This window comes from Meriones unguiculatus, chromosome 12, assembly GCF_030254825.1.
Source record: "Meriones unguiculatus strain TT.TT164.6M chromosome 12, Bangor_MerUng_6.1, whole genome shotgun sequence".
Classification (NCBI taxonomy): domain Eukaryota; kingdom Metazoa; phylum Chordata; class Mammalia; order Rodentia; family Muridae; genus Meriones; species Meriones unguiculatus.
In genome coordinates, this window is record NC_083360.1 from 85481779 (window position 1) to 85599127 (window position 117349).

Genomic DNA, 117349 nt, shown 5'->3' on the forward strand with positions numbered 1-117349 from the left:
AAGGGGAGAAGTACTTATGAGAAGGTTTGACTACGGTCCTGGAACCGGAGCCACACTCTGTAAAGCAAGCCAGTTTGTGGTTTGGTTGGTTGGTTTGGTTTTTTATTTTGTTTGAGACAGGGTTTCTCTGTGTAGCCTTGCCTGACCTAGAAATTGCTCTACAGACCATGCTAGCCTTGAACTCACAGAGATCTGCCTGCCTCTGCCTCCCCCGTGCTGGGGTTAAAGGTGTGCGTTGCTGCTAACCACTGCTGCCACTAAGCACTGCTCCACCACTATCCATTTGTTGTTTGTTTGTTTTTATTTTGATGATATTTTTTTAAATGATTTATTTATAATTTGAAAAGACTTAAGAGAAAGATTAGAAAACATATTCTTTATTTCCCACTGACAGTCATTATTAGCATCCGTTTCATATGTCCTGAATCTTTTTTTATAAAGCGGGGAACATAGTTGGATAGACCTGTGAAATCAGACTTCTCTTACTGTTGTTTTATTTTGAAAACATAAATAACCAGTGTAGCAAAAATACTAAATTATAAAGCAGTTGCAGAGTATACCTTCTTCCCTCCGGTTGTCCATCCCCATGTGTCTCCTCTTCTAAGGATACCAGTCCTGTTGAGTTAAGGGCCCACCCTACTCAGTATGAGCTCATCCTAACTGGCCATATCTGCCCTGAAGGGCCCAAGTAAGATCACACTCATAGACCCTAGTTATTAGGACTTTAATGTGTCTTTTTGGGGAGGAAGTTCAATTCCCCTACATACTATATTTGTAATGGTTAATTTTATTTATCAACTGCTTGGGCCACAATAAATAGAGGTTTGTTAAACATTCTGGGTGCTTCTGTGAAGTGTTCGAGTTTAATAAATCAAGCATTTAAATTAACAGATTTTGGATAGATAAAGTAGATTGAACTCCATAAAGCACTAGGCCTTAGTTAGTCATTTGGAGGTCTTAACTGAACAAAGACCATTTCCCTGAAGAAGGACTCCCACTGCAGCTTTGGCTCTTTTCCTGGCTCCTCCTCTTCCAACCCTTCCCTGGCTTCCTAGCAAGTTTGGACATGGTAACTCCTTTAGACTGAGTGATGTATAAGCTAGCGTCTGCTTAGTTCCAAACTAGCCCAAAATGGTCCTGACAGAAACAACAGCTTCACCTCACAAATCCCAGCAGGCTTTTTTTGTTCGTTTGTTCCTGACTGGCTGATTTCTCTGGTCAGCTGGCAGCTTAGGTAACAAAGGATTGTTGCAGCTAAGTGGCCTCAAGCAGGGATGGTGCTCAGCCCCAGGAAGAGCCTCTAGTGGTCTGCCCTGAGCCTCTTCAGTAGCAAGACAGGGAGAGAAAAAGCCCATGTTTACAGTCTGCTCTGATTTCCAAGTCATGCCACACAGCAAAGGCCAGTGCAAAATAAAATTCTACCCAAGGGGCAAGAGTACAAGAGGTGTGGGTACCCAAGGGCATGTGTGTAACAAGGTAGAGGAGTGGGGGCTGTTAATGCTACAGTCCATTATACCCATCCTGAGTTTCTTCTGGTGTGATACTGTGAGAAGCAGGCTGCGAGACATTCTGGCCTCACTGAGCTTGAATCTAATAGAGCTCAAGATTTAACTTCCCTTTTCAGGAAATTCACAGGGTGGGTGAACAAAGAAAGGGACGCCAAGGGAGGAAATAGGCAAACGGCTATTAGTGCAGCTAACTGAAATGTCCCTCTCTGTGACTTCCCTGCTGGTGGGTCTGGTAGTCTTCCTGGCTTTTGTAGTGCCATGTAATCAGGCCTGGCCAATGAGATAAAGAGTAATATACTTAAAGGCTAAACATTAAATTGCCTTGGTGAGGCCCTTTAAGGTTCTTCTCTGCTGCTCAGATAGCCAGCGATGTTTAGCAAATCCAGTCTGGGTCTGGGAGTGAGGCCAGTGGTTTATAGTGTTTGGGTTTGGTTTTGTTTTGGTTTTTGGTTTTTCTAGACAGAGTTTCTCTGTTTTAGCCCTGGCTGTCCTGGAACTCACTCTGTAGATCAGCCTGGCCTTGAACTCACAGAGATCTGCCTTTCTCTGCCTCCCGAGTGCTGGGATCAAAGGTGTGTGTTACCACTGCCCAGCTTTTATAGATAGTCTTAATCTGAGTTGGCCTTATAGGAATGAGACAGCTTCACTGTGCTGTGCTTGGAAGCTTGTGGAGCTGCCTGTCCTTACAGTCTGACCTTGCAGGTCCCAAACTTACACAAGTGACCTGGCAGTGCCATGGAAAATGTTAAGGGTCTCCGCTTTAGAGACATAGAGCTCCTACAACCATGTGTTATGTGTGGATCTTACCTGAAAGCAATCTGAACAAAACAACTGAGAAAATACATCTGAAAGATAATTTGGGACATTTGCTTGCAGGCTTAGTATTGTTCTTCCTAGAGATACAAGACGCAGCTTATGTTTAAAAAGCCAGGTATAACACCAGCATTAAGGAGGAAGAGGCAGGTGGATCTCTGTGAGTTCAAGGCCAGCCTGGTCTACAGAGTGAGTTCCAGGACAGCCAGGGCTATGTACAGAGAACCTTTCTCATAAAATAAAAAACTGCCCAGGTTTTTAAGGTATACATGGAAGTGTAAAAGGGTAAAAATAAAGTAATAGCTAGGGTTTGATTTTAAACACGTAAGCAGGAATGCTTTCTATTTTGTAGCTTGAGCGTGCCAGGCAAGTGCTTTACTACTGAGCCACAGCCCAGCCCAGTTAGAGCCCTTGAATAGCGTTTTTGAGGTGAAATGAAGCAAATGTGCCTATGACATTGAACATGGAGATATATGAGGATTCAATATGCTGGCCTACTTTTAGGTATTCTTTCGCTTGTTCAGGATGAAAGAGTGAAAACAGTGTACCAGAAACTTTGTCTACAGAAGACTGAACATACACTTATTGAAGGAAAACCCCTGAGAGTAGGGTGGGTTTCAAGGGAGGAGTGCCTCAGAAGACTCTTGTGCTTCTGTTTAGAGTGCTCTTCAGATAGCTTCCTCAGAGGAGAGGCCTGGAAGGACAGAAATCAAAGCTTCCGTCCTGGTTGGTTGTTTTATTTGTTTGCAGGGATGAGGAGTAATGGCCAGGGCCTTACACTGTTAGCCAGTTGCTCTTTCACGGACCTACATTTTCAGCCCAGGGTTTTTAAGGCTCTTAAGATTTCTGATAAATTGCTTACAACAATCTGTGACACAGGTTTACTCCTGGAAAGTAAAGTTTCCAGGGGGTGAGCAAAAGAAGTGAGAAAGGCATTTGAGGAGCAATGCTGTCTTCAAAGCTAGGAAAGTGAATACTCGCTCATAAATCACATCTGGGGAAGGATGAATCGAAAAGTGTGATGAAGCAAAGAGCCAGCTAATCATAGTGCCTGTACAACTCTCAAGGATTTTCCTGTAACGTGGAGCCATTAACATTTTTTGAGTATGTGACCTAGAGCAATTGCTTTCATGTTCAAGAGCATCAAATGCTGAGGATTTTCTTTTTGCCAAGTTCCTAAAGTGAAATGTCAATGATTCTTTGCACAAGAAACCCCGTGTTAAGGCTTACAGAAGGCTCAGAGGGGTCTCCAGAGTTTATCTGATCTATCTCTGGCACACGCTCAGTAGCAGCTTCTGTGGGTTCAGAGAACAAGTGGTCAGCACTGGTCCTTGTAATACTGCTTCAGCCTGGACTGGAAGGTGATGGGGGGTGGGAGGAAGAGCTCAGTGGTAGAATGTGTGCCTAGCAGCTCAAGGCCCTGGGTTGCATTCCCAGAAACCAAAGCAAACAACAAACAAAGATAGACATGCTACTTGAAAGCTGCATGTTCTGGCCTGTTTTCCTAGACCTTCGAACAGTTGCTCTCACTGGTTGGCAGTAGGGGCTTACTTGAGCGGCATCTTATCCCATTTCCATTCCAGGTTGCTGTTGCAGGCTGACATTGTTACCTTTGCTCTGCTGAGCCCCGTTTTTATGAGTTTCATTTGTTCTGCCCACAGACCTCCACTTGCTAAATGTAAGTGAGGTCCTGTTGCTCCCATTGCCCAGAGGCCCCTTTCTTCAGCTACCTTCATTTCCTTTAGATATACAGATCCTCAGAAAGTGTTGACTGAATGGCCCATTGGTTTCCTTGTCTTTATACTGAAATCCTTGACGAGGTGTTTTGTTTTGTGGCTGCATGTATTTCAGGCTGGCCTCTAACTGCCAAGAATGACCTTAAACTTTTGATCCTCCTTCCCTACAGTACCTCCAGAGTGTTAGGCTTATTGGAATGAGCCACCACGCCCAGCTTGTGGAAATCTGGGTATTAAAGCCAGACATCACCAATTGAACTCCAACCCCAGACCCAACTTTTAATACAGCTGGCTAACAATGTATACATTCTTTTTTTCAATTCAGCTTGGTGGTTGCCTCTACCCTCACAAAATAAGGTAGTAAAAGGTAGGGATTGTTGGAGTTCTGAGCCCCTTGGGCAGTGAGAAAAGGTATAGAAACTAGAGCAATCATTGGATGTGACAGAGGTTGACAATGAAGAAGCAGAGCAGGAATGGAGGACAAACAAGGGGAAAGAAAAAGTGCAGGAAGCCTGAGTCTCCCACTCCTGCTAAGGGGCTAGAGAGACCATGCCAAACATTAAGGATATGTCCCGAAGCAGGGAGATGGTGTTTTTCCGGAAAGCATATATGGAGGTCAAGAAAGGGGCTCCCCCCTCTTTGTAGAATGGGACTCCCACCTCAGGATCAGCAGCTTCAAAGACTGGAGACACTTTGTCACTGTAGGTGACATATAGAAAGAAGTCTCCCTGTCTCCTGGTATAGCTGATCCATCATGGCCCGGGTGGGTGAAATTATATTGTTGACAAAGAAAGACAAGGCACCACGCAGATTTGCTTCTTGATCAAAAAGTAGAGTTGGTCAGCTGTAAGATAAGGAGGCACCAGATATTTCTTTTTATCCAGATTGCCTATCCAAGGCTTGGAATCTTTTTCTTCTATCACCGGGGCTGCTTCCTGTATTTCTTTCGAATTTTCGTACCCGCAGAGCGGCACTTCTGCAGCTGATGAGCCTCTAAACAAGCTTCATTTTCTCCAAGATCAAGCCAGACCAAGCTGAGCTGAGGGAGCCAAGGGGACTGAGTAGCTGGGTCAGTGACAGGGTGGCTTCTACTCACACTTAGTCAATATATAAATTTTTGGATTACTTCTTGTGAGCCAGTGTCTATCACAGATCTTGGCATAAAAGTGAAAACTAAAGCAGCGGAGGAGCCAGGAAGTTGGGCTCTGGAGGCTGAGGCACAAAGATTGTTGAGTTCCAGGCTAGCCTGTGCTATAGTGTGCAGCCATCTCTGGGAGGGAGGGAGAACGAGGATGGGGGGATATGCTCTTCTCCTTTTTAGTTGTCTACCTGATCACAGTAAATAAATACTACAAAAATGAAGGTCATTTTCTCCATCACTTCTTTGTATACACTATTTCAAAATCAGTGCAGTCGTGGATCCTATCAGTACACCCCTTTGCAGGTATACAAAAGGTATTACAGCTACCTTTTGTCAATTTGACGCTCGCTAGAAGAAACCTTCATTGAGAAAATGTCCCTGTCAGACTGATGGTACATTCTATTGCTTGATAATTGAGGTGGGAGGGCCCAGCTCACTGTGGCTGGTGTCACCCATGGCTCCTACCATCTTGGGAGTAAGATGGCCATGAGGGGCAAGCCAGTCAGCAGCACACTTCCATTGTCTCTGCACTGATTTCCTGCCTCTGGGTTCCTGCCCTGCGTTCCTGTCTTAGCTTCCCTCAGTGATGGACTTACAAGCTATGAAGTGAAATGAGCCCTTGCCTTCCCAAACTTGTCTTGCTCATCAACAATGCTGTTTGTAAGATGGGAAAGTTGCAGCTATTAAAACAAGATGCAGGATGAAAGAGATAGCTAAGGATGAATTTGTGTATGCGGGTGTGACCTGAATCTCAAAACCTGCTATTTATAAGAAAAAGAATTCTAGAAAGGTAAAAAGAACAAATTACAATTGTTGGCCTTAAACTGGAGCACACCTGTTACTGGCTAAAGACTACAGAACTAGAGTTTTGTTATTTTTGTTTTGTTTTTAAAGATTTATTATGTATATGTGTTCTGCCTACTTGTATGCCTGCACGCCAGAAGGGGGCACCAGATCTCATTATAGATGGTGGTGCGCCATCTTGTGGTTAGAGCCATCCTGTGGTTGCTGGGAACTGAACACAGGACCTTTGGGAAAGCAGCCAGTGCTTTTAACCTCTGAGCCATCTCTCCAGCCCAGTAGTAGAGTTTTGGTGAAAGAGGTAACCAGGAACTGACATGTGACCTCACAGGAGTAGAGACTTAATATGTCACAGTTGTAAAAGGCAGCAATCTCTTGAGTTCTGCAAGTGGTTTGAGGAAGATGGAGAGTGACCCCATACAAGCTGGCATGGATAATGCACTCAGGCAGAGATATCAGACTGAAACGGAAGCCAGGCATGACACATCAGGATTTCAGGGTATAAAGTGCAGCACAGGACTGTGGGAATGGCCCAGTGGGTGGAAGCATTTGCTGCTGAGCCGGGCTACCTGGCTTAGGGTAGTTTGTTTTTGTTTTTCGAGGCAGGGTTTCTCTGTGTAGCCTTGGCTGCCCTGGACTCAATCTGTAGAGCAGGCTGGCCTTGAACTCACAGAGATCTGCCTGCCTCTGCCTCCCAGAGTGCTGGGATTACAGGTGTGCTCCACCATGCCCGACTTCAATTTCTTTTGGAGTATGATAGAGAGCAGAGTACACCACTCACCTAAGCAAGAGACCAGCCTTTGCACACTCCAGCCCGCACTCAGGTGGAGGACAATCTCTCAGGCGTTTCTGGTAGGATGGCTCCTGTCAGTTGAGGGCAGTTCTCAGAAACAAGGGTGTCTGTGAGCCCTGAGCAGCCAGCACTCACAGCACTTGGGAGTTTGAGGACAGCTGTGGCTACCCTAGACTTTGAAGCCAGCCTGCACTACACGAGACACTATCTCAATAAAATGAAATAAACCAAATACATGTAAGAGTGAAATGGTTGTACACACCTTGAGTCTCAGCTACGTGGAGTCTAAGGATCATGAATTCACAGACAATCTGGACTACATAAGTAGATCCTACCTCACATGAATGAATGAATGAATGAATGAATGAATGGATAAATAAGTGCAACATTAATAAATGCAGTCAATAATAAATGCAGAATCAAGGAGAAGCTGTTTGTATGCTAGCAAAATGTTTCTCATGTCCATCTCTCAACCCCTTTAAAGGTACTTTGTTGTGATGTGAGCAGTGATGTCCCTTCCACATTTCCCAAGACGATTCCACTTTTGACAAGTGTTCTTCCAGAATGGGGCTCCTCCAGCAAATGATGCTTGAGCTGATTAAATTACATGGGGGCTCTCATAAAAGACAGCGCGAAAAGAAGATGCAAGGATCACACTGAAGCCACTCAGAATAGCCTGACAGGTTTTAATTGTTGTTAGCTTGTTGCATCTAATGACATTTTTAGAAATCAAGTCACAGCTGTGTGCACTTTACACTGTGACCGTCATAAACAAATATGAAAAGAAGCAGTCACAACAGATGAACTGATGACTACCCATCAGTCTGACATCATCTAACACAAAGGACCAATAAGAGACTGTGAGTCAGGGGACAGAGTTCCAACAGGGCCTGAATGGCAGCTTTTGCTAGTGCCTGTAATTTGGTCTGGCCAACGTTATCAAGCTTTTGGGTCAATACCAGAGAGCCATATTTTGGTGAAATCTATTCGAAGACGGTAGAGGGAGATTATGTGTGGCCATGGAAACGCCTATCACTAATGATACCAACTGATTTCAGTCTTTCGGCCAGAAAGGGGTTTCTGTTGTCTTTGGTTCCCGCTTTCTCTGCCTTCAGTTCCTCATCTCTCATCAACAGGCGGAAATACGCCTCTTGCTTGGTACTGAGAAACCAGGTCAGCGTTTTAAATGATCGGTTCTATGAGCAGCAAACGTGGTTAGACAGGCTGCCTGAACGTGAGGGGTGCCATGCCAAAGCTCTTGACATCATCACGAGGGTCACTACACTTCAGAAGTCTGCCAGCTGAGCCCGAGGACCTCCCACCGGAAGATGCTGCGCACTGGATTGGGCTCCGCTGTGGGAGCAGTGTGGAGAACACTCACTTTTGCTGACAGCTCGGTATAGCTCTATGCTCTGGTTGTAACAATTGGTGGTGATCGTGTGCTGTGAGCTGTATTGCCTTCTTGGGAGTTGTTTAGATCAGAAAGAATCTGTGCTGCTAATTCATCTGGGAACAAGGGTCAAAAATAAAAGACACCTGGACTGGTGTGGGCGAGAACCAGGTTTGGGGAACCCTCCGGCTGCTCCCCTAGAGCTGAGGCGCATGTCCAGGGGAAGGGCAGATCTCTTCCAGAACAGCGCGGACTTCCTCTGGATTGTAGTTCCAAGGGCCGGGTTTACCCTGCAAGAGAGATGAGTCACACGTTGAAGGTCCCACTATATGCACGATGTTTGTCTCTGAGGAGTGGCTGAGAGATCTGGGCTAATGATATCTACATGGGAGTTTTAAAAGGGCAGATACAGCCTTGAGGTAGGTCAGGTCACTCGGGGAAATTGGGAGAGTGGGCACCAACACTTAACCTGAAGCCTGGAAGGGAAGTAGGAGGAAAAACAGGTGAAAATTGGGAGAAGGGGAGCAAACCACAAGCTTTCATGTTGCGTTCTTTCTACAGAACCCCCTCTAGCTCTTCAGACCCTCTGGCCTAGCTCAGTCCTCTTCATCCCAATTTGGGCAACTGTAGTACTTCCCTTACTCAGTCTCTGCTCCCTCTGTCCTCTCTCCATGGACACTAGTGACCTTTCTAAAGTACAGATCTGATCAGATCTTGCCTCCCCTGTTCAAACCTGCTATGGTTCTTCTTGGCCTTTGGAGGAAGATGATTTTTCTTGGTCCAGAACCAGACCCTGGTCATCTAAATGCTTAATTGCCTACTCGTGTCTTCCCCTCATGTGCCTTCCACCCTGCCCACCTGCTTCTGATATCCTCAACAAATTTCCTTCCCCAAGCTTGCATGGCTGACTCCTTACAGTTCAAGGCCCAAGCTGGCCACAAACCTCGTGGTCTGAGAGCCAGATTGATTTTGACACCCCATGCTCTTTCATTTACATCTTCTCCTTAGCATCTTTGGTGCTCTGATAGCAGAGTCAAATTATTGGGGAGTCAAGAATTCTATCTAGCTCATTAACAGAAAAGCCTGCTGGCTCCCTACAGCACTCAGAACATTGTTCTCTCTCTGTCTCTGTCTCTCTCTGTGTCTGTGTGTGTGTATTTGTGTATATGTGGAAGTTAGAGGCCAACCTTGGGTATTGCTCCTCAGGAGTCATCTTTTAAAACTCTCTATCTGGGAAGGGCAGATGTGTACACTCCAAAGCAAGTACTCATGGACTCCAGGAGGAGGCTTGAGATCCACTTTGGAATTACAGGTGTTTGTGAGCGGCCTGACGTGGGAGCCGGGAACCAAACTCAGGTCCCCTGGAAGAACAGTACCTGCTCTCAACTGCTGAGCCACCTTTCCAGCTCCAACCTTGTGTTTTGAGACGTGGTCGCTCACTGGTCTGGGGCTTACCCAGAGATCTGCCTGTTTGCAATCTTGGCTTTCCAGTAAGGATGTTTGTGTAAGAGTTGTCAATCCAGGACAATTTCCAGCTGCCTGTTTCCAGTTCCTAGCATGGGATTGCAAGTGCATGCCACTGGGCTCAGCTTTTTTCACATGGGTTATGGGTATCAGATTCAGATCCCTATGTTTGTGTGGTGAGCTCTTTCATGACTGATCCTTCTTTCCATCTCCACTACTCCTGTTTGTATCTTTCTTAGCCTCCATACTATGGGTATATTGAAGTAAGGCAGGAGTCACTTAAAATTCATTCTGTGTTTCAATTACCTACACAGGGCCTAACCCAGGATATGGACTCCAGGGCCCAGCTTGCCTCCATTATGCTATCTTAGAATGAGGTCTCAGGAAGAAGGGAAAATGGGTCTTCAACTGTGACCCTTGCCTCTGGGGTTCATCGTTTCACCTGCAGGCTGGAGAGCCACCTTGGCATCTATGTGGTTAGGCATCCATCGTCTATTCTCAAGGGGTAAAGTCCCTTCAGAACTACACAAGGTGTATCTACTCTCTAGGTAGACCAGTTGTACCTGAGGAACTATGGCTATGGTTATCTTCTTTGTCCTAACCAGGCAGAAACCTTGAGGGGGAAACAGTTGCTATGAAGCTGGGCAGACTTTCTTTCCTGCTTCGTTTCTAGCTTCTAGCCCCCAGACCCACTTCAACGGTGACAGCTTCAGAGCCTTCCTCTAATGCTTACCTGATGACCTTGGGCAAGCCATCCCTTCTCTGAGCATCACATATAAAGTAGAAACATTTCCCACTTGGCTTAAAGCCAAGTGCCAGTAAGATGGCTCCATGGGTAAATATGCCTGGTGCTAAGCCCAATGAACTGAGTTTGGTCCTTAAGACCTACCTGGTGAAGGAAGAAACTAACCCCCCCACACACACACACAATGGCATTCGTGTACCCTCCACAAAAATTTAAAAATAAAGGCTGGGCATGGTGGCTCAAGCCTTTAATCCAGCATTCGAAGGTTGAGGCAGGTAGATCTCTGTGAGTTCAAGGTCAGCCTATGTAGAGAGACCCAGCTTCAAACAAACAAACAAACAACAGGATATAAGGACTAGGTCAGACACTGGATGCCGAGGTGGCCAGGAGGTCGCCCCTCTAGTCAAATTCTGGCATGTTCATGGGCACTGCTTCATATTGCAGAAGGTGAAGACTGGTCTCATTTTGCAGAAGAGAAGACAGAAAGGCTTTGAGGTGAAAGGGCTCCTCCAGGCTGCATGCTGAGGAGTAATGGAATACAGCTGTCCCTATGCTGAAGTCCTTCCTCTTCTGCCCTTGTGATACCACCACCCCGCCTTGCCCTTCCTTGACCCTTTGACCCTGCGTCATCACCTTGTAGCGGATCCTGCCCTCCTGGACCACGTAGAGCCTCTCAGGCAGAGCTGCATAGAGCTGGCTGCTCTCGTTCTGCATCGTGTCCACCACCACAGGGCACTGGGGGCTCCTGGCCAGCAGCAGGTGCGCCGCCTGCAGGCGTTCCTGGAGGCTCCGGTGCTGCCTGATGTCCACGTTGTTCTTAAAAGCCCAGCCATCTGCAAGAGGAAGGTTAGGCTGCAGCCCCACAGACTTGCAAAGCTCCCAAAGTCTAGGCCCCACCTGCTTTCAACAGAAAGCCCCACAGAGCAGTGCCCAGTCAGAACTCAGCCAACTGTCCTGTTAGAGGTGAAACGCAAGGCCACACAGGGGCTATCAGAACCGAAGCGCCACCTGTGACGCTCAGTGACGGCCTCCGGACTTCAGGGAGAGACAGTCAGTTGGACAAAGTGTTTCTTGAGCTTTCCTCTGCATTTGAACCACTGGGAGGCCTTGTCAGAGGAAGAGCCAGGTAGAGTGTAGGGTGGCAGCTCAAGTATAGCTAGTTCCCAGAAGGCTGAGCTTGCTGGTGCTCAACTGCACTTAGAGGCAAAGGGGCTATCGAGGTGTGTGGCCCCCCACAACAGCCTGACTGGCATCACCTGAGAGCTTGTTAGTAATTGGAATTACTAACAGCCCAGCCCTGCTCTGGGCCATCAAGGAAGTGCATGTTTTCACACCTTTCTCCAGACTCTTACGCACTGGACAGTTTAAGGACACTGCCCACCTTTTGATCTCAGCACTCGGGAGGAAGAGGCAGGCAGATGAGAGTTTCACGACAGTCGGGACTACACTCGGAAGAACCTGTACAAAACACGAGCAAAACAAAACTAAAACCTACTACTCTGGAGTCTCAGCAGCTTCCCTCTCCTAACTATTTCTCAGCACAGTGTTCTTTCCAAAATGCAAACCTGCCGTTGTCCAACCCTGCCTACATGTTTTGATGGATCCTATCTCCCTCAAGCTGGATCTCAGGGTCCTGAAAGTCTCTCAGCTTTAAGGGTGTGGTGTGTCCCTGCAAGAAGGGGGTGAGGGACTGTGTTGCCTCTTGCTTCGCTCTCCCTGGGTCCAGCATGGGCTTGGGCACAGAGCAAGTAAGTGCCTGCTGCATACAGTTGAGTAACTCTGCAAAGCAGCCGCTGCCCTTCAGCTTCTGAAGTGGAGAAACAAGTCTGAAAGCTGACGGAGGTCACATGGCTGGCATGTGATGGATCAGAACCTACACCCAGGTCTAAAACCCAGCCTGTGCCTTATGCACCCTGTATAAACACGGGAAAGCCAGCCATCCGACTTCCCTGAGCCCCTAGGATTGGACTCTGGCTCTGTGTGTTTTCTGTCTGAGGTTCACGTCCAGTTCCATCTGACGGGCGAAAACAAGCATCTTAAAGTGGGGAGGAAGAACTGCCTGTGGTCCCGAGGCAAGACCCAGAGGTGACGATCTGTCAGGACAGCGACAGGAGGCTTTTCCTCAGTGGCTCAGGTGGCCGGGTCTGAGTTCTGGAAAGGGCGAGCAAGCCTTGCTTAGTCTGACTTCTGACTTCAGGAGGAATGCATCAGGCATGAGATCCGGGAGTCAGGACTGGGGTGACCCCAGCCCCACTGCAGCTAGCAACTTGTTCTTTTGGGAAGGATGGATGGGTCCTCTAGGACTCAGTTCCTCTAAGTGTGGTCCCTGGGCCAGCTGCCCCCCACTTTACATGGCCACACCTCAGCCCCCTTACATCCTAACAGGATCTCCAGGTGACCTTGCAAAAGCTGGAGGAGTCCCACCCCAGGACCTCATAATCAGATTTGGCTGAGCTGAGTTGTCATCTCTGGAACCATGAGAGCCCTATCTCTTCTCAGCTATGGAGACCACAGATCTCAGTGGACTGCGCAGGGCTAATGTCTCACAAAGAGATTCGCTGTGCCTTGTGCTTGAGCCTAAGCTGTTTTTTGTTTTGTTTTGTTTGTTTTTGTTTCTGCTTTTTTTGCTGTTGTTGTTTAGAGCAAGTGTTTCTGTGGGTTTTTTTGTTTGTTTTGTTTTGTTTTGATTTTGGAGACAGGGTTTCTCTGTGTAGCCCTGGCTGTCCTAGAACTTCATCTATAGACCAGGCTGGCCTGGAACTCGGAGATCCACCTGCCTCTGTCTTTGGAGTGCTAGGATCAAAGGTGTGTGCCACCCCTAACTGGCCCCTTAGCTGTCCTTTAAATAATGCATATGATGGAAAAGTTTAAATATACGTAAAGCCACAGAGAAGAGCAGGCTCATACCCGGGCCCTTATTACCCCACAATAGTGTAAATTGTCCCCAAAATGTGAATGGGACTGGAAGCTGCCTGACAAATGAACACAGTATTAAATTGAAAATTCTCAAGCGTTTGAGTGCAGAGAAATAAAAATAGAATAGGCTTCAGTTGGGGCCCTGGAATCTGTATTTCAACAAGAAACGCAGGCAGTTCTGTCTGCTAGGGCCTCAGTACCACACTGGGCTGTGCACCGTGCAGCCAAATGGGGTGAAAATGGTCAGAGATGTCTGTGCTCTCCACCTATAGGCAAGCCAGCAAAGACAGTGCAGCCTGGATGCCTGTTCAGCCAGTTTCCACGAGCTCTGACTGAGTCCTGGGTGACAAGGACTCGGAGAGCCTCTCCCGTCATGTGTAGAGGCGGGTGAGTCCCTCCCCTCCACCATGGAAGCCTTCTTCAAGCTCTGAATTTGAGACTGGGGCTAGATTGAAGGCTTCGTGAGAGCCAGGGAAATGGGATGTGCCTGACTATCCTGCAGCATTCAAGGACCGAAATTCAGCTGTTTCCTGCAATGATCTGTCCATCCATTGTAAGGAAAGCCTGTCGCACTGTTTCAGCTTCCTAAGAACAGAAACAAGGTCTCTTGTGTGCTGTCACGGTGACGCCATGGTTAGGGCTGGGCAAGAGACTGTGTGCCTCTTGCTCCTACTCAGGTCAGAGCTGTCCTACAGCAGTTTTCCTCAGACCAGGGCCAGTAGCATTGCCTAGAGCGCCACACAGATCTGTGAAGGTGTCTGCTTTAGCAGTGTCCCCAGGAGCATGAGGCATCACCAAAGTTTGATGAGCTGTGATCCAGACAGGACATACATGCCTTTGATCTTAGGATATATCCTGTTTTTCAGGATATAGCCTGAAAAACAGCTACATGGCAGCCATTTTCATGTGTGCCATGACAGGTCTCAATTCCTTGTCAGTGTTCCCAAGCCAGTTGTCCTCCCTTGAACCTCCCCGTCAGACTTCTGCTCTGTGTGCCCTTGTTGAAAGAAGACTGTAGAGGAATAGGCAGTGGGAAAGTCAGTGGAGGTCTTCTCCAGTGCTCTCTCCTCCTCTCCCTCCCTCCTTCCTCCTCTCAACTACAAGATGGGCTTGGATGTTGGGAGAAAGAAGAGGGTGGGAAGAGTAGGGGCAGGGGGTCTTTTTGTACCTGTCGCATGGGCTTCTTCGATGTAAATGATGAGGAAATCCACTTTGGAGGCAAAGTCATCTACAAGTCTCTTGAACTGGTCAAATTTGAGAAGAAACGAAGGTCAGGTGCAGCTGCCGAAGTTCAACACCAGGGGCCTGCCGCCTGCAACAGGAAGAAACCGTCAGGGGCCACAGCCTGTTCTTTCACAGGCGCCATCTTCCCTCTGCATTCAATTCTGTTCCTTCTGTCCCTGCGTGCTGAGTCCTGGGCAGCACAGTCAGGGCTGGCTTTTACCCCTGAAACCAGCCTCTCTCAGGCACCTCAATGACCACTGTAGGTGCTAGACCGTAAGCAAAATACTAAGAACCCTTTCCTGCAGACGGCAGTTTATAAGGCAGGCAGATATCCATCCTCCATGAGAGGTGATTGCCAATAGTCAAGGTTTGTAGTCCCCTCCCCCCACCTTTGACACAAGGTCTCACTATGTAGACCAGGCTGGCTTTACGCTCAAAGAGATCCTCCTCCTGAGCGCGCCAGCGTGCCTGGCAATTCCCTCTCGTTTTTACAAAGCGTCTGATGTGTGTGGGCTTGCCTTAGCCCCCACACCCAGCAGGTCAGCGGTGGAGTTACAGTGAAAACCAGTACTTGTGAGCCAGTACTCTTTCTATTAAAAGCACCTCGGTTTCCTCAATAGACACGATGACACATTCTCTCCAGGGCAGTTCAGAGCACTTTGATCTTGCAGAGGTTCCATTTTCAGCACCCTTCCAGGGCTCTGACACGCTCTTTTGGTGCTTGAGGAACCAGGCACACAGGTGGGGCACATACCTACGCGAAAACACTCACACATACGTGTAAGATAAAAACTAAATCTTAAAAGAATACACACTTTACAGGACCGTTATAAAGGTTAAGTAGACTAAGGCCGATGAGGGCTTACTATGGTGCCTGGCCCATAGGAGATGCTCAGTAAACACTCACTACTGCGAGGAGCTTGTATCTGCTCCTTGAGCTCTGAAGGAGTGAACCGGTGGAGAGGGCATCCCAAAGGGGAGCAGGGATAAGGCCTGCTGCAAAATAAAAATCATCAAAAGTGAAGCAAGGGCTGCTAAATTTGCTCTCCAGGTTCCTCATGCCTTCTGTGGTCTCCCTCCTCACCAGGCACGTGTTTTAGTTAGCTGCTACTTAATGCCATACTCCCCTAAGCCCAAGGATGTCGGAAGGGTGACAGTAGGCCCCTGTGGTCACCTTGCAGCCCCCAGCTCAGGGTGCTTGTGCCTGTATCTCCCCTCTCCTCCAGCCACCACTCTCAGCCAGGAGCACAGAAGCTGACCCAGCAGCTTCCCCCCCCCTTACCTACCTGTCCTTCCTCCCACTGGGCATCGCCTCTTCCATTCCTGGATGTTCCAAGCATCTCCATGGGGCAGAGGCTGACTGACCAGGGGCCTCTCCCTCCAAGTCTATCCCAGGCACTTGCCAGATTGCACTGTGTCAATGTCAGTTCACGATGGGAAGAGTACCCTGCCAGGAGTCGCCAGAGGATGCCCACCCTAGATCTTGCCCTCCCTATTCAGTGATCTGGCCCCTTCTGGCAGAGAGTGGCAGCAGTCGCTGTGGGAGCAGAAAGGCACGCCCAGAGATAGAAGAAGGAGTCTTGGCCAAGCCCTCAGAGATCATCCGTTAAACCCACCAGGCTTCACAACTAAATGCAGAGTCAATGATGAAGTCATAGTTGGACATAGTGGTACAAGCTTGTAGTCCCAGAACTGTGGAGCCCGAGACAGGTGATTGCTGCAGGATATTGGGTCACACTGTGAACCCCAACACTGTGTACTGGAAAAAGCCTGTTTCTTGCTATGGTGTGACTCAGGCCTAGCATACGCCTTTAATCCAAGAGCTAAATAAAATCAACCGTAGGTTAAGAGATGGAGCACGCAGCCAGGGAGTGAAGGTAAGGAAACAGAAAGGAGGGGCGTTGAGTTAGGGTATTTAAGACATCGTGGAGAAGGAGAAAGGGCTTTTTCCTTCTGGGATGTGAGCTGAGGAGGAAGTGATTTTTTTCTTCTGTGACTCCGGTGGAATAGGAAGGTCAGCTGGGTACTTTCTCTGCCTCTCTGAGCTACGTTTCTCTGTGTAACAGCCCTGGCTGTCCTGGAACTCACTCTGTAGACCAGGCTGACCTCTAACTCACTGAGATTCACGTGTCTCTGCCTTTGGGGTGCTGGGATTAAAGGCAGGTGCCACTATGCCCGATAAAATAGAATGTTTGGGATTTTCTTTCTTTTTAACAACAGGTGATTGCCATGCGTTTGAGGCTCCAGTCATGTAGTGAGACTCTGTCTCACCATTCCACCCTCCAAAAGAGAAGAAATGATGAGGAATCTCAAGCTAACTTGCAGAGTACTGATCCCCACGCATGAGGCTTTTCTCAGTGTGAGACCCTGTGGGTCTCATGCCTGTGAAGCCAGCTCTGGGCAGAAGCCTTCTGTAATTTCTCAGCCAAAGCTGAGGAAAGCCCTGGGGAGCCGCTATTGTGCCCTGAGGTTTCTGTGGCTAAAGCTGAAAACCTGTTGAGCCCTAGCCACACGTCTGTTGGAGGCCAGCTGCCCCCCTGCACAGTGACATGATCTATCTGAGCAGCCACCCAAGCTGCTCCTTGCTCCTAAGGGTTCATAGTCACGGCCCCCATTTTGAGCACATTCATGTTCTGTCTATGAGCATTTATTCGGATTTACCTATGCCAGGCTGGCAGAAGTCAGCAGACGGGGAAGCCATCAGGAGTCTGCCTCCACGTGGTGTGAGGTTTGTTTACCAGGGAGACTGGCCACAAGCAAGTGAGCAGGTAAGAGACGCGTTGGGAAACAGATAAGTGTTATGAAAGAGATAACAGAGGAATGGCCCACTGCAGACAGGGGCGGCAGGGAGGGCGCCTGGGGAGCTGCCATTCAGCCTCAGAGGTGATGGACAGGAATAAACCAGCCCCGGGGAAAGGAAGAAGGGCATTTCAGGCAAAGGGAGCCAATGTGCAAAGTCCTCAAGGAGGGACAAAGCCCAGTTTGTTTAAGGACTTGCAAGACCACTGTCTGGATCCTGGCAGGGGAGCACCAGGGCAGGGTTGGCAGAGTCTGCAAGAGCTGCTGGGTTTTATTCTAGCTGTGGGGGGAGGGGGGAGAAAGCCTGGAGCTGTCAAGCAAGGGTAGCGGGTGTAAGCTCTAATCCTTGCCCGCCTGCCTCCTTCATCTTTTTTCCTCACTTGGAACTTCCTCTTCTGTGTGTCACTGGTGTGCCCAGCCTTGCTCTGTGGAAGACAGGAGAAGCAGGTATGCTCTCAGCCCCAGCAGCCAGGGGCAGGCAGCACCCCCCAACCAGGTGTTCTGTTCTGGAGTCGCTGAGATAGAAGGGCTCATTCACAGCTCGGTGGCCGTTCCCCTCAGGATGGCGGTGGACATCCCAGCCACGGTGACCGCAAGAGCCGGCTGAGTGTTGGTGTTAAAAGACAGTTCATATCCAAGTCTCCAGATGCTTTTAGTTCTGGGGAGCCCAGCCTTCCTCTCATATGTTCCTTGGTGTGTGTGTGTGTGTGTGTGTGTGTAGGTAGGTAGGTGTGTGTCTATATACATAGGTAGGTAGGTGGGGGGGGTAGGTTTGTGTGTGTCTGTGTATCTGGAGGTAGGTGTGGGGGTAGGGGAGTATGTGAGTGTGTGTGTGTGTGTGTGTATGTGTGCCTGTGTGGAGGTCAGAAGATGACAACTTACAAGAGTCTATTCCTTCTTGCCACCATGTGGATCCTGGGATTGAACTCAGGTTGTCTGACTTAGCTACAGCTACTTTTACCCACTGAGCCATTTTGACAGCCATCAAGTTGTTCCCTGACCTCCACACATGCACACTTGTGGAACACTCCTACCCACATACGTGGACATATATGCATACACACATAAAAATAAAAATCTAAATGTAATAAAACTATTTCTTCAAGCGGAACCAGGGTTGCTTGCAGGAACCCTTAGCTTCATGTAGTAGTCAGATTCACGCTTGAATGGCACATTGGCTGCTGTGTGGAGAAAAGACAGGGTGGGGATGGAAGACAAGAGATCATGGCCTTCTGACCAGTGTAGAGAAGGAGGAGAAATGGGGCGAGGAGGCTCTAATGTGCTACGCATTTTTTTTTTAATTCATTTACTTTGGGGCATTGCAGGAGATCAAACCCAAGGCCTCAAACCCGCTGGGCAAGAATTCTACCACTGATCTGTGTCCCCCAACTACTGTGCATTGAGTCTTTAAGTAGTCAACTAAACAGAGAAGCAAAAGTAGCTACAATTTCCTAAATTTGGGGCCAGCGAGATGGCTCGGAGGTAAGGGTGCGTGCTGCGAAGGATGACAACTTCAGTTTGATTCCCAGAACTCTCATGGCGGGAAGAGAGAACCCCCTCCTTAGAGCTGTCCTCTGACCTCCATATGTGCACTGTGGTATGTGTGTGTGTGTGTGTGTGTGTGTGTGTGTGTGTGCATGTAAACACATACAAACACACTAGGTAGATAAAGAGAGAGATAGACAGGTAGTTAGACAGACAGATAGATAAAGTAGATTCCTAAAATGTCAGCCTCCAGTGTGAGGAGAAGACAGGCTGGTTTCTCTGCAGATATGAAGCCCTCATCTGGTTCACAGACTACTCTCTAGGAGGCCCTGGGAGACCACAGAGCAGGGGGCCCTTCTGTGTCCCTGATGGTTCTTTCCCATGTGACCGGGAGGCCCAGGTCTTAGCAGGGGAGGCTCTGAGGCCAGCCACTGACATGTGGCTGGTCACTGAACTGTAATGACTCCAGAGACACTCTCTAGATAAGAAAAGTGGTTTCAGGTCAGGAAAGCTCACAGTGTTAGCTCTCTGGACTTCTGCTTTTAACGGGCAAAAAATTCAACAGGCCCTGGAAGAGACAGGAGGACCATCTGTTTAAATATCTGGAGTGTGGTCAGCCTAGCGATGAGCAGCGAGGGCAAAGTCTCAGCTTGGTGCCCTGTGCCCCTGGCAGCAGAGAGAGGAAGCATGGGCGCTCGCGGCTGGCACTGTGCTAGTGTCCACAGGTCACAGTCCACTCTGTGAGAGTGTCAGGTGAGGACGCGACGGTAGGCCTCCCGTGCTGTGTAAATAGGAAAACAATTCTAGAGTGCAACTGGACTGGGCTCACACTCATGCCTTCCCTTCCGGGTCAGCTGAGGCTCTCTCCATAGAGAAGCCCCTTTTATCGTTACCAGGGGATCCCTGCTCTGCGTGCCTGGAGACTGCAGATCCACAGTCCGCTCTGTGCGTGTGTGAGGTGTTCAGGAGCATGTGCATACCGCACACAAGTGTCCTTGTTCAGGGCCGTGCAGAGGCTCAGAGATGCCCAAGACTCTCTGGGAGGCCTTGGGGTCTCGTTCAAGGGTAGAAAGCAGGCCTGAAGCGCCCGCTCTTGTCCCGGCTGTCCTGAGAACCTGCTGCAGGACTCTGAAGAAACTCCTCACCTTGCCCTGAAACAGTGAAGATTCCTGGAAGGACTCTTCCTGGCCTCCAGATCAGTGAACCGAGCCCCGTGTTTATAGCCAGGGCCTCCTGCAGAGCGTTTCAAAGGCCTGGGAGGGTTATGGGATGTCCTGGGATTGATCTTGGTAACTCTGTTTGGAGCCTCCCCCCAAAACTAACCGGCACCTTCAGGAGTGTATGAGCCCTCTCCTACTCTGGCCCCCATGACCTCAGGAGCACCCAAATTTCCTAAATTTGGGGCCAGTGAGATGGCTGGGAGGTAAGGGTGCGTGCTGCGAAGCCTCTCATGGCCGGAAGAGAGAACCCCCTCCTTTGAGTTTCCACACCTGGGAGCCCAGCTGCCCCTGACCTCTGTCCTGAGCTGTTCCCTGAATTCTTGTCCTCATCTGCCCCAGGGCTTCAGGGCTGCTAAGCTCTTCCGTGTCTTTATTCCCTCCAGCTTTCTTTCCCCAGTCACTCTGGCATGGGACCTAAGCTCTCCAGAACCTTCTCCTTTTCTCCAGAACCTCCTCCTCGCCCATTCCATCTCTCCCTGTGGGCTGTGAGGTGTGTTAGGGCAGAGGCCGTGTCGTTCATCTGTTTCATCAACGTCTCCGAGTGCGGGGCCCACTGAAAGTCAACTCCATTTTACAAATGAAGGTTAGGTGGCCTGTCTCTGCCTCTTGCTTCGTTTGCTCTCTGATACAGCAGCAGGGATCAGGGACAATCAGCGTACACTCCCTTTTTCCTTTCTGAAAAAGGATGTGTGTGTGTATGTGTGTGCACACACGTGTACTCATGCTGGAGTGAGTGTGTATGCACGTCTGTCCAGGTGCCTACAGAGACCAGAAGAGGAATCTAGAGCCCATGGAACTATCATGGTAGGCAGTTGTGAGCTGCCCAACATGAATGCTGGGAACCAAATCCAGGCTTTCTAGAAGAGCAGCAAGCTTTCTCAGCTGTGGAGTCACCTCTCTGGTCCACTACGTCCCACTTCCTTTAATTCAGTCAGGGTCTCATGTAGCCCAGGCTGGCCTAAGACTCTCTGGTAGCATGACCTTTGAACCCTGGATGACAGGGTTCCAAGACTATAGGTGCCTGCCATCATGCCTGATTTGCTGAACGCTCTGGTTTGTTCTTACTTTTGTACTGGGGATCAAACCCAGCGTCTTGCGTGTGCTAGGCCAGCCAGCACTCCACCTCTGAGCCATGTCGCCTGCCAGGAGTTTTGGAGACAGTCTTATTATATACCCCAGGTTGGCTCTGCCCCTGTTGCCTGAGTGTTGGGACAGCAGGTGTTTGCCACCACACAGGGAAAACTGAGTCTATTTTAACCAAGAGAGGACAGTTAACGGATACAAGTGGATTATGTGAACTGGCCCTCGGGCAGAGGGCTCCCCGGGGCCTGATCTTCTGGTTGACATCCAACAGTACATTGTTCTGTCCCAGCAGTGCCTGGTACACAGCAGAACAGTGTCCAAGCTGCTGGTCCCACTGCTCTTATTCTCAGTGCTTATGGCTAACTGTTGGCTGAATAAATTAAAGTCCTTTTCACGTTATGGTTTCAATTCATTAATGAGGAGGGAAAGAGAGAGAGAGAGACTCTTGGCCTTCCTCTTCTATTTTGAACATTCTCCTTCTCAACTAATCAAAACCATATTTATGAGCTCCAAACACACCTCCTCCAGGCAGCCTTCCAAGTCCTGCGGGCGGTTAGGTCCTTCCTGCACCCTGCACTTCACAGGACCGTTAAATCTGCTTGGTCCGTTCATCTCTGCTGGGTGGCCATAAAGCCTTTGCCTCTAGGAGCAGAACCTTGCCTGGGCTCCTGATGTCTAGCTGAGGCTCCGGCACACAGGGACGTTCTCTGAATGTTAGGGTGCACTGAGAAGCGGGAGGAGAAGGCTGGTCTGGTACTCAGTCAGCTCATCCTCTCTATTCGCTCCACTCCCCTTCCAGGATGAGGGGCCTCAGCTAGACCAACATTTCCCAAAGGAATCAGCACCATAATCAAAGGCAATCCTGCCAGAGAGAAGTGTGTGTGTGTGTGTGTGTGTGTACAGATCCGCTTCTAAGCCTCAGAGCCTTTCTGGACCTTTCATTGGCTGACACAGGATGTGGACAAACTCTTTTGACCAGGGAGCTCTGTGTAGAGATGCTTATCTGAAGAACATGCTTCAAAATGCACTGGCTTATCCCCCTGCCTCGGAGCCCTGCAGTTAACTGAGTCAGATACAGCTGCTGGTAGGAGCAGGGGGAGCCGGAGCTGGGCAGGGAGAGGCAGTTCTCTGAGAGAAGGGGTGGGCAGGGAGACAGCCTCTCCCTCACTATCGGGGTCCGGGGATGAGGCACGAGAGCTGGGCCCTGGTGCTTAGGGGAAGGTGCCTGGCCACACTGACAGGTGGCCACAGATCATTCCATGGTGTTAAGCCAAGGCACGTGGAAGCCGGTCCCAGGATGGACAGAGGCCCGCATTGGTCTAGCGGAGTTAGCACGAAGGAATCTTGGAAATAATGTTGGGGTGAAAAATCCAAGGCTGATCAGGTTGAACTGTGAACACCAGTCTGGGCCCAGGGCTCCTCTGAACAAGGAAGCATGAGGCTGCAACGTGCTTTGGGTCTTAGGAAAGAGTGATCTGGCGGCAGTCAAGTGGGGTCGGAAAAGAATAAGGAGAGTAGACAGACCTCAGGGAGAGGAGCGTTGAGGACTAGTTAGGGCCTCTGGCACCCAAAGCAACCCTTTTTGCCTGATGGGGAAGAGGATAGAAAGCTAGGAGACCTTCAAGAAACTACTGCTGTGTGCCCATATCAGACATGGGGCACCCTGGGAGGTTATTGGTCCCCGGCTGGCAGGTGAAACTTAGGTACCCACATAACTGCAAACCTTGAGAGTCAATAAAGCAAAGTTTAGGATGCTAGTTGGCATATCAAAAGGGTAACCTGGGGAAGTCAGGGCTGGGGCTCCTTGCAGGAAGTGGCGCTGTATGTCAGAATGGGGGCTGAGAAGGATTTCATCAGATGAAAGTGAACTGCCTACATCCAGGGGCTGGAAGGCGAGAGTGGATGGCTTGTGACATAAACCCCGGAAACATGCCAGCCAAGAGAGTAAACCCGGGAGGATTCCATCGCTGAGAGGGAGGACAAGACCCCCCCCCACACACACACAGAATGGTTGGAGCAATGATAGGATGTTTAGTGCTTTCAAAGGCATCTGTCTGCCCCACCCAGTCCCACTGTTCCAAGCCCCCGAGCTCACCTCGAATGAAATCCCAGATCTGGCACTTCTGTCCTGAGAGGCGGACCACGGTACAGTTGGGGGCCAAGCCCCCAGGCTTGGCCCTGTCTTCCAGTCTCTGCCACCGGACCTTTAGAATGAACCAGAAGTACTGGATGCCGAAGAAGGTCGGGACCCAGTTGTCGGGGGAGAATCGGGGATTCCTGGCCATCCCCGTCTTTTGGCCCAGGGCCAAGATGCTCTGCTTGACCCTCCCTGGGAACAGTGTCATCAGCACCTTGCCCACAGCCACCTCGGTGGCCACCTGCAAGAATATCGCCAGCCTCTTCAGCCACAGCCAGAGCTGGGACAGCCCCATCTCAGCGTGGGGCAGAGCTGGCTCTGAGGAATGACTGAGAGGCCCCAGCCAGATAACGAAGGGGCGGAGCTGGACAAAGGTGCAGGGCCCAATAACCAACGCTGACAAGAGGACCATTCCAGGACAGCAGGTGTTTGCCTTGCTGTCAAGCGGACGGAAAATTCCAAATCACAAGCACAGAGGCCTCTTTAGTATAATCATCTTCCTAGATTCTCTGTTACGTTTTGAGAGACGCTGGGGTTCCCTTTGACTTTTTTTTTTTTTTTTTAGCAGACACATGAAAAGATCACCCTGTTAAAGCATAGTGAATCCCACTATTTTGTACCATTGATATGCACTCATTTTTTAAAAAAAAGAACAAAAGAGGGACTCCGTCAAAAGATCTCTTTTAAAAGCATTGTGTCGCACACTTTTAAACCCAGCACTCAGGAGGCTGAGGCAGGTGGATCTCTGTGGATTTGAAGCCAGCCTGGTCTACGTTAGTGAGTTCCAGGCCAGCCAGGGCTGTGTAGTGACAGCCTGTCCCAAGAAAGAATTGAAAGGAGGAGGATGAGAAAGATAAAAGAAGGGAAAGAAAAAAACAGTCTCTTGCAAATGACTAGCTTTTAATGTTAGCTGTCCTTTAAATACATGTCTGTGTACCACATGTATGCCTGGTACCTGGGGAGGTCAGGGGAGAGTGTAGAATCCTCTAGAATTGGATTTATGATGGTGAGTAGAAGCCAGGTCCTTCCCAAGAACAACAAATGTTTTAACCTCTTAGTCACCTCTCCAGGCCCCCCTCTTTTGTGTGTGTGTGTGCATGTATGTGCTCGCATGTGAGCATGTATGTGTGTGTGTACAAGCCCTTGTGTACACACGTGCCTGTTTGAATAATACAAAGACTGGCTGGGATTTTGACCCAGGGATAGCATGCTTGCCAGGCATCCACAAATCCTGCGTGTATCCCCAGAGCTATAAAATAAGACACAACCAAGAAGGTAAAATTGGGTTCTTTCAATAATGAAAAATTGTTCTCTCAGTCACAGCCTGCAGTGTGTGGCTGAATATTTCTGGAGACAGAGGCCTCTGGAGAGGGTGCGGCCTGGGCTTGATAGCTTATTTCTTTCAAAAGTGGTAATTCCCCATTGGCTCTCCCATTCATCAACCCGGGGAATATCCTGGTTGCTCCAGAGACCATAGACAAAGCAGACACAAGCATCATTTGCAGATGGAGACAGTTTGTCAGCTCCTTTGGATCTCCAGCGGGTGCGGCCTAGGGAGTGAGAAGTGCTTGGCTTTGTAAGTAACTGGTCCACTCTCTTGCAGCCTGTCAGGGCTATTTTACATGCCTCCAGCAATGACAAGATGACACGCCTGTCGCTTTATCTATACCTTTGCCAATGGTCGACGGTGTCAGTGTTTTTGTAGTTTGTTTGCACACAGCTTCTCTCTCATTACAGTTTTCAGCTCTCTAATGACGTATACTATGGAACACCTTTTCCTAACAGATAAATTCTATCCTGAGCAGGACACGATGGCACATGCCTTTAGCCCCGGCATTTGGGAGGCAGAGGCAGGTAGATCTCTGTGAGTTTAAGGCCAGGCTGGACTACAGAGTGAGTTCCAGGCCAGCCGGAGCTATACAGAGAAACTGTCTCAAAAAAAAAATGAATGAATGAATGAATGAAAGTCAAAGATGTCAGAAGTTGAAAATGTCACAGTGAATGGTGGCACACGCCTTTAATCCCAGCATTTGGGAGGCGGAGGCAGGTATATCTCTGAGTTCAAGGCCTGGTCTACAGAATGAGTATTAGGACAGTAAGGGCTACACAGAGAAACTCTGTATAAAAAAAAAAAAAAGTTGAAAATGCATTTAATACAGCCAGTCTATCAAGCACAATAGTGGGGTGTCACTTCAAAATTAAATTCTGTTTATGTTCTTTTCACGCATGCGTGAGTGCACATGTGTTTGCAGCAGGCCAGGCACGCTGTGACACACGGGTGGAGGCCAGAGGACACCTGTGCTAGTCAGTTCTCGCCATCTGTGGTGTGAGTCCCAGGAGTTGAACTCAGGTCTTCGGGCTTGGTGGCAATTGCCTTTCCCCATGTATGCACTTTTGCACCACAGTAAAGTGAAAAAACCATAAGCAGGACACTATAAGTTCAGCGGCATCTTTACCCATTCGCCATCTGTGTCTCTTTTTGGATGAGGTACCCATCACAGCTTCTGTTTTTGTTTTTTGCTTTTTCCTTTTAAAGATTTATTTTATTTATTTTCTGTGGATGACTGCCCTATCTGCCTGTACGCCTGCACGGCAGAAGAGGGCATCAGATCCCAGTTAGGTAACCGTGAGCCACCAAGTGGGTGCTGGGAATTGAACTCAGGACCTCCGCTCTATACTCTCCAAGCCATCTCTCCAGCCCCAGCTTCTGTCTTTTATGTGTGGGTTAAAGAGTGAACCGAGGACCTTGTGCGTTCTAGGCGAGTTCTACCACTCGGCTATGTCCACAGCCCCTTCTGCTGCCCATTTGAAAACCATGTGTCCACTTTCTTGTGGAGTCTTAAGAACTCTTTGAATGTTTTGAATATTTGAGTACTTTTCAGATGCTTCCTTTGCAAATGCCTTTTCCCAGTCTAGGCTTATCTTGTTCTCTTGATTGTTTCTTACTTGTTCGTGTTTTTGAGACAGAGTCTCCCTGTGTAGCCCAGGCTGGCCCTCCCTACCCTTGCCTCCCATGTGCCGGATTACAGGTGTGTCATTCTACCTGGAAATGACTGTGTCTTTACAACAAACCTTAAAGTTGAATTATGCTAGCCCTCTGGGTTTCGTTCTTTTTTATTATTATGACTATTCTGAGGTCTCTTTGCTGCTTCTCGTAAATTCTAGAATCAATTTGTAGACACCATATCGCGACTTGCTTGATGCAGCTCCGGGCTGTGTTGAGTCTGTAGTTGAGCTTGAGAAGAGTGGAGGTCTTGGCTGTGCTGGGTCTTCCTATCTGGGAACATGGAAGACACCCTGATTTCTTAGATCCTCTTTGCTTTCTTCTGTCACAGTTTTGTAGGTCTTCTCCACATGTCTTTAGATTTATACTAAAATGTTTTCACTTTTGGAGTGCTAATATCAATGTTATTAGGTTTTAAGTTTCATCATTCAGCTACTCACTGGTCTTAATTGACAGAATCTGGGATCACCTGGGGGCGGGGCTCTGGGCCTTCCTGTTGGGGGTTATCCTGATCGCATTAGATGCAGTAGGAAGAGTTGTCCACTGTGAGTGCTGCCATTCCCAGCCTGGGGTCCTGGACTGTGAAGATGGAGACAGGAACTGAGCAGCAGCAGACATCCATCCTTTTCTCCTTCTTGACTGTGGTTGCACTGTGACCAACTGCCCCAAGCCCTGCTCCATGGCTGCCTTAGCACGATGGACCGTAACTTTGAACTGTGGGGCACAATAAACCCCTTCTCCTTTAAATCTGCATTTTGTCACCACAATAATATAAGTAACTAATACACACACAGAAACATGCATATTCAATCATATTCCCAGTCCTAGCACCCATATGTATGTGTGCATGTGTGTGTGTTTGTGTGTGTGTGGTGCATGCGTGTGTGGTGCATGCGCATGCCTGTGGTCAAGTGCATTGCTGCCATTATTGTCTTGAATAAAAAAAAAATCAAACATTTTGCTTTACTTTCACTTATCTTTAGTGCTGTTTTATTTATGCAAAGCTTTTTCTTACTGATATCATTCTCCTTTTCTATTAACAATTTCTTTGGATTCCATTCAAGATAAATCACTGGCAATAAATTCTCCCAATATTTGTTTGCCTGAGAAATAATTTTTTCTCCTCTATTTCTGAGGGATAATTTTTTTCAAATATGCTGTTTTTGTTTTTTTTCTAAGATGTATTTCACTGCTGTATGTAAACTATTTTTCTTGTGTCTTCAAATATTTTTACCTTGAATTTTGTCTAGAATATGCATGGCAGGTGGTAATGGTGGTGATGGTGTTGGCGGGAAGTGTGTGTGTTTATGGGTGCATGCGTGGGGGTAGGGGGTCACATCCCATAATGCTGGAATCAGTTCTCTTCTTCTATCATGTGGGTTCTCAGGTAGTCAGGCTTGGTGGCAAGCACTGAGCCATCTCACCAACACTAAGTTTAACTTTAAAAAAAAAATATATGTAATTATTAATATATATTTATTTTATTTTATGTATATTGGTGTTTTGACTACATGTGTGTCTGTGTGAGGGTGTCAGATATTCTGGAACAAGAGTTATAGACAGTTGTGAGCTGTTATGTGGGTGCTGCTGGGAATTTAACCCATGTCCTCTGGAGGAGTATTCAGTGCTCTTAACCACTGAGCCATCTTCAGCCTGAACTTATATTTCATTACACACTTTTTTTTTTTTCAAGACAGGGTTTCTCTGTGTAGCCTTGCCTGTCCTGGAACTCATTTTGTAGCTCAGGCTGGACTTGAACTCAGAAAGCCTCCTGCCTCTTGCTTTCCAAGTGCTGGGATTAACACCGGCTATATACCATTTTAATATGGTAGGTAATAGCCAGAAGGTAATATGGTTCTTCATTCAGCCTAGAAAAAAATCTCTAAGATTCACTTTTAAAATTCTATTTTAAAATGAAAATCTTAATTTGGGCAGGAGCATGTACCTCTAATCTCAATACTTTTGAGTTTAAGGCCAGCTTGGACCAGTTAGAATCTTAGTGACCTTTGTCAAAAAAGAAAAAAAGAAAAAAGAAAAAGAAAGAAAGAAAAGAAAAGAAAAGGAAAAAAAGAAATCTATAAAAGCAAGATAAAGCTTCATTGCCTAGAAAACTAATCTCAAAATCATTAGTAACCATGATTCAGAAGTTAGCCTTGGCCACTTTTTAAGTCAATAAATTCAATAAAAGTCTACATAGCAGCCAAAGAGGTGGGCCAGTCAGAGGAGTTTCTACCTTGTAGATGAAAGCGTCAGAGTTTGACCCCGGGACCCACATAAAAATACCGCATGGTGGAGAATGCTTCAGATTCCAGCACTTGAAGGCAGAGGCGTGTGGACACGTGGGGCTCGCTGGCTGTTGGTGAGCTCTGGCCCAGTGAGAAACCCTGGCTCAAGGCAGATTCATGAGGACCTCTCAAGAATGCTGCCTGGGGAACAGCACAGGAGCCTACCACAGAGGGCCTCTGAAAGACTCTACCCAGCACTGTATCAAAGCAGATGCTGAGATTCATAGCCAAACTTTGGGCAGAGTGCAGGGAATCATATGAAAGAAGGGGGAGATAGGAAGACCTGGAGGGAATGGGAGCTCCACAAGTGGAGCAACAGATCCAAAAAATCTGGGCCCAGGGATCTTTTCTGAGACTGGTACTCCAAACAAGGACCATGCATGGAAATAACCTGGAACCCCTGCACAGATGTAGCCTACGGCACCTCAGTATCCAAGTGGCTTTCCTAGTTATGGGAACAGTTCATGTCTCTGAAATGAACTCAGTGGCTGGCTCTTTGATCACTTCCTCCTGAGTGGGGAGCAGCCTTACCAGGCCACAGAGGAAGACAATACCGCCAGTCCTGATGAGACCTGATAGGCTAGGGTCAGAAGGAAGGGAAGGAGTACCTCTTTTAGCAGTGGACTTGGGGAGGGGCATGGGAGGAGATGAGGGAGGGAAGGAGGGTGGAATTGGGAGGGTGCTGCAGCTGGGATACAAAGTGAATAAACTCTAATTAATAAAAAAGTAAAGTAGCAACATCAATTAAAAAATGAAATGTTCCTTTTACAATAAGGTCTCACATATCCCTTTGGTGTTCTGTGGTCCTGCCTCATCTCACCGGCTGGGATGCCAAGCTTCGCTACACCCAAGGCTGGAAAGGAAGCCACAGTTTTGCAGACTGGGCAAGCACTCCACCAAGTGAGCTCTGCCCCAGCCTCTGCTTGCGATTTACTGTGAAAGTAGCATAATAAGGGCTAGAAAAGACAGGAAAAGCTGAATCAAAAGTCCAGGATCAGGATAAAATGCCACAGCTGCTGACATTTTTATAGGACAAAAGGTCTTTTGGGGTTGTCTATCTAAGAGAAAGTGAGAGCCATTTATGCACAGGAGCTCATCGCCTTCAGCCTTCAGTAGAGTCTCCCGGAGAAGGACATGATGTCACGTGATCCTGCAATCTCAAAGCTTTGGAGGCTCAACCTGGAGGATTACAACTTTGAGGCTAGCCTGGGCTACACAGTGAGATAGTGTTTGTCTCTGTGATGTTAACCCCACCACATTTTGGACGTATGTAAGGCAATGAAGGGTCCCTGTGAAAGAGCCCTGAGGCAGCTGCCTCTCAGGAGGCATCTGAGGAGCCTGTCACAGCCTACACCAGTCATAACAGAAGTGTCTGGAAGGCAAGAGTTGGAGCCAGGAAGACAGGAAGTGTTCCTTGAGAGGCATTCGATGGCATCTGCAGAAAGGCTGAGCTCCTGCACAACCCCTGCTCTGTCGCTCTGAGTTTAGTTACACCAGGGCCTGGTCTCTGCCTCCTGAGAGGGACAAGGAACAAGCCAACTCTCTCAGAGGTCCTTTCACTGAAGAGAACAGCTCAGTCTGCCATGAAACGGTGTAACAGGACCATTAAAACACCCTATGTTCTCTGATGCTGCAGACTAAATGAAAAATCGATGATCATTTCCTCCCTCCGGTTCCTCTCACCCTCAGCCAGCTTTTTGGAATGACTTGGAATGTCGTCCCTGAGTGACTCAGCCCTTAGATGCCCTTGCCAGGAGACAGTGGCTTACGTTGCCTATTTGTCCTTATTGCTAGGTGTGGAAGTTTCAGGAAATATCCAGGAAACTCCCTTTTGTCTCTGTTCTTGCTATGTACCCCAGGCTGCCCTTGAACTCACAGCAATTCTCCTGCCTCAGCTTCCTAAATGTTGGGGTTACAGGTACAGGCCACTACACCTTTTCCCAGCTTTGTAAAGCTTTCACAGTTGATTAGATTATCCGTACCACACAGACTTCCTTTAGTGCCCTGGAGGGAGGAACGGAAAAAGTCAAGAGATAGTTTCCAGCCTCTAATACGATGGAACTGGTCATGGAGAGAGTAGACCAGGCTGGCCTTGAATTCACAGAGCTCTCCCCGAATCTGCCTCTGGAGCCCTGGGAGACTAGCTTTGCTTAATTTCACTGGAAGCCTTGAGAGAAAAGGGTCAGAGCAGCCAGCCGTTATCTTAAGGCGCGTTGTTGGCACTGTGGAGTCTCTGTGGAAGCTTGGAAGGAGACTTGTTCTGCTTTTTTTTTAACTATCTGAAAATCAGGTAAGGCCCAGTGTCAAACTGTCTCTTACTCACCTCCAACAGAGTCCCACCATGGACAGGAGAGGTGGAAATTTGGATGTGGGTATTTGGGTGCACCTTGGGGATGTGCCTGCCTGCATCCTAGGTGCCCTTAGCAGAGCTCTGTGACCCAGGAATGAAGAAATACGGCTTGGTGCGGAGGATGAGGGGCCCATAGCACGCGTCTAGGGTGACCTTTGCTCAGGGTCTGCCTGCTGTAGCTTGAATAAGGTTAGCTGTTGATTAGCAGCAGCTGAGTGTGAGACAGAAGAGGTGCTGGGCACACTTGCATGACCCATGTTAATCCTGACACTCACCAAAAGTGCCCGGCACCCGCTCTAAGCCCCGCTCTTTCTTTACACGGCAAGGGCGGGGGGGCCACTTTGGGTTAGCAGCATTGTTCTGAGAATCGGAGGTCCTGCCTGAACAAAGCCTGATGACAATGCCAGGTCAGAGCCCCTTCATGAGTTGGAACGGCTAACGGGTCATTACATCTGACTGCTCAACAGTTAGAAAAACAGAATCAGGAATAATCAATACGCAGAGTGTGTCAGAAGTCAAATGGGAAGGACCCTGCGTGGCGAGGCTAAGGACACTGGTCTCCCTGTGTGAGCTGTGAATCAAGTGTCCGCTGCTTGCACTGCAGCTCCAGACAGCAAGAACTGTCTATAGACCCTTTCAGTCTGTGGCAGTAACTGTGAACAGCTAATTGTGTGCTACTGTCCTTGGCCGGTACTGGCCACCCAGACACTAGACTCATTCCATTTTCCCTCTGTTCTCCGAGTGTTCACAGGCTGGCAAGGAGGAGCGAACGGTAGCAATTCAGGCGAGCATTGCCAAAGCAGAGGGAAGCCCAGGGAATTAACAGGCGAGTCCCAGAGGAGGAGGCAGAGGTCCCCCCAAAGCCTGGAGGCCCAGGCAGGAGGCGGGCCACCAGGTTGCCCGCCAGACCACTCCACCGCTGCTTTCCAGGTGACTGTCAAGAACCTGGGGTGGTACAGCTGAGGGAGGCCATCCCTAGCCACCGGCCAGCGAACAGTGGTGACCAGTGGTCCGGAGGCCTCCTTTCCTTCACAAGTCGGCTGCTGTGGAGTCTTCCTCGCTGGTTAAATTTTTGGTGATCTTTTTCCCCAAACTCCTGAGAATTCTCCCTACTTGGCGCCTGTCTCTTTAAGACCTAGGAGAGGGACGCACCGCCCAGGAGTGCTCGGGTACTGCGCTCGCTTTAAGAAAGGGGCGGTGCTCTGCCCGGAGGAGGCGGAGAAAACCACCCACCCCGGATGTCCGCTTCCGGAACCCCGGCTGGACGCTGCGGGTGCTGAGCATCTCCGGCCCCTGGACCCCCGGACCCGCTCTCCCCGCTCTCTGGGCTTCTGGACCAGTTGGGGAATCTCCTTCCAGCCCGGGCCGCGGTTGCTTAGCAAACCCCGCCGAAGCCCGCCTGTGCTTCCTCAGGACCTTGACTGCAGGGTCGCCGACGCCCCGGCGCTACTCATTGCCTGGCTCCTCTGCGCTAGGCGCCTCACAGGCACTGTCTTATAGAATGGTCCCTTCACCATCATGAGCCCGTTTTGCAGATGAGGAAACGGAGGCCTCGAGGAGCGCGCGCGCCCACAGCAGAAGAAGCGGCAGAATCGGGACTCAAACCCAGGTCTGTCTGACCGCAGGGTCTGGGACCTAAAACCGGCTGCAGTGGAGTGCTTTCCCCATCACCTCTCCCAAGTCCGAGGCTCCCCTTCCACTTTGTTCCATCTCCAGGCTTCAACTGGTCCCTAAACATTCACGCAGTGAGTGGCCCCTGCAGCCAGGCTCCTTTTTGTTGATGGCGGGGGTGGAGGGGTGCAGGGAGGAATAGACTCTTCTAACCCAGCCTAGTATAACATTAAGCTTCCTGATCCTTCCGCCTCCGCCTCCTAGGTGCTGGGACTACAGGCATGCACCAGATTTTGCAGGTCCTGGTTATTGAGCCCAGGACTTCGTGCGTGCTCCAAGAGAGCAAACACTCTACCAAATGAGCTACCACCCAGCCTTCAGTTTCCTTTTAACAGCTTTAATAATTTCTGATGGCAGGGGAGATTGCTCAGCAGGTAAAGGCGGCTCTCCCCAAGCATGGCCAGAGTCCCATTCTGGGTCCCCAAATGGTGGAAGGAAAGAGCTTACTCCCATAGCCACACAAGATAAAGAAATGTAACAGTCGTTTTTCTTAATTTTTGAGACAGGGTCTCACTTTGTAGAGCAGGCTGGCCTTAAACTCATAGAGAACTACCTGCCTGCCTCTGCCTCCCAAGTGCTGGGGTTAAAGATGTGCACCAGCTGGCTCTAAAAATTCTTTTAAAAAAATTATTTATCATGTATACAATGTTCTGCCTGCATGCACACCTGCACGCCAGAAGAGAGCACCAGATCTCATTATAGATGGTTTTGAGCCACCCTGTGGTTGCTGGGAATTGAATTCAGGACCTCTGAAGAGCAGCCAGTGCTCTTAACCTCTGAGCCATCTCTCCAGGCCCTAAAATTTTTTTTATTATGATTTTTTTTGCAGAGTGTTCTATTTTCCTAAGCTTATTTATTTCTTCCTTTCAGACCCTGAGAATTTTCTTCCTCAGCCTTGGGAGAAGAACCTCCGGCTGAATGGCAGCTGTAGATAACTTGCAGTTTGAAGGTATGGCAGCTGAGTGCCCGCCTTCATCTCCTGATTGTAGCTTCCACTGTCACAGCAGCGGTTTTTACTACTGACACATAGTTTAAAGGATTTTATTTCAGACATGTTGTTAAGAGGCTATTGGCCACGCCCAGGTTTTTCTAGTTTGGTCACATCAGCTGCTTATTTGTCTCACCAAGCTCTTCTGACACCGAGACGCATAGAGTCATGCAGTTAATAAACCAGACAGCGAGGCCTGTAACCGTGGTGATGTGGCAGGACTCTCCACTGTGTGAGGAAGATTTGATGTTTAAATAGAAATAACTTCCTGGGCAAATACTGTCACAGCTGTCATTCTACATCTCATATCAACCACCCGTAAGAGCACTTAAGAGGTGCTGAGGTGAATTCCTAGTACTCATCCATATCAATTGGCTCCTGACTGCCTGTAAATCCAGTTCCAGGGGATCTGACGCCCCCTTCTGGCCTTCACAGGCACCTGCACACAGGTGGCACACACACTCACCCAGAATACATGCATATACGTAAATAAAAATCAATCAGGCATCTGACTATCCTTCATCCCCTCTCAGTGTCCCCCATCAGGTTCAAGGTACAAGGTCACCTTCAACTTCGTTCATCTAAATAATAATCCTGCCTTCCTCTGGCTCTGTCCCTCCCATCTCACTGGGAGTGAAAGCTTGGAAACTGAGGGTCCAGTGCCTCTGATCTTATCTCCTGTCCTTCTTACCTCGTATCCTTACCCACTCTTCCCTGACACACTGGGCATGTGACCTAACACAGTCCCTGCTTTTGTGCTGTTTTCCATTCACAGTGTCTTCTAGACAGTTCCCACTGCTCCCCTCTTGGCCTTCTTCAGATTTTGCTTCACTGAAGAGCCCTTCTTCAACCTTGCTAAATAAAAGTGCAAGGAAGTGCAAGATTATGAACAGCATTTCCAAAGCCCCTGGGGTGGGAGGAAAACTTCTTAATTAATTTATTTTTTTCTGTCTACAAAGGGCTAAAAGTTGGCCCATGTTGCAGATCGTAGACTGGGCAGCCGAGGTTGTTGGCCCGAGGCAACTAGAAAGGAGGTGACAGTGATAAAGGTGGAGCTATAAAAATGATGCTAAGGAGCTTGGCTTCCGGAAAGAGCATGTTGTCTTGATGGTGACACAGAAGGCTGTCCTGAGGAAGAATGGTGCATGACAAGGTGGAGTTCAGGTGCCTTCTGGCAAAAGTCAAATGCTAAGAAAAGAAGGAAGCAAAAGATGGCTTTGTAAAGGTCAGGATGTAGAGGCAGATGGCATTAGTGTTGGAAGTCGCACCACACAGCCTTGCTCAAGGGCTGGAGGCCATTGTGAGCATCTTGCACAAAGGAGAGTATGTGGGGTCCTCATGGCAGAGATACACCCCAGATGTTGTCAGCATGCCCTGGGGCCTACTCAACCCTTTCCATAGCACCTCTGGCCATTCTCTTCGTTGGGCATTTTCTCAGAAGCAGATCCTGACCTCACTAACTCAGTGAACTCTGTTTCCCTTTGGGCCTGCATGGCCTTCCTGCTTCCACAGCGGTTCCTTCCCCCCTCCCCCATCTCATGTGCCTCTCTGCCAGCAAACTGCTACCTATGAAATATGTATGACTTAAATCTATCTTCCTTCACGTGGCCCCCTTTGACAGCACTGTGGCCATCTTTGTAGACGTCAGCACCCTTAAACAGCAATTAGGATCTGTATCATCTTACCGGATCTCTGTTGGGAGAATATTGTCTGCAGTGTTTAGCTAAGGAGTCAAACTCAGAAGATGTAGAATCATTTCCCCAAGGACCGGGTCATTTGTGATTAGAGTCTCAAATGCAGAGACGCGCCTGCCTCTGCCTCCTGAGTGCTGGTGTGCACCACCATGCCTGGCATGTAATGGGAGTCTTAACTGAAACAGAAGGTCATCTCATGCCAAACCCCAATGGTTGCCCACGAATTGCTGCCTAGTAGCCTGCCTCTTAAACCATGGTGCTTTGATTTTCTGCATACTGTATTCATGTATTTGTGGGGCACCAAGAGAGCTGAACTAAGGGCCTCCACTCCACTGCTGGAACAGTGGTGAAAGCAGTGGTGGCCACTGGTGCTTTCTTGGGCCTTCAAGAGTTCAGACATAAGCCAGGTATGATAGTGCCTGCCTGTAATCTCAGTAGCATTCAGGAGGCAGAGGGATGCGGATCTCAGACTAGCCTGGGCTGTTTAATGAGAGCCTGCCTCAGAGGAAAAGGAAGAAGAAATTTCAGTGCTGTCCTAAATTTCATTCAGCACAGCTAATCGATGGATTTCACCATGACAGCCTCACGTGTGTATATCAAGTGTTGGGATGCTCAGAGGTCTCCATCACTGCTGGTGGAAGTTATTGAGGAAGGTCCTTGCACACCGCTTAGCAGTGTAATACACCCAAGAGCCTTGGGATGCTGCCGAGTGCTGGGGAGGTGGCCCGGGGGATGAAGTGCTTGCTGTGCAAAGGAGAGAACTGCGTGATAGACCTGCGTGAAGGACGTAAGCAGGTGTGCTGGCTGCCTGCCATCCCAGCAGGAGGGAGGCAGAGACAGAATCCCTCAGGCAAACCAGCAAGCTGGACCAGCCCGAACTGACAAACTGAGTCTAGTCAAGGTGCTTGCCTCAATAAATAAAGTGGAGAGTCGTGTGGAAGATGCCTCATGACAGCCGTAGCCAGGCCCCCCATTCTTAGGCAAACATACGTGCACAGATGATCACATGCCACACAGTGTCCATGCACAGCCATATACACATGTGCACACGTGCGCACCACACCCCCACATACGGACAGACACACAAACACAGACATGGCTTAGTGGTTGCAGTGATTAGTGGTCCTCCTAAGACTGGCACCCCCAAAGCTTCATTCGACGCTCTCTCTCTCTCTCTCTCTCTCTCTCTCTCTCTGCTCATTTGTTTACTTTTCAGGCTAAGTAATGGAAAGTAATGGCACCTTTCACCGTGACATCTTCACATGTCTATGTCATAGCGTGTTCTTCTCTATACTCCCCCCGCCCCCGCCAAAACGCTTTGCCTACACTGTCATTTCTTGTATACTTCAAAAGCTATCATAATACAAAAAGTCATTCTTTGTGTGCAGTCGCCAGTAGACAGAGCAGGCTACTGGATTGTTTGTTAGATGCTCCCAGTTGGCTGAGGGAAGCATCTGTTGTATGAGAGGGGGCTCATCATTGACTTGAATCTCTTTATGCAAAGAAAGGAAACACACCAGGACGCTCTGAGGGCCTGCCTTTGAATGATGGAGCTGCGTGATTTTTATTCTATTATTTCCACTTCGCCTTTTGGTCCTCATGGTCCTCCTGGTTTCCATGGTGATAAGGACTTACTTGAATCAGAGGTGTTCAGATAGATCAGGTACCCTGCTGAAGACTATTTAGATAATACTGCCAATCCCCCTTCCTCACTTAGTGTGCTCGGGTGGAGCTTGAACCAAACCCTCCAGCTTCAACCTCCCTAGCCGAGATGGTTTTCAAAGCCTCTTGCAGCTTGTCATAGGTAAGGCTCGTAGCAGGGCTGAGGTAATGAGCAGCTTGAGGGCTGGAAGCCAGGTCCTTTTGTATGCTGGGCATGTGTTCCCCGCCACTGAGTCGCATCCGCAGCGCCAGAGCTTCCGGTGAAAGCATCTGGTGTGGGGAGGTCTCCAGGCCTCTGTGCTCTGCTTCATTTCAGAATTTGGCGATGGAGCCGCATTGCTCGCAGCAGATCCAGATGCCACCACGATAAGCATTGAGGACCCCGGTGAAACTTCCAAACACCAGCCCAGAGCCCCAGGAAGCTCAGGGAGAGAGGAGGATGATGAGCTTCTGGGAAACAATGACTCTGACGAGACTCAGGTTTGAACTCACCTCTCAGGGTTTTCTCCTTTACTTTTCTCTCTCAGAGCTTAGAGTTCGTGCCTTTCCTCCTTATTTCTTACATGCCTGGTACAGTGCCAGGCAGTGGTGACACAAAGGTATGTGACCCAAGACATCACTATTGGGGGTGCGGGGGCGGGAGGCAGACAGGTAAACAAACTATCACCCATGAGAAACGCTTGTGGGTGTCAGGGAGACAGAGGGGACGTTAGGGAAGGCTTCCTCGGCTGAGTGACACCTGGCTAAGTTTGCTGTAAGACGGGAGGTGGACAGGGGAAGAAGCTGGGCAAATCTTTGGAAAGCCACAGAGGTATGAAAGAGCACGGTGCAGACAGGAACACCTCTGTCTTCTGCTTTGGATCAAAGGGTAAGTGAAGGTGGGAGGGAAAGCTACAGACAGGCCCAGACCTAATGAATTGACTTAGTCCTCACACATTCTGAAAATCATCAGGAGCCAGTGAGGGTTTTAAACTGTGCGTCTAGATTCATTTAAAGATGAGTTAGATGGTTGGTGTTCTTAAATGTGAGTCGGAGGGAGATGGACTGGAGGCCAGAAAACTAGACAGAGTCAAGCAGATGGTCTTGACTAGAAGCAATGGGAGTGGACTCGGTAGGTCTTGTGGAAGGGTGTAGGTGAAGGAGAGAGCAGGAGGGCTGCAGGGAGACATGGAGGCCACCATCTGGCTGGGTGGTGTGTAAATCGGGTGAGTGTTTGTGACCCCAGGCACACATTTGGGAGGGAGTGAGAGGAATAGTGTTCCTTCAGTATTCTTCACATTGAGTCCAGAGCCCATGCTAGGGGCACCGGCTCGGTGTGTAGTAGAGGCGTCACCGTGCAGCCCTTGGACACCACCACCACCACTTGGGTCCTTTGTCACATGTAGGCCAGCGATCAGACGTTGACTCGCCCTGCAGGGAAGGGAAAGTGTGTCTCTGAAGACACCCAGAAGACTGCGGAGCACTGGGATTGGAGAAGTGAGCAGCAGGCTGCCCGCAGGGACAGGTTTGGAAAGAACAGAAACTCGGTACTGATAGGCAGCTCTGCTCCTGGCTCAGCACTTGCTTGTCTGTCTGTGCAGTACAGCCCCCGCTGACAAGGCTCGGAAAGTGCTAGTGCTTTCCGGCAGCCATGTAAGGAAGCTCCCGGGAGCCTGCGTGGTCTCACACACCTGAAATCAAGGTGCATTCCAGAGGCTAAGGCCGGTGATTGAGTGTTCAAGGCCAGCTTGGACTGCATAGAGAGACTCTACCTCAAATAATCCGAAACAAAACTTGAAGGGTGTAAAGACAGTACTGTCCTTGGTCAGAATGAGTGCCCACGTGCCCATAGCTTCCTGCTCTTATTTTTCTTTGCCACTTGCAGTTCCTTGCCTCACTTCTCTTAAAGGTTTCCATCTCCTGATAAGGGCCCAGTGACAGGCCTTTGTCCTTTTGTCTCTCTTGTTGGAATGGCCTGGACTCGGCCCTTGAATGTTAACTTTAGGTGGGATCCTTGTAGCCTAGGTAACACAAACTTGGCCAAAATGTTTACAGCGGGAAGGAGTGAAGATGGGCTACTAACAAAATTACAGCCATTAGAGGGCCAGCCTAAGGGGGTAGGAACCAAGTGAGAGGATCAGGGCAGTTTCCACTGCTGACCAAGTGGCCTTTGGGTGTGTGAAGCGGTACCTGAAAAGAATCAAGTGGGGCCTGGCAAGGTGGCACATGGCTGTAATTCCAGCCCTCGGGAGGCAGAGGCAGGCGGATCTCCTGAATCTGAGGCCAGCCTGGTCTACACAGAGAAAGCTGTCTCGGAAAACAAAAGAATCCAGGGGGCTGGAGAGAGTTGGTTCGTGGTTAGGATCACTTACTGCTCTGCGAGAGGTTGAGACTTTGTCTTCTAGACCCATGTCAGGACTCACAACTGTCTGTATATGCCACTCCAGCGGGACCAGCACCTTCTTCTGGTGTCTGCGGGCACCTATGCATGCAGGTGTGTGCACCCATACATACACATAAATAAAGTGAAAATTTAAAAATCTAAAAGAAAAAAAAAAAAGGAGCCAAATAGTTCAGTCCTAGAAATTAGCAGGACAGAGGGCCAAATGAAGACATTTATAGACTTAAAGATCTTTGTAGTTTCTATTAGGGGCCCGGACCCTAAGATGTGGACTCTGTAGACTTAAAGATCTTTGTAGTTGCTGCCTCCAGATAACTCCAGTGTAGGCCTGAAGGAGACATGGAGAGTTAGCTTATACAACTGAAAATATACGTGTCAAAATAACATAAGGAGACGCAGAAAGTTATATAACTGAAAATATACATATCAGTATAACATAATGGTGATTGGCTAAGAAGAGCTGATAGAACCCAGCTTCTGAGCTTTTTGTGGCTGAAAGTTGAAGTCACAAAGGAGTGACCAGAGCCTGTGGGAACTAGTTAGCTTTTCTCCCTGACCACTGACATCCTTTTAGAGCAGATCCTATAGTAAACAGCTCACATAACCAGAGTCCATCTTGCTTTATTTCATTCAATTGTACTTTTTCTGAGACAGGCTCTGTGTGTAGCCCTGGTTGGTTTGGAACTCGCTCTGTAGGCCAGGCTGGCCTGGAACTTGGAGAGCTGCCTGTCTCTGCTCCTGAGTCCTGGGATTAAAGGCATAAGCCACCATGTGTGAGACCAAAACAGGAACACCATACCTTGTAAGCTGATGGGAGACCAAAACAGAAGAAAGTACACCTGGAAGGTTAAGGGTTCTGTTTGCAGTTGAGACAGTTAAGAGTAAGTCCTTCCTTGTTTGCTGTTTTAAGCCTTTGCAAGTTAAGGTTTCTATTTGCAAGTAAGAATAAGTTCTTGTTTCTTAGCTCTGATGTAAACTGCTTGCGACCATGATATATTTCCTTACTCCTGTTCCTTTCCTTTCATTGTATCTTTCAATAGCCAACTCTCCTGGCCCCTGTCAATACCTTGTCTCTCCTGTGAAGGGGACCTTAAGAGGCCAGCAGGAGCTGCTCTCTCGATCTTGAGTGTACCCCAAAATATAGCTTGCTTTAATTAGGCAGCTATGGATTTGGTCTTTTCTCCTCTCAATCAATTCTCAGGTTTAACACATGGCCGGGAATCAGTCCCTTTTAGATTTGCTTTTGTTCTCACTAATTTAAAACTCTTAGTAAGTTTTCCATTCTTTGACTGTGCTTTCTTTCCTGTGTTTCAGCTGAGGTGGCTCCAAACACCCGTTTTTTTCTCTCTAACATTAAGGTTAGTTGCGGCTCCTCAGGGGTTGTTTTGGGGCCTTGTGAAAAGCCCCTTGGCTCCTTTACTCTTTGCCTTTTGCTGTTCTGCTGGGACATATTCAGAGTCTCATGGCCAGAAGTGTGGGGATGTCCTGCTTCGAGACCTTGGATAGCTGCAACCTTTCTGACCTAGAGGACTGGTGACATGCTGGGGTTGCAGAGCCCTTGTAGGGGATCCCCTCATCCTCTGGGTGTTGTCTGTGAAGGCTCTGGGTCTTGGCTTTCAGGAGAAATCCTTCTGTCTCTCCTGGCAGTGCTTCCAGGCTTGTTGAGGCTTTGTTGTTGAGCACTTAAGCCGTTCTTCCAGTCATGAAGGGGAGTAGTGGGTCTTCATTTTCATTTTTCTAATTTCTGTGGACGTGGGGGATACTTTGAGATACAGAGAGGAGCCTGATGGCTGCTCTGTTTAAGACTGGAAAAATCTTTGGCCTAGAGATGGATCCCTTTGGACAGAATTGGTTTTGGTTTGGTTTTGAGACAACCTTGTTGTGTGGCCCTGATTAGTCTGGAACTCTGTGCAGACCAGGTTGGCTGTAACCTCGCTCAGTCCTCCTGAGTATTGGTGATGCCTACGTCTCTCTGCCCAGTTGGACAGAATTTTAGTTGGGTTTAATTTCGTTCACTTTGGGGCCATCGTAACACGGGGCAGGGTAAGAGGTGGAGCCTTAATCCAGCCAAGATGAGTCTCTGAGAGGAAGCTTAGGGCATTCACATTGTCATCCTGTACTTAATTAGGCTTTGTTGTTGTTACTATTATTATTATTACTTTGTTTTTGTGACAGGGTTTCTCTGTGTAGCCCTGGCTGTCCTGGAACTCTCTGTGTAGTCCAGGCCGGCCTCGAACTCAGAGATCCACCTGCCTCTGACTCCTGAGGATTAGGCTCATTGTTTTTCAAAATACATTTGTTACTCCAGGACTGCCAGGATGGCTCTGTGGGCAAGGTGCGTGCTGCACAAGCCCAGTAACCTGGAAGGGAAGGAAAGAAACAACTCCAAAAAGTTGTCCTCTGACCTTCATGCACACCCTCTCTGCACAAAATAAATGAGCAAACATAAAAAGCTTTTGTTTTGAGACAGTGTTGCATGGGACTCAGGCTGGCTTTGAACTCACTGTGTACCAGCTTTGAACGTCTGATCCTCACACTTCATATGTTTTGGAAATTACAGGCACATGCCACCATGCCTAGTCTCATAATTTATTATGAGATTACTTTTATCAAATTGTGAAATATTGACAGACGTAATTACTCATTTCATAGCTGGGTATGGTGGGCCATCTTGTAACCCCAGCAGACCCAGTGCTGAGAAGGTATAGGCAGAAGAATCTAAAGTTCAAGGCCAGCCTGGGCAACCTAGCAAGACTGTGTCTCAAGAAAACACAACAAACAAACAAAAACAAAAAGAAGAAAAGGAAACCAAAAGCAAAGAGCACACCTGTTACGCCCTGTTCATGTTGACAGGCGTCCTTCCTAGGTGCAAGTCTTTCCATGGTCAGAATGCTGCTTCCTTCCTGGAGTGTCAAGTGTTTGGGCAGGACTGATTACCTTTGGTGGAGGACGATAGTTATCATACAACGAAGAGCACGCAGACGTGAGCCTGAGCCAGCACTACTCCTGGTTCCCGCGTGGACGACCCCTGCTTGGTACCATGCATCCCTGTCCTCTGCCCTTTACAAGCTTTGTTCGCTGGGGAACATAAGTACATGAAGTATACAAAGGAGGCAGTGTTAGTTGGCACCATGGAATTCACCTCCTCAGTGCTGGGATTAGAGGCTTGTGCCACCAAGCCTGGCTTTGGTTTACTTTTGTTTTTTTGTGTTTTGTTTGTTGAGGCCCACCTCGAACTCAACGAGATCTTTGTTCCTCCGCCTCATGAGTGCTGGGATTAAGGCATGAGCTGCAACACCTGACTTCAACTTTTACGTCTGAAGTGAAATTTAGACTTTTTGTCTCAGTGGTATGTTAGGTCCATATATATTAACTGCATTACCCACCCACCCCAAAATTCAAAGCATAGCTGTAGACTTGTGAGAAGTTCTGGAAGCATCAACAGTGACCACAGGGACTGGAGACATGGCTCAGCAGTTAAGAGCACTGGCTGCTGCTCTTCCAGAGGACCTGAGTTCAATTCCCAGCACCCACATGGTGGCTCACAACCATCTGTAATGGGATCTGCTTTTCTCTGCTGGTGTGCAATTAAAAAAGAGCACTCATATACGTAAGAGAATTTAATAAATCTTAAAAAATAAGTAAGAAGTAGCCCTGAAACAACCACCTTCAGGACCTTACCGTGGGCCCTGACTAGTCACAGCTCCCTCTCCTCAGCTTGTAGCACTCACCTTCATGGATTCTTAGGGCAGGTGTACATGCAGACAGAGCACCCATACATAAATAAATTAATTAAAAAACAATGACCACAGACACTTATTTTATTAAAGGCAAGGCACTTATTTTATTAAAGCAGGACATGGAAATCAGACTTTCTTTTTAAGTAGAACTTTTCTAACCTTTGTCTTTGGCTTTTTTTTTTTTTCTTCCTTTGTGTGTGTGTGTGTGTTTGAAACAGGGTTTTTCTATGTAGCCCTGGCTATCCTGAAACTCACTGTGTAGCCCAGGCTGGCCTCTAACTCAGGGATCCACCTGCCTCTGCCTTCAAGTGCTGGGCTCTTGCTTTTCAGGCCTTTTCAGCTTAGTTAGCCACAATGAGCAACTTGAATATAAACTAAAAACTGAAAAGAACTGTACTGTCCCAGAGGCTTGGGCTTCACAGTAGATACTTATTATAAGTGTGTGTGTGTGTGTGTGTGTGTTCATGAGTCTGTACCAGTGCGCATTCTCATGCAACCACCAAGGCCAGACAACTGTATTGCATTCCCCGGATCTGGAGTTACAGGTGGTTATGAGCCTGTAACTCATACAGGGACAGGGGTGTAATAAAGAGCCGACTGCCAATAGGACGTGCGGATGATTTCGCCAGCGGCCACGGAGGTGAAAGGATGGGCCAGAAAGAATAGAGAGGTACTTTTTCTTGAGGGATGCAGTGCCAGTAGTTGAGTTAAGTTTAAAAGGTATCTGGAGACTGCCAAGCAAGAGGCCTAAGCTTTAAACAGCACGAAAAGGCTCCGTGTCATTATTCTGTCAAATCTTTCTCTGATTCCCTGCTTTTTCTGCCTCTCAGTTAGACAGTGCTGGCAAACATCAGTGCTTTTTCAAACTGACTTTACCGTCTTTATTTGGTATAAAGGTGTATACTAAGGGCGTGTCTGCACTCCAGCCAGATCACACAGGCCTAGAAGATCTTTGGATGTGATCGGAGCAGCCATGTTGCTAGATAAAAATTCCTCTGCATGGCTCAGCAATTAAGCTTTTCTTCCAGAGATCTTGAGTTCAATTCCCAGCACCAACGTGACAGCTCACAACCATCTATAATCGTGGTCCCATGGGATCTGAAGCCCTCTTCTGGTGTGCAGACAAAATGCTCATATATATATATATAAAACCAAATAAATGATTGAAAGAAATTGGGAAGCCTGGAGTTGACGATGGTTCGTTTTCCCTCTGACAGTTACTCGCCAGTCAGAAGAAAAGCTCTCCCTTCTGGACATTTGAATACTATCAGACATTCTTTGATGTGGACACTTACCAGGTCTGTGAACCAGCTTCAGCTTTCACGTTCCATAGTGGGGGCTCGTGCCTTCTGGGGGGGAGCAGCCGTCACGCTAGAGCCACGGTAGCAGGAGTGGTCTCCCTAAAGCACGAAGGCTTGCCGCATGTGAAAACAATTATAAACGCTCAAAAAAGCAACTATGGCAGCCGAATAGACTAGACCCTAAGGAAGCTAACCCACAAGTAGAATTTCTGCTGTGTTACCTTGCAGGTCTTTGACAGAATAAAAGGCTCCCTGCTGCCGGTCCCTGGGAAGAACTTCGTGAGGCTGTACATCCGCAGCAATCCAGATCTCTACGGTGCGTGCCCTGGGCGTCTCCCCCACGCTCCGTAAACGTGGGGGTCGCCTGGAGCATTAGAGAACGGCACTGTTAGTGGGGCGCACAGTGCTCTTATTTAGTTAACAGTCTTCGCAGAGAATTTAGAGGGAAACGCAGCTTCACGTTGCATCGGGGCTGTGGCGTTAAGTCCTGCAACTGCAGTTATTACCAGCCCTTTAGAGGGCTTCGGGGTCCTTCTCCGCCATTGCGGTGAGTGCGCACGCGCGGCCCTGGCTCCCTTAGGATTTAGTCACCTGACCTGAAACTCTAAAACAGGGATGCAGCATCGCTGTAGACCCCGACTCCCTTTCTTTCTGAGGAAAACAGAGGCCCGCCCAGAGCTCTTGAGGGGAGGGGGGCAGGAAAGCAGCACTTCCCTTTGCTCAGACTCCCCATGGGCTGCCCAGGACCTGCTCTCTGACTTCAGTTCCTCTTTCCTGGAAACGTCCTCACAGTTTCCCAGAGGTGTGATCTCTAGGTGAGTCTCATCTGAATTAACTATCAAGACCGGCTGTGCGAGCCTGATGACCTCCTGATACTGAGAGCCCGCTGGTGGAAGGAGAGAACCTTAACTCCCAACACTTGCCCTTGGACCTCCACACATGGGTATCTTTGTGTGGGGCTCAAAGTTGGCATTTGGAGTCTTTCTCAGTTGCTCTGCACTTTATTCTTGGAGGCAAACAGGATCTCTGTAGTTCTTAGAGCGAAATCTGTACGCATCAACGTGGCTAGATCTCAGAACAGTGATAAATGAAAACGCATGCCGTTGAAGGATATGGATGCTGTTATTGAGACCATTAAAAAAAATTGTGCATCATTCCCTATGTAGAGACCAGAGGTCAGACTGGATGTCCTTCTCAGTTACCCTCCGCTTATCTGAGACGGGGGCTTGCTGACTTGACTAGATTGGCTGAACACAGTCACAGTAATCCCCCTAACACCATCTCCCGGTGCTGGGATTACAGGTGTACATGGTTGCCTCTGGCTTTTTCTGTGAGGGTAGGAGATGATACTCAGAACGAAGCAGCTTGGGAGAAGCTGGGGTGAGTGTTTGTTTCGTGACACCGGAGCAGGCATCTGGAAAGGTTACTGAGCCTTGATCATCCTGGGCCTTTTCTATCAGCCTGAGGGATTTGGATTTTGTTCCTGGGCAGTTGAGAGTTCACGAAAAGCCTGAAGCAGGAGAGAGGGCGTGATAAATACCCCATAAGAGAGTGTGCAGACCCAAGGGGCCTTGCCTTCTTGTCGTTTCTGTCCAAGGGGAAGTGAGTGCATTTGGATTAAACTGTCAGAGTGGTAAGCAGGTCATCAGTGAACTTCCAGACTTGAAGTGTCTAGGTCTTTAGCTTAGGGCTTGTGTCAGCCGAAGAATGTCAGGCAAGAAGGCTTTTTCTGGGTACAGGGCACTCCTTGTCCACAGGACCCGAATCTGAGACCCTGTGAGTTTGAAATGCACCAGCTCTTTGTCATTGTCCCTTCAGTGGTACAGAGGTATCTTACACAGATAACCTGACACAGCACTGGCATTGTGTGAGATATCACAAGTAACCTGATGATGATGGGAGAGGGGGAGAGATTATACGCCAGCGGTGTATCAGTTTAAACAAAGGGATTTGGGTATCGGAAGGTTTAAGTGTCCTTGAGCAATTCTGCACTTATTCCGAGGGGCGGGCGTGTAATTGTCCCCACCAGGTTTCCTCTTGCTTCAAGATAAAGCTCCTCTCTCTAACAGGACTTCTTGGGCCCTCCAGGACCTGCCGTGTCCATCTCCAAACTTTCCTCTCCCTTGACCTTATTTATTTATTTATTTTTCTCAGAGACAGTGTTTTTCTGTGTAGCCTTGTGTCCTGGAACTCACTTTGTAGACTAGGCTGACCTCGAACTCACAGAGATCTGCCTGCCTCTGTCTCCCTGAGTGCTGTGATTAAAGGCATGCCTCACCAGGCCCTGCTAAATGTATTTTTATTTTATGTGCACTGGTGTTTTGCCTGCATTGTATGTCTGTGTGAGGGTGTCAGATCCCCTGGATCAGGTGTGAGCTGCTGTGTGGGTGCTGGGAATTGAACCCATGAAGCTCATCTGTTTGTCTAGTCTGACTGGCCAGGGAGCTTCAAAGATTTACCTGTCTCTGTCTCCTGAGCCTCCTCCCACCAAAATCTGTCGTTACAGCATCTGCGGCTATGGGTGGTTTCTCATGTGGGTGCTGGGGAGCTAAACACAGATGGTCAGTCTTGCATGGCAGGGTTTTTACTGACTGAGCCATCCTCCAAGATAGTACTTTAAAGAGTTTTTTTGTTTTTGTTTTGTTTTGTTTTGTTTTGTTTTGTTTTTTGAGAAAGGGTTTCTCCATGTAGCTTTGGCTGTCCTGGAACTCTAGGCTAGCCTTGAACCCACAGAGTGCTGGGATCAAAGGCGTGCGCTACCTCACCTGGCTATATGTGGACTATTTCTAGCAGGATTCACTGGGAACCAGAGGGAGCTCTCAGCAAGAGCATAGAAAGAGGGAGAGAAGCTTGCTTCCTTTTTTTTTTTTTTTTTCCTGCATTCTGTTCTGAACCCGGAACGGTTGTTTTATTTTTTGCGCGGTAGGGTACTGTGGGCTGGCTCTCTGGCCTGGAACTCACTGTGTAGACCGGGCTGGTCTGAAATGTGCAGCGATCCTCCTGCCTCTGCCTCCTGACTGCTGGGATTACAGACATGTGTGACTGTGTCTAGCTGAGGGATTGCTGTTTCATTGGAAAAAGAAAGGAGGACAGCGCCCAGCACATGATCGCACAGTGGCCCCAGCTAAGCTCTAAACTTGGTACAAAACAAAACAAAAAGGCACAAATGTGAGAGAGAGCTGTAGGGAAAAAGGGTAGACAGGGTCATAAGGACATGGGAGAGTGGGGAGTGAGAGTGGTCACTGTACGTTCTGCACATGTACAGAACTTTAAAAATAGAAGTTTGTCAAGAAGGGGAAGAAATGATGGCATTTAACTGTGCCTCTCCATCTCTGCGTGACTCAGACACACACACATGCACACACATACGCACACAATGGTGGTGATTAGGGAGGTTACAAACATTTTTTTCTTAAGACCCGTTTATTCTTTCTTAGGTGTGTATGAGTGTTTTGCCTGCATGTATGTGTGTACACCACATGTGTACCCAGACCTGCAGAGGTTAGGAGCAGTGGTGAGCAACTGTGTGGCTGCTGGGAATCGAACCCGGGTCTTCCGGAAGAACGCTCGGTGCTCCTAACCACTGAGGCTGTCCTCCAAGTCTAATTGCCTGACGTTTTCTTCTCGCACTACTCACCATTTGTAATGCGGAAGGACCTGGCTGATTCAGCCGTGTGCGCATGTGCACTGATCTTAACCTGGGTGCTTGGGTAGAGGGAGCAACCTTCGCTTCTTGTGCTCCGAAGGCTGAACAAAAACGCTTGTACATTGCTGATGAGCCCTTACTACAGGAAGCCATTCGTCAGTATCTTCATTCACCTGGGTGTGTATTTTGGCCTACAAATTCTGATTACTCCAGCTTTTACAAGTCAGGTCTTGACCTTTTGGAAGTGAACATTCTCATTGAGTAAGTTTCGACCTCATCTAGAATTTCTTTTCTCGTGCTTTTATGACTCGGACGAGATGAGAAATGATTCCGGAAGAGTCCACCAGCGAGTGCCTCATTTACTCTTTCTGCATCTTCCGGTCGCTTTGCAGGCCCCTTTTGGATATGCGCCACGCTGGTCTTTGCCATTGCAGTTAGTGGGAACCTTTCCAACTTCTTAATCCACCTGGGAGAGAAGACATACCGTTATGTGCCAGAATTCCACAAAGGTAAGTGAACAGCTTGACTGCATGTTTTGAATGTGGACCGTCTTTGACCGTGAGCTTGTACCCTTGAGCACACTGTCCGGTCTCTAGGCACTGCAGCCTTGCTCTCAAATTCAGCTCCTGGCTCAGAGCCCTCCATCCCCCTTCCATATAAACCCATAGTCCACCTCTCCACTGTGGCAAAATTCTGTTGCATACAGCTGTCCATCCTAAGTGTAGTGTATATAGTGGCACCCAGACATTCACAGTGTTGTAAATCTCTGTTATTCTCAGGGAAGCTCTCAGGCTGAGGAGCGATTGGAGTTTATTCTAAAAGCATGCACAACGACTAAAGCAGTGTGCATGAAGTCCTGATTGCAGCAGTGTTTGCATTGTGCAGGGCCTAGAAACAACAGAGGCATTGTTCTTTACGTTCTGATGGCTCAGCTAGCTGAGAGGCCTGAAACCACTAATTATAAAGCACCTAGAGCATCGTGGGAAACCAGTGACTGTGCCAAACGGGGGCCTGCTATGTTGGCAGTTTTGCTAGTGACAGGTCCGCAGTGGTCAAGACTTGGAGAGGACCACACAGAATGTGACCCCAGCGTGGGCTTGTAAACGACGTTATTCTATTTTTAAAATGCCCTTCCGTTTTTCTTCCTCCTCCTCCTCTTTTACACACACGTGTTTCTGTGTGTGTGTGTATACACATGAGCATATGTGCCACATTTCGCAAATGGAGGTCAGAGAACATTCTTGATGTTTGCCCTTACCACCTTGTTTGAGGCAAAGTTTCTTGTTGACTGCTGTGTGCACCAGCTAGCTGGCCTGTAAGGTTCCAGGGGTTCTCCTGTCTCCCCCTCCCGCCTCACCATAGGAACACTGGGATCACAGCTCTTTCTTGATGCCCAGGTGAGGGAAGGGGCCTGTTCTGCACAGCCCCCAGACATTCAACATGTCCCTTGGAAGCAGCCAGACTAGGGACATGGCCTTTGGTAGTAACAGACCCCTGCTCCTGCAGGGTCACAGACCCAGACATGGCCCCCAGTGGCAGCCCAGGCCAGGACCCCACCGTGGTCCCGGGTGGCATCACTGGTTACTTACATTAGGCTGTTCCCCACTAACTTCCCAGTGGGTTAGAACCCCTTAGGCACCTCCCCTTTTCTGCAAAGGAGAGGGGTTAGTGGGGGAAGGGGCCGTGAGGGTGGGACTAGGAGGAGAGGAGGGAGGTGGCTGGGATTAGGCTGTAAAACTAAGCAGTAGCTACAGCCAGAATAGACTGTCCTTCCCCTTCCCTTACCCTAGGAAAAGAGGTTATGTCAGAAAAAATACATGTGGCTCAATAAGGCCATTCCAAGGGGGGATGCAGAGCCTGCTACAGAGCCTCCAGGGTTCTGAACAATGACATGCTTTAATCAGAGTCGGGCTGTAATTGGTAGGAGGGGCCTGTTTTTGCAGGAGGTGCTAATTGAATTGTTTGCGAATTTTCACAACGGGAGGGCAGGTGCCTTGGCCTAGCAGGCTCCAGGATCCTCACTCCAGAAACAGGAAGACAGTCCTGGGAATGCTGCTCTTCAGGAGGGGACTGAGCCCAGGAGAGCATCCAGTCCTGGTTCCCAGGAGCCGCTAGCTAATGAGTGCTTCCACCACCAACACAGAGTTATTTATGCGGGGAGAAACCAGCATGGGGATGATTTGAGGCGTCTCTGCGCTGGAGCTCCATATTTTAGAGACACATCAAGTAGATGGCTCACAGAGCAGGTTAATCTGTACCCAGGGCATTTTAATACATTTGCCAAAGAAATCAGTGTCAGCTCTTGTTTTGCTAGGGAGGAAAACGCGTTCTTCCAAAGGGGTAGTTGGATTTTATTTGATCCCAAAACTCAGCATTTAGACACTTTTAGTATGACTCTCTGAAGTATTTCAGTTACATGATTCAGTTGTTCCTATTACTAGATTTTAGTTGCTAGGCCAGTTATAAAAACCACATAGACGACACTCATCACCGCCCCTAACACACATGCTAAGGGTTCCTTAGATCAGCAAACGTTCGTAAAGCACCTACTGTGTGCCAGGCTAAGGGCCTGACGGAGGCTATCCCGTCACCCGCAGTGTCCATCGCAGCCACCATCATCTACGCCTACGCCTGGCTCGTCCCTCTGGCTCTCTGGGGCTTCCTCGCATGGAGAAACAGCAAGGTGATGAGCATCGTGTCCTATTCGTTTCTGGAGATCGTGTGCGCCTACGGCTACTCGCTCTTCATCTATATCCCCACGGCAGTAAGTACCCACGCCCACGGATAGACTGAGTGACGGCGACTGGGGTGGAGAACTCCACAGAGTTCCACAGGACCCTGTTCTTCCCAGCCGAATGCTCCCACGGCCCCGGAGGTTCCAATCTCAACTTTCAACGGCAGGACGCACGAATGCTGGGAGGGCAAGGGCTTTGGCTGTGCCGGGAGCCCTGGGGTTAGGACAGCAGCCGGATGCTCGCTGGTAGAGTGCTGTGCTGAGCCACGGGCTACGTGGCAGCGTGGCCAGCTGCTGAGGGGCTGGGGGGTGGTGGGAGCCTTGTGAACGTTTGTGAAGAACTGTCCCCATCCTCTCTCCTTTTCCAGGTGCTGTGGATCATTCCCCAGAGGGTTGTCCGTTGGGTCCTAGTCACGATCGCCCTGTGCGTCTCGGGGTCTGTGCTGGCGATGACGTTTTGGCCAGCCGTTCGCGAGGATAACCGGCGTGTCGCCTTTGCCACCATCATGACCATTGTGTTTCTTCACGTGCTGCTGTCTGTGGGCTGCTTGGTAGGTCCTGCCTGCACCTGCTTGGTACAGAATTTACTTATTTCCTTCTTTTTAGCAGATGTAGCAAGGGCAGGCATGTTCATGCCGTGGCGCACTTGGGGAGGTCGGAGGACAACTTCTGGGAGTCAGGTGGGTTCTGGGGATCCAGCTCCTGTCATCAGGCTTCCCTGCAAACACCCTCACCTTAGGAACCATCACTCCGGTGCTGTGGGTGTGTATCTTGCACAAATGTCAAGGCTTCCTCTGCAAAAGCCTCAAGATGTTAGACATAAGGGTTAGGGTTGGGTTAGGGTTGGGTTAGGGTTAGGTTAGGGTTAGGGTTACATTCGGTGTCCGGGCATGGTGGCAGTGGCACACGCCTATAGTCCCAGCACTCAGAAGGCAGAGGGAGGTGGATCTTTGTGAGTTCAAGGTCAGCCAGAGATGCATAGTGAAACCCAAAGGGAAAAGACACACACACAGGTGAACATGCACATAGACACACATACAGAAAAAGAGAGGAAGAAAAATGTCTATTCATGTGATCAGAAGACATTATTATTATTATTATTATTATTATTATTATTATTATTATTATTGGAAAGCATGAAGAGGAGTCAGCTGGGGAGTCCTTTGAGCCGAGAGGCTGGCTTTCTCCGTCTCCCCGGGAAATGCGGATTGGTGTCTTCTGAACCAGACAGCCTCGCCTGGCTTTCTGCACCTCCCCGGGGAAATGCACGTTGATGTTTTCCTCTCAGTGCGGTGATGTGTGGGGCAGCCCCCCATCTGCCAAGGTCCCTGCCTGAAAATGATCTCCAGGCCGCCCCTGCTGGGCGAAGGCAGCACCCAGAAGGTGTCCTTGGTGGGTTGTGAGAGCTGGGCGAGCCTAATGTGCTGACCACTGCTGACCTCAGAGAGACGGGTGTCTGTGGCCGCAGTACCTCAGGATGGGCTGGCGTGGGCACCAACCCTGTGCCAGATCACAGGCTGGGTAGAGACTAGAAGAGAAAGCCTTTTGGAGACCATTCCCCCCCTCCCCCACAATCTTCACATTTTACAGACAGAACTGAGGAGGTAGAGAAGCCTGCTGAGAGGCACAGTGTGGGTGGCTGGTGTGGATGAGGAACCTGGTCCACTCAGCCCTGAGGCTGACGGGGTGCTGAAGCGTGCTTCCTCCAGGGGCCCGTCGAGACCCTTTACCCACGGCCCCTCTCAGTGCTCCTGGGCCTGCGGAGCCCAGGGGGATGTGGGTGTTCTGGCCCCTGCCTGCAGCTGCAGGAAAAGCCTTTAAAAGGAGGCTTGCCCTGGGGGTGTGATAAGCTAGAGGGAGTTCATGAGAGAAGGCAAAGAGAGACTAAAGGGATGTTACGGTTAAAGAGTTCCAAGGTTGGCACAGCGTGTCGTGTTGGCGCCCTCTTCTGGTGAATAAGGGCAGAACTGCTGAAAATGGTTCTTTGCTTTCTACTTTTGCACTTTCCTGAGCCCCACCCCCACCCCTGGTACAGTAACAGCTTCACCGTCCCTTTGAAGGCTAACAAGATAAGTGTTCTTCCGGGCTAACATTAGCATCCTCCAGCCTCGAGGCCGGAAGGAAGGTCTTCCTTGCGGCCTCCCCTTACCCACCACCCCCAGGTTCCTGTCAGCTGAACTGGGGTGGTGAGTGGAAGCAGTTGTCCCAGGCTTCTTTTTCAAGCTCAAGTACTAGGCGTGGAGCGTGCCCGGTGCCTTCTCATCAAGGTCCCCGTTCAGAGTAAGCCAACCGGCCCCTCAACATCTGGCCACTTACTACCGTGCCCAGCCGGAGGAAGTGCTGGTAGAACAGAGGTGGAGACAGAGACACCTGCCTGTGTGCGGTCATGCGAACATGAGCTTCGGAGTCAGAGGAGCTCCGCTGCCAGTCCTGGCTCCGCTGCTCACGAGCCAGGCTCGCTGACCTGGGGACGGTCTCTGTGAACCTCGATTTCTGTATCTGTTAGGTCAGAGCATCGTAACAGCCCTTCAAGGTCTCGGGGAAGATTCAGTGGGAACTAAGTTTCAAAAGGTCAGGTGAGTGAGAGACTTTCAGAGAGGTGTCTGCAGTTCAGAGTGAGGACAGACATGATGGCGGAGGGCAGAGGCCCCGAGGGCTATGAACACCGGCTCCCAGAAGAGCCCTCACCTGGTTCCCCCACGTGTCTCTTTTCCCTGCAGGCTTACTTTTTTGATGCTCCAGAGATGGACCATGTCCCGGCAACTACACCTGCAGCCACTCCCAACCAGACGGTAGCAGCGGCCAAATCCAGCTAACAGGCGGCTTCCTGTGTGGTACGTCACAAATGGGCAGGGGTGTCAGTTGTGTAGGGACAGAAGGCTAGACCCCGAGGCTTTCTGCACACCTTTATGTGGTTGTGTTTCTGTTGCTGAAAGTTCATTCTGAAGTCAACTCCCTCACAGAGGTGAGAGGCAGGAGCCCTGAGATCCCGGGGTAATGATGTCACGGCTTTTGTCATCACACCCACCGTATCTACGCCTTCCAGTGGTGCGGAAGAGTTTCTTCCATTTCTTAACCGTCCCACTGACTTCTTCTGCATCTCTGTGACTTCTCAGGCTGGCCCCTGAAGCCCATGTTCCGCCCTCTTGAATGACCCCTGGATTTCTCCAAAGGCTTCATTTGTTCAGAGCCTCTGAAGTTACTCCTCTGCTGCAGAACTAGATAAACATGCTCTCAACATCATTTGCATACTTAAATTCCGAAGGGAATTAAGCCTTCAGTCAAGAGGAACGTTTGAAAGATGAGGCTGTAAACCAGGAAAAAAAAAACTGTTACTGACTCAGTCTCCCCTGGCCGCACACAGTCCTTCCACACTGTAGTGTACATCATTCTTCTTGCAGGATAGGGGAAGCGTCTTTGGGTGGTACTGACCATGATATAGTACTGTCTGTCGTGACCACTGTCGCCTAGATTCCCTTGCCACCTGGGGCCGCTGTCCTCAGACCAAGGCCAGCTCTTCCCCGACACTCACAGACCGAAGCAAAGCTGGGCTGCGTTCGCCAGAGGCCTCTTAGGGCCAGCGGGAGCATGGGGCCTCCCGAGTTTGTGTCCCTTCCAGGTCCTGGCGTGTCTCTGCTCCCGTGCTGAACATTTGCCCGTTGCTGTTGCTGGAATGCACCCACACCTACAGTTCTGTTGTCTAGAATGTTCTCCCTTTCCCACAGTCATCGCTTCCCTGGTGGGCCTGTCACTCCCCGTACCATACATACTCTACTCCTTGCGTTGTCTGTGTGTCCATCTGCCTGTTCCGCGTTCAGTCAGTCAGCCAGCCACTGTGGGCCCAGAACCTTCACTCTGCTCTTAAAAGCCTAGCTGTCCTGTCTCCCAGGGCAAAGGGTATGGACAACGACCGTCAGGCTAGTGGCCAGATAGAATTAGAACGGAAGCTTATTTCGGCCTTGTACCTACAAGGTGCCTCTGAGCCATAGATAACCTATCTATAAAATAAGGGACACACAGCCTGTGTGAGAAGATTGTGTGACGCTCAGAGACAGGGGCAAGTGGCCCTCAGGAGTACAGTGAAAGCCACTGAGCTACTGACAATTTATATCGAAATTTGTAGTCCCCCTTGACTTTGCTTTGATATTTTATTTCCTTTTTTAAAAAATGGGTGAGGGGTTTTCTTTCTTTGCCGAGGAGGAATTCCAGTCATAAGCCCTTCGAGCTAATAGGATATGATAGTAAAGGTGTCTCCTGTGACGCTGGAGACAGCTCCTGGGCTTTCCTCAAGGGTATGCAGTTTAGAATCAAAGGCCGGGGGAGCATGGGCTTTCCTCCTCGCCTGTATGAACGAAGCTAAGGCCAAGAGAGCACAGTTCCCTGCTCACAGTCAGCCAAGTTTGGTAGGAAACTAGCACACATGTGTTTAAACGTTCCAGGTCACTGTCTCATCAGCATCTCTTGCCCACCTGATTGCACGAAGGAAGAGGGGGAGTATGTAGTGGACTGTGGTCACCTGCAGCTGAGAGGCAGAACTAGGACTTGAACCCAAGTCTCGGAGAGCCAGGTTCCGAGTTTGCCTGTCCTCCCCAGTTTTTAGAGGTGACGTTCTTTCTACTGCTGAAACCTGTGTGGGCCACCCTGCTGTCATTCAGAGTTTTTGTGAAGCCCTTCTATCTGGTTGAGAGAGCTGTAGTCAGAGTGCTTGCTTCTTGACTCTATGTCTTGCTCACGGCCAAGTCTGAATCCCGTGTCAGTTACCTGTTGCTGCCTCCCCTGTTGCTGTGGAGTCTGGGCACAGCCTAGCTTTGTCCTCACTTCCGAGGCTGTGGCCCTGAGCTGGCTGGAGCTGGGGCTCATCCAGAGGCCAAACGTGGGGAAGAACTTTTCCACTCCCAGGATCATTTGGTGGGGTTTAGTTCCTGTGACTGATGAGAATGAGGGAGCCTTGCAGGCTCTTGGCTGAAGGCCACTGTTGGTTCCATGTCATGTAGGTATCATTGTATGATTTCATAATTCATCAAAGCCAGAAATGAACAAGGGTGACGTCAGCAAGAGTCTGTTAGCAAAATGGAAGTGACTGTCCTGCATAGCACAGACTTGAAAGTGAGTCTTTTCCTTGCTTCATTCTCTTGGTTAGAAGCAAGTTAACAGGCCCAGCCCATGCTGAAGGGGGAAGAGAATTGTACAAGGCTATGAGACAGCAGCATTGAGGCCATTTTCCATTCTTCATCCAGTGCAAGCCAGTGATGTGTGACTTCTGTATTTGCATATGCTGTTGTCAGTCTCTATGGTAACTGTTGAAACTTACATTTTTAAGGAAATGTAAACAGAAGTTCTAGTTCTTTTTTCCTTTTTCACTTCTTCAATGAGTTTGTGTGGGGCCTCCTACCTTAGCATGAGCCTTCATCATGGCTTAATCATCACCCACTCAGGTAATCATGAGGGAACCTTGAAAGCTATTGGCTGGGCACCACTGTCAGTCCCTTGTCATGTAGGTATCATCATATGATTGTATACTCCATCAAAGCCAGAATGGACAGGGGTCGGTACGACCCTTCTGATGTGGATGTAGAAGACCTTGGCGGGGCAGGCTCCTTCCTTAGGCCAAAGTTCTCAGGGATAGGGCAGAGTTTTCCCTGCCTTGGCCTCTGTAGTGCCAGGGCCAGGGCCTGGCTATCCAGAGCAGCACAGGTGAGCAGTGCATGTTGGGAGGGTGAGCTGAGGGCATAGATGGTGGTTTCTACCCTGAGCTGAGGCCTTCTCTGCCGCTCACACATTTGCCAAGGCGGTTCTATGGGACCTCGAAAGCCAGAGCTGGTCATTGCCTCAAGGAGCCTCGGTGATCCACCTAACAGGTCATGCTATGTGCTGTGAGAGAGTAGTTCCTCAGGCAGGCTGAAACCTGAGCCGTGCAAGGCACAGGAGGGAGTGACTTGGACTTCACAAGAGGGTCTCCTTTGAATTGGGGTTCTGAAGGTGAGTACAGGCAGCTCGCCACTCACATCTGAAAGAGTTGTCCCCTTCTTGTGGCCTGGGAAAGGGGACAGTCTAGGCTGTTCAGCCGGACATGGCGATGCCACAGTGGCAAGTATCTCTGAGAACCAGGATCTCTGAGTCCAGCTGCAGAGGGACAGAGAGAACACAGGCAGCCGTCACCTGTCTCCCTGGCCTAGATTACCGGACATCAAGCTCATGAGTGTTCTGTTGACTGACTCCTGGGCGGCAGAGACTTAGGCTCTTTCTTGCATTTTGCTACAAAGGAGTTGCATGCACCCTCCAGAGAGCTGCTGCAGGGTCCGGGAAGAGATTTCCTGGTCTGCACAGAGCTGTGCACAGAGCTGTGAGCGGGGGTAGCTCCATTTAGGTGTCGAGTCTCCAAACGAGATCGTGATGAACGGCTTGTTCGCTTGTTCGCTGCCTCTGTAGCAGAGCATCCATCGCGTTGCCAATAAGAGGGCCTGCTCAGGGGCCTGGGCACTGTGGATTTACGAGCTGCCGATGCCTTCCTCTGTCAGCTCTGGGCTCCTGGCTTTCACTGAAGAAAAATGACTTTGAGTCTCAACAGTAGCCTTCCCTGAATAAACCCGTGGATGGGAACGGCTCAGCCTGGAATGGGTTCTTGTGAGAACACTGGCCTCTCCTCTCCGGGGAGCGCTGGACTCCCGTGGAGTCTCTAGATCCTGGTGAGAGGAAGCTGCCCTAGGATACATGGCTACAGCGGGTCACAGAGGATCTGCGTCTATCCTGGCCTCACCTCCTGGGCATCAGTGCCGCTTCTCCAGTGTCAAGACCCCGGTAAAGCCCAGAAACTCCCCTCGAATTCCTCGGTCTGCGCTGGCTTGTAGGATCGTGTGAAAGACCACCTCCAGGCAGAGAGGCACCTTCTCACGGGCAGCCAGTAGGCGTGCACAGAGGAGAGCAGGCAGTAACCAGTCATCTACAGTGTGACGAGGGCTTTAACGACAGGTGAACAAACAGGTTCTGGAGAGGTCTGTGTAGCGAAAATCCTCCTGACTGGACATGTGGGTTCACGAGCTGTGCTCCTTTCTCTCGCTCATACCATGAGCTCTTCTTTCTTTTCTTTTTGAACACGAATACATTATATGTAATGTATTTGTGTGTGTGTGTGTGTGTGTGTGTGTGTGTGTGTGAGAGAGAGAGAGAGAGAGATTGAGATTGCACATGCGTAGGAGGCTGGAGGACCTCCCAAGGGAGTTGCTTTTCCTTTTTCTACCCTGTAGTCTCTGGGGATCGAACTGATAAAGACAAGTTCCTTTATCCTCGGACATCTTCCTGGCCCATGCTCTGCCCAGAAACTCTTCCCAGTGCCTGGGCTGTTGCCGTCTCGTTTTCTTCCTCATTCCCTTTCTTTGAGGTAGATTGGAGGACCTGGGATGCTAACCAGATCAACCCACAATACTGTCCTTAACAGTAGAAAGGTTTGCCTATAGCTTGGGCAGGTAGTTGTGGACCTCCAAGCACGACACAACAGTTACTGTCAGAACAGTCCCGATATCTGCCTCCCAAGGCCTTTAGGACTGGCAGACAGTCCCCTGTGGAGAGGAGCTGGGCCTTACAAGGCGCCGCCCACTCTGATATCCGAGCTGCATTGCTGCCTGCACGCTGCCACATTTCTGTAAGCGACCCAGCGCCAACCTCACGGTTGACCAACCAAACCAGAACTGGGTGGAAACACTTGTTTTCTTTTGTCTGTTGTTGTCATTTGTTTGCTTTTGTTTTTGGAGACAGGGTTTTCCTGTGTAGTCCCCGCTGTCCTGGAACTCACCCTGCAGACCAGGCTGACTTCAAACTCAAGAACCACCTGCCTCTGCCTCCCAAGTGCAACTCTTTCTTAAAACGGGAGGGGACAGCTTGCAGTAGAAAGCCAAAGCCGATTTCATAATATAAGAACTAATGCGTAGAAGCCCTTTTAACTTATAAAATAAGCCCTCTCCGGCCAGCAAGGTGGATCTAAGGATAAAGGAACTTGTTGTCTTTTGAAACCATGTCCCATCACTGCCTGAATCTTTTTATTTTTTAAGATTTACTTTTATGGTGCTAGAAAGCTAGTTCAGCAGTTAAGAGCACTGGTTTCTACTTTCTGATTTCGTATCGAACACACACACACACCCCGGACAGACCAGAGCCCTTCGAGGTTAACGGGACACGGCCGTGGAGACCTGATGGGAATACCGCACGCCAGGCAGTGCTAGCACGGGTCACACGCAGTGCTGGGCCACTGTAAGGAGCAGGGGTCACCCGTGCTGCGTTGAGGCTACCCAAGGTGAGGAGCCAGAAGTAGCCAGAAGTCAAGCCTCAGGCTAAAAAGCAGAGGACGTCTGAGAGAGGAGGAAATGCTGGCTGATGGTGACATCACAGGCCAAGCTTGGCACAGAGAGGCGGTGCCATTCTACCTCCTATCTCTGCCCAAGCGCTGGACCTCCTGGAATGTTCCCTACAGACTACCCGTTAAAAGTTGGCAGTAGGAGAAGGTAATGCTCTGGGTTGAAATTCTAACCCATTAATTTGAACAAAACAGAAAATACTTAGGAAATAGACTCCGTGCTGTGTGCCAGCTTCTCCCTGCCTTTTATTAGCGTTTTCAGAACGCTGGGCTGCTGTTTCCTGGAAGGTCAGTCAGGTTGTTGCTCCAGCCAGCGGGTGCTAGCTTTTACCCAGTGACCACTTGTCACGGGGACCTCGCAATCGTCAGCTGCCCTGAGCAGATAGCGCCTGCCTCAGCCTCTCGATCGTGGTCTGGTCCAGTGCAGACAACTGAACAGGACCCTGCCCTGGGAAGCCCTCCAGGGAGGTCCTGGCTCTTCATCTGAGAAGAAGGCCGGGTGTTTAGAACTCTTCCTGCCACGTGCCTTTCTCTCCTGGGGTGCTGTCGCTAGCCCTTCTTTCCAAGCTCTCCTGCAGGTCCCCAGTGAGGTGCCTCAACTTCGCTGCATCCCAAACTAAAGAAGTTCTCCAGTATGCTAGGTGCCCAGCGTGCTTCCTGCTGTGGCAAATGGCATCTCCACTCACACTGGCCTCTCCTTATTGTTCCCCCTCACAGTCATTCACGGTTGTGGTTAATTAATGAAGGCAATGTGAGTTTGTCCTGCTCCTCCATCTGCTAGGCTAGCTCTCCCGAGAGTTGAGACCATATATATCTTATCCACCACTACGCCTGTGCTCTGGGACAGGACCCAGCATAGGGATCTTCATCGAGATTAAGAAATCCATCCACAGAAGCCAGGCATGGTGGCACACAATTTTAATCCCAGCACTCGGGAGACAGAGGCAGGCAGATCTCTGTGAGTTCGAAGCCAGCCTGGTCTACAGGATGAGTTTCAGGACAGCCAGGGCTGCACAGAGAAACCCCGTCTCTCGGTGGGGTGGGGAGGGGCACGACCAGCAACAACAAAATCAGACAAAACAAAAATCCATACCGCAGGCCTGGGGTTCCCTCTCCAGTGTCAGCAAAGCAAAACAAAAATTACCACCTCGTCACCAGGCTTGCTGGAGCAGGCTGTGATCCCAGGTGGTGGAGTAGGAGGGATACAAGTTCAAAGACAGCCTGGGCAACTTTGTGAGGAACTGAGCGCTTGTCTTTCCTGGCGTCCTGACTGCGGCTGCAATGTAGCAGCCACCTCTTCTTTCTGCCACTGTGCCTTCCCTGCCATGATGGACTGTATGCCCCGGAACTGAAAGTCAGCAAAAACCATGCCTCCCTTCGGTACATCTGTTACAGCAGCTATACAGATAACAGCCAGCCAGGCTGCAACCTAACAGCAGTGTCCATCCCCCCGCCTCACCCTCCTCACCTTATCACGGGGCAAGCGCAATCCCAGTCTATCTCACACATACCCACTTTTGAAAAGCCAGACTCCCTGGTTAGCCATGATCTGCCTCAAGCTTTGTGTCCTTCCTCGTGCCCTTGCGTTTAACCTCTTGTTCTAACTACCACAGCTTTCCAGGCTGGTTACGTTATGTGTCTCTAGGGAGAGATGAGTAAATGTCCACTCACTCTAGACAGGGCACCAACGACAGATCCAAGGGACAACACTGCCAAAGTGTGGCTTGGTGAACTGCCATGTTTGTTGGGTTTGCTTATAGAAGTGTGGGTGAGGGGTTTCTTACAGGACACAGACACAGCTGCATCACCAAAACCATTACCAAAAATCCTCCCCAGAGTAGGTATTAGCTGAAAACGGCCAGACACCTGAAGCTCACATACAACATGGTAGACAGCAGGCTCGAAAGTGTCTCTCCAAGGCAGCTTAGCTGGTCTGAGGGCTTTTCTCCACAGTCCCAAGTCCTTATATAAACTTGAGAAGGGAGGGGCTAGTGAGTCTGGTCAGTTTCAGGAATTTCCTGACGCTTTTGAGTTGTGTGCTTGTATCTTCATGGTGCTTCCCTGCAGGATGGAATGTTTCATTCTCCATTTAGACCATCCCCAGTCTAAGGAGCTTCCCTCCAACAAGTTCCCAGATATTTTTCTTTGTGTCTGTGTGTGTGTGTATGTTCACATGTATGTGGGGGGGGAGTGTATACACATGCATACACATTCGAAGGCCAGGGGCCGAAATCAGGTGTCTTCTGTCATTTTTTTCTATTTACTGAGGCCAGGTGTCGGAGCTCACTGATTGGGCTCGTTCACCTCGCCAGCTTGCCCTGGGGATCCCGTCTCTTTCTACTGAGCTCCGGGATTACAGATGGGGCCATCACATCCACGTGGCTTTTCTGTAGGCTCCGGAGAGCTCTCCAGTCCTCACAGTTGTGCAGCAGGTGCTTCACCCCTGGGCCGTCTCCTTGGCCCTAGTCTCAGCTCTCATACAGTGGGGCCACAAGGAAGTGGGTGGAAGAGGAGTGAACAGATCTTGGGGTTCCAGGTCGGAGAAGGTCAACTGGGTTCCCGGGAAAGTAGAGGAAGCACTTAAGCATTGCCATATCCTTCCAGCCACCATCTCTTCACTGAGCACAGAACTCAGGGTGCAAGTTAGGATCTGTGGGTTTGGGGGTGGCAACCCCTGGTACTGAAGCTGAAGAGCCTTTCTGCCGCTTAGTTCCGGGGATCTTTATCTCGAACCTCGCCTTTTGTTTTTTTCAGCCTCTCACTTCTGCGGGTGCGTGGCTCTTCCGGACACAGCATCCACCACCCTGAAAAGCAGGATGGCCCACGTCAGCAGGGGACTGATTGTCGTCACCTTGAAGCCTCGTCACCTGCTCAGCAAGACTTAAGTGTTGGTCTGGGGGTGTCAGTCACATGAAAAAACACTTGCTTAGCATATGTGAGGCCCTGAAAGTCCATCCCTGAAAATAAAAAAGTGACGTTCGGTGTGAGTCTTTTCAGCTCTTCTTTCCTAGGCAATGATTGTCACTGTGGCTAAAACTGGGAGTGAAAGGTGAGGGTGGGGCAGGCAAGGGGAGGGCTTAGGTGAGGAGCACTTACTCGAGGAGTTGTGGGCTAGCCTGGGCAACATGGGAAAACCTGGACACCCAGTCCCTTCTCACACCTCATACCCGGGGAAATCATCACAGAAGTCAACATTTAGACACAATCTAGTGAGATGAATGGATTTTTGTTTTGCCGTATATTTTTGAGAAAGCACCTTGCTGTGTAGCCCAGGCTAGCCTTAAATCTGTGATCTTCGTGCTTCAGCCTTCCAGGTACTGTGGTTACTGGTGAGTGTCACGTGCCCAATTGAAAGCAGGGGGTCGGACAGTAGAATCTAGCTTAAGCAGTGTCATAAAAGGGATTTGATAGAGTCCCCACGGGTGGAGTCATAACAACAAAAAGCATCGTATTTGGGGGACTGGGAGGGGCCTGCAAGCATGGAAGTCTCAGTTTCTTTAAAGCTGGGAGTGGTAGCTCACAGCTTTAATCCTAGCACTTGGGAGGCAGAGGCAGGCGGCTCCCTGTGAGTTTGAGGACAGCCTGGTCTACAAAGGGAGTCCAGACAGTCAAGGCTACACAGAGAAACCCCGCCTGGGGAAAAAAAAAAACACAACAAAAAACAAAAACAAAAAAAGTTTTAAATTTTCTGTGAGTCTTGGGTACATGTATGTCTGTACACCATGTGTGTGCCTGGTGCCTTCAGAGGTCAGAAGAGGGTATCAGAGCCCTTGGAACTGGAGTTATGAAACAGTTGTGAGCTGCCATGTGGATTCTGGGAATTGAACCCAGGTTCTCTGGAAGAGCAGTCCAGGCTCTTAACTATCAGGCATCTCTCCAGCCCCTGGTTTCAGCTCCGTAGACCCCTGTCCTAGTTCAGCGCCTAAGAACAAGATGCAAGCTGAACACATGCTAGTGTCTGGTTCTTCCAGGGGCCCTGGTTGGAGACCCATGAGGACAGGGTAGCTAAAGATGAAGCCCGCGAGCCAGACAGAAGCATCTAGCACCACGCCTGGCCCTGGTCTTTGCTTAGTGAATGCTGCTGGATTAAATGAACAAGGGGATGCATGAAACAAGTTCTTCTGAGAACTCCAGAAGCCTTGACCTGGACCAGCAGGTTGTTCTTCCGTGACAGGTTCCGGAGAGGGAGGACTAGGGAATCAAGACAGTGAAAGAGATAGGAAAGTTTGGGATCCAGAGGTCTTGCATAAGCTATGTGTTATGCAAAGCAAGTTTAGTATACCATTTGCAAGGTCGGGGAGGGGCAGGGCAGAGTCTGCAGAAAGCAGAGAGATGAAGTCAGTGGGTAGCTAGCCAAGCCACATTTCACCACAGACGGAGCACATGGCAGCCTTGGGACTGATAACTCTAGTCTCTTCAGGGGAGATAGCCAGGTTCCCAGGCAAAATCTTATTTCCTTCAAGGCCCTGACCCCAGTCCCAGACTGGAGTTTGCCGAATGTGTCTCTGGGCAAGGAAGCTGATCTTGTTCTGTCTGTGCTTTCATCCAGGGGCTCTGAGAAAAGCTTTAGAATCAGCCTGGATCCCATCAGACTGTCGTGAATTTGTTAGCATTGTTTTAGAGGGCGCTGTATCATTTTAGGGCATCCTCCGATTCCAGAGTACTGGTATTCCAGAATACCAGTGCTGTATTTCTTGTTCATGTTCATCATGAGCTGGTGAGGAGATGGTTCATTCAATCACCTTCTGGGCAGGGGGAGACTACTGGTTCTAAAGTCTTGCTGCTGGTCACTGTGCCAGAGGAAAAGATCTCTGGGGCATCTCACAGTGTCGATGAAATCTGCCAGCCATAAATGACACGTGGCACTCAGGCTCAGGAGATCTCAAGCTGATCCATTATGTGAATGGTGGATGACTGGGCTCAGGGCTGTTTGAGTACGCTGCTGTCCTGTTTACAGCTGCGGGAACACACTGAGGCTGAGGCCTTGGTCAAGCTACCCTGCTTTTTATGCGGCTCTGGGATTTCCCCCGGCATTTGCTTCACTCTGAAACCTTTCTCTGCGGCCTTGTACCCTCTTGAGGGTCCAGACTGAATTGGCGCAGCCTCTTCCTCATGTTCCTGTAGATGAGATGCCGCTAGGTGTGCCCTTCACCTGTGGTTCTCATGTGGCCCATCTGTGTCATAGGCAAAACCTTCCTTTGTAGAAAACCTATGCAGTGTTGAAAGGGGTGAAAAATCTACGTGTGCGGCCTGGATGACATGCTGTGCTTGTTTTAGCTAGGGTTTCCCCGTGGTTTTCCTCTCTTCCTTGGTTTTCCACATGAGTTCTGGCCCCCATGAAGCAGGCAACAGAGAGCCCTGTCACCTAGCCACAAGGAGTACAGCAACCTGGCCACAAGGAAGAGGGAGGAGCCTGAGCTTGCCTATCAATGGACTGAACTGTTTGAATTCTTTGCCGAGGCCGGGGATTGGGTCTTTGGAACAATGGCTTTCACCCAGAAACATGGGCTCCCTAGGCCACAACCACACAGGGAAATATCACCCTTGTGCTTCAAATTCCTCTTCTTGCTCAACTTTACTAAATGTGCAAGAGATGCTGGATAGCCAAGGAGCTTTCTTTCAAAGTGAAGTCTCTTATTTTCCTATTGCAGAGGCTAATTTCATTCTGTTAAGAGCTCGTAGCCTAGTCTGGGCTAGAGAGATGGTTCAGCAGTTAACAGAACTGTCTGCTCTTCCAGAGGATCCGGGACCCACATGACAGCTCGCAACTGACTGTAACTCTAGTTCTAGGGGGTCTGACACCCTTATTCAGAAATATTTGCAGGCAAAACACCAATGCACATAAAAAATAGGTAGGTAGGTATGTCGGTGGATTGATGGATGGATGGATAGATAGATAGATAGATGGAGGATGCTAGTTGCCTTCTCTCTGGGAAGGACTGAGTCTGAAGTTAAGCAGAGGTCAGCAGAATGAAGGGTTATCTGCTTCCCTGTTATAAGCCCTTATATTTTACAAGTTATAAAATACAAAAATCTATACAATTGAAGAATTTGAAATGAATGATTTAGGACATTTTTAAAACTTTAAAAATATTAGAGTTAATATTAGAGAAAAGTCCCACATTTGTGTGTGTCCTTGGGTGGCTTATGAGGAGGGTCCAGGATTTTCAGGAGCTTCCGTTATTCAGAGGCTAGCTCTTCTTTTCCTAACTTCTCTTTTAGTTCACTTTTATTTGTTTTTATTATATTCTTCTCTTAGTCACTTAGAATATTCATTTTTATGTAGATGAGTGTTTTTTTCCCCCCGCAAGTGTCCCCCCCCCCCGCAAGTGTATCTGTGCCTTGTGTGTCCAGTGCCCTTGGAGGCCAGAAGAGGGCGCTGGATCCCCTGGCATTACAGCCAGTTATGAACCACCTGGGGATCAAACCCTGGTCCTCTGGATGAGCAGCTCTAAACCACTGAGCCATGTCTCCGGCCTCGCTTAGTCATTTTGTCTTCTGTTTATTTTTTCCACTAGTCACTTACATTTTTGGTTGTCAGCCCAGCCTTTAATGGCTGAGCCATCTCTCCAGCCTTCTATTATAACTAGTCTAGAGGCAGAGACCTCAGAGTTTCACATTTGAAGTCACTACTGGTTCTGTCACAAGCAGTCTGATCCACGGATGGGGTAATCCAGGGATGGATTCATAATTTAATGGCAGTGCAGGAAGTCGGTGGAAAGTACGAGGAGAGCTGGTTAAGGAAAGCGGGGCTCTGAAGGTATTCACTGGCGGTGTGTCTTGTTCCCACCCCCTCTTTCTGCTTCCCAGCCTCCTGGGAGTGAGCGGTTTTCTTCCCACATGACCCCCAACCCCCGCCACGCTCTATTTCACCAAGCCAGAAAGCATGGAGTCAGCTGACCTCGGACCAAGGCTTCCGAAACCAGGCATCAAAACGGACGCTCTCTCCCTTAAATATTTTTCTGATTCATAGTAAATTGACTCCTTAAAAGTTTTTTTTTTTTTTTTTCCTTGACTGGAAGAAAGGGTTCTTCCTGGTACAGACCTATCAACCAAATACAGTCCCGTTTGTTTTTGTTGTTGTTGTTGCTGTTGTTTTTTGGTGTTTCAGGTGTGATTGGTATTAATGTAATTTTGAAAGTTTAATAGGATACCTTAAGGAAGCCAAGAACCGATTGTTAGCAAAGAGTACTGAGCGTCTCGTGTTTACCTCAGTAGCCTGTGAGTTTCTTCGGCGTCAGCTGGACCCTGTGTCTACCTCTCTGCCTTTCTAGGGTATTGAGTGTTGGCATGGCATGCAGCTGAGTGTGAAAAAGGGGTTAACGCTCACCTGGGGAGGCCTGAGGTCAGCTTTGTGTGCCGTTCCTCAGGCTCCAGGCCCGCTTGCTTCACTGGCTCAGAGCAGGCTTGGCTCACTGGCCCAGAGGGCTCCCAATCCCCACCTTGCCAGCACAGGGGTTCTAAGTTCCCACCACCATGCTCAGCATTTCTGCCTGGGGTCCGGGCACTCAGAGTAGGCCCTGCTGACGGGGCTACCTCCTCGTCTGTGGGAAACTTCTCGTTGGAGACAGCTGCTTCACATATTCCAAACTAGTCTCAAACCCACTGGCTGAGGGTGACTTTGAACTTTATATCCTCCTGCCTCAATTTCTTTTCTTGAGTGCCGGGATTACAGGCATGTGCCACTGTGCCATGTTTTTTTGTTTTTTTTTTTGTTTTTTGTTTGTTTGTTGTTGTTTTTTTTTTTTTTTTTGTGGGGAGGAGGGTGTGCTGTAGATCAAACCTAGGGCTTGGTGAGCATGAGGAAAGCATTCTGCTCACTCAGCCGCACTCCAGTCTTTAATGCTTGTCTTTTTATAGCATGGTATTTACATCCTCACCCCATCAACAGGATGCTGTTTTGTTTTTTTTTATTATTCTTATTTTACGCTTGAAGGACTAGCGGCTCAAAGGGGATCAAAAGTGCTACACTTAACAAGTGTAAGAGCTGAAGCGAAAGACAAAACACATTTTTTGTAAATTTTTTTTTATTAATTAAATTTTTGTCTCGGTCACGGGTCCTTCCCTCCTCTCCTCCCAGTGCCACCCTCCCTCCCGAAACCTCCCTTCCCCTATTTCCTCAGAATCGGGGAGGCCCCCCCCCAAGACCCCAGCTCATCTATTCACATGAGGACTGAGTTTGTCTTCCTCCCTTGTGGCCCACATGAAGCCTAAGATGCCCATCGGGGATTTGTAGGTCGAGGACCTAGGTCCAGACCATGCATTGTCCTTGGTTGGTGCTTCAGACTCCATAGGCCCCTCTGGGCCCTGGTTGATGGGCTCTGATGGTCCTTGTTCCCGCTCTTCCACCATTACCTCTGTCTATTCTATTTCCCCTTCTGATTGAGCTTTATGAGTCCTCCCTAGGGTCCTCCTTGTTACTTATCTTTGTGGGGTCTGTACTTGTAGTGTGTCTATCCTGTGCTATATGGCTAAAATCCACTTATAAGTGAGTACATACCATGTGTGTCTTTCCTGGTCTGGGTTACCTCATTCAGGATGAGCTTTTCTAGTTCCATCCATTTGCCTGCAAATTTCTTGATTTCTTTGTTTTTAATGCTGAGTAGTATTCCGTTGTGTAAATGTGCCACAGTTTCTTTATCCATTCTTTGGTTGTGAGACATTTAGGTTGTTTCCAGTTTCTGGCTATTTTTCAAATAAAGCCGCCATGAACATGGTTGAGCAAATGTCCTTGCTGAATGGTGGAGCATCTTTTGGGTGTATACCCAGGAGTGGTATAGCTGGTATGGCTATTCCCAGTTTTCTGAGAAAGCACCAGACTGATTTCCAAAGTGGTTATACAAGCTTGCACTCCCACCAGCAATGGAGGAGGGCTCCCCTTTCCCCACATCCTCGCCAGCATGAAACCACACTTTTTTTAAAGCAACAAAACACCCATTTATTAAAAAAGGGTTTTAGTGAAGTTACTGAGTATTAAGATGAGGCCTGTGATTTCACTTTTAGAAACATGGCATTCTGAAAAAAAAAAAAAGAGTAGAAAATCACATTTTCAGTTCTGACTGTATAACATCCTTCCTCGCGCATTTCCAGTGGCTATTACAGCTTTATTAAAAAAAGGAGAAGACAGAAAGGAAGAAAAGAGGAAAGGAAAAGAAAGGAGGGGCTGGACAGAGGGCTCACTCTTACGAGTACTGCCTGCTCTTCCACAGGACCCAGGTTCAACTCCCAGTACCCACATGGCAGCTCACAACTGTCTTGTAACTTCAGTTCCAGGGACCTGACACCCCAGCATGCTTCACGTTACAGCTCCTGCACCGCGAGCCTGTATTTTGGTACTCCAAGTTCCAGAATGCAACGCTCCTCCTCCCCTTGGTTCGCAGAGGTCGTCGAGACTACAGTTCCCAGCATGCAGCACCACCGCCCTTTGCTTTTGACGCCCCAATGGACTCTGCTTCGGAAGGACTTTTTGGACTCCGGAGGACCGTTTTTAGAGTCACAGCCGTCCTGGGGGCATGTGGCTACGGGGCAGTTCTGGCCAGTTGAGGCTGTTCAGGCGAGGCTGGAGGGAGATGGTCTGGCGGCTGTGCAGGACCCTGCTCAGGCAGCGTTCCGGGCAGCCCCAGCGGGGTCCTCCCGGGGCCTCCCTGCCTTTGAACAGTGGTGGCGGGCGGGCACTTCGTCCCCTGCACGCTGGAGAGCGGGGGCCGCCATCCCCATGGCCACGGCTGCGAGCGGGCCCTGTGCCGGCGGGTCTCAGAACATCCTTTGGCGCGTGAGTTAGCACGCTGCGGCGCTCGCTGCCTCTCTGGCTGGGCGGCCAGGCTCTGGCCGTGCGTGCATGCGCGCCTGGCTGGAAGGGGCCTGTTTCGGGGCGGTTTTGGTTATAGCCCGGGGTGTTGGGTCCAGAGGTGTGGGGGCGTCCTTCGTGGAAGTTAAGTTTGGGCTGTTGAGCTGGAGTCCCAAGTGGAAGTTGGCCAGCGTGGGTGGGATGTAGCGCAAAATGTTAGCGCTTCTTCGAGCTGCTGCGTAACAAGTGGCTTGGCTTGATTCCTTGGGATAGGAAATGGGAAGGGGTGCCCCGTGTTGAATGTGGTGTGGCCTTAGCAGACGCTGGGGTTGAGGAGGCTCTAACAGGAGCATCTATTCCTGGTTTATGTAACACTGCTCCTGCGTCCAGTCTTTTAGGCACAAAGAGTGAAAGAAGGTTCTTTTTTCGGATACTGTCTCTACCTGGATGTACTGTAATTTAGCCTAGGCTAAAAAACATTTTGGCCTGTTACTACCTGTATCACCAATCACACTTAAGTCCTGTAGCGTTTGTTCCCTTTTTTTATTTTATCTTTTTTCTGTGTATGTGTTCACGTATGTCCGACTGTCCGTGTGCACACACCCCCGACCTTAGATACACTTGATTTTACACTTGACTCGGAAGCCAGTGCCAGCAGCATCCGTTTCCTGACAATAACACAGTTCAGTAGTGGTTTGGGATATAACAGATAGTGGCAACCGTTGGGTCTGAATGGGCATGGACATGATTTGGATACATTTAGTAATGGTTAGTGTTAGTGACCTACACGAAGGAGCGGATTTGGATGGCTAAATTAGCGTAACTGACTTCATGATTGAGGAGTTGTGTTTAATTTTAGGTTTTGGGTTGGAGGGTAGTTGCAAGCATCGTTTGGTCAGTGTCGCTTCTGCCCGTCTGCACCACAGCCTTTATAACCTTCAGCAGCATCGACTTACTCCACCCTGTACAGTGGCTGTCAGGTAAGTCTATACTGTCTGTACTGACACATCACAGCATTTGCTTTGAGGTCAGGTCAAGGCACTCCCCAAATAACACAAAATTCCCATTTTTATTATATAAAAGTAGCGAGTGTGTCGGATTATGTATGATGGCAGAGCAGAAAGATCATTAGGAGACTGTCTAAGTAGCCAGGCGTGCTAGTGTGTACCTGTTGGCCCAGTGTCACTTGGGAGACAGGCTGGTCGATCAGAGTTCAAGGCCAGTCTGGGACATAGAGTGAGACCCTAGATACATAGTAAGAAAGAAAAAGGTAGCACACAAATAAAGGTTTGCACTTTTGTCTTTTCCTTTAATTCCTTTTTTTTTTTTTTTTCAATGTGTATAAATAGTTTCCCTGCATGTATGTATGTTCATCACCTGCATGCCTGGTGCCTATGGAGTCCTTGAAGCTAGGGTTGCAGGTGGTTGTGAGCCACCATGTGGGTTCTGGGAATTGAACCCAGGTCCTCTGGAAGAGCAGCAAGTGCTCCTAACTGCTGAGCCATCTCTCCAGCCCCATTTTTTTTTTTAATATTTCTTTTTGGCAGATTTATTGATTTTTAACTTTTTCTTTAAAAGTTAGAGGACTCTTTCTTGAAGAATACTGTCATTGTCACCCATTTAAAATTGTAGATAGAAACTGTGATCTATATTCTTTTTTTATTACAGTTTATTCACTTTGTATCCCAGCTGTAATCCCACCCTCATCCTCTCCCAATCCCTCCTTCCTTCCTTCCCTCCCTCCCTTATCTCTTCTCATGCCCCTTCCCCAGTGACTTATATTCTTAAGAAAAGAAAAAAAAAGTCTAAGCTAGCTGGTTACAGTGCCACATTCCTGTAACCCAAGTCTTGGGAGACTGTAGCAGGAGGCTCTGGAGTCCCAGGCCAGCCTGGGATACATACGGAGAAACTATTTCAGAAACAATAAGCAAGAGCTATAGAAATACTTAAAGAGGACTTCATTCTTGTGTTGTAGCCAACAGAGATAAGAGAGGCCACAAATAAAGAATGCCAGGGAAGATTTGATGCAGAGTCTGCTGAGGAAGGAATGATGGAAGCAGGCTGAAGTGTTTGTTGGCATCTTTGGATGTGAAATAAAGTGATGTTCAGGAGCTGGAAAGATGGCCACGTGGGTAAAGTGTGCCCTGCTCAAGCATGAGGACCTGAATTTAGGGCCCCAGCACACGCACCATGACCCCAGCTTAACGGGAGCACTTATCCACAGCTAGCCTAGCCAGCTTGTGAGCTCTAGGTTCAGCAGGAGATCTTTGCTCAAAAAGAAGATGGAGAGCGACTGAGGAGGAGACCCAGCGACAACCTTCCCCAGTGTGCACATGAGCAAGCCCACCCACACACACGTAATTAAAATCAGCGAACCCTAGCTCTTGTCTTCTGCCAGTGGTCGCCATTGCTGTGTACCAGGCCCCAAGTACCATTGAACGAGGGGCGTTGTGTCTGCCTTGTAAATGTAACACAACGTTCAGCAGGTTAAACTGATCTGTTCAGCACCCACCTATTAAGTAACTGAAACCTCTGCCTTCAGATTTAGTTTTTCCATAGTATCTCAATAATAGATTGTTTTCAAAGAAATTAAAAAGGCATAGATTTTGTTAGAATAGGTTTTGAAATCTTGAAAGTATTCCCTAAGATTAAAAAACACAAATTATGGGCTGGAGAGATGGCTCAGAGGTTAAGAACACTGGCTGTTCTTTCAAAGGTCCTGCGTTCAATTCCCAGCAACCACATGGTTTTCATAGCCATCTAGAATGAGATCTGGTGCCTTCTTCTGGCATGTAGGCAGAATACTGTATAAATAATAAATCTTTAAAGGAGGAAAAAAAAAAACCCACAAATTACTTTTGGAAAATTCTTTTCTCAACAATATCTTCCTTTATAAAAAAGTGTTAGTTATCAAGGAGCTAGAATTTTTTATTGTTTGGCCTCTGGAAATATTGCTGCTAAGCAGCGAGTCATGTCTTGCTGACATGTGTCGGTCTTTGCTAAGTCACACAGGACTGGTGAGGTTTACCAGTAAGCCAGAGCAGAGATGGCAGAGGCCTAATTTCGGAGGCTTGGGAAATGTGTGATTTTGGCCCTGAATTCTACTTTGAAAAAGAATTGTTTCCATTATGAAGTGAGTCTATTCCCGCAAATATGTCCCTGTGTTTCTTTTGTTCGTATTTTTAGAGAGTAACGTGTCCATAGTTTAAACTCGGAAGCATGTTGGTTGTTGAGTTAGCCCGAAATGTGAGTATTTTAGTTCTCACAGAAACATCATTGGTTTTTGTTATTTAGACCAGCCCTTTAGATGACTTAGAAATTATGCTGTTTCCATGTTGCTTTGACTTCAGGTATAGGCACTAACTGTACTTCCCAGGTAGAGTTTAAAAATACTGTTTATATTTGGAAAGAAGCTTGGTATGTTACTGTGGTAGCCTTCACATGATGACATGGTTGTGTGTGGTTGTGTTCTCTCTCTTACTAACACGTGTGTTATTTAAAGAAATTCTAACACCATTTTCCAGTACCCAGAACAAAGTCTGAAGGGCTCAGTTCGGGTTTCTCGTGTTGACATCCTACTGGACCTGCCAGCAGGACACAAATAAATGCTTGGGGAGAAAACAAGTTGAAATTGTAGCTGCAGAATCTGCTGTGATGGCTCAGTGTTTGGGTTAGGGTGTTTGCTGGGGACTCAACGGGGACCAGGGATGGATCCCAGCACTCACAGCAAACCAGCTGCCGCACAGAGGCCGGCTACTCCAGCTCTGCAGGATAGTGTGCTCTGTCCTGTGCTGTGTACTCAGGTACACATACAGCCACAGACACTGTACATGTGTTTCTAACTCTTGTTGTATTGCAGTGTGCTGAACACAACGCCTAAGACTACATGAACAACACTGATTCATTTCTCTTGTGTTTTAGATTCTTTCAATGACTTATATAGTTCTCAAGTCATCTTTTACCTCCTGCTGCTGTCAGTGGTAGTTATAATAATAAGTATTTTCAATGTGGAGTTCTATACAGGTAAGTTTCCTGAATTTGAAGCTTTTTGGAAGTTTGAGCATTGGGTGTGGTGGCACGTGCTTGTAATCCTAGCACTGAGGAGGGGTGAAAGAGGGTCACCATAAAGTCTTTGGCCATGTAGTGAGTTAGACAGTTAGCCCAGGTTAGATGGCAGACTGTCTCAAACAAAATAAAACAAAAATAATTCATTTTACGCAGGGCAGAATGCCAAAAACATGTGCGTAGCCATGTTTTGTTATTCTTTCAGTTGTACTTGCAATTATTCTGGTGTTTCTATTTTGAAGATACGTTTAGGCCTCTTAGGATAGACATGATGTGGGTCTGCTTACAGGAGCTGGGTATATGGAGAGGACAGGGTTGGGGGTGCGGGGTTGCGGGAGAAGGGCAGTGGCTGCTGGGTGAGGCCAGCTGGGAGGTGGTCGGGAGAGTGCTGGGGCTGCTTGCCAGCAGTGCGAATGTACTCTTGTCTCAGAATTATTCATTTAAAAAGGATTCAAATGGTAAATTTTATTTTATATTTTACCACAAAGAAAAAATAAACATATTTTTTTTTAATAGTTCACAACTAGTGTTAAAGCTGTGAGTCAGCAAATGAATTATGAAATAATTCCTGATAGGGTAGGGAACCAAATCTGAGTTGACCTCAAATTTGTAATATTCGTGCCTTAGCCTCCTAGATACTGGGATTGCAAGCATATGTTATTGGCTTTGTGAGTGCACGCCCCAAAATAACAAAGTCTGTGGCTTTATAATATTTAATTAAGAAAAATAGCTTTACCTTGGGAGAATCCTCGATTCCAGAGCATTTTTTCCCTTGGTTTATTCCTTTTTTGCCTTTTCAGATTCCTGAGTTTGTCACTTAAGTTTTTTTCTAATTATTTACTTACTCATTTATTTATATTGCTATAACATTTTTCCTTTTAGCTCTTTAGTATTAAAAAATTCTATATTAAAAAACAGTATGTAAAATTTTAAGTCTGACTGGATACTGTAATATGTAGTTTTTCTTTGCTTTCTGACTACTTTGTTGCCGGCCAGGTGTCTGTTTAAGTCCTGTTCAGACTCCTTGGCCTGTGGCCTGTTCATTCTCTCCTATGCTCCTGGGCTATCTTCTGTATGTATGTGTGCCAGGTGAGGGCGCTCAAGTTTGTATTATTTTTGTGACCAGGTTTCTCTGTGTATCCCTGGCTGTCTGAGAAGTCTCTGTGCAGCAGGCTGGCTTCAAGCAGAAATCTGCCTGCCTCTGTCTCCCGAGGGCTGGTATTATAGGCGCGCGCGAGTGTTTTCAGGGCCTCGCTGGCCACTTGGCTCATCGGAGTAAGCCTATGCATGTGTGCGCCATGCGTGGTGTGCTCCCAGCCTGCTCCTGAGGATCTGTGAGGTGTGCTTGTCCCCAGGGACTCAGGGCAGGTAGGAGCCAGTACAGAGGCACCTTCAGCCGAGCATGGCGGCTCCCCAGCGGCGCTGGCGGCTGGACCAGACTTTGAAGGAGGGGTTGTACTAAGCACAGAAGAGAAAGGATTCTCTAAAGAGAAACAAAGCTTGGAAGAATGCTGAGTGACATGGCAGGGTTTGCCACATTAGGAAGTCAGTCACAGGGTTGCTTCTGGGGGCATTTTGGTGGGGAGGATGAGGTGATGGCAGCTTCTTCCCTAAAATCCCAGGTATCTCAGCCCTTTCCCTTCACTCCTGGTTTTCGCCCACACAGCCATCTTTCTTTGGGGATCTATGTCAGGGAGCCTGTCTGTTTTCCGACAGAAATACCCTTGCTCCATTAACACAGTTCTTCCCCAGCTCACTTCCAGAGAGCTTTTTTGGATTGTTGGAGAGGTCCCAAAACTACCTATATAGGAGCTAGTATGGAAGCTCAGCGGGGTAAGGAGAACCAACTCTAACCTCCACACGTACCTCCTGCAAATAAATGATATACTGTAATGAAGATACCTATTGAGAGTTGGGTGTGTAATAACAAGTATTTATTTTAATATTCCTTATTTGGTTTTTATCTTAGTGGCTTATTTTCATGGATGGATTGTAGTGAGTTTCAAATGTTAAATAAAGGCAGTTTGGAGCTATCTTCTAAATTATTTTATGGCACTTAGAAAGATGTCAGAGTTGGCATTATATTAGCTTAGCTATTAGGGAATATCAATTTCAGTGGTTAGTGTATGAGTGTACATCTGTAATCAGGAGATAGAGGCAGGAGGATATTAGTTCGGATACATCTTCCACTATATAATTTGTTTGAGACCAGCCTGGGCAACCTAAGACCTTGTCTGTAACACAAATAAAAAAACAAAAACAAGAAAGATGAAAAGTTTTTGTCTCTTCTAGGCCCATCTCTAGATTCCCTAGCTTTTCTTGTATGTGTATCTCTTATTTTTTTTCTCTCTCTTTTTTTTTTTCTTGTCTTTTATCAAGAGTTTTAAAGTTAGAGTTGCTGGCTTAAGTTGTGGCTTTTACACTGATTGGGTGTTTGTTTGTGGTGAGAGGAGAGGTGTCGGCTCCCCCGGCTTCTGGCGCCACAGTCACGAAGCCCTGGTGCTGTGCTTTCTCTGCAGTTGTGCCCTCCATACCTGGCTCCCGACTGGCCCTGATAGGGCGGATCCTTCACCCCCAGCAGTTCATGCACTCACTCATACACGCCGCCATGGGAATGGCCGTGGCCTGGTGTGCGGCCGTCATCACCAAGGGCCAGTACGGGTTCCTTGTGGTTCCCTGTGCCAGATCTGAGAGGTAGAGTAAATCTTTGTTTTTAAAGTTTTGTTTTCTATCTAGGAATCCTGTTTACCTAACCAAGTCAGAGGAGATGCTTTCCAGAGTCTCACACAAGTCCCTGTTTCTGTGTATCTAGTGTTAGTGGTGTTTTAGGATTGAGGAAGTAAGCAAACTTTTAAAGACTTCTGAGTGGAAGGTGCTGTGTAGACACTTGGATTTCTGAGAGTGAGGCCTGGAGGCCTCTAAGCTGCTTGAGAATGACAATAGTAGGACATAGATGCAGGCAGATAGAGCAGGGAGTAGGAAACCAGGTCCACATGAGGGAGGTGTGGGCTCCCTGCTGTAGAGGCCAGTGCTGCTCAGATCTGGGGTCTTCCCAGGCGTCCAGATGCGCACTAGGAGAAACGCGAGCAGCCCAGGACTCCTGCACTTCCATTAGGTGCACGCAGGTTATCTTTGTTCTTGTTCAGATGAAGTCACCTTGCTTTGGAAGCAGCATGACCATTGCACACATTCTTACCTCAGATTTCCAAGGCAACAGAGCAATAGTCAGAGCCCGTGCGTCAGGGGAAAATGCTTTGTTAACCTTTTGCTCCTGTTTACCTTACGTGAGTCATTTTGTTAGAATTTGGGGCATTTCTTAAGTGACTAATGTGGAATTTTGCCTTCTGGCAAATAGTCTTAAAAAAATGATAATGTGTTTTTGCTTGTTGAATTAATAGCTTAACTTTCCCCCTCAGTTTAGACAACCCAGTTGCCCAAACCTGCTTGAATGAGTATCATCTGTTTTTCCTACTGGCTGGAGCTTTCATGGGCTATAGCTACAGTCTTCTGTACTTCATTAACAACATGAATTATCTTCCCTTTCCCATTATACAGGTAAGATACAATTTGAGTATTTCCTCAGCTATCATTTGATAATGTCTGTACCTATGGCCAACCTCCTCTGGTTACTTCAGGATTTGATCAGTAAAACCAAAATGGCTCTGTGGGTAATGTCACCTGACAGCCAAGCTGAGGTTCTGTGAAAGTGCAGGAGCACAGCTGTCCCTAATCCTAGTGCTCCTGGGACCTCCCAAAGCTCAGAGGTCATCTGGCCTGGGGGTGTGGGGTGGACAGACAGACTCTATCTTAAACGCATTGGAACAGCCAAGGCCAGCACACTGGGCTGTCCTCTCCCTCCCCAGTACTCACTCCTATTCAGACTCACTTCTCTCATACACGCACACGCGTGTGCAGGTTCCTCAGCACTGAAATCTTCAAAGTTTGGTTAGGAAGAAGACGTTTGTGAGACTTCAGTGTGTTTGGAGAGCTGTGGCCAGGCTTTCCTGCAGCCACTCGGGATGCTCCCCCTCTTTTCTTTCCTGGCCAGTGGCTACTTTTGCTGTGCCGCAGCAGGCCTGGAGGGGAGAATGGCACATTCATGTCAGGGGCTTAGGGGTGCGCAAGAGATTTGAAGAGCACATCAGCTATTGTCTCAGACCCTTTGCAGAACAAGCCGTAGGTGCGGAAGCAAAATTCTTTTCTCTGGTTTGAGTGTTGCAGTAAAAACTGCTCCTGTGTGTGTGTCTGTGTGTGTGTAATGCACACATGTGCACATGTGTGTGCTTGCTCACATGCCTGTGTTAAGGCAGGAGGTTGATGTCGACTCTTCCTCAGTTGCTTCTCACTTTAGCTTTTGAGACAAGACCTTTGAGACAAGGTCTTTTAGTTAATTTGGACTTCAGTAACTTGGCAAAGCCAGCTGCCGGTGAGCTCCAGAATCGTGTGTATCTGCCTGGGGCTGAGGGTGTAGGCACATGCTGCCGTTTCTGTCTGTTTGCATGGGTGGGCATCTGAGTGCAGGCTCTCCTGCATGGATGACAAACCCTTGACTGAGCATCTTCCCAGCTCACTCACCACCATTTTCACGACTCTGACAGGAAGCAGATAGATGCACAAACCTGGCAATCTTCATTCAGTCTCTGAATCCCACAGTGGATCAGCTTCACAAGGTACCCTCTAACCTCCAGATGTGCATTTTGACACACATAGGCATGAAGCAGTCACGTGTGGCAGTGCATGCCAGGGTTCTCCCTGCTTACCTTTCACATGCCCATTGCATTGGAAGAACAGAACTGGTGAGAACACACCGAGGCGATCGTGTCTCTCAGATCGTCTGATCCTCACCTCCTTCAGTTATGCTAGTGTGGAAAAGCTTCCTGCTTAGGAACTCGTTACAGATGTGAAGAGGCTGTGAAAGCAGGATGCATTCACACTACTCAGGGAGAAAAGCTCCACGTTGGAATACCCTGTTGTCCATGATCTTAAGTCCAGACACAACAGATTAGAACACGAGAAAAGAAGACACTCCTGAACATCTTGCTAGGTCTCTGGGTGAGGTCAGCCAGTGGCACAGTGACACAGGAACTATTCATTAACAGGACTGATAAGTGATTGCTTCTACCATATAATGTAAAAGTTTAGTTCTTATTTTTGTAATTTCTTTTGGTAAAATTTTAGATTACTGAATCTCAAAAGTTTATTCTAAGATTACAAATTTTCACTTTAGCTTTATAAAATTTTTTGTTGTTGTTTTATCAAGACAGGGTTTCTCTGTGTATCCTTGGCTGGTCTGGCCTCGAACTCACAGAGATCTGCCTGCCTCTGTAATCCTGAGTGCTAGGATTACAGCCATGTACATCTTTCTGCCTCAGCTTCCAAGTTCTAGTTACAGGCATGTGCTACCATGCCTAGCTCTAAAATCTTAAGATTTGGCTAGAATTTATATTGGGATGTGTCCTGTAGCGCCCACTGTGTGGCCATCTGCTGGGCGGTGGGCAGGACAGTGGAGTCGGGGAGACTGGGTGATGCTGCTGGAGATGATAGATCTGCGTGCCCAGAGCAGTCAGGTGTGTGTCTTTGTTTTTATTGTGGGGTAAGTCTGCCTCCCCGCAGGACTGGGGGGCAAGAGCACACATTGGCTTAGGCTTTTCAGGGGTCTAGGAGCATTGCTCACGCCCACTATGTGGTCTTGTAATGTACGTGTTAAGCTGGTGAATAAAGCAGGGGGAGTTGATAGGAAACAGCTGACGTGAGAAGACAGGCCCATTCCTTCTCACTGAAGAGTGATGGGTAGTCATTTGCTTATTTACGTGCCGTTATTTCATTTTCTGCCTTTGTTTTTGAGACAGGGTCTTACTATGTAGCTTGGCTGTCCTGGAACTCACTGTATATATCACGCTGGCCTTGAACTCATGGAGATCCGCCTACCTCTGCCTCCCAAGTGCTGGGATTAAAGGTATGTGCGGCCATGCCTGGCCTGTTGACTCATTTTTGAGATGCGATTTCGTTATGTACTCATGACCAGTGCTAGCTATGTAGGCCAGGCTGGAATTGTGGACATCTTCTTACCTCTAATTCCTGAGTGCTGAGGTTCAGGTACATACTACTACCTCCTTGGCATAGCCACTTTAACTTCATAGTCAAGCTCACTAGAAAAGAGACTTCACAGTTGTGTGTTATGCCATGGAGTATGTATGGAGTCAGGACAACTGTGGGAGTCAGTTCCTTCCTTCCACTGTGTGGGTTCCAGGGCTTGTCAGATTGTAGGATGTCAGATTTGGCAACAAGCCTCTACCTGCTAAGCCAGCTCACCAGTCTCCCTGTCTTGTGTTTTTTCACACAAGAGAACTAACCATTAGTATCATCATTGTTGTCATTATTCTAAGTGCAGGCTGTCAGCTTCCTAAGAATATGATGGCGTGTTTGTTGGCAAATACTCAAATATTACCATAAACTGAGAGTCCCCTGTGACCTCCCTGGTCAGTCTTAGTCTTTGTCCCAGGGAACCACCGTTCCCAGCTTATTATATATTCCCAGACTTTTTACTGTAGTTCATGTTTACACGTGTGACCTATAATATCAATGTATGTATGTGTCTAAAATGTTTTATGGATAGGACTTACATAAATAGCTTCATATTGTATATATTTTTTACTAAGTATTTTAGTGAAAAATCAGATCAGCCCACTAGTTTGCTTTAAACTGTTAAAAATGTTCGTGTCAGATTCCTTTTTATTTTATTTGTGTGTGTTTTTTTTTGTTTTTTTTTTTACTATGACTGTGACCACTACTACTATTATTTTAGACAGGACCTCCCTATTTCCCTGGATGGCCTGCAGCTCACTGTGGAGAGCAGGCTGCCCTCAGACTCACAGAGATATGTCTATTTCTGCTTCCTGAGTGTTGGGATTGAAGGGGCGCACCGCTGTGCTCTGCCTGGCTTCTTTTTTTTTTTTTTTTTTTTTCTTTAAGGCTGAATTTAATTCTGTGTCTGTGTGCCAGGGAAAAGATTCTTAATGCTGGTCCTGTAGAGGTGGAGTGGAGTGTCTGGCATGTTGGCGGTGGATATTTTAAGTAGCCAAGGCCCTCCAAAATTTAATTGAAAATCATTTAAACTCAGAGCAAGTGGAGATAAGGTGGGTGCTCTGCACCTTGGCAGTAAAGAGCTGTGTAGAAACTGTATCCTGGAGTGGTACAGTTCCATGTCTTTGTTGAGATCTTTGGCTGCACCCGTAGAGTGCCAACTACCATTTGTGACCATGTATTCACATTGGCTGCTTTTTATAATCACGCCAGAAAAGAAGCTTCCATCTAGTACTGTAATCCTCTGCTTTTCTTTAGCTTCTGAAATTCCTTAAAGAAGGGTCATCCCGATAATAGATCACACCTTTGGATCACAGTTTAAGAGTCCCTCAAGTTAATTGGTTTTCCGTTGGCATTTTGGGAGTGAATGGTGGCAAGGAGAGGACGCATTCAGCCAATGTTTCTGGAGTGTGCTTTTGTTACTTTTTCTTTTTGATAACTTTTTGTTAATAGAATTTGCAAATACTCAGTAAGGCATTGCTTTGATTCAGCAGATTGATTTATTTTGCAGCTAACTAGAGAGCTGTGACATGCCAGGGTTACTGCACACACCTGGCTTCACCCCTGGTGTGAGGGCTGGTGCTGCCGGGCGTCTGCACATAACTTAGTGCGGGGTCTGCAGAGTCAGCGCAGCATGGGCGCCGAGGTGATGCGCTCTGCAGCGGGCCTGCTGGATCCCTAATACAGGTTACCGCGGGCTAGCCGCGTGGGTTGGTGACACTCCCCATGCCTTAGTTGTATGTCTGCAAGGTGGGACTGGTAGTCCATCTCCCTCCGTAGGCCTGTGAGGTATGAGTGACTGGACCACCCTGCCCTGCTCAGAGTGCACAGTGAGGGGTCCACAGTAAGCACCAGAACGTCACCCGCACTGTTCTATTCATCACCATCAACCACAGTTGGCTTTAGTAAATAGAAAATTCCAGAAATAATAAGGTTTAATCAAGTGCTAGATATGCTTATCATTAGATATTATCTTACTGGAATATTTGTTATCATTAGCATGTTTTGTACATGGGATAAGCGTGGTATACACAGGGTTTGGCACTGCCAGGCATCTACCAGTTCTTGGAATATATCCCCATGGAAAAGGGGCTGCTGAGCAGCTGTGTTTCCTTGTATGTTCCTCATCAGTAATCCTTAACATAATATGGATTGATAGTGTTAATTATCTTATTTCTGATTAAATATTTAAACATCAGAACAGTCTATCTTTATACAGTTATTATGAATAATGTCTTTAAGTTCTAAATTAGAATTTTTCCTCTTTTCTCTTTCTGTGTGTGTGTTTATATGTATGTACAGCTTGTGGGAGTTGGTTCTCTTGTACCATACTGTCTCATGTGGGATAGAACGGAGGTCATCAGGCGTGGCAGTAGGCACCTTTATCCACCGAGCCATCTCATAGGCTATGGTGTGTTTTGTTAAATTTAGGTTTTGGTGGTGGGGGTTGACCAGGGCCTCACACATGCTAGGCACGCTGCTACAGCATCAAGCTGCAACCCGGGCTCTGAATGACTCTATCACCGTCTGCCTCTGCTGGTGTGCCTGCCCAGGGTGATGCTGGAGATGCCATTTGACTTTTTCTTGTTGTCTTCCACAGCAGTACAAATTTTTGCGCTTCAGGAGATCTCTCCTCTTACTAGTTAAACATAGCTGTGTGGAGTCCCTGTTCGTGGTCAGAAATTTCTGCATTGTGTATTATTTTTTTGGTAAGAATTTCTACTTTCTAAATATAGTATATTATTAGCTCACAGTGTAGAAAATGCCAGTTGCAAAGTTACTCTTGAATTCATTTTTTCTAGCTGTGCTTGATCAGCTCCACTGATTTCATTGTGTGGATTGTCAGGGTTTAGTGAAAGGAATTTTTTATTAAAGGAAATGTGGTATACACATGTAAAGTACTCCTCTAACAGAGAGATCTCGTGTTAAACACGAGGTAAGTCCTGAAGTTATGTTCACCTCAGAGACAGATGCTCAGCCTTAGAACAGAAGTGAGTTGCTCTAGAGGCTGAGACAGGGCCGGGGGCGGGGGGAGCCTGTGAGGGGGCTAAGTGTGCAGTCGTGTGTGTAGGGAGGAAGACCTGGAGAGCTGTTGCACGGCTGTCAGAGCGCATGGCTCTGTGCTACATAACTAAAGATGGGTGAACGTGTCGTGCCGTGGGCAGCTTGCAAGAAGTGGTTCTTGTCAACCCGGGTTCTGGGAATCAACTTCGGTAATTAGACCTGGTGGCAGCTCTGGCTTGCTGAGTCATCTTGCCAGCCCAGAAGCGCCACGGCTACACGTTTCTTTGTGTGAGTGAGAGGCAGGGATGAGTGACTACTCACTTAGAGACTTCGAGACGGGCTGATACGAGTGGTCTGTGTCTGTTAGCCACGTGACTGTGCACTGAAAAGCTAGATGGCTGCATACGCCCCATCATAGTTGTCTGGATCTGCTTTGTTTTTAATAACCATGGTGCCGAAGTCATGTGTATCTGAGAGGAAGGGCTTCTGGGATTTGGAAACTAGTCCCTTTTCTTCTCTATTCCTAGTCAGACAGCCTAGCACTTTAACTGAGGTCTTCAAAAGCATGGTGAGGAATTGCTGTACTAACTGCTCATGTTCCTGTCTTGGTGTTTTCTCCCAAGGACATATTCCCAGAGCTTGGATTAGCACTGCCATGGACCTTCACATAGATGAGTAAGTCAAGTCCAGTTTTATCTGTTTCCTTCCTTTTAAGCTTTACTACTTCCTAGATGCATTGTTTAGGTTCATCCTTTAATTTCTTTTAAATTGAAGTAACAGAAGAGAGGGAGGTACTTGATATAACAGGAAGGTGCTGGCTCACCCCTGCCCCATCCTGCATAGTTGAAAACTCACGCTGCTGTACGCACTCCTGAGCCATTGTGGATCAGGTGAAGGCCAAGCGTGCTTGACACCATGTCCTTTCCGGCCAGTCTGTCCTGTGATGGACTTAGCTTCTCACTCTTAAGTAAGTTTTGGTGTTGAATACCAAATGCCATGCGCTTTGTCTGCTTCACTTTAATCCCCTAAAGATGCTGGAGGTAGATAATATTTCAATGTAATGAAGTCATTAATAAATTACTACTATTTCTGAGTCATACACCCACATGAGCAAAGACACGTGTACACAGCTCTCAGGGAACAAATTGCCTTTATTTTTGAATGCATGTCTTCCCATAGCTTAAAAATGCAAAGACGTGTGCGAGGGTATGGCACACAGCACTCGAGAGCAGAGGCAGAAGGCCAGCCTGATGTACAGAATAGTGAGTTTTAGGCCAGCCAAGGTAAGACCTTGTCTCAAAACCAAAACCAAAGAACACAGAGTGAAAGACTCCTGCCTGTCTCCACTCGCTCAGACCCTCTCCCAGACATGAGAAATAGTCAGCTGCTTTGTTGCTGCTGCTGTTAGTTGCCATTTTCTGAGTTGCATGGCCCGTATCTATCCTTTTCATTTATTATATACCACAGAATTTATTATGTTCATCAGATCTGTGATTTATTCAAAAAGTACAACTAACTAACTATATAAATGCTTTTTTGTTTTCTCACATTTTTTAAAACATTTTTATATTTATATAGTGTGCATATGTGTGACCATCAGATGCCACCTTGAGGGAGTTCTCTCCCTCGAGTTGGGTCTCTCCTTTTATCACGTGAATCCTGGGGTGTGAATTTGGATTGTTGGACTTGACTGCAATGCCTTTACCTTCTTAGCTGTATCATCACTTTCTCACAGAACTTTTGATTATTAGGAGTAGGTTAGCCATCAGATAAACACTGAAAGCTTTGCATACTCGTAATGTGTCCTTACTTTCACTTTGCCTGTGATGCAGCCATAGTTGAAGGTGTCAGTCACATGGATGCACTAGAGCGCTCTGTCTTATCCCACTCACACTTTGCTCACAGCCAAGGGTTCATCTAAGCTGGGCGCAGCGCATTCTCTCAGCCCCAGGACTAGTGAGGCTGAGGCAGGAGGATTGTGAGTTCAAGGCTAGACTGAGCTGTACAGGGAGATCCTGTTTCAAATAAACAGACCAAAATGGGTTTAACCTGTATTTACTGGATAAAGTCAGTTTCCTCCGTTGTGTGTCCTTTTAATTTTTGGTTACTTCACTGTGAGGCTTGTATCATATGGAGTCCACTAGGTTGAGTTACAGAGAGTTGGGATTGTGACACAGCTGGGTATTTTAGAGGTACTGTAGATTGTAATTATTTTTATGAGTTCCTAGGTAAGATTTAGTTTTATTCTCCACTTAGTTATTAGGTGAGAAACCAAATGCATTGCAGACTGGGTCAGTTGGAAAGAGGAAAACAGCATGTGATAGAAATCTAAGTTTTTGTTCTTAAACTCAAGAAATCTTACTCTATTGTGAAGTGCCTGCTATTCTTCCATCATCTAGCCAGACCGTCAGTCAGTATTGACTTAGATCTGACATAACCCTGTCATTTGTTGGGCTTCCCCACGAATAACGAGCACTGTGTGAACAACCCTGTCGTAAGCTGCTTGAAATCCGGGAGAGCCTGAGGAGGGAGAGTGAGGGGGTGATGCTCTGTTCTGTGGATGAGGAAAATGAAGATGGACACAGGGCTACCTAAGAGTGGCCCATAGGTGATGGTCAGACTCAGCTTCTGTTTTGTACAGTTGCTGGTTTTGTGATTTTAGGATTTATAGCAAGACTGAGTCCCTCAAGGATTTGTAGGATGTGAGCTTTTAGCGTAACATTCTAATAGTTTCTAAAATTGTTTGAAAAGCAAAGACCATTGTTTCTGTAACGTGCAATGCTCTGAAACTGTATGGCAGACACACGGAGCTGCTATCTGATCCAGATGCCTAGGTATATTTCCAAGAGTGGTGTCCCTTGAACTTCAGATGCTCTTGCCCCTCTCCTTCCCTTTCTTGTGTGCTGGGTGACAACAAGAGCCCCTGTACCCTGCTCCCTAGCCCTGTTTAACTGGTCAAGGAATTAAGCCGTGAATCAGCAGTAATAAGCTTTCATCTGTCCTAAGTAGTTAGGCATGTGGCCGTGGCTCTGGCTTCACAGTAAGTGGCACTGAGAACTCAGGCACTGCAGGGCCAGTTCCTGCCTGCACCTTCCCCGCAGCTTCCCCTCGTACTGCTGAGGGAATGTCAGGGAGAGCGCACTAGAAGGTACCTGCAGATGGGCTGTGTCTTTTAGCATGGAATCCTGTCTTTGCTGCCGAGTTAATGGTACTTGCTGCTTTCATAGGCAGGCTCACAGGCCTCTGGACACGCTAGGAGGCCTCCTGAATGTCTCGCTACTCTACCATGTGTGGCTGTGTTCTGTCTTCCTCTTGATGACTTGGTACATCTCGTGGGTTCTCTTCAGAATCTACGCCACCGAGGTCAGTATGTGAAGTTGCTTGTTAGTACTGCTGTTTCAGAGTATGGGAAGGTGCCCTTTAGCAGAGCACTGCTCACAGCTGCGTTACTTAGTTGGTTTTCAGTGTCACTGTTCAGTCTGTACTCCTAAGGAACAGCTGGTGCTCATGGAATACCTAGAAATTAAACAGGATGGTATTTACCATGCTTTACTGAGAGCCAGCCTTTCTTCCTGGGTTTTTGAGTATAAGGTTGGCCTAGGTTTTAAATTAATTTTTCATGCTAATGAGTAGATACTGTCAAGCTGGGCATGGTGGCACACTCCTTTAATCTCAGGAAGGCAGAGACAGAACTCTTGGGAGTTCAAGGCCAGCCTGGTCTACAAAGTGAGTCCAGGACAACTAAGGCTACACAGAGAAACCCTGTCTTGAAAAACCAGAAAAAGAAGAAAGAGATACAAACTATTAACATATAGGTGTATAGTTATACAATATTTGCTTTTTAAAAAAAGCTCTTGAAGTTTACGCTGGCGAAGTGATCCTGCAAATGGAATTAATCTGGATGGTTTTATGGGTATTTTGCCTGCGTGCATGTGTGTGCACCACGTGCATGCATGCCTATCGGTGTGGCTCCCCAGAAGCCGGAGCTCCGTACAGTTGTGAGCTGCCAGCTGGGTGCCAGGGTCCTCGGGAGGAGCGGCCAGTGCTCAGGCTGCTGAGCCCTTTCTCCAGCCCCACAGAAATAGTTTTAGGTGACTAATTGCCTCTTTTTTTAATGGTCTAGATATGTTTGCCAGGGGAAAGACGTGTCTGTTTGGTCTTTCCACCGCTGTGGTAATTCACAGTGGTTTCCCAGGATCGTTTTTCCTGGAGTTTATTTCTGTTTGTAGGTACCAGTTTGACAAAATTGGGACAGTGGCACTTTAGAAAATATATTTATTTTTGTTTAAAACTTTATGTGTATGCTCATGTCCGTCTATGTACCACATGAGCTCCTGGAGTCTGGAGGCCAGAAGAGGCCATTGGGTTTTCTGGGCCTAGAGTTACAGTTACTTCCACCCTCGCGGTGTACAGGCTGAGAATCAGGTCCTCTGGAAGAGCAGCCAGTGCTTTGAACTGCTGAGCCATTCTCAGCCCCACACAGTAACGCGGTTTTAACAGTGCTTTGGCAAGGAGCACTGAGATGTTGATTTGATTGTATTTGTTCTTTATCGGCCCAGTCTGTGCTTACGGAATATAGCAAGGTCATGAAAAGAATCCCTTTCCCATTCTTTGTATCTGACTGTGTCCAACAGGCTTATGTGTTCCCTGTTCAGCCACCTTTTGCGGAAGAATCTGAGGAATGCCTCCCGAGAGTCTTAAATAGCAATCCCCCCCTCATCGTAAAGGTACCAGAAGTGTGCATGGCTTTGCAGTTATCTCTGACTTACCTTCCAGAATTAGAGGTAATATTCGGTGTAGCCAGTCATGTAGATAATACTATTTAAAGGTCTTAAACAACAGTTTTCAACCAAGGGTTACGACCCCTTTGGGGAGTCAGATGACCCTTTCACAGGGGTCACCCAAGACCATCTGAAAACACAGGTATTTACATTACAATTCATAACAGCAAATTTACAGTTAGGAAGTAGCAATGAAAATAAATCTATGGTTGGAGTCACCACAACATGAGCTTTATTAAGGGTTGCAGTGTCAGGAAGGCTGAGAACCGCTGGCCTAGAACACTCTAGTGTTGGTACTGTGAAATTACCTACTTGCTAGTGCTGTTTTTTTTTTTTTTTAAATCATTTCAAGTGACTAAATATGAAGTAAAGTATTCTGTCTATGCACCAGATATGTGGGAATGTTTCCCAGAGTGGTGTTGGACTCTTGGATTCATCCTGTACTTCTGTTTCAGCTTCTGAGTAGGAGAGACCACTGGCGTGAGCCCCCTACACCCAGCTAAGCCAGCTACCTATTCACAAAAGACAAAGGTCTCTCAGACATGAGATGCAGTGGTAGCCAACTGAAGGTATAACTTTCACAGATGACTGTGAAACGCTGGTGCATTTTTACAGTGCTGCATCTAGACATGCTTTTGTTCATTTACTGCTTGTGGTCAGAGGTAGTGTAGTATGCTTGGTTGTGTGTTGACATGAATTACTGATAATTCTAAAACCATAAATCATAAAAGTTAGAGAAGTTTACAAATCAAAGTAAAAGAAAGCCAATTTGATTGAAATTACAATTTGAAATTGTGAATAACAGGACATGTCTTACTCTGTTAAAAGATTGTAGTCACTTGTTTATTTTCTATTTTTGTGTTTTTGAGACAAGATCCTGCTATGTAGGCCAGGTTGGGCTTGATTTTGCCATTATCCGGCCTAAGCCACTTTCTGAGTGAGTGCTAAGGCACAGGCATATAACAACATGCCCATTAAGCTTAGTGATTTACAAATAATTAAAGAAAATGCTTGGAACTCAGTGTTTTTCACAGTCTAGAGAAGCTGTAAACAAGTAGGAGAATGAACCATTGAGGCCCTAATTGCTGTTCAGTGCTAGCTACTCATTTGATCACCTATTGAACCTTCAGTAGAAGGCTAGTGCCAGGTACTACTGGCTGCGTTGGGTAGCTCGATGGCTGAGACATAGCATAGCCTACTGGAAAGGCAGACGACATAAACAGGACTAAGTTTATCCTGGCGATGGTGGCACCACTCCCTGACAGTCCCTCAGAAGGACTGACAGGCTTGCCTGGGAGAGGAGACGTTCAGCGTGTTTCCTGCGATGGGCTCAGCCTTGGCATGTGGTAGTGAGCAAGGTGATGTCCCTGAGCTTGTGGACCTCGCAGTGGTGAGTAGGAGCAGACGAAACAACAGGCCCAAGTGCCAAAAGCCGAGAGCTGTGATGTTGTATGAGGACAGGGAAAGTTCCAGGAGGAAGTGACAGCAGAATTTTCCACTCCAGAGCTGTAAGAATAGAGAGCTCTGTAGTTCTTGTGTTAGCCAGAGCCTACACTGTAGGGAGGTGGAGGCAGGAGAGTCCTAGAGATACAGAGGGAAAGTTATGGTTCTGAAATATTCCTTTTATTTTAGAATCTGTCTTTGTCTTTGGAGATGTAGTGAGTCTAGTTCTTGCATATGGTTTTGTTAAAGCTTTAACAGGCTTTCTCTTTTCTCTTTAGTATTTGGCCTTACAGGACCTGATGTTGCTTTCTCAATATTCTCCGTCTCGAAGGCAAGAAGTTTTTAGCCTCAGCCAACCAGGTATTGCTGGGAGTCATTGACTTACTTGGGCGTGCATGTGTGTGCTCAGGGTGCTCCAGAGCTTTGGGAAGGGAGGTGTAGTTCATCCATCCACATATCCTGAGTCCTTGGAGGGTGACAAATGACAAATGGTGAGGTGACATTGCTATGCATAGAATTTATGTCACCAGGAAAACCATTTATTTGTGGATATTCGTTTTTTCAACTCCTTAAATACCTAAACCTGAGGAAATTGTGTAGTAAGTGTGTCAGCAGAGAAGCTCAACCTGAGAATCTTCTCTTTTAATGAGGACCTTGAAATTTAGGTGGCTTCATTCCTAGATGGAATAAGTGACATTTTTGTTACCTGACTCCACGAACATAGCTGTGTGCTCCTGCTAGGTTCCTTTGCCTCCCTAAAGAGAGAAGGTAGGCAAAGTGGATTTGACAGGCTGAGGGTATCCTTGGAAGGCCTGACATTCTCTGCTGTACTTGCCAAGACTGACTCTGCCAGAGCTCTCACCATGTTCCTGGCATGGAAGTCGTCCAGCTCCTGCCCCAGAGGGAAAGAGCCTGGCTAACCTTTCATCTGCTTTCTAATTAGCTCTCCATCATTTTTGCCAAGCTCGCCAATTCCCAGATTGTAAAAAGATCATCTGTAGTTAAATGTGATGTGGAAATGAAACCCAGTTATATAAAAATATAATTGATCAGAGCTGCTTTCCTTTTTGTGGTGAGGAGCACAGTGCTGGCACTGGGGAAAAGAGGAGCATGCTTTTCTGCCACACTTGGGCTCAGAGACCCAAGCAGCTGACAAGATTGCATGTGCTTTGCCAGAGAACTTCGGCGCTGGGGCTTGTGGTTAAAACTTAAGTAGATTTTTTCTACAGCCCTTAGTTGTCCCGAGTTACTGGCACACAACAGCTAGTCTGAGGAGTATCTTGTACGTGCTTGCTGGTTAGGTAATGGTCCTCTTCCATGCCACAAAAGGAATACGTGTAAGAGAGACCTTCGTGATAGGGGAATGAGTGGCACGAGATGGGAGAAGAGGATACAGGACTCTTTACATTTCAGAAGTGTTGTTTGACTACCTTAGGTGGACATCCCCACAACTGGACTGCCATTTCGAGGGAGTGTTTGAATCTCTTAAATGATATGACTCAGAAACTGGTTCTCTACCAAGAAGCTGCTGCTACAAATGGGAGAATGTCTTCATACTCGGTGGAGCCCAAGAAATTGCATTCTGCAGGTGACGCCTGCTCCTGCATACGAGGGCGAGTGCATCTGTTCCCTGGGAAACTGACAGGAGTTCATTCCTGCCCATTTGCATATGTGAGGCATATATGTTAATGTTTATGTGAGAGTGAGCCAGTTTAACAACAATACCAGATACTGTACTGACCAAGAAAGACAGACCTTTGTTACTATTGTAGATTGAAAACTTCAGTTCAAAGCAGCAAGTCATTGAACATTAAAAAGTACATTTTTTTTTTCATTTGCCAGTTAATAAAATTCTTAGATTATGCGCAGTGTAGCAGTAGTGTTTGAAAGACTGGTACAACAATAGTCATCAAATGAAAGTCAGAGCCAGGTGGGTCACCATAGGTAAGAGTGGGCGGATGTCTGTCTGGTACACAGAAGGGCAGCTGGGGCAACTGGGGGACTGGATGGTTTCAAAGCACACGAACAGTGTTAGTGCCCCCCTTTCCTTTTTATTTACTTACTTGTTTTTGTTTTTTGAGACAGGGTTTCTCTGTGTAGCCTTGGCTGTCCTGGACTTGCTTTGTAGACCAGGCTGGCCTCACACTCTCAGAGATCCACCTGCCTCTCGGAGTGCTGGGATCATAGGCGTGCGCCACCACCACACCTGGCCCATTAGTGCCCCTTTCGATTGAAAGACACTGAGGAAATCCAGGGAGGGGAAGCTGTGTAAGGCACTGCATCCTTCAAGTGGATGTTCAGACTGACGAGGGCTTTCTGTCGAGAACCAGGCATCTCAGAGACGCGTGTTGACTGCCTGCTAGGGTGTAGGAAACCTGCTTCATCTTCACTCTGTTCAGAAGTGGGATCTGAATTTCAGCCTCTTCTTTTTAAGAAATTCTTAAAATCTGAAAATAATTTTGTTAGGATTTTCCGCTCTTACCATGTTCATCTCCAGGCTTGATTTTCCTGGCTGGAGACAAAGGTCAGTGATAGCTTTACCACTAATGCTTGCAAATTCTCACATTTGACAAGTCAGTCTGTGGACCAAAGCAGGGTCATGTGTGTTGGGAGTCATTACCCTGGGGCAGCATTGGCCTCCGAAAACCTGTAAGCAACATGCTTTAAGTAGGCTCACGGATGTCAGATTGTAGCCAAGTCCAGCCAGGGTTTTAGATGTCACTCTCCCCTAGGTAGTCCACAACTGTTGTCACTTATTCACCAGACATGTCACTGAATACTTTGTACATACAAGAAATGTCTGAAGCCAGGGAGCTCATAGGTGAAAACAGCCTTGCCACTGACCTTTCAGGAGAAGGCGTACAAGTAATGAGAAGACAGTGTAGCCAGCTGAAAGGAGAGCTGTTAAAATGGTATCAATGAGGAAGGTGATGGTTCGTGATGAAACACTGCTTTTCTTAAGGCTGTGGAACCGTGAGAGAATTTTGGGAAGCCTAACTGAATGAGCATGTGGAGATCAATCACCCTGGGCCATTTTGTCACGCACACACATACATGCACAATAATGCATAAGACAAACAAATTTAAAACTCCTTGAGTGGTTCCTGGATAACAAAAATAAAATTGGACATTGGGACTTAAATCTAATTGGAAGCCTCCTACTGCGCCTTGGTTTACTGCCTTAAAGGGGGCGGGGGTGGAGTTTGAAACCCTCTGCTGGCCTGCAAAGGCCAGGTTGCTTCATCAGCACCACATCTGCTTTTTTTACAGAAGAAACTGCTTATCAGACTCTAAAACCTAGCCAGATGTCCTCAGTGCCACCATTGGTTAAAACATCACTGTTTTCTCCAAAATTACCTACACCGGATGTTTCAGGTCCTTTGGGGACCCCGTTTGCCTCTGGTGCGGTGAATCGAGTGGCTGGAATTTTTGACGTGAATGCGTGCTATGCGTCTCCCCAGAGTCCTCAGCTAACCAGAAGAGGACCGCGCTTGTGGACTCACGCTTCTGGTGAGAGCCGTTTACTTTCTGAGGTTTGAGCTCTCACAGTTGCAGAGCAGGCAGCCTAACTAAGTTCTCACCTCACCGTTTCTTCCCAGTGGACCAGCAAATACCTCAAGTCTCTAACCCCTCTCCTTCTGCCTCTGTCACCACTGCGGGGGAGACAGCGAGGCGGCCCAGTGCGGTTTACTCGTGGATTCAGAACAAGCGTGAGCAGGTAGGGTGACACGTCTGTAGGTTTTATGTTTGCATGTAACGTTGGCAGATTGAGGATCTCACAGCAGCAGTAGCTTTTTGTTTGTTTTATGCTTCGTGTGTGAGATTGACTCATGAAACCACCAACATTTGAGTGTTTGGAATGTTACATTTCACATGACTTAATTCTTTTGATAGTTGAGTTTTAGGCTCTGGGTTATACAGCAAGTAAAGCCCTTTCCCATATGTTTATGTCTTTGTAAGGGGAATAGATGAGTGAGCAAGTATATAACTCCATATTTGTTTAAAAGTGTAGAGAGTCACTGATTGCGTTAATGTAAGGACTGCTCCGGGAGCTATTAAGAGCAGAAGTTGCTTCATACTGTGACATGCTGTCAATCTTAGCTACATTCTGATAGACCATGTCCAAGATGGGCAAAATACACTCAAAAGAGACTTCCAATGTCTTAAGTATTACATAGAAAAAGCAGAGCCAGTGAGAAGGACGGCACTTAAAGGAGTGCTGTCTCTGTGGAAATGTGACAGTGCATGCGAGCGAAGCATCGCAGGAGGGAGTGTGAGGAGCTGAGGAACTATAGAGTGCCTAGGGCACAGTGAGGTCGGTGCCAGAGCGCAGAGAGCTATCAGGAGCAACTGATGGTGCCGGACCTGGCCAATTCCCTCGGTGACACAGAAATCTGCCATGTTGTTGGTCATAGGATGTTACCACGTCACTTAGATTGTGAAGGAGCTTTTCTAATAGTGGCGTTGAGGCGAGACTTTTCCATATCTGGAGTTTGACTAAGAGCTAGCGCTAAAGCTGCCGCAGTAATCTAGTGGAGGTGGTGGTGTGTGGACATGGGGATTGATTGGGATGGTAGCGGTCAGGTGTGGTCAGGTTTGGATTTTCATACGGATGTAATGGGATTTGCTTATAATTTGCTTTCAGTATGCAGGAGAAGGCTTTTGGCTTGAGGCACTGAACTAGCATAAAAGCAGTTGATTTACCACTGATTATGAAGAGGTTGATAGCGGTGAAGTGGGGAAGTGAAGTTTGATCTCGGGCATGACAACTCTGATATACCTATGTAGAAAGCAGGTGAAGATTAGATGTGTGTAACATGCGGTTCTGGGGTGACAGCATTTGGAAGCCACTAGGTTCAGACAGTGTTCAAAGCCATGAGACTCAGTGCTGTTGAGTGTGGCTACAGAAGGAAAGAGCTCTAAGCTGGACCTTCCATTGATCCTTATCAGAGAGGTGATAGGGAAAAGCAAAGTCAGCAGCAGCTGAGGCGGGGAGAGAACACGTTTCCCAGAGCAGAGCTGATGACCGAAGTAACAGCATGGGGTGGGCGTGACCTTTGGCATGAGAGCTAGGAGGGTGGGCTCGCCAGGTGGACTGCTGGAATGGAACCCCGGGTCTGGTCTCCACAGGCACTCCACCACCGAGCCACCTCCCCATCCCATTCTTACTTTACCTGGGGACAGGATCTCCTGAGTTACCCAAGTTGGCTCCAGCCTTTCTCTCTAGCCCAGCCAGGCAGTCTTTGAATCCCAATTTCTGAGGTTATAGGCCTGAGTGTCTTGCTTGTATTTTGCTGAGTCCTTGACAGGCACTCTTCCAGTAGAGGAAGCTGGGTCGGGAGGGATTAGGAGAGGAAACGGGACCTCCCCGGAAGCCAAGTTGTTCCCCTGCGCCTTTGTGGCTGCTGGCATCTTTGTGGGTTTTTGCTTTAAACAGATAAAATGAGCAGTAGCAGTAAGGTGTAAATGGGAGAGAGAAACATGTTTGCTGATAAAATGAGGTTAGTATAGAAGGAAGGAACCAGTGTGACTCAAATACCATCCTGCTAGTTTTTGTGTAGTAACTAGATGGCTTCAACTTTCTGCATCCCTGGAGCTTATGTGGCTTTGGTGAGTATAGCAAGGTGCAAATTTACTTTTAAGTTGGTGGGTTTCTGATCTAGGAAACTTATTTTCTGTAAATGTCACCTTGTAGAAAATGTTTTGTTTTTTTAAGGGAAGGGGTGATTTAGAGAGCCAGCAGTTCTATTGAATTGAGAAAAAAAAAGCTTAGATTTTTTTGTTTGTCCTTTTTTTTTTTTTTTTTTTTTATGGCAAATCTCTAATCTGGTGTCCAGTGTGTATACATGGGAACACAGTTAAGGTTAGATGGCTTACAGTTTTCCAATCCATAGTACAGAGGTATGTACTTAAATAGTTTATTGTAAATACTGTTCATTACTACATTTTCATTTAGAAAAATCTTCTTCAGGAATAATGTAGAAATGTGTACTATTTGAGTAGACTTGAAAGTATAACCATGTAAATTTTTTCTTCCTACTCAGATTAAGAATTTCTTGTCAAAACGGGTGCTGATAATGTACTTTTTCAGTAAGGTAAGAATATAAAATGACAGCATGGAGGACGGGGGAGAGGAAGTGAAGGCGGAGCAGGAGATAAAATCTGTGATATTCCGTAGAAACAATCTGAGCAAGCCAGGCCTTTCCCTACACGCACATCACCCCGTGCTTCCTGGCATTGCGGTGGTTGTTCCCCTGCGCCTCTGTGGCTGCTGGCATCTTTGTGGTTATTTCATTCATTGGCCCCTCCATGCTGGTTGGTGAGCAATCTAGCTTCTGGGTGCTTCATGACTCACTTTCCTGCTCACATCTTTGTGGCCTGTTTGGTATCAAAAAAGAGGAGACTGAATTAGATGACAGATGTTAGAGTTTTGATGGATTAAAGAGTTGCAGTTGAGGCCACAAGGTTGCGTTCTGTGCCAGGATGGTGGCTTACGTTTGTAGTTCCAGCACTCCCGATGCTAAGGCAGAAGATTGAGAGTTTGAAGTGAGACCTGGCAACTTAAGAGACCCTGTCCCTCCCAGACCTAAAGACCACCCCGGAAGCCTCCAAACAACCCTTTCAACTGGCCTCCCACGTTTTAGCTGTCGCTGGGCAGGAAGTCGCAGTTGCCGAAACAAAATTTGTGTTTTCAGTTAGATGTAGCTGTTTTCTGTCAACCCCTTCTGAAGCAGAACCTTGGTCCACACGTAGGCCAAAGTCCTGTCGCCTTTAGTGTTCAGGTCTTACCTCTTTCTGTACACGCTGCAGTGTTAGTGACTGGGCTCATGGAGCCTTTGGCTCACAAGCAAAGGTTTTCATTTTCATTTGTACTCTATGAAGCCAGACAATGATGGGGGACGAATTGAGCAACCCTGATCTGTGGGTACGTGTCAGCCATTTCAGCTTCCCCACATTGCCTTTTCACTCCAAGGGAAGGGAGGCTCTCCCCAAAGGGCAAATGCCTTTCCAAAAAGTCTACCAGGACCATCCTGTACTAAGGGTCTTATCCCTCACCAACAAGATGAGAGTTCTCTCAGGTTTATTGCAGTTCTTGGTCTCCAGAGGGGGAAACAAATTTATTCTGAGTGTCTTATGTGTGCCATGCGCTTTCCCGTATATTCCCTCCTGTAATTCCAGCAGTGGTCATCATTTTATGGAGAGAAGAAAGTTTCTGGTCTGAGTAGAGAGTCTTTTCCTCTGTGAGTGAATATCTCCCTTGATTTTAATTCTGCCAGAGCTGTTCTGTGGGGACGATGCGCACAATGCTGAGAAGGGTTGTAGTGATGAGCCCGGTCTCCATTACACAAAGCCAGCGTTCTTGCTTCTTGTCTGGGTTTTCAGGTGGTCTCAGGAAATTATGGTTGGTCTTGAGCTTATTCTGTAGCCTGTGGAGGCCTTGAATTCCGGATCTTCCTGCCTTAGCCTCCCAAGTAACTGGGTTTACAGGCCTGTGCTGCCAGCGTTTATTTAGATGGGCCAGTTGTTGCTGCATACTGTTTAGCCCAGGGCAAATTAAAGAAAGTCACGGGTTTTTTGGGGGGTGGGGGCGGGGTGAGTTGACAGTAGTAGACAGTTTATGAGATGGAACTGTAGTTAGGTGGCTCTTTTGTTTTTAAGAGCTTTAGTAACTCTCTCCTTGAGTGATCACTGTGCCGATTGTCTGAGGTGGGCTGCTCCTTAAATGAGAAGCTGGGGCACTTATGGGCTTGGGGCTGCAGAGTCAGTTTGATTGGATGCTCTGCTATACTTAATGTTTGTATAAGAAATTACTTCAGTTCTTAAATTTTGGAAGGCAGCTGTGAGTCTTTTGTTGCTATAGAACACACAACTATAAAATGGCAATTTTTGCACAGGGGACTTTACGTAAATATTTTTGTTTTATTTGTAGCACCCAGAGGCCTCCATTCAGGCTGTTTTTTCAGATGCCCAAATGCATATTTGGGCTTTAGAAGGTAAGTAGTATCTTAAAACTGTAATCTGTAACTGTGATTTTAGTCAGTTAATTTGAAGTCTGTTCATGAGAGGTCAGTTCTGGGACTTCCCTTGAATTTTCAGATACATTTTTATCTTTGTTTTATACAGATAGTTTTTGTATCTTCGTCCCTGGCCTGCAGTCCTGGGGACAGAACTCAGAGCCTCATATCTGCTAGGCAAGCATGCCTGCTGAGTTGCAGCTACAAGCCTAGATGGGTTTTGATTTGGGTAGAGTTATTCTGTACATAAATAAAGAAGTTGAGGCTAAGCGCCTTCCGTATCTTTATATTTAATTAAAGTGCAACCAGTAGATAGTCATTACATTGAACTAAGAAAACTTGATTGTTAATGAACTGTTTTATCTTATAAACACCACCTTGATGCTTCAGAGACCCAGGGAGGCGTTGCTTGACCAAACTATAAAAAGTGTCCTCACAGCTGTCAGGCCTCATTTCTTTGTATGTTTTGTTTTGTGGTGCTGAGGCATTTAAATACTTCTTCCGGGCTTGTTCCATCTGTAGTCCCATCTTATAGTACAGCTCTTTTTTTACAGTTATATCCAGACATAATATTTTATAAGCTTATATCTTCTAATCTTCTATCTAGACCATCCATGTCTTCTCAGATAGATGTATTCCAGATGGGTTTGTCTAATTTTAATTTTGCTTCCCTGTATTCTCCCCCTCGAGGTCTTTCGCACTTAGTAGCAGCATCATTTACAGAAGATAGATTTGGAGTTGTCCAGACTACACTTCCAGCCATCCTTAGTACTTTGTTGACCCTGCAGGAGGTAAGTGATCTGTCCCAGTGTTGGGTGCGAATGCAGGCTATCCTCCAGTGCCCAGGGTTTCTGTTTACGTCTCTAGTCCAGTAACAAAACATGCTGGAAATTAGGAAATTACAATCTAAAAAAGAGAACAAGAAGAAAAACTTTATTTGCTTAAAACATTTAAACTGAAAAAGAAAGTGTGATAAACCCATGTGACAGGCTGCTGGAATTCAGGTGGCTCAATAGTTCAGGCTATTTTGTGCGAGTTTGGGTTTTTTTCTTTGGTTTCTGAGACAGGATCTCTTGTATCTCAGAGTGGCCTGAAACTTGCTGTATGCCCAAGACAACCTTGAACTTCTGATCTTTTTCCTCTGTCTCCCAAGTACTAGAGCACTAGGTATAAGCCACCATATACTCAGCAGTCTTATGTGGTATTGGGGATCAAACCCAGGGCTTCATGTGTACTCAGCCAGCATTTTACCAACTGAGCTGGATTCCCTAGCCCAAGAGCTACTGAAAGTGCTCTGTGATTTCATCACCCAGTCAGATAAGGTCCCCAACAGCTAAGGCTGCTGGGTGTCTACCCCGAGGCTGGGTGGTTGGTTTTCACCACAGGCCTTTTTATTTTAGTCCTATACCTATAGGACGGCAGAAAGAAAAAACAAAATAAAACAAAACAAAAAACCCATGCTTTCTGCTTTCCAGCAGGCTTCCTTTCTCCCTTTTTTCCTTCCTTCCTTTACTCCCTCCCTCCATCCCTTCCTCCTTCCTTCCTTCTTTTCTTTCTTCACTCCCTCTCTCCCTCCTTCCCTCAATCCGTCCTTCCCTCCCTTCCTCCTTCCCCTTTTCATTTTTAGAATGAAGGCTACACTGTCTTGGAACTTGCTGCCCTCAAAAGAGCTGGTACTAAAGGTGTGCATCACCGTGCCCATCAGGCTTCCTTTCTTTATTCTCCCGTGTTTGTGTGTGTGTGTTTATATATGTATTTCTCCCATATATATGCATATATGTGTGTTTTGGTTGGTTGGTTGGTTTTGAGACAAGATCTTGCAGTGTAGTCCTGGCAGCCTCTCTTAAGAGACCCGCCTCACTGGCTCCTCAGTGCTGGGACTATAGACAAGTGCCCAGCCCTTCATTTCTTAATGTAGCTCGTTTTAAATCCCACCTTTTGCTATGTGAGCAGGGGAGGCACAAAGAGCTTGGGGCTTTAAGAAATAGTGTGTGAGCACAATAGGCTCTTTGTACGAGGTGCTGGGCCCAAGGAGTAACCACTGTTGTATCTTTTGGTCTGGGGAGTCAGTTAGGGAAGGAGGAAAACGTCTGCTCCACATATCCTTTGTTTACACTGTAGGGCGACTTGGTTAATAAAACAAAACAAATGATTTTTTTCTTTTCCTTTTTATCATTGTTGTCGCTTTGGACATTCAGTTTGAGTTTTTTCTTTGGGGGCAATTTTGAGATGAGGTCATTAGGTAGCCCACATGACCCACTAAAGCCCCAATCCCCTTGCATTTGCTGTCAAGGCTGGGATTAAGAGTTATGCACCGCCCTCTCCCAGCCCAGCATTGCCTAAACACACAGTAGGGCCACTGGCACTCAGGTGTGCTTTCTGCCCTTAGAACGTCTGCATTTCTGTCTTGTGAAGTAAGCAGTTACCTCTGAGTATAGATGAGGGAGGCTCACTAGTGCGGTAAAGTAGTCTGGGTTCACATACAAGCCTCAGAGAGACCAGAGCTAGGACTGAACCCAGACTGCTGCAGGGTGTTGACAGTGTAGTAGCCCCTAGGGAGAGCAGCAGCTCACATACATCATCTGTGACCTTACCTACTGGTTTCTGTCCTGGGTTTTGGTTTTCTCCCACATAGGATTCTTGAGAGAATGATTCTATCCTTGAAATGCTTTGGCTCATGATCTATCGTGTGTGTGTGTGTGTGTTAGAAAAAGGATTCCTGGCACAATTCTTACTTAACTTTGTGGTGTGTTTTAATACTTTGTTGTTTAATTTCATTAAAAAGTGCCAGCTGGAACTCCCTGAAATTGAGTAATAATGCTGCTACAAGTGAGCATGGTGACCTCGCTCACTGACTGCACAGAGATCGCCTGCCCTGGAAGGATTCCGTGCTGGCATTATGTTATTCTGTTTGCATCTCTCCCGCTGTAGGAATTCTTATTTCTTCACAGTTCACTGGAAGGAAAGCAGTCTACTCACGCTGATTGCAGTTACTCCTGCCTTCGGGTGGGAAGATAAAAATTCCAGATTTGTCAAAAAGTCAGTCCTTTCCTTGAAAAAAAAGGAGTTTAGATGGAGAATACTTTCGAAGGGCAGAGTAGAAAGATCCAAGAGGCCTATGTTGCACAGTTGAGAGTCAGAGGGACAAAGAATTGGACCAGGGAGCTGACAGGCTGAGAATTAAGGCCCCTGTGTCATGGGTGGCCTTTTTGTTGTAGTCAGGGACATTTCAGTCCTGGACCGCAGCACTGCTGCCCGCTGAGCCATACTGTCCAGTACTGTTCCTCAGCCCTTAGGCTAGGGAGGAAATCAGTTCTGTTGAGTTGTGATGGTAGAACAGGGGTGATGCTCTAGCACTGTGTGCTCTCTGATTGTGAGTAGGAGGCTCTGGCCATGACTTCGTGTTTTGTCATCTTTTGAAGCATTAGGTCTGGAGCGATGGCTAAGAGGTTAGGAGCACTGGCTGTTCTTCCAGAGGACCTGAGTTCAATTCCCAGCAACCACATGGTGGCTCACAACCATCTATAATGAAATCTGGTGCCCTCTTCTGGCATGCAGGCTTACATGCGGACCAGAACATGGTATACATATGTATGTATTATATATACATAATAAGTAAATACATAATAAGTAAATATATCTTTCAGAGGACCCTGGTTCAATTCCTAGCATCCACATGGCAGCTTGCAACTGTCTAACTCCAATTCCAGGGGATCTTGACATCCTTACACCAATGCTCATAAAATTAAATTAAAAAAAAAAAAAAAACATCTTCAGAAAAAAATCAATAGTATTTCAAGATAACCGCAATAGCAGTAATGAGATGTCAAGAGAGTGGTGACTTCTTTGATACAGAAACTGCAACTGTCACTCTTCCTGTTTAAAGTCAAGACTAAACTTTAGTTTAGAGCTCTGGGATGGTAAACCTATAGTTTATCTAGTAAAGCCAGATGAGAGCCTTACTCTAGGCACACCCCTTTTGTGTTCTTGCTTTACAGAGCAATTTTTGTGGTTTCTTGCCCCCATGTTGCCTTTCCAGAGTTACTCTAGAGTCTTTATGGTGCTTTTAAATCCCTCCCCAGACCTGCAAAATTTCTGTATCTGCTACCCATCCATCCTTTTACCCATCGTTTCAGGCTTTTCCTCAGGCCTTTAGCATTCCTGTCCCTAATGATCGTTGCAGCTTCTTGCCTGAGCTCCCTCTCTCTCTGACGGTAAGCAGTGTGTTCTTCCCTCGGGCTCTCTGCTTCAGAGCCACTGTAGACTGTTCCACTCTCCCTCAAGCGTGCCTGACTTTCCTGCATGACCCTGTTCTTTGTTTGGAACGTGCCTTTCTTTTTTCTGGCTCTGCTCTGTGATTCCCATGTCAACACTCGGTAGAATAGAGGCAGGGATCCACCTTGTCCCGTCTTTCTACTAGCATTTGATACGGTACCTGGCAAGTGGCAGGGGCTTATTAAAATGCTTGTTGGATGCCTGCTGCTCTGCTTGATTACTGGATAAGTGAGTGAAATCATCTCTTCTGGGTCCTGAATTGAGCTGCAACTCTGATGCAGCGGGCTGATGATAGTGCCTGCTTCTTTACTTTGAGGAGGCAGAGATGTGTGAATCATATTCGTTCTCACTTGTGTCTTAAGTCCTTATGTCTATGATCTTGACGGGACAGTTGCTCATAGTGAAGAGGGCAGATTCTAAGTGTCTCAGGAATGCAAGGCAAGTTGTGCTGTATCAGCTTCTGGCAGTTACTAAGGGCTGTTTGTGTGGCTCTATTTTGTTTTTTTACTTCTCAGTGTCAATAGCATCAGTCATTTAGTTGAGAATCGTTAACAATGAGAAGAGTAGGGAAGCTCTCACCCTTTATGCTGTTCAGAGGGCAAGGAGTAGAGAGACGGGTGTCCAGAGGTGGTTCCTGCTGGTGGCCACAGTGTTCACTTGAGGTGAGAGCACACACCTTCCCACCATCTGAATCAGTTAACGTGTATCCTAACTGCTATCCAGCTATTTCCTCAAGGTTTTTTAATGCTGTTTTGGTTAGTTAAAATAGAAATTTCATGGCAGGCGCTGTGCCACACGTCTGTAATCCCAGCACTCTGGGAGGCAGAGGCAGGTGGTCTCTGTGAGTTCGAGGCCAGCCTGGTCAACAAAGTCAGTCCAGGGCAGCCAAGGCTACACAGAGGAACCCTGTCTCTAAAAAACAAAAACAAAACAAAAAACGGCTTAAAATAGAAATTTCATTTGAGAGCATTACTGAATTAATTCATAGTAGTTCATTTGTCATCAGTGGGTAGGGAGCAACTGCCACCTTGCTGAAATTCAGTTGTCTTTAAAGAGATCCTTAGAGGTAAAAGTTGTGGGCCAAGATGTTTGTTTTTCAAGACAGGGTTTCTCTGTGTAGCCTTGGCTGCCCTGCAATTCTTGCTGTATGTAGACCAGGCTACTCCTGACTACTCCTGAACTCACAGAGAGGTGCTGCCCAAATCACCTAACTATGATTATTTTTTAATTGCAAAACTTTTAAGTTTTAGTAATATACAGAATGTAAAGTATACCATTAAACTTTATTTAGAGGCCTAACATGGTGGTGCACATTTTTAATCCTAGCATCCTGGAGGCGAGGTAGGTGGATCCATGAATTCAAGGGCAGCATGGTCTATAAAGCTAGTTTCAGGACAGCCACAACTACATAGTAAGACCCTATTGCAGGATATTTGATCCCATTGTGATCCCCAAAATCGTGAACTGTAAAACCCTGTTTATTGTTGGTTGAGCCCTAACACACACCATTAATCCAAGCACTTTCTGTTTATTGTAAACAGCTGATTATGGCTTACCCAGCCATAGCACACACCTTTAATCTCTGTGTACCAGATCTGGTAAAGTTAACCCTAGGTCAAGAGGTAGAGCAAGAAACCAGCTGACAGGGATTAAAGAGTAGGAGGGACTTTGCGTTGAGGGCATTTAAGACAGCGTGGAGAAGAAGAGGCTATTAGCTCAAGCTCTGGCTTTAGCTTAGGCTTCAGCTCCTCAGCTCCCTGGCTTTTTTGGTTTTGAGCTAGCTAAGCCTTTGGTCTTGGGTTTTCTGGCCTTTTCCTCCTGGGCTGTCAGCTGAGCCAATGAGTCTTTTGGGTTTTTTCCATCTGGACCTGAGCTGAGGAGGAAGGTCAGCTGGTTACTTTCTCTGCTTCTCTGAGCTAGCAGGTTTTCACCCTAGCATCTGGCTTCTGAGTCTTTGTTGGTAAAACAGAACTGTTGGGATTTTAATCATCGTTTATAACAAGACCCTGTCTTAATTTTTATTTATTTTTATTTTTATTTTTATTTTTTGTCAAGTTTGGCCTAATGTTGCAGCCATAAAATCTCCGTTCTTTGGGAGGATGAAATAGTAGAATTGCAGCTTCATTACTCACCTGGACTATAAAATGAGTTCAAGATTAGCCAGGGCAACTTAATGAGATCCAATGTGAAAAGAAGGGCTGAAGATTCAGTGGTGGAGCTCTTGCCTATAGTATGCCCAAAGGCAAAGCCCTGGGCTACATATCCCTGTGTGTGTGTGTCTATGTCACTGGACAGTTGTGTGGCCTAGGGTTTAGTCATTCACTGTGCAACCATCAGCACCATCAATCTCTAGATTCTGTTCATCTGGAGAGCATGGTACATTAAAAGTTTCAGAAAGCCTTGTTTTAAAAAGACAGTGTCACCTCAGGAGATCAGCCCTGTTGTAGTTTTTCTTCTCATCACCTGCAAGTTAGATGAGATCTTGGAACATTAAAATGTATTCCATTCATCCAACAAATACTTAACTATCTAGGTGTTACCATGGAATGACAGATAGGGCTCTTGTCCAATAGGGGTGTGCAGGCTAGAACAGAGCTGCACCAGGAGTTGATCACTGTTCTAAGGGCTCAGGGCATAGAAATGCAGGCTGATGACAGAACATAACAGGGTTCTAAACTAAGGTTGGGGGATGTGTTCCTGGATACTGGTTGCAGGAGTGGGTTTTCTGCTACCATATGTTGGTCCCTGGGATTAAATTCAAGGATCAAAGCCAACAACCTTGATAGCTAATATCTTTACCCATTGAGCTGTTTTGCTGGCCAAACTAAGATAGTTTTAGGAGCCACTATGTGGTTGCTGGGAATTGAACTCAGGACCTCTGGAAGAGCAGCCAGTGCTCTTAACCTCTGAGCCATCTCTCTAGACCCCCTAAGATAGTTTTGGAAATGAGGGGTAGAAAGGGTTTTAGCCAATAGTTTCCTTGAAGATGAAGAGGTTGGAAGGAAGTAAAGGGGAGAAAGTATTCTTGGGGGCCAGAGCATTAAGTTTGAAGGTGTGTTAGTTAATTTTCTCCAACAAACAGCGACTTAGGGGAGGGAGGGATTGTATGGGTTCAGAGGGACACAGTCCACTGTGGCAAATAAGGCAGGATGGTAGGAGCAGCCTTGTCCATGATACCAGCCGAAAAGCAGAGAAAGAATCCAGTGGCCATTTGTCAGTCACTTTGTCCTTTGTATTTAGTCTGAACATCACTGGGTCCTTGGTGTGTACTACCACACTCAAGGCAAGTCATCCTGTGTCAGTGAAACCTCAGAAAACCGCCCTCACACACATAAGTGCACACACTCACACACACACACAGCTGTGTCGCCTAGGTGATTTTAATCCAATCAAGTTGACAGTGGAAATTTGCCTTCATAAACACCCAGAGAGTTTTCACCAGTATCCTGTAATCGGGGTGTATGTATCATTTCCCTAGAATTTTATGTGGTTTGACCTAACTTGAGTGCAATACTCCAAAAGAAATGCTTTATAAAAATGTCTGTAGCAGTTTGGGAAGTTAAAGCAGGGCATGTTTTGCACGACTGAATTTTTCTGGAAAGGCTGCATATTGCTATGATTTATTCAATCAAGATCATACCCAGTAAGTGGTTGAGTCAGAATTGGAAACCAGGCTTTCAGACCCCAAGTCCTAAGCAGGCCACATATTAAATTGCTTCTTGAGGGCTTGGCAGAGGTGAGCATTTCCTCGCCTCCTTTCTTTAAAGGGAATGGCAGTCTGGCACAAGTGCCGGAGTGTCAGGTCTGGACAGATCTGGATTGGGATTTATTGGAAAAGATGTTTGCTGCATTTCTTTGCATTCAGGATTCCATTAATTAGACGCTGCGTCTCCATGTTAGGCATTGTGAAATATACAAAAGGCTACACTACAGAACCAGTATATGTCAGTGTCCGCATCTGGGTGAACTGACGAGCCCCCGCCTCGGGGGCGTGGAGCGTGAAGTGCATCACTCCGGTCGTTTGACTCTTGAAAGTGGTTAGTGAACGTGTGTTCTCATGGTGCTGTCGTCATTCCTGTGTGGTGCCACAGAACTCTCATATATGAAAACAGAAGTGCTTCCACATTAAAAGAAACATTTTTCCCTAAGAGTCTTCTTTTTTAAAGATTTATTTATTTATTATGTATAAATGTTCTGTCTGCATGCATGCCAGAAGAGGACACCAGATCTCATTATAGATGATTGCTGGGAATTGAACTCAGGACCTCTGGAAGAGCAGCCAGTGCTATTAACCTCTGAGCCATCTCTCCAGCCCTCCCTAAGAGTTTTTGACAGTGTTCTAAGATACAGAGTGGGCAGTTGATTTCATAATAGCAGCCTCTCTCAGTAGGCTTCCTTGGGCCCGGAGTGTAAGCAGTGTTACATTTTTCTCCAGGGGTATTTTGTCCATCCTGTGTTGAGCTCATTCTTCATTTGAGATGCTCGCTAGTTATGTGAGGTCCTCCTCATGTTTCTGGTGGAGAGCAAGGACCAAATGATTAAGTAGAGTGCTCCATGGATGCCCTCGTGGAGGTTCAGCTGATGAGCATTTCAGTTCTCCTGACTGCGGGTACCACACTGGGTGTAGACCACAGGCGCCTGTGTTGAGCCTGTTTGTAAGCTACCTTCAAACTTGATCTTAGCTGATCCTCACCACATGCTTTCATTGACTAGATAAACTTAGTCACTTGAGCTTTTAGCCATGTGGTGTTTTAAGTCATTCATTCTAACTTAATTAAAAGAAAGCATAACTGTTGGTAAAAGTAGAAATCTAGTTTGGCTTCTTGTAGGTAGAATACAGGTACCTCAAACCATATCATGTATTTTGAGAATTCAGATTAAACTGGAGAGATGGCTCAGCAGTTCAGAGCACTGAATGGTCTTGCAGAGGACCCAGGTTCAATTCCCAGCACCCACATGGCAGCTCATAGCTGTCTGTGACTCCAGTTCCAGAGGATCTGACACCTTCACACAGACATACATGCAGGCAGAACAGCAATGCACGTAAAATAAAAATAAACAAATTCCCTGCAGCTGCAGTTACAGGCGGGTGTGGGTGCTGGGGTTTGAACCCAAGTTCCAGCCTTTAAGAACTCTTTCCATGGTCCACTTTAGACTCACACATAAACACACACAGCTCCCTAGAGTGTGGGGGGTAGACCCCTGAGGAGGGAGAGGAGTATTTTCCCCTCGTGGAGTAGCTAAGCATGTGCAGTGGGTGGAGTGAGGAGACGAGGCCTATAAATAACCCATGTCAGCTCAGGTCAGGTTTTTCTGCCCAATGAGGGAAGTTCAGGTCAGTTTTTGCCCCCAGAGGAGCTATAAAGGGTTTTAGTTTTCAGTGGTTTTATTTTTTTTTCCTTTTGGTTTTGTTGGGTTTGTTTTTTCTTTTTTCTTTCAGAACTGGTGATAAGGTAGGTAAAATAAGAAAAGACATGGTTTTAATTTCTCTGTAGATACTGTTTACTGGAGTCCCTGAACCTGCGTCCCTTGTCCTGTGTTTCATATGGAGCTTAGTGAGGACTGGGGAGGGTTGCTGGCTCATTTAACCCTAGTGCATTTCTTTTTCGAACAGTTTAACTGTAAAGATTAATGTTTTGGTCTGGAGTAAACGCCTCCTGTAGAAGCTTTAGGTCCTGAATTTGGATGTCTAGTTTCCAGGAGAAAAGCCCAGCATGGCTCATATGGCTGTAACCTCATCTTTGGTGGGGAGAGGGTGACACCAAGCAGTGGCTGGCCAGCCAAACTGCTGAGCTTCACAGAGGCTTTGCCTCAGAATGATAGCAAGGTGGAGAGCAGCCGAGGGAAGATGTTGACCTTGGGACTCCGAGCACACACGCACACGCATATACACACCTACTCACTCATGTACATGCCACATACACGCAAAGATTGGTGCTTTGGGGGCTTTTTTCCTAATTTGGAGCCTATCAAAGAGCAATTACTTACAAAAAATTCAATAAAATCATTCATTCTCTTGCACTTACCCATTAGATATGTTGGATCCTTTTAAAATCCCCAGTGGTGGCGCACGCCTTTAACCCCAGCACTCAGAAGGCAGAGGAAGGTGAATCTATGAGTTCGAGGCCAGCCTGGCCTACAGAGTGAATTCCAGGAAGGCCAGGGTTACAGAGAAACCCTATCTCAAAAAAAGAAAACAGAACAAAGCCCTGAAAATCCAAGGGCAGGTCTATCGTGAGAGCATAGTGACTTGACATTTCTGGTGTTTTGAACAATTTGTTATTTGTCTTCCTAAGAAGTATTTCCTTATTAGCAATCATTTCTCCCATTTCTGGTAAAAGATTAATAAAACAGAAGAATGTTAAAATCATGTGATATTTTGTGCATTCAAGAAATACTATATAAGAAATTTGGAAACATCTCTAGTTATTCATGAAGGGTTCATTGAGTACAGTTGGTGGATGAGATTTTAAAAATGTCTTACCTGTGTGTGCTGGTGGACACCTTTAATCCCATCACATGTGAGCCTGAGGCAGGCAGGGTTTCCAGAGCAAGTTCCAGCGTGACAGCCAGGATCACAGAGAAACCCTTTCTCAAAAGCAGAAACAAACCCTCGAGTTTTTTTTAGCCATGGATTTGTAATGTGTGTGAGTGCTCTGCCTGCATGTATGTGAGCACCGTGTGAGCTTATTGCCCATGTAGGCCAGAAGAGGGCGCTGACGTGCCTAGACCTGGGCATGGGTGATTGTGAGCTGCTGTGTCGGTGCTGAGAATCAATTCTGGGTCCTTGCCAGGAACAGCAAGTGTTTCAATTGCTGAGCCATCTCTCTAGCCTTGAATTCAGATTTTTTTTTTTAAACGACTAAAATCTGCTGACGGTGGCAGAGGATATTACTACTGTGCTGCAGCATGACTTCGAGAAAGCAAACAAGCCCAGAGTCGGGCAGCAGTAGCTCGTCTCTGTGAAGTCACACGTGCTGGCGCTTACATGCAGTGCAGGTGTTACTGATCTGCCTCAGCCCAGGCATTTCACCGAGGCCAGTGTAAGGTCGTTACTGAGGTGCTATGTTCTGCACTCTGTCTTTGGAAATCTCGCCAGTCTCACTGCTGGACTGCTTCGGTCAGTGCTGCCACGTTCAAGTGCTCAGCAGCGTTTTCTGACAAGTGGTTGAGTTCTGCCGCTTCGCTCTGGGTTTTCATGATTGCGGTGACATTGATCTTGCAAGAATTGGAAACAGGGCACGGTGGCACAGGCCTGTAATTCTGCCACTTGGGCACCAGAGACAGGAGCAGTGCTGGTTGGAGGCCGGCTGGCAGTTCACCTCGAGGTACAGACTAGCTTCAGAAACAGAAAGACCTTTTCTCCAAAAAGGTGTCACCTTGTCTGGGGACAAGGTGCGGTGGGAGCTTGTGGGTTTGCTCACGTCCTGGGAGCTCAGCATGGTAGTGCATATCTGTGTTTGTTTTTAATGACTCTGTGTATATGGGTAGTTTGGCTGCATGTGTCTATACATCATCTGTGTGCTTGGTGCCTTCGGAGGCCAGAAGAGGGCATTAGCTCCTCTGTAATTGGAGTTACAGAAGGTTGGGATGTTGGGAGTGGAACATGGGTCCTGGAAGAGCAGCTAGTGCTCTTAACTGCTGAGGTGTCTCTAGCCTCGGTGTACATCTTTAATCTCAGTGTACCTATAGCAAGAAGGGGGGCAGAGACAGGAAAATTCCTGGAAGGCCATTGGCCATCCAGCTTGGCATATGCAGTGACGAGCTTAAGATGGCAGGTGCAGCGGTCTGACCCCAAGGCTCTCCTCTGGCCTGCACAAGAGCAGCATGTCATATGTGTAATCACATACATGATAAGCAGTTGGGGCAGAACAATACTGTGTGTGTGCTTTTTTCAGGTGCTACCCACTTTATTTTTAAGGCGGGTTCTTCGTTGTTGTGGGTGAACAGTGAGCCCACGGAGTCCACTTGTCTTCACAGTTACAAACGTGTCATTATTCCTGGCTCCAGAACCTGTGTGTGTAGATATATGCGTGTATATTTGTGTGCGTATATACATACATGTGTGTGCATGTGTTGTTTTAACTTGTCTGTGGATAAGAGTGTGCCTGTGCCACTTTCACAGTGCGTTGCCAGCCCCAACACAATGTCTATTTAAGAAGAAAGGGAAATACATGTGGTATTCTCAGCAGTAAGTCACTCAGCAGGAAGAACAGCATTTTATAAGGTCATCATCTATTTTGCAAAGACTCCACACGGCCGTTTCCTTCATCTTCTGTGGTATTTGTGGGCCACATTTAATTTTTAAGAGCATGGCAAGTAATGCAGCTGTTCAGATAAGGAAAAGGATGATGGCGAAGTGAAGTAGTCTTGTGTCGATCCCTTGGGTTTGTATCTATAAACCTAACAGTGAAATTGTTTGTAATTATATTGAAAAGGAAGTGTCTATGTTTTGTTCAACAAGATTCTGGAATTTAAAAAATAATTGTATTTGTTTGTACAAACACAACAGCCAGAACTATTGATGAGTTTGAATGTATTAGGAATGTGTCTTTGATTCTAAGTCAGTGTTTACAGTGAGATGTTTCAGATTTCACATGGTAGTTGTCGGGCTACTGTGAGGTTGTTTCCCAGTTCAGCTGCATCGCATCTTTCAACCTGAAAAATGTGAGCCAGGTGTGATAGCCCAGGCCTTTCATACCAGCAAACAGGAGGCAGGAGCAGGTGGATCTCTGAGTTCAGGGCCAGCCAGGATTGTATAGTAATTTATTTTTGTTTTTAGACTAAATCTGAAAAATGTTGGATAAAAATTGAGTTTGCTATCTTCATATTCTTCTGACTTACATTTGTATAAAGTTAGTTTACGTTATCATGTCGTTCTTCGCCAGTGTTTTGTGGGCTACTGTATATGTCTCTGCTGTGTGCATGCCTGCATATGTGCATATGGGTGTGTGATGCAAGGGTTGGAATCCAAGGGTTAATGAACTTTAGACTAGAAAAGTCACAAGGTCAGTGGATCCAGATAGTAAATCATGACGGCTGTTTTCTTGGCATAACAGCATGAGTCAAGTGTGTGAGAAAAGTACAACGAGAATGACCTCTCCATTATGACTCGGTGTTACTTAATATTGCTCAAATGTTTCTCTGAACACCATCTCCCATACTGCCTAGAAGGTATTTCAACTATGTCCCAGTCTTAGGAAATGCTCTAGTAAGTGAGTGTTGCAAAAGAACAAATGATTGGACTTGGAGTTAACATGGCATACGTAACATATGCATCAAATTTTGTTCCTTTTCTAAAATTCTACTATGGTATGGTAAAAGAATCGTTAAAATACATAAATCTGTAAGCAGGGTTGCAATCAGTAACACACAGTTTGTGAGGCTGGAAAGCAGATGTTGAGTTGATAGGTTTAGCAGATTCCAGAGGCAGGTCCTAAGTTGGGAAAGGCTCTGGGTACCTTTACAGCCGAGGTTAGGCACACAAAGAAAGAGGATCAGAGACCAGTAGGATCCTAGGTCCTCTGCTGCTAATTGTTCCTTTTTCACTCCATCCTGAGACCCATCCTCTAGAGGCTAGAACACAGGCCTGGACTGGGAGAGGCCTGGCAGTGTGGGGAGTGTGCACAAGATGAGTTCTGCTGACCGCTGGGCCCAGCCCTTCTCACAGGGTGATCTAGGGACAAAGACGTCAAATGACTAAGTACCTTTCAGGAAGCCTGTTAGCTCTCAGGAGTTTCCACCCAGTCAGGAACCAGGCATCACCAGATTCCTGAGGTACGTCTCTAACATGGCTGACAGAGACCAAAAGAAGCAAAGGGAAGAAAGTATTAAAAAACAAAACAAATCCACAGAAATAGGGGATATTATATCCTTGAGCAAAAATACTGTGCTAAAATAAGAAAGAACAACACGATGACACACAGGGCTTGAAATTCAGAACACAGTGTCTGGAATAATTTCACTCCTGGTGATTGTATCTGTGCTGTGAATAAAGTGTGTGTGATGTGTCCTCCTCACTGAACAGTGTCTCGCTCTCGTAGGTTAATATCTTTCATCTTTACTTTTCGCTTCTCTTACTGCAATGACTGTGTTATTTTTAAATTATATTATTTGCCTGTGGCCTTTCACGAACCTTCAAGCGTTCATTTCCTGACTGTATCAACTGCAAATAAATCCGTTTCTCCTGTCCCATCTGTTGCTGCTTGCTGACACCTATCCTGTAGGTGAAACCTAATTTAGAATTAAGAAGAGAGAAAAAAATAGTTTAGTAATGGCTTTCTGTATTAAAAGTTAATGTTTTGGTCCTTTTTGCTGAGATTGGGATAAAACAGTGATAAACAGAATGTGGGGCCTTGGGGCTTTGCTGGCTCCTGGAAACTTGGGTGTTTTTTAACAGCCGTTTGCAAAGTGTTGTGACTGGTTCATTAAAGAACACACATGACCTTGTAGATGTGCACATTAGCCATAGTGAAATTTTCATTTCTTAGACTGACTTGACTTTTTTTTTTTTTTTTTTTTCCTCAAGACAGGCTTTCTCTGTGTAGCCGTGGCTGTCCTGAAACTCACTCTTGGACCAGGCTGGCCTCAAACTCAGAACTGAGAGATCCACATGCCTCTGCCTCCAGAGCGCTGGGATTAAAGGCGTGCACCACCACTGCCCGACTTTTTATTTTTATTTTTTCCATTTATTATTTTGTGGGCATGTGTTGAGCATGTGGTCAGAGGACATCCTTAGGAGTCGGTTCTCTCATGTGGAGTCTGAGCATTGAACTCGCATGGACTTAGGTCATGTGGCTTTGCAGCAAGTGCCTTACCCAGTGAGACGCCTCAGGCTTTCTCGTCCACCCTGGCTTTCGTGATGATCGGAACTAATGTGTTTTCTTTCTTCCTGGTCTAGGCTGTCGACAAGTACTTCAAGCTGCCTCATGCTTCTAGTAAACCACCCCGAATTTCAGGAAGCCTTGTGGACACATCCTACAAAACATTACGATTTGCCTTCAGGGCCTCACTGAAAACCGCTATCTACCGCATAGTTACCACGTTTGGCGACCATCTGAAGTAAGTTTACCCATCTGATCCACACTGATGCCTGCTCTCAGGAGTTCTTTGAGACTGGGCACAAGACGCTTGTGTGTTGAAAGTTTTCTTCTAGGTCCTTGATGGTTGCCTCGGATTAAGAGCTTATGTACAGAGTTGGTGTTTATACTTAAAATTTTTGTTATGACTATCTTTAGGGATTTCTTTCAAGTGACAGAAAAGCAGCAAATGTGTGTTATATATATATTTAAGTTAAAAAAATTCCAAATGCCTTTCCAGAAAAGCATATTAAAAATAAGTCTCTTGTTACATTTTGGTCAGAAAACTAAGACTTGGGTACTTGGGTGAGCAGAATCTTCCATAAATGAGGCTGTGGTGCTTTGTGAATCATGCTGGAAAAACACCGGCACATCACAACACCTTCAGAAACTCAACCAGAGAGAAACCACAAATGCCAGGCCTGTTTATATTTAGTTTCATTGATGTTTACTGCTTTGCTCTCATGAAATGCTCTAGCTGGACAGGATGAAGGATGCTGGTTTCCTGACTAAGCTCTGTTTATTGTAATTAGGAATGAGTTCTAGAAGGCATGGGGGATTGTTCTGCGCTTTTGTGTCCAGTCAGTAAACGGAATACTGTATACTGCCTGCTTTGTTTACTCTTACTTCCACAGCTCAAGGCAGCAGCAATAGCAAATATTCTTAGCACGCTTTGGTTCTGTGTGAGAACATAAAAGAACTGTAAATGATCCTGTATCATTGAGACATTTATTTAATTGTTTAATAGCAAACAAAAGTTCAGTATTAATGTCTAGACCCATGCTGTCCACTGTGATGGCCATGGATTGTAGCTTTTTGTTTCTTTTTCTCAAGAATTTTGTGAGGAGCAGAGGTTATACTAATTACACAGGCGTGTCAGAGGAGACACAGAACAGTTAAATCTTGTCTGAAAGCACGTTTGCATAGTGTGAACCTGAAAGGAGGCCTTGTTGTTTTTAAAAATCTTTCCACTTTCCGTTCCCAGCACTAGGCTGCCTCTAGGATTTGAGCTGGTTTACAGGATGTGCTCCAACCGTACTCTTCCATGATAGAGAGAAGTAGGTGTGACAGAGCAAAAACAGAGCATGATGGAGTGGAGAAAAAGGATTTCTTAGCTAGGAAAGGTTGGAAGGTGGCTAACTGAAGTTCTGCCTTTCTCCTTCCCCTGAGCAAAGCCGTACTTTATGTAGCTGGCACCAGCGGGCAGGCAGGACAAGTGGTACAGTAGCAGGAAGTCCTAGCTCTGGAGTTGCTCCAACACGTGGGTTTATGTCTGGCTATAGGATTGCCTGTCTGGGTTGTGAGGAAGTTACTGAAGCAGCTCAGCCTGGGCTGGATCTCACAGGTTTTCAGTTACAGAGCCAGGAATCAGACCAGATCTTGCTAACTCTGGTTCTAGCTGTTGTCTCTGCCACGCGGCCCGACCTCTGAACTGTAGGTGGTATTTAGGCCCCCACTTGGCTTTGGTGGGCATTGACAGAGAAGAAAATGGAATCCTCATATTCGTACAGCCCAGCACCCATTGTGTGTTCTGACTGTAATGTTTGATTGTTCGCCCAGAGCTCCCACCTGGAGAACCCAGGCACAGGGGAGGTCAACTCTTCGGGATTTTGAGACGTGGTTTCTCTGTGTAGTCCTGGCTGTCCTGGAACTTGCTGTGTAGTGCAGGCCGGTCTTGAACTCAGAGATCCTCCTGCCTCTGCTTCCTGAATGCAGGGGTTACAGATGTGTGCTGCCAGTGTGCTCCACTGGCTCATAATTAGGGAAATTTGCTTTATTTCCAACCTATAACATTAAAATGCAGATCTTAGAGCTTAGGGCAATCTCCTCTCTTGCCTCTCTTGCTAGTGGAGGGGCGAGTTATAGGGCAAGGTGGTGGTTAGTGACAGTGGCCTGGTGAGCACCTTTCCAGATGTCATCTTTCACAGTAACATGCCTCCAGTGGTTTCTTCATGGTGTCAGGAAGCAGAGGTGATTGGGAGGCATTGTGGGCTAATCTGTAGGAAAGGCATTAGAACAAGACTTGTGGTACTGACAGGGTACCTTCAGCTGTTTGAAAGATTATCATTCAGACGATTCTATTACTAATTAAGAACTAGAAAACCAGCATTTTTATTGTATTCAGTTTTTATCCAAAAGCTACAAAGAACTTATGTACCAGTTGTAGGATGTGTTTGCCTGCCTTCTGTCAAGGTAATGTACTTTTGTGATGGAGAGCTGAGGGAGCATGGAATCCCCATCCATAACAGTATATGTTCAAAGGGAGAAATAAATCCAAGCCACCAAGCTGTTACCTTTGAAAACGATTATTGGAATCTATTGTGTTTTAAGCAAACATTTTAGTTTAAAGGATTTTATATTAAAGGCAATTCAAATACTCCACAATTCAAAGATAATGTTCAAATCTGGTTTGAATAAAATAATAAAATCCAGAGAATCTACTGCGGGGCCTGGACCTCTGCACAGCAGGTTCCAGAGTAGAGCAGGTTAGAGCGATGCCTGCACTTGTCAGTCTGAATTTGCTCTGGTCTTTGAGAAGGTAGAAACATGCCATTGCCCGATGCAAGCCCTTGCCGCCATTAGATTAAAAAGGGGTTTCATCCAGTTTTTTCAGAAGTACTAAATAAGTGAAGATTTCTATTCATTTTTAATTGTTTTGAAAAATATTGACTTTGTGCTCTGTGGTTCACTTAATATGCTTAATGTGAAATAAAGCTTATGCTTTGCATTTATGTTTCATTTAGTGCTGTGCAAGCATCTGCAGAACATCAGAAAAGACTTCAACAGTTCTTGGAGTTCAAAGAATAGTTAAGTAATATAAACTGTGTTCATTACCCTGCTGATACAACTACAGATGGGACAGTAAATGTTCAGCATTCTTGGATCAGAAGAAAATGGACTAATTAGATGCTTCCTTTGTCGTGGTGCCTGCTTTGAAAACTATACTTTAATGGGAGAAATCATGGAAAGAAATTCTCAGCAGAATAACCGAAAACTGCCTTTTCTGTACCGAATGCTTTTTGTGTGTGTGGGATAATAAAATCTTTATTCACGTTCACAGGAGCATCTGTGGCAGCCAAACTGTCTCTTGCTCATATAACTTGACAATAATCACTCACAATTTTTTTTCTTTAGAATTTACTTTTGAAAAGAGTGGAGCCAGCTCCGAAGTTAAAGTAGGGTGACTTGATATACAATCTTTCTTAATCTCTCTAAGAGGATAGCTCTTTGTAAACTCAAAATATATAAACTTAAGATTAGTTTGTTTACTAAAGGATAAAAATGGTAACAGCGGAGAAATATTCACAGTAAAAATATTGTCTACAGGACATATTTTGTTAATCTGTTAGGTTGTGTTTTTGTTTCCAGGGACAAATTAAATTTGCATGATTGTCCAAAAAGAATCTCGATTTACAGATGCTAACTCTATATAAAGGAATGTGGAAAAATTGAGGTTTTAAGTTACACAATTAAACATTCACATTTGGCTTTTGAAAAATAATTGAGCAACATCTATGAATTCATTTTGTATCATGCTAGTAAGCGATGAGAATGTGGGCATTTCCCAGCCAGTTTTGCTTTCTTTTTTGAAACAACATTAAGCAGTTGGCAGAGGTTTCCAGATGAGGGGAAAGGTTTTGTAAGAGGACCTGGGAGCTTCCCATTCCCCTACTGTCTGTCTTTACCAGATCAAATTATGCTGTGAGTCCAGTCTATCTTCACACAGGGATCAGCCTCTGCTGCGTTAGCTGGCTAATTAAAATATAATAGGACCATCTTTAGAGCCAGAAAGACAGTCATCAAACAGCAAGCGAAGCCAGGATGTCAGAGGCGTCACTGTGCTCAGGACCATGGATGCCCAAATGTGCCCGTGGTCACTTTATGACTTATTAGGTCATTTCTTGGGAGACGAAACATTGGAAGTCCTGCTGGCAGATAGTCATTAGGCAAGCTTTGGCCCAAATCCTCCTTCATCAATCCTTTTCTGTTATCTTTTCCCTCTAGGGTCCCCCCAAATTTCCTTTAAAGTTGCACAGTATCGTATATGGATGTTAAATACGGTGCGGGTGCCTGGACTTTGGCTTCACTGACATGCTATACCTTTACGGTCGTATATGTCAGCTCCAGACACTAGTGCCCCTCCACCCAGCACATGGCAAGTCATAAATGGATCCTGCTGGCCGTAATTAAAAGTGACTTGACGGCAGAGTCCCTCCCCTCACTTGTTAAGTTTCAGGGCTTTAAGTCCCCACTCTACCTCGTGTGTGAGGGTGACTTCATCTTTTCTCTTCCTTTCTTTCAGTGTGAAAGTTGGGTTTCCAGTATTTCGTTTCTTACAGATGACCAGAGAAGCACGGCTAGATAATGGAGAGTGTTTGTACTCCATGAGTTAAAGCCATAAGCTTTGTGTATTCCCTGGCTGCCTCTGACTGAAGTACTTCAGAAGACAGAGCCTTAATCTTGTGTCTCCATAAAGAACTGTGTTTTGTGTGTGTAACTCACAGCAGAGGCAATCAATCCTTTCAACTGGGTCTCACTCCTGTGAAATGTCTGCTTTGCTCTAGGTTCTTGCCGTTCCCACGCCCTCTGTGTGAACGTGTATTTGATAGCAGTATGGATTTTTCTGGAGGCGCTGTGTATGAGGTCCAGACCACACCATGTCTGCCTGGTGGGAAGCGGGACACTGCCCATCCCCTCAGATTTGTATTGATCTGGGAAGGTGAGGGGTCATTATTTTTCTCCGTTGGTGGTCAAGGGTGTTCTTAAAAGGCACCCTTCCTTCTGCACACAAGGAGGACCAGCGGGGGGGCCCACAGGAGACCTACAGGAGAGAAACACGTCCTTGGGTGAAGTTGCATCCTGCCGACAAACCTGCTGATGTGCTAGCCGGAAAATTAGTGCCTGAAAGCCTTTCTCTGGCTGTCAGAACAAAACACGATCAGCGCCTATGTGTGTGTGTCTAATGGGGCATACAAAGCCACAGAGCTGCTTTTGCAGAGTAGTGGGAAACTTCTAGAATAAACCTTATTCTGGTGAGTAGACGTGAGAAGTCACACTGGGTCCCTGTGCCGGGTTTCTTCCTGGGTGCTTTGTGTGTCTTCCTATTAATATTTATGGTAATCCGTTTATATCCTTATGTATGATGCTGAATTGGTAGAAAAATAAAGTGATAATTCTTAACTGAGACTGTTGATTGAACTCTGAATCTCTGTGTGTTTCCTTAACCACTGCCATTGAGCCTCATAATTGTTGCTGCTAAAACTTGTACAGGGTTAACTTCTGGGTAACCAGCTTTTGCCCTTAAACAGACCGAGTTGGTGGGTGATTCTGTGGTTAGCAGTAATTTCAAAGAGCCTCAATTCTGAAAGTCTCCCTATCTCTCTTGGCTCTTTACTCCAAAACTAAACAAAGAGTGCAGGTGCTGAAAGCCGTCTCTTAACAGAGGTTTCTTGCCAAAATCGTATTTCTAAACAGATCATAGTCCCCCAGCCAACAGTTCTGTCAACTTTACTTAGTTTGAACTTCACCTTTAGGTATTAAGGCTGACTCTTGCTCTCCCAACCCCTCGTCATCTTTAAAATCAAATCACTTAATACATTCGTCAGTCACCAACCCTGCTATCTTTAGCAGGTTGTTCACTGCCATTCTAATTGTTATGACTGTTTTAGCCTGATTAGTTTGAAGGCAGCGCTTTCTGTGTGGCCTCAAGCCCGTGGTAATCTTCCTGCTTTAGGCCCCAGAGTGCTAGATTCTATACCAT

The 117349-nt window shown here is 47.2% G+C and overlaps 3 protein-coding genes across 3 annotated transcripts; 2 read left to right on the forward strand and 1 right to left on the reverse strand.

Annotated features, from left to right (window-relative positions):
• Positions 1-7464: 7464 nt before the first annotated feature.
• On the reverse strand, positions 7465-23593 carry Dio1 (iodothyronine deiodinase 1). Its single transcript, XM_021661282.2, has 4 exons — positions 23214-23593; positions 14476-14619; positions 11025-11224; positions 7465-8472 (listed from the first exon to the last, which is right to left on the reverse strand). The coding sequence occupies exons 1-4, from the start codon at positions 23548-23550 to the stop codon at positions 8380-8382; spliced, it is 774 nt and encodes a 257-aa protein (XP_021516957.1). The 5' UTR covers positions 23551-23593; the 3' UTR covers positions 7465-8379.
• An 8516-nt stretch (positions 23594-32109) lies between these two features.
• Yipf1 (Yip1 domain family member 1) lies at positions 32110-62044 on the forward strand. The gene is made up of 10 exons (XM_021661271.2): positions 32110-32503; positions 33436-33514; positions 37226-37389; positions 44247-44327; positions 44559-44646; positions 48369-48485; positions 50574-50740; positions 51079-51261; positions 53431-53544; positions 61812-62044. Exons 2-9 carry the CDS (start codon positions 33484-33486, stop codon positions 53524-53526), a joined length of 927 nt encoding a protein of 308 aa, XP_021516946.1. The 5' UTR covers positions 32110-32503; positions 33436-33483; the 3' UTR covers positions 53527-53544; positions 61812-62044.
• Positions 62045-68502: 6458 nt separating this feature from the next.
• On the forward strand, positions 68503-116787 carry Ndc1 (NDC1 transmembrane nucleoporin). The gene is made up of 18 exons (XM_021661253.2): positions 68503-68829; positions 69704-69824; positions 72766-72867; positions 75429-75603; positions 76326-76464; positions 81593-81701; positions 82620-82671; positions 85224-85359; positions 86631-86723; positions 88499-88580; positions 89656-89808; positions 91491-91730; positions 91820-91938; positions 94265-94315; positions 96151-96214; positions 96926-97026; positions 111411-111571; positions 114333-116787. Exons 1-18 carry the CDS (start codon positions 68773-68775, stop codon positions 114394-114396), a joined length of 2019 nt encoding a protein of 672 aa, XP_021516928.1. The 5' UTR covers positions 68503-68772; the 3' UTR covers positions 114397-116787.
• Positions 116788-117349: the final 562 nt, after the last annotated feature.

Coding starts and splice junctions, on each gene's coding strand:
- Yipf1 (XM_021661271.2), top strand. CDS start 33,484: ATGGCAGCTGTAGATAACTTGCAGTTTGAAG. Junction 33,515..37,225: donor AGATAACTTGCAGTTTGAAG/GTATGGCAGCTG, acceptor GCTTCATTTCAG/AATTTGGCGATGGAGCCGCA. Junction 37,390..44,246: donor ATGACTCTGACGAGACTCAG/GTTTGAACTCAC, acceptor TCCCTCTGACAG/TTACTCGCCAGTCAGAAGAA.
- Ndc1 (XM_021661253.2), top strand. CDS start 68,773: ATGGCCACGGCTGCGAGCGGGCCCTGTGCCGGCGGGTCTCAGAACATC. Junction 76,465..81,592: donor TTCCCTTTCCCATTATACAG/GTAAGATACAAT, acceptor TGTCTTCCACAG/CAGTACAAATTTTTGCGCTT. Junction 91,731..91,819: donor CTTGTGGACTCACGCTTCTG/GTGAGAGCCGTT, acceptor GTTTCTTCCCAG/TGGACCAGCAAATACCTCAA.